Below are 144,179 nucleotides of genomic sequence, written 5' to 3' on the forward strand. Positions count from 1 at the left end.
GCATGGTATGTTGGGATAGTGTGTCTTGAACTCCATATGGAGATTATTTGCATCATAAAATGGCATATTTAGGGAATTTTATAAAATAATAAAAACTGCTTATAAAAATTGAATTTGTCAAAAAATTGACTTACACAATTATTTCCAGGATCCTATTTCTGAAAGAAGCAAACCTGCATATATATCTGCTAGAATTATTAGCAACTAGAGGTACATTATGACATCCAAGTGTGTCATAAATGTGGACTTTCTTGCCCTATGACAGAATATCTAAGCAGATGATGAAAATAGTCTTATGAATCTGTCGTAGGCAGGCATATATAATAAAATTGATTAGGTTTGTGAGCTGCAAGGCCATGCCTCACCACACCCTTGTGTGACCTCATGCCCCTCCCTGACCACACCTGTGAACCCACTGGCCAATCAGGTTAATTAACCACTCCCCTTTGGAAGTGGATTAAAAGCCTGGGACACAGTGTGCCCGCCCCCCCCTCCTTTCCTTGGCCTTTTGCCAGTGCAGGGCTTGCTGCAGCCCTGCACCTCCAGGGTGCATGGCTTTTGGGCCACCCCCCCTCCGCCCATGCTTCCTGGCCTAGCTGCTCCTCCACATGGCTGGCTCCTGGTACTTGGTAGGAATCCAGATTCCTCTCTCCTTTTAGATAGGGCCCTCACTCTCCTATGCATTTCTCTCACTGAATAAAAGCTTAAAAAGGTATCATGCTGCCTCATTCATCTATGCCGGTATTCAGAATTCTTCTCTGAATATTAGGCAAGAACCCACACAGGCTTCTTAATATTGGGGATTTATTAATGAGCATACAGTGATATCGTATGGCACCCCAAATTCCAATTCATATGGCACCCCAGATGGGACTCTTAGGGGGCCATATTCTGATTTCATATTTTAGGAGGCCTATTCCGATATCAAATCCACGTAGTTAGAAGAGCTGCTCAGAAAGTTAAACCCTGTAAAAATGACCTGTCCTATTTAATTTTTGGATGAGTAACAAATATTTGTGTCCATGCCTGATAATAGGACAGTGTTCTAATTTGCTGCCTGCCTGTCCTCTCAAAGACCAACCCTTGAAGTCAGGTTGCGGAAGCAGGGCGAGCCAAAGGCTGTGGTCCTCATGAGCTAACTGCAAGGCCACCTGGGGCAGGCCCAGCACCCCACACAGGTAGGACAAGCTCTCCTCCAATACCGGTTCCTTGACTTTCCAATCCTGGCTTTGAAGTTTCAAAGCTCTAACAACCTGTGATCCAGCCCTCTCCTCTGTAAACTGATGATCCTAACACTTGCCTCATCTGCTTAAGCTTTGCTGCATGGTTCAAAGCGATAACGTATGCGAAAGTGCTTTGCCACGTATAAAGTGCTGGTTAAACGTGGGTATGATTATGATTACTCCGGAAGAACACTTAGCTCATGGCTTAGTAATGGTGAGGCAAACAGTGTCGCTAAATAAGACAATATAATGGTCTTAAGAGGCTCTAATTCAGTTTCTCCTTTTTATTCAAGCACACAATTGCATCCGAACACTTCACAGACAGCCTGAATGGGCCCTGTGGAGGCTGATAAGGAAAATTAGAACAAGGAGCTATTTGCGCCCTCGTTTTAATAACCGAGTCAAGGAGCAGGCACTTAATCCAGGAAAGAAGGAACGCTTTCTCCTGCTCAGTCCTCTCCGAGATAATGACTCCATTACGTAGCACGCCTTCCGCAATGACTGGTGCGCTGCTCCTTGGAGGAGCAGGCGGATGCCATCACTCTCAAAACAAAGCGCTCTCTGCGGGTAAAGGAGACTTAGTTTTGCCACCATTTACAGAGCGTGACCTTTTCCATGGACCACCTCCCCGTCTCTTTTTTTTTTAAATAAAGATTTACTTATTTATTTGAAAGTCACAGTTACAGAGAGGAGAGGCAGAGACAAGAGAGAGAGGTCTTCCATCCGCTGGTTCACTCCCCAGTTGGCCATAACGGCTGGAGCTGCGCCGATCCAAAGCCAGGAGCCAGGATCTTCTTCCAGGTCTCCCACACAGGTGCAAGGGCCCAACTACTTGGGCCATCTTCTACTGCTTTCCCAGGCCATAGCAGAGAGCTGGATTGGAAGTGGAACAGCCGGGACTAGAACTGGCGCCCATATGGGATGCTGGTGCTTCAGGCCAGGGCTTTAACCTGCTGCGCCACAGCGCTGGCCCCATCTCCCCCCGCCTTTTTAAAGATTTTATTTATTAATTATTTGAGAGGTGAAGTTACAGACAGAGGGAGAGACACAGAGAAAGCTCTTCTCTCTGCTGGTTTACTCCGCAAATGGCCACAATGGCTGTGGCTGAGCCGATTTGGAGCCAGGAGCTTCTTCTAGGTCTCCCATTTGGGTGCAGGGGCCCAAGCACGTGGACTATCTTCCACTGCTTTCCCAGGTGGTAAGCGGAGAGCTGGATTGGAAGAGGAGCAGCTAGGACATGAACCGCCCACATGTGATGTTGGCGCTGCAGGTAGAGACTTAACCTATTACACCACTGTGTCAGCCCCTTGCACAGACCTTTTTTTTTAATCACTGGGAATAGTGTGCCTTCAGTTACACAAATGCCTGCTTTTAGGTATTTATGCAGACACTTCTTGGCTTGCATCATAAATCATAAACATGCACATGTGCATGCATGCCACACACACACATATATACACACATGAGGATGCTTCAGAAGGCATATGACCTAGCACTTAACATGTCCATGTCCCGTGTCATAGTCCTTGGGTTCAAATCCCAGCTTCTGTTAATGCGCAAGCTGGGAGGCAGCAGTGACGGTCCAAGTAATCGGGTTCCTGCCACACATGTGGGAGAGTTGGGTTGACTTCCTTGGTCCCTGGGTCATTGTGGGCATTTGGGGAATGAACCAGCTGTTAGGAGCTCTCTTGTCTACCTGTCTCTCTTTCTCTCTGTCTTCCTGCTTCTTGAATGAAAAAAGATTACAGAAAATGGTATTAAAAGATGCGTGTACTTTGGTGCAAAAAATAAAATTGAAGTCCATGCATATGAGTGGTCTTCAAAATCATGGAAATGTGCATTATGAAAAAACTATAAATAGATTTCAAACTTTTGTGCCCTAAAATAAATTTGTTTCTATTTTATGTGCACTTAAAATTAATTTTCATTTATTTTATTTGAAAGGTAGACACACACACACACAAATACAGAGATATACTCCATCTGTTGTTTCAATTCCCAAAAACCTGCAACAGCTAGGTCACGAGGCCAAGAACCAGGAACCTGATCCAGGTGTCCCAGTGTGACTCAACTAGAGCCATCATCTGGTGCTCCTTGGTATACATAAGCAGTAAATCAGATAGAAGCTGAGTAGCCAGGAGTGGTACCAGGCACTGTACCATGTGATATGGGTAATTCAACCACTGTGTCACACACCTGTCTCTCCGTGCATGTTTTGAAGTACCCTCATATATAATTTTAATGTTGGTAAAGGAGGATATAAAATTGGTGTCTTGTTTAGGAAACATAAGAGAAACCTGTGGCCGAAGTCCATTCAGGTACTTGGGGGCAGGTACGTTTTTCTTTCTGTTAATGCTGAATCTCAGTAAATGATGGTCTGAGAAGCATGAAATAAAAACAAAGCACCTCTGAAGGACTGTTGAGACCACGGTCAGGGCCTAGAACACAGTACATGCAAGAGAAGAGATACATTGGGACTGTTTGTGGAATAAATGAACAGAGGAATCACAACCATGTTCCAGAGTGACAAAGAGGGAAGTCTGCCAAAATACTTGGTTCCCAAAGTTACAATGTACCAAATTTTAGATGTTTTGCAAGGGGAGCTGTGTGCTGTTCCTATGTTTTAGTGACTACATTTCCTGTTTAGCTAGGAAATTGTAAGCAAACGTACAATTGTTTTTCTTTTTTTTAAGATGTATTTATTTATTTGAAAGGCAGAGTTACAGAGATGAAGAGAGGGAGAGTGAGAGAAAGAGTGAGAGAGGGAGTCTTCCATCCGTTGGTTCACTCTCTAGATGGCTACAATGGTCAGAACTGGGCCAGTCAGAACCCAGGACCTTCTCCTGGGTCTCCCATGAAGGTGCAGGGGCCCAAGGACTTGGGACATCTTCTACTGTTTTCCCAGGCCATAGCAGAGAGCTGGGTCGGAAGTGGAGCAGCAGGACCTGAACTGGCACCCATATGGGATGCTGACACTGCAGGTGGTGGCTTTACTCACTGTGCCACAGCACCGGCCCCACAAACGTAGAATTCTAAGGTCAGGGCAGTGCTGGAAAAAGTTTGAGGACAATTGGTTATTATGTATGTTGAGAATTCTTCCTACTATACTCTGAATGTTTAGGTTCCTTCAAAATCACCAATGTGATGATATTAGGAGGTGGGGCCTTTTGGGGGGTGTTTTGATATGAGGACAGAGACCTCGTGGATGCCATCAGTGTCCTTATTTAAAGAGGTGTTATTTCTTCCACCACGTGAGGCTGGTGATCAGGTGCCATCCAAGAACCAGAATCAATCTATCTGTGCCTTGAGCTTGTACATTTCCCAACCTCCAGAACTATGAGGAATAAATTTCTATTGTCTCTAAGCTCTCCAGTCTGATATTTTGTTAAAGGGCCTGGAATGTACTGAAGCATTTTCTTGTTCCATAGACTGTGGGTGTGCAGGTGTATTATGAGATATACAAATATGTGTGTGTATCTAAATAGAGAGTGAGAGAGAAGTTCTTTTTTTTGTATTTTTGTGCCATGGGATGACTAATCCTAAAGGTCTGTCAATGTTCTGTGTTTGCTGAGAGACAGCCTAGCATTGTATCCTTTGCTGACAGAGTCATTCCCAAAAGGAAAGTTGGAGGGGCCAGCACTGTGGTATACTGGGTAAAGCTGCTGCCTGTGGTGCCAGCATCCCATGTGGGCACCCTTTCAGGTCCTGGCTGCTCCACTTCTGATCCAGTTCCCTGCTAATGGCCTGGGAAAGTAGCAGAAGATAGCCCAAGTGCGTGGGCCAGGTCTGGCCCTTGAGGCCATTCTGGGAGTGAAGCTGTGGATGGAGAGCGCTCTTTCTCTCTGTAACTCTGCCTTTCAAATAAACAAATCTTAAAAAAAAAAAGAAAAGCTGGAAACAGCAGTGGCTATAACTTTTAAACATCACTCTGGTAAATAACTCGAAACTTGCAAATTCTTAGGGCACTTTAATCTTAAAATTAGTTTGTTGGTTCACATTGAAGATGATTTCCATCAATTGCTTTTCTAGAATTTGTATACAGTTTCTCATTACATATTAAATTAAATGTTCTTTTTAAATTTTTTTATTAATGTAAAGGGAACAGATTTTATACATTTCAAAGGTATAGTTCCAAGAAGACAACCACCCTTCCCTCACTCCCCTGCACCACCCAAACCCCTTTGCTTCCTCCCTCTCTTCATCAGATTTTGCAAGGACTTAATTTTATCCACTCTATATTCACAGGCTTAATTTTGCCACTAATTATAATATTCAACAAGCAAGAAGTAGGAAGACCACAGTTCCACAAGAGTACATGAGCCGTTTTTTTCCCTTAGTCCTAAAGTTCACTCTAGATAATTCCAGAGGTAGATATTTCAAAAGGAAAAAATTAAAAGGATGCATACTTCCCAATCCAGAGGTACTGAAGTATGCTTTCCCACAATTTTTTTCTCACCTACATTATTGACATGACATGACTAAAAATACTGTTATTTTCTTATAGCATCATAAAACTAGATGCAGAACCCACATCTACAAACCTTCTATGAAAAAACTTAGGATAAAACTTCTGTGACTTTGGGGGTAGGTAAAGACTTCTTAGGCATGATCCCAAAAATGTGATTCATAAAAGACAAAATAGATAAATTAGACTTCATCAGATTTAAGAACTTCTCTTTGAAAGACATCCTTAAGAGAATGAAAAGAGAAGCCACAGACTAGGAGAAGTTATTTGCCAAATTACTTTCAAATAAAGAACTTGTGTTAGGAATATATAACAATCTCTCTAAACTTGATAACAATAAAAGACCCCCCAAGTAGGCAGAGAATCTCAACAACAACAACAAAATCACCAAGGAAGATATATGAATGCCACATATGACACAGAATCATTCAATATTATTAGTTATGAGTGAAATGTAAATTAAAACCACGAGGTACCATTGCACACTTTTTAGAGTGGTTAAAATGCAAGACACTGATCCTATTCATGTGTCGGTGAGGATGTGAAGACACTCAGCTTTCACATATTGCTGGTGGAAATGCAAAGCACTGCCACCAATTTGTAAATCAGCTTGACAGTTTCTTAAGTAGTTAAACATACATGTACTGTATAATCTAATTATTTTACAACATTTACCCAAGAAAAATAAAAATATATATGCACAAAAAGACTTTTACATGAATGTTCAGAATCATTTTGTTTGCAATAGCTCCAAACTGGAAACAACCTACGTAGCCAAATAACAGGTGAATGGTTAAACTGTAGAACATCAATACCATGGAACCCATGGTCAGCAATAAAGAGGAATGAACAACTGATACATGTCCCAACATGAATAATTCTGATAAGAATTGTACTGAGTGAACAAAGCCAGGCATAAAATAATATAGTGTATAAAACTATGGAAAATGCAAAATAATCCGTTGTGGTACAAAGCAGGCTTTTATTTTGTTAAGATTTATTTTTATTTATTTGAGTTACAGAGGGAGGTAGAGACAGAGATAGGTCTTCCATCCACTGGTTCCCTCCCCACGGCCAGAGCTGAGCTGATCTGAAGCCAGGAGCAGGAGCCAGGAGCTTCTTTTGAGTCTCCCATGTGGGTGCAGGGGGCCAAGCACTTGGGCCATCCTGTGCTGCTTTCCCAGGAGCATTAGCAGGGAGCTGGACAGGAAGTGGAGCAGCTGGGACTAGAACAAATGTCCATATGGGGTGTGGCTGCTGCTGGCCAGGACTTTAATCCACTGCACCACATCAGCCCCCACCCCTTATTTTAGAGATTGTACTTATTTATTTGAATATCAGAGTTGAGGGGGAGGGGATGGGAAGGGCAAAGGGTAGAGGGAGATATTCTACATCTGCTAGTTCATTCCCCAGATGGCCACAATGGCCAGTGCTGGGCCAGGCTGAAGCCAGGAGCCGGGAACTTCATCCAGGTCTCCCACATAGGTGCAGGGGCCCAAGGAGTTGGGCCATCTTCCACTACTTTTTCCATACCATTATCAGGGAGCTGGATTGGAAGTGGAGCAGCTGGGACTTGAACCAGCACCCATATGGGATGGCAGCAAGAGCTTCAAACTCTTTGAGTGTTCTTGTTTTTCTTTCTCCTGTAGTCATTTATCTTCTTAAATTCCTCCTGGAAATGAGTTTTCACCTCACAGCTAAAATCTATTTCACCTGTAATCTATTGTTATAATACTAGGACTTGGTATGGTAGTAACATGTGGGCATGGTAAAGATGCTACTTTGTTATGATTGAATTTTAGTCTTAGTGGCCTGGGCCTATAATTCTGTAATCTTCACAAGTGTTTCTCTTCCTCCCTCTCGCCCTCCTTCCTACCTGCCTGCTTCCTTTCCCTCCCTTCTCTCTTCCTTTTTATATCTTTCTCTCTTTATTTCCACTTGTTTATTTCTTTGAAAGGCAGAGTTACAGACACAGGGAGAGACAAAGACAGATCTTTCATCTTCTGGCTCACTCTACTCTTCAAATGGCCACAAAGGCCATGGCTGGGCATGGCTGAAGCCAGAAGCCCTACCTGGGTCTCCCATGATGGGCATAGGGGCCCAAGCACTTGCACCATGCTGCTGCTTTCCCAGGAATATTAGCAGGGAGCTGGATCAGAAGTGGAGCAGCTGGGACTGCAACCAGCCTTAGAGGCTGACCTTGCAATCACAGGCATAACCCCTTGGATCACGATCCTGGCTCCCACAGGTGTTTGAGTTTTGTTTTTATCCCTTTTGTGAGACTTGAGGGATCACAGGGAGCTGCAATCAGCTAATTTTTCATCTCCTAGTGGGTAAAGGGTCTGGTGAACTCTTTTACTCTGGATCTTAAGCCTTTGTTAATGCACAACGTGCTGCGAATTTCAGAAGGATTCTTGCTTGTGCCACAGCCACATGCTCTTTCTTGGCTTTTCACCTGAAGGACTTGGCAGGGCTCCCAGACATAAAATCTATGAAAGTTTGGGGGTCCTCCGAGCTTCTAGGATGCTCCATCCTACATTCCTGGTCTTCTCTCTCCATTAACAGCTTTTTTTCCCCCCTTTCTTTCTTGTAAGTCCCTTACTGGTCCTGCTTTGATGACTAAGCGAGAACAGCCAAAAATGAGAAGAATCAAGAGTGGGAAGGGGTCATCTCCAGAACATTCCACTTATGCACTGAACTAGAGACTAGCAGGGTCACGATCGCGGTTAGAAATCGGCAGCATAGAAAGAGAACAGGTGGCCAGCATGAACGTTCTTAAAGAAATACAGCCTCCTACCCCCACCATCACAACTGGGACACTTGGTGGGAATCTGGTTTGCTTCCACCCCAGGGGAATTAGAACATCAGCTCAAAAGCTGTTTGGGAAGGGTTGGAGAGAGGAAGAAGTTTCCAGAAGAAGGCTGTGGGGGGGGCTGTGGCAACGGGGCAAAGGGTTGCTTTCCCCCTGCTGGGAGTCCCAGGCTCTGTGGCCTGGCAGGAACCGGGCAGCCTGCAGTGCCGAAGTGCAGGTTTGGGGCTGCCACCTGCTCCGGGCAGGAGGCTGGCGGGGGCTCTCGAGGGCTCGCTCCTCCAGGGAGCTGCCGGTGCAGCCGTCCCTGACCTCCTCGCGGCAATTCGCTTGTGCGGCTGTGATTCACGCTTTTCTCCATGTCAGCTTCTTGACCGCGCCCCCGGAATCGTGCGCCGACGGCGCGGGTGAGAACAGAAGCCAAGCCGCCGGCCCTCCGTCTCGCTCGCCTTGGCCTCATGGCCGAGTTAGAGGAGCCTTCGCGAGTACCAGGAAGTTGTCGCCCTCGCTCAGAGGGGCACGACTTCCGGCGCTTCTCCACCCTCGCCGGTGTCGATGACGACATTCGGCGTTGTTGGGCACGCTGATGACGTCATCAGAGCCCCCCCCCCGCCGTATTTCCGGAAACGAGAGAGGGCCGGCGCGGGAGCTGGAAGGCCCGACTCTCCCCGGGTCTCTCTCTCTTTCTCCCCGGGGTCCACTCTTGACTTCCAGAGACTCCCAGGGGTCTCTCTCCCCGAAGTGAGCCACACTTGACCTCCAGTTCACCAAATGGTCATTTAACGGGTCACCAGCTGCTGGCTCCAGAGGCTTCTACTCCAGGTAACGAGGTCCGGGCCGTAACTCCGGATTCTCCTGTTTCTTCGGGTTTGGGACTGGTAGTTTTCCCCAAAACTTTAGTTCTCTGATGGGTCTACGTGACTGGTATGTTTTGTTCAGCTTTCTTCTTCTGAGGCTGACAATGACCCCTTGTTAGCTCTTTACATGTTGGAGCCGAAGTAGGAAAATACATCTTTCCAGTTGTGGACGGTTGTTTTTTTTTTTAAAGTTCTTTAATGTATCAAGCTAGATCACAGAAAATTGGAAACCGTGCTCTCTTTCCCCCCTCTTGCTGCATTTTGTCGCTCACTCTAATGCATAAGAAAAACCATTTAAATTCAGGAAGATGGGTGGTTGGTGGAGATAAGCCGAGAGAGCTGTGTGGGCCCGAGGAGGCCATACTTCGGCGGGGGAGGGTGTGTGGTGTGTGCAGGGGGAAGCGTGAGGCAGGCGGAGCATGGGTTGGGAAGGCAGGCAAGGACTCAGGACGCAGGTGATACCTATGTTGGATCTTTCAGGGACTAATATGCTGAAGGGGAGTCGAGAGACTGAAAGTGGTCTGGGTTGGGAGAATAGCAAGTGCAGCAGCACGAAGATGAACGAGAAAGGGTCTTACACATTACTGCTTGCTGTGTGTCAGTGCTTTGCCTGTTCTACACAGTTACACCCATTGTTTTTATGCTGCTTCGTTTGGAACACTGTCCACACCAGGAAGGGAGTGCTGGTGGGTGGCCTTTGCCCCTCCAGCCTCTTTCCAGCCACTCTAGCCCAGAACAATTAAACCTTTATTTTCTGTCGAGTTATAGATGAAAATGGGTTACCTTCATTTCAACTATAATTTGTAACATCTTCATTTGTGAAATTATAAAACAAAGGGGAAATCCTTAATTTTCATGTGTTTTGAGAATTTGTTTTGTGAGAAATGCTTTAGACTAATTAATGAAACTAACAGGATCCTGTGAGTTGCAAGATGTTCAGTTAACCACAGCTGCCTTTTGGGAGCATTTGCAGGACTTCAGTGATCCATGGAAGGTTTTGAGAATCTAAGGCCGAGTTTCAAGCCTGACACGGGAGAGGATTGTCTGATAATTAGAGCAGCAGTCAGGGAGTTGGTTACCTTGAGTTGTATTTTAGTTACCTTTAGTTGTATTTTTGCTTAAGCAAGTTTTTTTATCTGACCTTGGGCGAATTGTATAATCTTTTGGGGCTTCTTTATCTTTCAAATGCTGATAATACTTGCTTGATTTTAGGCCTTTTTAAGGTCCTCAGATGAAAGCTGTTTTGTAAGCTTGTTGTATTATCAGGAAATGCCAGATTTAGAAGTTATTATTAACTATGGTAGGCATGTGAAGGCACACACGCCCCCTCCCAAGATTAAAAAAAAAAAAAAAAAAAGACACCATCAGAGTTCAACTGCTGGGTTGCCATGGGCACAGTGTTCTTTCATAGTATTTTGTAGAGCAGCTAACAGTCAGTAGTTATTTGGTGGTAGAAGTTGTGTTTTCAGTATTCTTTTCAGGTCAACATCATTTATTTATTGACTGTGGGACTCATTATATTCCACTGGGTGGCTTTATAAGTGTCACCATGGAAAGCTGACACTGGTTCTTAAAATGTATGAGAAATAACCTGACAAAAATGTGGAATCTCACAAGGTAATAAATGAACATACTTTAAAAAATAACACTCAAATTGCAGAAGGAAGAAAAGAATCAGTTTCCAGTGGATAGCTCACAACAAACAAACAGTGCTTTCTTGACCCTGAGCACACACTCATTCATCATGAGTGCTACAAAGTGTAGCCAGATTGGTAAATATTTATGCTGGTAGAATTAGCATGCCTTTTATTTCATTTCATTTAAATTCTTTGAAAGTATGGTGCTTCTTTTTATGATATTATTTATTGATGCTTCAAAAAGAAAAAAAAAGACACAATTATTACAAGTGCTGCCAAATCCTTTGAGGCAAGTGTTTCCAAAGCATAGCAAGCTATTTGTTCCTGAACTCTTGTCTATCTCCTTTCTTCTGATGTTTGTTTGCTTGTGTGGAGCTAGAAAACGTGGTAAGTACAAGACAAGATGACTTGCTGACAGGCAATCAGAAAGCCCCGGTTTGAAACACACTTCTCATTGGGAATGGTCTGATTTCTGGGCTGATTGAGCTCTTTTCATAACCAGGGATTCAGGCAGGCTCACTATGCTCCCAAATTTCCTCAATCATTAAAACATAAATAGTTCCAGAAAAGTTATGTTTGATAAATTTATTCATTTATATATTAAATAGTAGTGTCTGCTCATGGGTTGAAGTACCATAAGTACTATGATATGAAAGGTTAATAAAATATAGCCTATAATTTCTAGAGATGTGCAATATCAGTATATAAAAATTTATGAAAAGGTGGAACTAAAAGGTAAGTATTTAGGTGCAAAAAAATTGAAATCCATGCGTTTTTTTCATTTGCTAGGAACTTCCCAAATGCCCCTGTTTTGCAAACATTTCAAATTTTTTTGCACAAAATAAGCTTACTAAAACCAACTTTTTGAAGTACCTTTGTAAAGATCAAGAAACAGACATTCAGCTAAATAATTTGATTACTTTTAGTGGCAGGAACCTAAATCCTTAGGTCATCATCTGACTTCCCAGGCACATTAGGATGGAGCCAGATCAGAAGCAGAGCAGCTGGGCCTCAGACCATTGCTCCCATATGGAATACCAGCAACTCCAGTGGTGGCTTAACTGGCTGTGTCACAATGCTGGCACACATTTTTGAGTTTTTAGTGTGACAATTTGTTTTTACCAGTTCTAGCTTTATTCACTTTTGCCTAAGGTTTTTTGGTATTTATAATCTTATACCTGCAATTACTAATAAGCACTTTTTCTTTATTTGCACCTCAGTTGCACAAAATTGGGTATTCATAATCTTTGCTTCATGTCTCACTATCATTAGATCCCTGTATGGGGCTTTCATGTTTTATAATATGTATGGACTGGCTACCTCATCCCATATCTAGAACATTACCAATAAGAATATTTATCTGTGTTTTTTCCTCACTCATCTGTTGTCTCAAGTCTCAGAAGAACTATATACTGATTTTGTTTATTTCTTCAAGAAAATCACATGTATTTGTATGCTCAAATAATATAATTTTATTGCTTATTTTTAACTTTTTAAAAGGGTATCAAACTACATGTAGTCTCTTGAGACTTCCTTTTTTCACTTGACATGGCTTTGTTACAATTCATGTATAATGTTGCTTTTAGTAACCTTTTACTGCTATGTAATATTTCCTTGTGTGCATATACCATGATTGTCTTTCTGATTCATCATATTTGTCATTGGACATTTGGGATGCATGGTCACTTCTATTAGTGTTACTGTCATTGTCTTGTTTATGTACAAAAGATTGTCTTGGTAATTGAATTCCGCAGAACAGATTATGCTGTGATAACTAACCTCGAGGCATAGATGACTTAACACAGTAAAGGTTTAATTTTTGGTGGGGGACTCCCAGGGACCCCTACATGCTAGATGTGATGCCATCATGTAGCTTTGTCTTCAGGAACAACATGAACCCTCCTTTGTCTCCTTGGCAGGAAAGAGGGATACTGTGCAGGACTTCCCAGTGCTTCATCTAGAAGCGGCAGGTGACTCATGTGTCAACTTAAGATGTGATTCCCAGATATGATTGAACATTGTCTCTGGGTATGTGGCAGAGTATCCACAGGAAAGAGGCTTGTGCATGAGTGGACTGAGGAAAGCAGGTGACTCTTCCCAGTGTAAATCAACCTCATCTGATCCGTTGAGGGCTTGCATAGCACAAAATGGCAGGAAGAAAGTTGGATGAAGTCTTCCTGGTTCCTGCCCTCCGTGCTCCTGGTTCTCAGGCCTTCAGACCTGGATTGGGTTTTTAATCAGTTCTTTCTGGCCTTTGCACTCCACTGCTGGCTTTCCTGAGTCTCAAGATTGCTAATGGCACATTGTGGGACTGCTCAGCCTCCAAAACGTGTGGGCCAGTAACTTACTAAGGTATCTCTTCTTAGGCACCTGTATCACCTGTATCTTGTCTCCTGTCAGTAGCTTCTCTGAAGAATGCTGACTAATACGACTTTGGCTTACATTTCCTTGATCCAGTAAAGCCAGTGGCCAGCTCTAACTCAAGGGAAGGTGAGAACTGTAAGGGAACAGATAGAATGCCTGATGAGCATCCGCGTCTTTGCCTTATAGCAGTGAAATGCCTAGGCTGTACGGTTTGTGAATATTCAATTTTACAAGACTGTGCCAAATGTTTTCAAAAGTATTGATGTAGCCGGCGCTGCAGCTCAACAGGCTAATCCTCCGCCTTGCAGTGCTGGCACACCGGGTTCTAGTCCCAGTCGGGGCGCCGGATCCTGTCCCGGTTGCCCCTCTTCCAGGCCAGCTCTCTGCTGTGGCCAGGGAGTGCAGTGGAGGATGGCCCAAGTGCTTGGGTCTCGCACCCGCATGGGAGACCAGGTTAAGCACCTGGCTCCTGGCTTCGGATCAGCGCGGTGTGCCGGCCGCAGCGTGCCGGCCGCGGCGGCCATTGGAGGGTGAACCAATGACAAAGGAAGACCTTTCTCTCTGTCTGTCTCTCTCATTGTCCACTCTGCCTGTCCAAAAAAAAAAAAAAAAAAGATGCAAATCTATGCTTTCAATAGTAGTGTACAAGAGATGTTGTTTATTTGGTAATGTCTCTAACAATTTTGTCCCTAAAGTCCTTTTTTTGGAAGCGCTTTTTGTGCTTTATCTTTGTACATGCATATAAAGTGAATAGACATTCATATGCCTTTTTAAATTTTTTTTTTTTTTTAGAAAGAACAAGGCATTGGTTTAAACAAGTGTGTAACAAGAACACTGGTAGTTTTGTTTGTCCTGTCTTCTTTTGGTCATACCCACTCTGTGACCTCTTGGACCACATTTCCCTATATGGTGGATCACTCACTGGATTTTGATTCTCTCTCTTCCTTTCTTAGCACAAGAAAGCATATGAGACACAGCCCTGATTACTCAGATTATTTTATCCTTTTGCTTCAGTGATTCATTCAATGGTGGGTCCATGGCCCAAATGAGGTAATCAGACACTAATGTAAAATTTAGTATATGAATGTCAAAGGGGTGGGGCTGCCTCACTTACAGTGAGACTAAGAGCTGTGAGGGCCATAATGCCTGGAGCTTCCCTAGGCTGCTTGCCCTAGTTGAACACACTATGAAGAATAAAGCCAACATGAAAGTAAAGAAAAATCAAGTGCAGGGGGAAAGGCAGAGTCTTGACAGCATTCTTTGATCTCCTTCATTTAGTTGTGCCTGAAGACCAATCCCTGGACTTTTTAGTTATATGAGCTAATACATTTTCTGTTAAGCTCCTTATAATTCTATGTCTGAAAGTCCTAATCAGCTACTAGTGATAGGGATGTGATCTCCATCTTCAGTCTCTTGGTTGGACCGCTTTTGCAGGTCCGCTTTCTGACTCTTGGCTCTGCTTTGCTGGCCTGAATTTTAACAGCTTCAGTTTTTGCATTGAACTCTGGACATAGAGACTCAAAACTTTGGAATGGGGGAAGCTTTAAGATTTTGAGGAACCATTTGGAAGGTCATAACATGAGTAATGTGTCACAGCACAAATTAATATATTAGACAATTTTGTCATTGTTCCCAAGCCTAGAAATTGATTCTTGAGTTCCGTGGTCCATGGCACTATAAAAAGATCCACATCCATCACCTCACACAGGATGGTGAGATTTTATCTTTGTACTTACCTCAAAGTGACAAATAGTTAATTAGACACATAAAACATTTTCTAACATAGACAGTTTTGAACTTGAAGTTTTGCTGCTGACAGAGAGAGGAGTCCCAGAGGGTGCAGGGGTCTGAACACTAAATAAATCTGGAACCCTCTCCAATGTCTCAATAACTGCCAAGTCAGCTCTGAGGCTAATTAATCAAAAACAAATTTACAATTAAGCCCACAAAGAAGCACTAATTACATTGCTTGGCAGGAGGAAAATGTGCTGAAAAGGGAAACCTGCAAGTGAGAAAGGAGAATGTTTTGTTATTGGTCTGTCAAGGGCAGTGCTGTGGGGGTGATGCCATGGTTCTGCTGCACCTGGCTTTTATTCAGGAAAAAGTGTAGTGTGAGTTCCTGCCTCTCACATATGAAGATTCTTCAAAAAGTTGGTGGAAAATGGAATTAAATGATGTTTACTTTGGTACAATTTTTTTTAAAGAGAATCAATACACACAAGGGGCCTCCAAGATGAAGCCTGTTCTTTACAGCAAGATTCTGAAATCTTTCTTTTGGCCTGTGTGTGCAACAGGGAACAAAGAACATGGAAGTCTGAGCTTCTGGAAGGACCCATATATTACACTTCCATAGCTAATGAACAGGGCTTGTAGACAGCCAAGAGCAGCTTTTCTGTAGGTTACTTTGCCGCTGTGGTTGTTTATGTTATGGAAAGTCTCGCCCTCTGAATTCCTAACTCTGCATATTGAGGCACACTGATTGTGCCTGGAGCCTGTCTTGCTTCAGTATCTAGGAGAGGTTACACTTGAAGCAGGCGTAAATTTGACAGCTACCTTCGATGATACTGAGCTATGCCATCAGCCACTATCTTTACAGTTATACTTTAACCATGATTTTTTTTTCTTGAAAGGCAGAGTGTACAGTGTGAGAGAGAGAGACAGAGAGAAAGGTCTTCCTTTGCCGTTGGTTCACCCTCCAATGGCCGCTGCTGTGGCCGGCGCACTGCGCTGATCCGATGGCAGGAGCCAGGTGCTTCTCCTGGTCTCCCATGGGGTGCAGGACCCAAGCACTTGGGCCATCCTCCACTGCACTCCCTGGCCACAGCAGAGAGCTGGTCTGGAAGACGGGCAACCGGGACAGGATCCGGTGCCCCGACCGGGACTAGAACCCGGTATGCCAGCGCCGCAAGGTGGAGGATTAGCCTATTGAGCTGCGGCGCTGGCCTAACCATGATTTTTTAATTCTGATTTTTTTTTTTTTTGGATCTTGATTTTTCTACCTTGTTTGTTCCCTTTCTTTCCATTCCTTGCTGTCTCCTAGAATTCTGCTCTCAAACTTTGCCTATCCTTGCTGGAAGATGACATCTGCCCAGCTCCAAATGCTGATAACTTAGTCCTTCAGCAGACAGGCTGACAAGTGAAAAAGTCTTTCCCGAGTCCCACCAAATGAACTTGCACTTCCTTTATGGGAGCATGGTGGTGTGGCATTGTCCGTCTTCTCTGTGGGCTGGTGAGCCCATATGCCTGAGTTCTGGCCGGTGGAAGGTGAGGGAAAGTGGGATGGATGTAACTTTCATGCCTGGCCCCTAACGTGTCCCTGGAAATTGTTGGCATTGATGTGCTCTTTCCTTCATTGCTGCTTGGATGCAGTAGATTCAGGGGGAAGATGTGGGGCATTACTGACAGGCCCTGCCTCTAAATTTCTGGAGGGAGTGCAAACACAAAATGAAAACTTCCTGGTGTGTGAATAATTGTGCAGAGTTCTTTCAGCATCTACATTCAACTGTGGGTTTGTGCAGATAAACACATTGTGGTCTAAGACGCTGGGGTATTGAGGTTGTTGGACACAGCAGTTAGCTTGTCTTGTTGAGTATACCCTCATTCATCCATTCATGTATTCAGAGAGCTTCTCGTTATTTACAGAGAGCTATTTTCTGTGTTAGATGCCAGGGTACAATACTGAGAAAAGAATATAGGCTGTGACTTTAATCTATTGGTGATGAATAGGGTGGGGTGGAGTAGTGGTAGGTGGAAGGAGATGAAATCCAAAGAAGCATGATGAACAGTTTAGAGGGAGGGAGTGTGGCAAGCATGGCGGTGTATGCAGATGGCTCGGTGGCTGGAGATCAGTGAGCCAGCCAGGATTACCTGGTGGCTTTGCTCCTCAGCAAGGTGCCGGGCTCCTGGGGGGTGCAGCACCACCCCAGTCGGCATTCACCTGGGAATATGGAGGACAAGGCCTGGGACTCGGCTGCAGCTTGGGTGTCCAGTGTGTTTCTGGATTGGAAGCTGATGCCATGCTTACCTGCCTGTCTGAGAAGGAAATGCTTATGCCAGTAAAAGATAACAAAAAATCCAGAGCAGGTCTCGAGGGAAGAAGCATAAGGAACCAGAAGTGGACATCCTTAGCCCTGCCATGATGTTGCACCTGGGCTACATTGCCCAGGATGTCACCTACTGCTTGTACCTGTGAGGATTTCACAGGTGCTCCCAAAGGGGGAAAAAAAAAACCTTAAGTGACAGAGTTTGTAACACATGTCTGTTACAGAGACCAGAGCTTGGGGAAGAGAAACCAGGATATTGCAATGATTGCAAGTAAAATGGACTTTACTGAAGACCACTTGGAAGTATAAGCTAAGTGCATCTCTGAGGTAGTGAGTGACAAAGAATGCCTTTTCTTCAACTGAGCCTGGTATGGTTAGTTACTCTGGCTAAGGAAGAAGTCTGAAAAAACAAAAAGTCCTGCAAAATACAGTGGGATTGACAATACTTTAAAATATTATTGTAACTTTGGGTCAGACTTAAACCTTATTCTCAAGACAGAAAAGCAAAACCAGCATTTTCAAGGAATGGATGTGTATAAAATAGGGTAAAAAATTTGCTTTGGCCAGCGTTGTGGCACAGTGGGCATAGCCATTGCCTGCCACATGGGCTTCCCATATTAGCACCAGTTTGAGTCTGGCTGCTCCACTTCTGATCCAGTCCCTTGCTAATAGCCTGGGAAAAGCAGCAGAACATGGCCCAAGTGCTTGGACCCTTGCCACCCGTGTAGGAGACCTGGGTGAAGCTTCTGGCTTTGGCTTGGCAGTTGCCGCCATCCAGGGAGTGAACCAACAGATGGAAGATATTTCTCTTTCTCTGTTCTCCCCCCCACCCCAACTCTTTCAAATAAATAAATAAATTGTTAAAAAAATTCCTGAGGTTATAGCCCTTGGATTGTTATTAAAATATGGTATATGAGTTAGTAATTAAAAGGTTGATAGTATGGGTAATGTAATGGGTTCTTTTGGACAAGGTTAAATCCCTAGAAAAAAATTATCAGAAAATTATCAAAAAGTTATCAAAAAAATGAATCAAAAGCTTACTGAGCCCTCACTACAAACCTGCCATGTGCACATGTGCCTTTTCACGCTCCATTTGTTATGAAGTAGATATTATCTTTCTTGTGTGTGTTGTAAAAACTGAGTCTTAGGCTCAGTACATTACTTGTGTGAAGCCACACAGCTAGCTAGTGGTAGAACTGGCGTGCCAGCTTAAGCCCCGGGGCCTCTTGGTGTCACACTCTTTGGGTTTTGTCATGCTGTTGCTATCACAGCTTACACGATGAGAGACCATCCTGCTTACCACCAGAAGTGGCAGGTTTCCTTCTTGGGAACGAGAGCAAGTATTGCCTCCCGCCCTCCCCCTGAGAGACATACACTCCATTAGTTTTTCATTTGCCAGAAGCATCTGGTTTTTAATATTTCTCTTTCCTTTTATCTCAAGGGAATATCAATCTGTACAGATTTATTATTAATTCCTTGGTAACATGCTTAGCTGCTCAACATTTTATACTGTTGCTTGTAAAATGAGGCTTGCTTGTTCTTGAAATTTCAGGGACTTCGATCACTGCGGGATGAAATATGCCTTGAAAGGCATGGTAAGGAGAAGAGGAAGGCCCAGGAAAAAGTCCCTCCTTCACCTCCCACCCATCTGCCTTTTCTTTGGAACAAGCCACTGCTATTCCAGTGGAAGTGCTTTTCTCATCTGATTGATCCGTTCCTCATCAGTCCTCTTCTAAGGAATATCACATTTGCGCTGAGAATAACATTCCCAGAGCAAAGTCCCCTTGGCAGAGGCTCTCCTCCTTTTCTTTCTCATACTTTTTATCCCTCTGAACCTCAGTTTTTCATTGACTTTCCTGATGTTTAGGATCTCTTTCCTATGTGGATGTAGCCAAGCAGTTTTTTCCTTTACTGTCATTGTGAGCTATTGAGAATTTTAAAATGAAAATTGAAGAATATCGCAAATCTTCATTTATTTCTTCAGCAGATATTGGTTAGAGGCACACAATGTGTCGGAGCTGGCTAGGACTGGGAACATAGTCTCTTCTTCCCTTGGGAGACAAGGTCATTAAGATAAATGCACTGAAAATTTTGTAAAACTAGATACTTATCACATAAATTATGATTTTGGTGGGATGCAGGCATGAATCAGTTTTTTTCCTTCTCTCCATGTCATGCTTTTCTGTATATAGGTGGGCTCTGGCTTATGGTTCAACTTATGATTTTTGGACTTCCTGGTGGTGCAAAAGCAATGCACATTCAGTAGAAACCATACTTCGGATTTGGATCTTGGCCTGGACTAGAGTTATGATAGAGTCCTTTCTGGTAATGCTGGGCTGAAGCTCCTCATCAGCCTGCCATCACGAGAGGAAATCCCCGGCACCCTGCAGTGTATTGTATTGTGAGCTAGGGTGTTCCATAGATTAGGTTGATCCAATGCATTTTCTGCTTAGGGTGATATTTTCGACTTCTCTATCATAAGCCAAGGAGCATCTGCGTTTGTTCACCTCCTTTTCCCTCCTTCATGACTTTTAGGAGGGATTCTGTAACTTCCCAGGCACTATAACATATAAACAATTCCAGTCCAGGTCAGTGTAGTTCACTTTCTTTTCTGGTTCATGAGTTGTCTCTGTGTCCCAGTCCAGGCCTGAGCACTAGTGAGAAGTCCCACACTAGGAAGAAGGCATTGTCTTTTTTATTCCTCTTTCCTACCTTAGTCTGTCACGTTGGGCCTTGGCAGTAGTGTTTGGACTTGAGTGGAGCAGAGTTATAGAAAAGGGGCACACTTTTTTTTTTCTTCCAATTAACCTATGCTCTGTACAGTAGCTCCCTTTCAGGTTCTGCTGCTGCCTCTGATGGTTCACATGGCAATTTCTGGCTGCTGGGCCCCCTTACCTGTGAGCCTAGTGTCTTGGTAGAATACAGCCAAGTGCCTCAAGCCAGCCTATCTTTTGGAAGTCTGCTCTGTGCAGGGGAAATGTGTGTATGTCCTTGAAGGGCTTGTAGAGTTGCCAGAGGCCTTGCTGCCACTCTGCTCTCCGCCTCATTGTCTTTCCAGTTCTTCTGTTTCCCTGCTTAGACAGCTCAGGGAAGATCAAAGGTCTACTGGCTCGAGCCTCATGAAGCTGTCAATATTTCCTTTCCACAGGTCGCCCCAACCTCTATGAATGATTCTTTTTATTTGGGGACTTGTCTTTGAGGAAGAGGATACCTTTCCCCAAACTTCCTGCAGCTTCCAATAACTCTTCTTCCAAATTACTGATGATTTTTCATACAGGCTTGAATCTGGGTGATTATAAGCAAGGCTGGTCCTGCTACTGGTAAATCTTGCATATGAGGTCTCATGAAAAATATGGGCATATTTGGTGCCTGTTGATCTTTTTTAAAAATATTTATTTATTTGAAAGGCAGAGTTACAGGGGAGCAGAGGCAGTGAGTGAGTGAGTGAGAGAGAGAGAGAGAGAGAGAGAGAGAAAGGTGTTCCATCTGCTGGTTCACTTCCCAAATGGCCACAACATCCTGAACTGCGCCAATCTGAAGCCAGCAGCTGGGAGCTTCTTCCAGGTCTCATGTGGGTGCAGGGGTCCAAGGACTTGGGCCATCTTCTACTGCCTTCCTAGGCCATAGCAGAAAGCGAGATCAGAATTGGAGCAGCCAGGACTCGAACTGGTGCTCATATGGAATGCCGGCCTACAGGCGGTGACTTTACTCACTATGCCATTGTGCTGGCCCCTATGCCTATTAGTCTTAACATTGATACTTTATTTGTTGTGTTCATTTTCTGTTATTAATAACATAATATGACAGACTGGGTAACTTAGAAAATGGGTTTCTTTTGGCTCAAAGGGCCACATCTAGTGATACTCTTGATGCTTGTAGAGTCACGAAGAGGTGAGTGAAACAAGGAGCATGTGGGAGAATAAGCCAAGCTGGCTTTTACATCAGACCTACTCTTAACCCATTAACTGAATCTGCTCATGAGGACAGTCTTAATCACCTCTTAAAGGTGCCCCTTGGTCCCACCTCTAAATGTCTCACAATGGGGATTAAATTTCAATGAGTTTTGGAGAGGACAAACCATGATAAAATAGTGGTTACACAGAAACTGGTAAAGACCCATTTAGTGACTTGATGCAACTGCTGGTACAATATGTACTTTATGTACAATAAAAGAAAGGATGTTTTGACAGTTTATTTCAAGATTATTTCATCTAGACAGGGGTAGATTGGAAAGTTGGATTAGGTAGAGTGTCCTTAAGATAATAACTAGTTTTTAAAAAAGACTTATTTAGGCCGGCGCCGCGGCTCACTAGGCTAATCCTCCGCCTTGCGGCGCCGGCACACCAGGTTCTAGTCCCGGTTGGGGCACCGATCCTGTCCCGGTTGCCCCTCTTCTAGGCCAGCTCTCTGCTGTGGCCAGGGAGTGCAGTGGAGGATGGCCCAAGTGCTTGGGCCCTGCACCCCATGGGAGACCAGGTTAAGCACCTGGCTCCTGCCATCGGATCAGCGCGGTGCGCCGGCTGCAGCGCGCCTACCGCGGCGGCCATTGGAGGGTGAACCAACGGCAAAAGGAAGACCTTTCTCTCTGTCTCTCTCTCACTGTCCACTCTGCCTGTCAAAAAAAAAAAAATAAATAAATAAAAAAGACTTATTTATTTGACAGCAGAATTACAGAGAGGGAGAGGCGGAGGCAGAAAGAGAAGTCTTCTATCCACTGATTCACTCCCCAAATGGCCACGGTGGCCAGGGCTAGGCCAGGCTGAACCCAGGAGCCAGGAGCTTCATCCAGGTCCCGCATGTAGATGCGGGGGCCCAAGTACTTAGGCCATCTTCTACTGCTTTCCCAAGCACATTACCAGGGAGCTGGATCAGAACTGGAGCAGCTGGGACTTGAACGGGTTCCCTTATGGGATGCTGGCAATGCAGATGGCTGCTTTACCTGCTATGCCACAGTGCTGGCTCCAAGACAGTAACTATTAAACTGATGCCTGAAGGATGGACAGGAGTTAGGAGTAGTCGGGTGGTGCAAGTTCCAGGAAGAGGAAACAGTAAGGGATGAGGTCTCAAGATCTCAAGAAGGTACTTGCCTCTGTAAAAGAGCAGAGGAACTTCCAAAAAGGCAAAGTCCTTGGAGGGTAGTCTCTCCAATTAAAAAAAAATGGGTGAAAATGATAAATCATTTAAAGTTTCTGGAAATTGTATTCAACATTCATTCAAGAAAGTCTACAAATCTCAGTAAGAAAACAACGCCTGTGATTCCTAGATCATGAGCTGCTGTCTTATCCTACTCTTGTCCCCAGCAGTGTGTTCAGCAGCTGTGTCTGGGATGCTCAACTCCAGGTAGCAGCAACCAAAAAAATGGGGCTCCTTCCCTGTCCCAGCTCTTGGACTGTGGCTACAATTTCTCCTTGGGTGGGTTAGGCTGCTGAAGTTGATCATCATTTGAAGTCCTTAATAGAAACAACCCGAGTTTCCCCAGGAAGAGGGAATTCTTCCTCCAGATTGCCTTCAGATACAAGCTACATTGACCGTTTGTTGAGTCTCCAGCCTGCTGACCCATTCTTTCCAGTTCTAACAAACTCATGAGCCTATTCCTTAAACTGATCCTCTCTCTCTCTCTCTCTCTCTCTCTCTCTCTCTCTCTCTCTCTCTTTCTCTCTGTATATATATGTGTGTGTGCCTATACAGACACATACATCTTGTTCTGTCTCTGTAAAACCCTGCATAATACAATGTCCAAGGATGTACATTCTCAGGAGCCACAAAGTAGAAGTCTCCAAACTATCCTTGGCTGGATGTGGAGGACAAAAATATATATCTTCTGAAATGTAATAGTAGCTTTAATCAACACAAACCAAAAGGCAAACATTAAAATCTAACTGGCCAGGGATACTGTAACAGAACCTTTCAACAGTTAGTGACTGTCAATCGAGGGTGACCTATAGCAAACTGAACCTATAGGAAAGATGAAAAACTAGGAGTAAAAATCCTCAGTGGCTGTGCACTGAGGGAGAAATTGATGTCATTGAATTAGTTCTACCATTACTAAGAAAATTAATGATCAAACAAATAACCTCCCGGGGAATAGCCAGAATTACTATAATGTTGCCAGATTTCCAGTTTTCAGTAAAATAATTATGAAGCTGACAAACAGAAAAGTGTGATCTGTACATGAAAAGAAAGGCAGGTAATAGAAATGCCTCTGAAGAGACCTAGTTGACATAAGAATATATAAAAGGAAACCATACATAGGAATTAAAAAAAGGCATGATGACAATGTCTGGGCATATAAGGGAGACAAGTAAAGAAATGGAAGTTCTGAAGTAGAATAGTATAATAATTGAAATAAAAAAATCACAAAGGAATTCAGCAGATTTGAACTGGTAGAAGACAATTATCAGCACACTTCTAAGTAGTTTGAGAGATTATGCAATCTGAAGAATAGGAGAAAATGAAAAATTTCTCTGAGGTACACTATTCAGTGCACTAAAATGTGAACCATAGGAGTACTTTAAGAGGAGAGAGAGGGACAGAGAAATAATCTAAAAAGTCTAAGTTTAGTGAAAATATTGATGTATAATTAAAATAGTTCAACAAGCTTCAGATAGTATAAATGCAAAGTTATCCATACTCATACATTTTACTCAGAATGTTTAATACTCAGTATTATTGCAATTTTTTCTCTTCCTTTTAAAAGTAACTGATTTAATAAGCAACTGTACAGAACAGTGTGTATAGCTTATATTGTTGGACCTGTAATATACAGAATTATACATTTTTTGACAATGATAGCACAAAGAAAGCAGATAGGAACAAAACTCTGAAAAAGGAATTTATATCAGGTGGTAGTTCACATTCATGGGAAAAAGTGTTGAGATGTGGAAAGGGTAAACAAGGTTAATGTAAGAAACTACAACTACTTCTTGATCTCTTAAATTCTTTAAAAGATTATCAGAAATACAAACCATAGTGTTAGGTTTGATTCATATATTGCTATAACACATATAACAGTAATAACACAGATAAGGCAGAACCAGGTATGGAACTGTACAGAAATAAAATTTCCATATTTTCTTGAACTAAGTTAGTGTACATCTTAAGTAGATGCTAACAAGTGAAAATGTATCTTGTAAATCTATCTAATCTATCTAAACTATCTACTTATCTATCTCAGTCTCCACTAAAAGACTACTGGAACTCATAAAAGAGTTTGGTAAGTAGCAGGATATAAAATTAACACAGAAAATCAATAGTCTTCCATAGTGGCTTTACCAGTTTCCATTCCCACCAACAGTGGATTAGTGTGCCTTTTTCCCAACATTCTTGCCAGCATCTGTCTGTTGATTTCTGTATGTAAGTCATTCTAACTGTGGTGAGATGAAACCTATTGTGGTTTTGATTTGCATTTCCCTGACGGCTAGTGATCCTGAACATTTTTTTTTCATGTGTCTGTTGGCCATTTGGATTTCCTCTTTTGAAAAATGTCTGTTGAGGTCCATCTAAGTGGGATGGTTGTTTTGTTGTGGTGGAGTTTCTCAATCACTTTGTAGATTCTGGTTATTAATCCTTTATCAGTTGTATAATTTGCAAATATTTTCTCCCATTCTGTCGGTTGCCTCTTCACTTTCCTGTTTCTTTTGCAATACAGAAACTTCCCAATTTGATGTAATCCCAGTTGTTAATTTTTGCTTTGACTGCGTGTGCCTCTGGGGTCTTTTCCAAGAAGTCTTTGCCTATGCCAATATCTTGCAGGGTTTCTCCAATGTTCTCTGATAATTTAATGGTGTCAGGTTCTTAGATTTAGGTCTTTAATCCATGTTGAGTGGATTTTTGTGTAAGGTGTAAGGTAGGGGTCTTACTTCATGCTTCTGCATGTGGAAATCCAGTTTTCCCAGCACCATTTGTTGAATAGACTGTTCTTGATGCAGGAATTGGTTTTAGCTCCTTGATAAAAGGAGGGTGAACCAACGGCAAAGGAAGAACTTTCTATCTCTCTCACTCACTGTCCACTCTGCTGTAAAAATAAATAAATAAATAAAAAAGTTGGTTGTGGATGTTTGGATTGATTTCTGGTGTTTCTGTTTTGTTCCATTTGTCTATCTATCTGTTTTTGTACCAGTGTCAAGCTGTTCAGATTATAACTGCCCTGTAGTATGTCTTGAAATCTGGTATTGTGATGCCTCTGGCTCTGTTTTTGTTGTGTAAGATTGCTTTAGCTATTCGAGGTCTCCTGTGCCTCCATATGAATTTCAACTTAATTTTTTCCAGATCTGAGAAGAATGTCTTTGGCATTTTGATTGGTATTGCATTGAATCTGGAAATTGCTTTTGAAAGAATGGACATTTTGATGATATTAATTCTTCCAATCCATGAACTAGAGATCTTTGACGTCCTTGGTTAAGTTTATTCCAAGGTATTTGATTGTTTTTGTGGCCATTGTGAATGGGATTGATCTTAAAAGTTCTTTCTCAGCTGTGGCATTGCCTGTGTATACAAAGGCTGTTGATTTTTGTGTAGATTTTATATCCTGTTTCTTTACCAAACTCTTCCGTGAGTTACAATAGTCTCTTAGTGGAGTTCTTTGGATCCTCTAAATAAAGAATTATATTATCTGCGAAGAGAGATAGTTTGACTTCTTCCTTCCCTATTTGTATCCCTTTAATTTCTTTGTCTTGCCTAATGGCTCTGGCTAAAACTTCCAGAACTATATTGAATAGCAGTGGTGAGAGTGGGCATCCCTGTCTGGTACCAGATCTCAGTGGAAATGCTGCTAACTTTTCCCCATTCAATAGGATGCTAGCCAAGGGTTTGTCATAAATTGCCTTGACTGTATTGAGGAATGTTTATTCTATACCCAATTTGCTTAGAGTTTTCATCATGAAAGAGTGTTGTATTTCATTGAATGCTTTCTCTGCATCTTTTGAGATAATCATATGGTTTTTCTTCTGCAGTTTGTTAATGTGGTGTATCACATTGATTGATCTGCAAACATTGAAGCATCCCTGCATACCAGGGATAAATCCCACTTGGTCTGGGTGGATGATCTTTCTGATGTGTTGGTGTATTCTATTGGCTAGAATTTTATTGAGAGTTTTTGCTTCTTTGTTCATCAGGGATATTGGTCTGTAATTCTCTTTCTTTGCTGCATCTTTTTCAGGTTTGGGAATTAAGGTGATGCTGGCTTCATAGAAAGAATTTGGGAGGATTCCCTCTTTTTCGATTGTTTTGAATAGCTTGAGAAGAATTGGAGTTAGTTCTTCTCTAAATGTCTGGTAGAACTCAGCAGTGAATCCATCTGGTCCTGGGCTTTTCTTTGTTGGGAGGGCCTTTATTACTGTTTCAATTTCTGTCTCAGTTATTGGTCTGTTTAGGTTTTCTATGTCTTCCTGGTTCAATTTAGGTAGGTGTATGGGTCCAGGAATCTGTCCATTTCTGATAGATTTCCCTGTTTGCTGGCATACAAGTCCTTGTAGTAATTTCTGATGATTCTTTTTATTTCTGTGGTGTCTGTTGTTACATTTCCTTTTTCATCTCTGATTTTTGATTTGAGTGTTCTCTCTCTCTCTCTCTCTCAATCTCTCACTCTTTTTGGTTAGTTGAGCCAATGGTGTGTCATATTTGTCTATTTTTTCAAAAAGCAGCTCTTTGTTTTGCTGATATTTTGTATTTTTTGGATTAAATTTTGTTGATTTCTTATCTAATTTTGATTATTTCTTTTCTTCTATTAGTTTTGGATTTGGTTTGCTGTAGTTTTTCTAGATCCTTGAGATGCATTGGTAGCTCATTTGTTTGGTGCCTTTCCAATTTCTTGATGTAGTCACCTATTGCTATAAACTTTCCTCTCAACACTGCTTTTGCTGTATCCCATATGTTTTCATATGTTGTGTTGTTATCTATCTTCTTTTATTTCCATGAAGTTTTTGATTTTCTTTTAATTTCTTCTATGACCCAGTGTTCATTCAGGAGCATGTTGTTTAGTCTCCATGTGTTTCCATATGCTCTAGAGATTCCTGAGTTGCTGATTTCCAGCTTCATTCCATTGTGGTCTGGGAAGATGCGTGGTGTGATTGATTTTTTTTTGAATTTGCTGACACTTGCTTTATGGCCTAGTATGTGGTCAACCCTGGAGAAAATCCCATGTACTGTTGAGAAGAACGTATATTCTGCAATTGTAGGATGAAAAGTTCTGTAGATATCTGTTAGGTCCATTTGGTCTAAACTGTCAATTCAATCTGCTGTTTCCTTGTTGATTTTCTATCTGGTTGATCTGTCTGTTGCTGAAAGTGGAGTATTGATGTCCTCCAATACTATTGGAGTCTAAGTCTCCCTTTAAGTCCCTTAACATTTCTTTTAAATAGCCAGGTGTAAACAGGCATTTTTCAAGAGGAAATCCAAATGGCCAACAAAGACATGAAAAAATGCTCAGGATTACTAGCCATCAGGTGAAATGCAAATGCAAGACAATGAAATTTCACCTCACCCCATTTAAAATGGCTTTCATACATAAATCAACAAACATCAAATGCTGACGAGGGTGTGGGGAAAAAGGCACCCTAATCCACTGTTGGTGGGAATACAAACTGGTACAGACACTGTGGAAGAGAGTTTGGAGATACCTCAGAAATCTGAATATAGACCTACCATATGACCCGGCCATCCCACTCATAGGAATTTACACAAAGGAAGTGAAATCAGCTTATGAAAAAGTAATATGTACCCCCTTGTTTATTGTAGCTCAATTCACAATAGCTAAGATAGGGAATCAACCCAGATGCCCATCAACTCAAGACTGGATAAATTATGTATACCATGGAATAATACACAGTGGTTAAAAAAAGGAGACATCCTGTCATTTGCAACAAAATGTATGCAAATGGAAAACATTATACTTAATGAAATAAGCCAATCTCAGCAAGACAAATAGCATATGTTCTCCAAGATCTGTGGTACTAATAGAGTACCTAAAAGGTAATCCATAAAAGTGAAATTGACACTTTGAGATGTGAAGACTTTGAATAGCCCTTCTCTCAACTGTTGAGGAACAGTTTTTTTTTTCACGCTGTTGAACTCTGTACTTAGTGTAGGGCTCATCTTCTGTGTGTTAAGTTAATTGAAAATAGATCTTAGTAAAAAATAAGAATGAGACTAGGAGATGGAGGAGGAAGAAGGATGGGAGTGTGCATGGGAGGGGGGGTAAGGTGAGAAGAATGGCTGTGTTCCTAAATTTGTATTTATAAAATGCATGAAGTTTGTATAACTTAAAGGTTTCTGGGGGAAAGATGCTGGATCAGTCACTAAGAAAATAGAGTAACAAAGTCATTAAAGGATTCAAAATGGTACTAATGGAAGATATTTACTTAGTGCAAGAGAAGGCAATAAAAGAGGAATAGAGGAATAAAGAATGGGAAATGTATAGAAAACAAAGAGCAAAATGACAGGTATAAGTCTGTCCAGGTGAATATTAACATGCATAAATGGATTACACAACTTAATATGATTGGACCAAAAAACCAAGATCCAACTATGTGCTATCTACAGAAGACTCCGTTTAAAACACAAATTTGAAAGTAAAAGGATAGTAAAAGGTTGGAAATAAATACCTGTAAAATGGAAATGACTATGTTAATATGAGAAAAAATACTTTTAAAACAAACTTACTAGTGTGATATTTTCTAATAAAAGGGTCACTTTATCATGAAGATTTATCAATCTAGACAGTTTTACTGGTGAAGTCTACAAAATATTTAAATAAGAATGAATATGATTCCTCATATGCTGTACAAAAAAGTTAGAAAAACTTTTCATTTTATTTCAAAATACATGAAACATTTTATAACCAATTCTACAAAGCCAGTATCATCTTGATGCCAAATCCAAACAAAAACATCACAAGAAAGCTCTATCTCTAATGAATGTAAACACAAAATCCACCGTGAAATAGCAAATATAAAACCTATCAAAATAGAAGAAAAGACTATACAACAAAACCAGATGATTTATCCCAAGAATATAAGGTTGCTTTCACATTCAAAAATTAATGAAAATATACCACATCATTAGTGTACAGTAGGAAAACCAACTGTTTTCTCTTACTATTTTCTTAATCCTTGTGGGGGTTTTTGCTGATATGAAACAATTCCATAGACATCAGTTGGGTGTCCTGTAATTCAATTCAATTCTGATATTATCTTCCCAGAGATAGTAACAGATTTTACAGAAAGAGAGCCCAGTCCAACAAGGCTCCTCCCACATCAGATAGCAATCACAAGTCCCAGATTTGGCCTGTGCTTCTGACTGAATCACTATAAATTAGGGTTCCCACAACTCCCTCTTTGGATCTCATAATTTGCTAGGGTGGCTCATAGAATTTAGAGGAGCTGTTTATATTTCCCAGTTGTCTTAGTCCTTGTTGCTTTATAAAATTTCAGAGGCTGGGTAATACTTAAAGCAATGAGATTTATTTAACTCACAGTGCTGGAGGTTCAGGAGCATGACACTGGCATCCTGATGAGGGCCCCCAGCATGCTGGATGGCATCATGGAGGGAAGCACATGCTACAGGTAGAGACCACATGGTGAGATGGAAGCTGAACAGATTCAGAGGCCAGAGTTGCTATTTTGACAGCCTGCTCTCACGGGAACTAACTGTAGTCCCACAAGAACTACATTAATCCCTTCTAAGAACAGTGCTCCTCTTCCCCAGTCACCTGACTCCTCCCCCCCCCCCCCACTACTTTGGGTTAGGAAACACACTCAAACTGTATCCAAAACAATAGCACCAGTAGTTATCCTATTTTATAAAGGACAGTTAAAAAGATACAGGTGAACACCCAGTTGGAAGAGATAATGGACAAGGAGTTTGGGAAGGGACGCAGGGCTTCTGTGTTCTCTCTAGGTGTCCACTCTCCTAGCTCCTCTGTGTTTTCAGCAACCTGGAAACTCTCTGAATCTTGTCCTTTTGAGATTCTATGGTGGCTTCACTATGAAAATTTGACCAGTGCTTGACCACTGGTGATCAACTCATACCATAGCTTTTTCCTTTTCCTAAGGGGTCAGGAGGTGATGAGGGTGGAAACTCCAACGCTTTAATCATAACCCTTGGATATTCCAGGGGTTTAGGAACTATGTTGAAAAGTGAAATGAAGACCAAATAATTTATTTTAAAAATCTCAGTATCTTTAAGTAGAATAGAGGACAAACGGGAGTTTTGTGACTATTTCAGTAGATGAACTAAAGGCATTTGGAAAATTCCATCATTCTTTCCTCATAGAAATACTGAAAAAACAAGCAATAGAAGGCAGTTTCCTAAAAGGGTGAAGAATGTTTATGGGCCGGCGCTGCGGCTCAATAGGCTAATCCTCCGCCTGCAGCACCGGCACCCCGGGTTCTAGTCTCAGTTGGGGTGCTGGATTCTATCCCGGTTGCCCCTCTTCCAGTCCAGCTCTCTGCTCTGCCCCGGGAGTGCAGTGGAGGATAGCCCAAGTGCTTGGGCCCTGCGCCTGCATGGGAGACCAGGAGGAAGCACCTGGCTCCTGGCTTCGGATCAGTGCGGTGCGCCGGCTGCAGTGGCCATTGGAGGGAGAACCAACGGAAATGGAAGGCCTTTCTCTCTCTCTCTCTCTCACTGTTCACTCTGCCTGTCCAAAAAAAAAAAAAAAAAAAAAAAAGAATGTTTATGAAAAATTCAGTTAATATATATAATGGTGGAAGATTTACAGTTTTCTTCTGTAGTATGAAGAACAAGACAAGGAAGCAACTATCATTCAGCCATGTTCTCTGAAAGAGAATTAGGCAGGAAAATAAAATAAATATCCAAATTGGAAAGGAAGAAGTAAAACTCTCTATTTGTGGATGACATGTATAGACTGGTTGCAGATATTTTATAAAGAAAATCCTAACGAATTCATTAATAAGCTATAAGAAATAAGTTTATAATGGCTGTAGGAAATGACAATAATATACAAAATCAACTGGATTTTTTATACACTAGCAGTTAGCATTGAAAAAATAAAATCAAGAAAATTAAAATAGCATATGGTAAGAATATAGTACTTAAGTTTAAGAGTGACAAGAAGCATGAGACTTGTACAGTAAAGTTTCTGAAATATTTTTGACAAGTTAACATCTAAAAAATGGAAAGTTTTGTTTTTGGATTAGAAGGCTTCACCTTAATATGGCAGTCTTTCAAAGTTGAGCTGTAGATTCAATAATAATCTATTAAAATGCCAGCTGACTTTTTTTTCTTTGTAGAAATCAGTGAAGTGATCTTAAAATTCATATTCAGGCCGGCGCCGCGGCTCACTAGGCTAATCCTCCGCCTTGCGGCGCCGGCACACCGGGTTCTAGTCCCGGTCGGGGCACCGATCCTGTCCCGGTTGCCCCTCTTCCAGGCCAGCTCTCTGCTGTGGCCAGGGAGTGCAGTGGAGGATGGCCCAAGTCCTTGGGCCCTGCACCCCATGGGAGACCAGGAGAAGCACCTGGCTCCTGCCATCGGATCAGCGTGGTGCGCTGGCCGCAGCGCGCCTACCGCGGCGGCCATTGGAGGGTGAACCAACGGCAAAGGAAGACCTTTCTCTCTGTCTCTCTCTCTCACTGTCCACTCTGCCTTTAAAAAAAAAAAATAAAGTAAAAAAAAAAATTAAAAAAAAAATTCATATTCAATGAAAGGAAATCCAAATATCCAAAACGATCCTGAAAAAGAACATGGTTCTTAGATTCACACTTCTCAATTTCAGAGCTTCCTAGAAAGTAACTGTTGTCAAGACAGTGTGTTGTCATAAGAATGGACATAGGTTCAATGGAGTGAAATTGAGAATTCAAAAATAAACTCATCCATTTATAATCAATTTATTTTCAACAAGCCAACTCAGTAGAGGGAAGAATACTCTTCAAAATATGGTGACAGGACAGCTTATATCCAGATACAGAAGGATGAATTTGGGCCCAGGCTTCATAACGTCCAAAAATTAGCGAAAATGAATTATCAACCTACAAATATAACAGCCAAATCTGTAAAAATCTTGTGAGCAAACCATGTCTTTGAGTTAGGCAATGGATCTTAGATATAATAATAAAAATACAGGTAGCAAAAAGCAGAGTTGGGACAACTTCAGAATTAAAAACTTTTGCACTGTAAAGAATACCTTCAAGAAAGTGAAAATGTAGCACCCAGAATGGGAGAAAGTGTTTGAAATCATGAGTCTAATAAGCAAATGATATCTGGAATAAATAAAATTGCTTGGACTTCATAATAAAAAGACAATACAGTTAAAAAATGAGCAAAGGATTTAAATGACATTTCTCTGAAAAAGATATGAAAGTAGTCAAAAAGCACATTTTAAAATTATCTTTTGGTGGAAAAAAAACACTTTCAGATCTTTGAAGAATAATAGACTTTCTTGGTTAAGTTAATCTCTTCATTTGTTTAGTAAAGAATACCTTAGAGTGTAGGGATTGAGAATATAGGTATTTTAATAAAAAGGGTCCAGGTTCTATTCTTGTTCTAGAAGCTTATGGTTTTGAAGTTAACTTCAAAAATACTAATTACTTTTTCTATTAATATTGAAAATCTCCTGAGTACTTATTTTGTGCTGGGCATTCTAATTGTTTCACCATTTTGTTTAATTTTATTATTAGTGACAACACTCTTGGAGTTACAAGTATTACCTCATTTCACTAATGAGAAATTTGGAGTACAGAGAGGATACATAACTTGCTCAAGATGACACAGCTAGTAATTGGTAGTGCCATAATTAAAACTGAGTCTGAACAAAGCTCTTTTTTTTTTTTTTGAACAAAGCTCTTGAAAAGAATCTCACAATAGTCCCTGTGTGTGTGTGTGTGTGTTACTACCAAATATAGGTAATAATGACATTTATTCACTAATTTTATAGGACTGAGAATTAACTAACAGGAAATATGTATAAAATTTATGGTACATAGCATAAAAACTTTAGAATTATTTAAAATTATTTCATTCATATTTTGAATATGGAGCTTCACTTAGCTCATCAGTGCAGTTAAGTAATTGCTCAGATGCTTTGGCTTCTCCTACAATGATGTCATCATCATTTAGTCTTTTAAGTGCAGTTTGCTGCTTAGGGAAACATTTCTGGCTTTTTATAATTATTAACAAGCCATTACAGTAACTTTTGATTTTTTTCCTCCTGAAAGTTGTTTTAACTTTATATAAATTCAATTTTAATCATTTGAGAGCATTAAGACCAAATACAATGCAATATTTCTCTAGATGTATATTCTCAACAATTAAAAACTAGTCAAATTTTATGTGCATGCATGTGGTAGATGGTCATATGTAGGTATATATGCATTATATGTGCATGCTCTATTTTACAGTATAGGAGGTGGTATGATATGTTATCCATCTCTGTCAGTCTAGAACTTGGAAAATGTGTTTGTTGTCTTATGTTCGACTCTAAAATCAATATACACCTTACAGTCTTCACAGAGAGAAGCAAATTCAGCTGTCAAAATGGTTCCCAGGCCTCCTAGAATTTAACTGTAGTCAGATGGAATGAGTATTTTTGCCTGACAAAAGAATATGTCACTCCATTTCAGGCATGGAAAGCCAAGACTCTGGCAAAAATACCCTACACAGAAGATCCCTGTGAGACCTCAGTGGAAAGGATCATCAAAGAAGGATGCACTCTTCTCTGAAGGGAGGAGAGAACATCCACTTTGCTTATGGCCGTGTCCAAATACCGATGGAGTCTATGGTCACAGAAAGCTTCCATAGCCTTGGCAGACCATGGCGAGAGCCTCGGGTGATCACTGACATCACAAATAAAAGTATTAATTGTTAAAGGAACAACAAGTCACTGTGCACTTATTCCCCATATAGGACATCAGTCCCTAATGAGTTGTACTGTGAGAATCGACTGCAAATTTTGTTCCCAAACTGTACTTTATATGTTGTCTGTGTGAGTGGGTGCAAATTGTTGAAGTCTGTGCTTAGCATGGACTTGGTCCTCTGTATATACAAAGTCAAACTAAAAATGAACCATAATGAAGAAGGAGATGGGAGAGGGGGAGGGAGGTGGGATGGGAGTTGATGGGGAGAGGGTATGGGGGAAAGAACCAGTGTATTCCTAAAGTTGTATCAATGAAAAAAATGCATTCATTAAGTAAAAAAAAAAACACACACAGAAGAAGAAAAAAAATCAGCATATCAACAAAGTAAACGATACCCTACTTTTCTCTAAATGCAATTTCTTCCATTAGACATTACAAAATTAGAGAAGATTTTAGACTGAACTTTCTGCAATGTATATTTTGGTATGGATTATCTTTTTAACTAGCCATTCTTTGTTAAAATAATAAACAATTTAAATAAGATGCTAAAAAGAATGTCACTCATAAGGGAAGGTAGATCATGAATGAAATGATAGACAAGGAATAATTTGTTTTTCTAGGTAGGTCTTTGTGATGTTTGATTTTGTGTCAACTTGGACTGCCGTTGGGTACCCACTTTAAATGTTATTTCTGAGTACGTCTATATGGGTGTTTCAGATGAGATTAGCATTGAGTCAGTGGACTCAGTAAAGTAGATGACCTCCACAATATGGGTGGGCACCATCCAGTCTGTTATGGCCCTGAGCAGATGAAAGGCAGAGAAGGAGGAATTCTTCTCTTTTTGTCTCTGTTTGAGTGCTTGACCTAGGACATCTCATCTTCTCCAGCTCTTGGACTGGGATGTACATCATTAGCATCCCTGGATCTTAAGCCTTTGGACTTGGACATGAACTATGTCACTGGCTTTCCTGGATCTCCAGCTTGTAGACAGAAAATCAAAGGATCTCTTGGCTCAAGCTCATTTCTCATAATTTCTCTCTCTCCATTTGTATGCCTGTGTGTTTATGTGTATATATGCCTCCTATTTGTTCTGCTTCTCTGGAAGACCCTGTCTAGTATAGTCGTACACTAGAGGGAGAATGTGATAGTGTTCTGATGAGAATAACAGCTGTATTTTATAATATCAACTAAAAAGTTAGCATTTAGACTTACCTTAATTCTTAATTCCCTTTGTTTCTTTTTAGAAGAGACCAAGTCTGAACATTTTTTTTTTTGTTGTTTTTTGGACAGGCAGACTGGACAGTGAGAGAGAGAGAGAGAGAGAAAGGTCTTCCTTTTCCATTGGTTCACCCCACAATGGCTGCTGTGGCCAGTGCGTTGCGGCCGGCACACGGCACTGATACGAAGCCAGGAGCCAGGTGCTTCTCCTGGTCTTCCATGCGGGTGCAGGGCCCAAGGACCTGGGCCATCCTTCACTGCACTCCCGGGCCACAACAGAGAGCTGGACAGGAAGAAGAGCAACTGGGACAGAATCTGGCTCCCCGACTGGGACTAGAACCCCGTATGCTGGTGCTGCAGGCGGAAGATTAGCCTAGTCAGCCGCGGTGCCGGCCTTCAAGTCTGAACCTTGCAAGCTTCAAGTCCTTGAGCCCTGGCCCTATGTAAGTTTATTGAAGTTTTGCAACTCTGTGAGGCTTCTTGGAGACATCGCTTATATTTCAATTGTCCTTAAAGACTTTTCCATCAGATTTCTGCTTCAATGTGTGTTGCTTGTCTGAAGGGTCTTCAAAATATTCATGAAAAACTATGCATGGATTTCAATTTTTTTACATAAAAATTAACATTTAATTCCACTTTCCATGAACTTTCTGAAGTACTTTTTTTTTTTTTTAGTTCATGAGATTTTTATTTTAACTGAAAGAAAAAGCAATTTTTAAAGTGGATTTCCATTATTTAACCCTTAAATCTTAACCCCAGGAAGTTTAAATGTCAAACACTGAGGTACCCTTATAACATGTGGTTAGGATGTTAAATTCTACTTCATATGAGCACTAGCCTATGAAAAAGAACTATAGTTTTGATATTTGACAATGATAAGATTAATTATTATTATTGGTTGAGTCAGACCTTCATTCATTCTTTTATTCATTTATTGAATATTTATGAGGTATCTTTAAAATGCATATTATGAAAAAAACCACATGGATTCAGGAGTTTTTGCACCAAAATATATTTTAATTCCATTTTCATGAATTTTTTTATGTCCCCTCATGTTATATGCCAGATATTATAGATTGCAGTGGGTATGTAATAGGAACCTTCATATTTTTCTGTGAGGGGCCAGATAGCAAATATTTTAGGCTTTGTGGCTTTTTAAGGTCTTTTGTCATAATTACTGAACTGTGCCAGTGAGAACAGCTGTAGACAAAACATAAATGAATAAGAATGGCTTACGAACCTTACTCGTTGACAGTGAAACTTGAATTTTATGAAATTTTCAGTTATCAAATATTCTTTGGCATTTTTTCAATTTTTAAAAAATGTAAAAACTTTATTATCTCATGGACCATATAAAAACAGGCAGAGGCTTGGATCTGTCCTATGGACTGTGGTTTGCCAACCCATGGGAATAGTAATGAATAAAACAGGTAAGGCATTTGCAGTCTAGTGAGATGACTCATTTAATTAGTTTGCAAAGCCTCCTGGTTAAATGAGAGTGTGTATGTTCACTGCTATTTGTGGGACTCACAGCAAGAACATAGATAGAGGCTCAGGTACCGTTAAGTTTAATAATTAAAAGCTTTGAATTAAGCTGACAAACTTGTAAATAAAATATATTACCATACTGTCTTGAGAAATATATCTTAAACATAACCTACAAGGATAGAATTTACAATTCTCATGTGCTTTGGAGTTTTACCCCAGAATCCTTCACATTAGAAAAATACAGGATTCAACCGTTAGCTGGCTCTGCCTTCTCTTTGCATTCCCGGCTCAACCCTGTATTGTGAAGGGCTTCATGTGTTCTCATAGGTACAGCCAGCCACAAGTCCCAAGTCTGACCGTGTCTATGTAAGCATCTTCCCTTTGCCCTGTGGTTGGGCATACAAGAAGCAGAATAAGGTGGTGGCTGGTATAGATTCTGGCTAGCTACAATGGTGTTAAGACACAAAGGGAAGTGAAAGCTTCACGTAGATGCCATCCCCTTTGATTCACAGATTGGGAGGTCCTAGGAGATTTCTCTGAGGTGTGGGGTCCAGGACAGGCCTCACTGAGACAGAAAGGGTAGGGTCTGTGCTGGAAGGCAATCATCTCCAGAAGCCATTACTCCTGGGTCTTTTCTCATCTGTGATGGAATGTTCTTGGTCTCCTTCCTACTTGGACTTCCATCTCTGTAGGCCCTCTTTCATTTCCTGACAGAGCTACCCTCCTTTGCTCTCCTAACCCTCCTTCTCAGCCTTATCTAGTCTTTTTGGAGGCACCCTGGGTGTCATCCAGAATCTTCCTCTTGCAATTGGGCTGAAGGTTTGTTTCTGTGTTTGTTTGTTTATCTTTTCCTGATCTGCTACGTTTTAGGAAAGGTAGCCCTGTAGCTGCAAGAGAAAGAGGGAGGGAATATAGCTGGCCCTCTGAATCTATGTTTTTGTATCAGTAGGGTAAACAAAGCTTCTTAAGAAAATCCTAAAAAAAAAATTGAGTCTGTACTGGACATGAACGGATGTTTTATTTTATCAAATGCTTCCTCTGAATCTGTTGAGATAATCATATGGTTTTTTCTTTATTTTATTGATGTGATTTGTCACATTTATTGTTTTCTGTATGTTGAACCATCCCTGCCTCCCTGGGATAAATCTCACTTTGTCAGGTTGGATGATCTTTTACACGTGGTGTTGGATTCTATTTGTTAGTATTTTGTTGAGGATTTTTACATCTACATTCATCAGATAGATTGGTCTATGCTTCTCTTTTTTCTTACATCTTTGTCTGGTTTTGAAATTAAGGTAATACTAGCCTCATAGAATGAGTTTGGAGGAGTTCCTTGTGTTTCAATTGTTTTGAATAGTTTAATAATTGGAATTAGTTCTTTAAAAGTAGAATTCAGCAGTGAAGGCATCCAGTCTGGGACTTTTCTTTGGGGGGTTCTTTATTACTGATTCAATCTCAGTCTTGGTTATTGGTCTATTCAGATTTGCTATGTCTTCGTGCCTCAATTTTGGTAAATTATATATGTCTAGAAACCTGTCCATTTCTTTTGCTTCCAATTTGTTGGCTTACATCTGTTTATAATAATTCCTAATGATTCTTATATTTTTGTGGTATCAGTTGTAACAGCTCCTTTTTCATCTCTGATTTTATTAATTTGGGCCTTCTCCCTTGTTTATAATGGTTAGTTGGGCCAGTGATTTATTAATTTTGTTTAACTTTTCAACAAACCAGCTTTTCATTTCACTTACCTTTTGTATAATTTTAAAAAAAATTATATTTGTTTCTCTAATTTTTATTATTTGTTTCCTTCTACTAATTTTGGATTTGATTTGTTCTTATTCTTGTAGGTCCTTGAGATGCATTGTTAAATTAGTATTGACATATATTGACTTATTCCATCTATTTCATTAGGTTGATAACATGGTCATGAATCTTGTAATGAGTGAGGAAAGAATTCTTTTCTCCCTTAATTTCTGGTACCCAAAGAAGGATGGTTGAGACATCTGTAGATGACACTCTGGGACAACTGACAAAAAAAACCAGTAAAAAGTATGAATTCTCTACTTTCTGAGCTCTTCCAGATTTCTAAATGTACTGTCTGATTGAGTGAAAAAGGTAAAAATATCTCCTTATCTTTGCCTTCAAAGTTTCCTTTAAGAGAAGGCATTTGTATGTGAACTAGTTATGGAAGTAGAGTGACTTTTGTGATTTTGCACAGGTACTCTTGATTATGATCCTTTCATTCCCAGAGATCGTCTTCTCTCCCTTTGTATCTGTCTTTTTTGGGTTGTTTGTCATAATAAGGAAAATCAGAAAGGGTTCTTCTCCCCTCTCATTTTGTGTCTTGAGACCTTACTTTGTAAAGTGAGAGGAACTTTTCCCTGGTCTATGTCACTTAGATTGTTGGAATCTATGTAGGATGGCTGACTTTTAAAGCTAGAAAACCTGAGCAGTGTCTGTCTCACCTTACCATTACAAGATACTAGCCAGAGAAGATCCAGATCCTGGGACTGTGCACAACTACTAGCAGCAAGACTAGACAGCAGTTGGAAAAATGTGCACTGGACCTAAGAACCAAGAATATTTTCATAATAAAAATTTGGGAGAGAAAAACATATATTGAACCTACTTTGACTATTGATAAGAGTGTAATAGTGTGAAATGGGGAGTTTTGGGATAGGAGGACAGTCCTCAAGGAGATGTATTTTGCTTCTAATTGGTTGTGGTCAAGAGTCTGGAAAGTTCATTTGTAGGCTGGGGATATCACTTGGTGGTTTGGCCACTTGAGGATTTTAGTGTTTTAACATACATTCAAGAATATGGAATAGTCTGTGTCATAACTTTTTACTGATCAGCTTCCCATATTATCCTTCTGTGTCCTCTGGCCCTTGTAATTAAATTTAGGACGTCTCAGAGATTTTCTTTTATCATCAGTCCACAGGGAAATTTGTCTTGTCTCTAGCTGCTGTGTCTTGTGGCAACAGAGGCTGCAAAGGCTGGAGCTGTGCCAATCTGAAGTTGGGAGTCAGGAGCTTCTTTCGGGTCTTTCACGTGGGTGCAGGGGCCCAAGGACTTGGGCCATCTTGGACTGCTTTCCCAGGCCATAACAGAGAGCTGGATTGGAAGAGGAGCAGCTGGGACTAGAACCGGCACCCATATGGGATGCCAGAGCTTCAGGTCAGGGCTTTAACACACTGCCCCACCGCACCGGCCCCACTTTTGCTTTCTTTTTTTTTTTTTGTATTTATTTATTTATTTAGTAAATATAAATTTCCAAAGTACAGTTTATGGATTACAATGGTTTCCCCGCCCCCCCCCCCCATAATTTCTCTCAAACTCACACCCCTCCCATCTCCCGCTCCCTCTCCCATTCCATTAACATCAAGATTCATTTTCAATTCTCTTTATATACAGATGATCGATTTAGTATATATTAAGTAAAGATTTCATCAGTTTACACCCACACAGAAACACAAAGTGTAAAATACTGTTTCAGTACTAGTTATAGCATTACTTCACATTGGACAACACATTAAGAACAGGCCCACATAGGAGTAAGTACACAGTGACTCCTGTTGTTGACTTAACAATTTGACACTCTTGTTTATGGCGTCAGTAATCTCCCTAGGCTCTAGTCATGAGTTGCCAAGGCTATGGAAGCCTTTTGAGTTCGCCGACTTTGATCTTATTCCGATAGGGTCATAGTCAAAGTGGAAGTTCTCTCCTCCCTTCAGAGAAAGGTACCTCCTTCTTTGATGGCCCTGTTCTTTCCACTGGGATCTCACTCACAGAGATCTTTCATTTAGGTCCCCCCCCCCCCCCCCCGAGTGTCTTGGCTTTCCATGCCTACAATACTCTCATGGGCTCTACAGCCAGATCCGAATGCCTTAAGGGCTGATTCTGAGGCCAGAGTGCTGTTTAGGACATCTGCCATTCTATGAGTCTGCTGTATATCCTGCTTCCCATGATGGATCGTTCTCTCCCTTTTTAATTCTATCAGTATTAGCAGACACTAGTCTTGTTTGTGTTATCCCTTTGACTCTTAGAGCTATCAGTGTGATCAATTGTGAACTGAAATTGATCACTTGGGCTAGTGAGATGGCATTGGTACATGCTACCTTGATGGGTTTGTCCTGGAATCCCCTGGCACATTTCTAACTCCATCATTTGGGGCAAGTCCGATTGAGCATGTCCCAAATTGTACATCTCCTCCCTCTCTTTTTCCCACTCTTAAATTTAACAGGGATCACTTTTCAGTTAAATTTAAACACCTAAGAATAATTGTGTGTTAATTACAGAGTTCAACCAATAGTACTAGAACAAAAAAAATACTAAAATGGATAAAGTATTACATTGTACATCAACAGTCAGGACAAGATCTGATCAAGTCACTGTTTCTCATAGTGTCCACTTCACTTCAACAGGTTTGCCCTTTGGTGCTCAGTTAGTTGTCGCCGATCAGGGAGAACATATGATATGACTGGCTTAATTTACTCAGCATAATGTTTTCCAGATTGCTCCATCTTGATGCAAATGGCCGGATTTCATTGTTTTTGACTGCTGTATGGTATTCTATAGAGTACATGTCCCATAATTACTTTATCCAGTCTACTGTTGATGGGCATTTGGGTTGGTTCTAGGTCTTAGCTATTGTGAATTGAGCTGCAATAAACATTATGGTGCAGACAGCTTAATTTCCTTTGGGTAAATTCCAAGGAGTGGGATGGCTGGGTTGTATGATAGGGTTATATTCAGGTTTCTGAGGAATCTCCAGACTGACTTCCATAGTGGCTTAACCAGTTTGCATTCCCACCAACAGGGGGTTAGTGTCCCTTTTCCCCCACATCCTCTCCAGCATCTATTGTTGGTTGATTTCTGAATGTGAGCCATTCTTACCTGGGTGAGGTGAAACCTCATTGTGGTTTTGATTTGCATTTCCGTGATGGCTAGTGATCTTGAACATTTTTTCATGTGTCTGTTGGCCATTTGGATTTCCTCTTTTGAAAAATGTCTATTGAGGTCCTTGGCCCACCTCTTAAGTGGGTTGTTTGTTTTGATGTTGTGGAGTTTCTTGATTTCTTTGTAGATTCTGGTTATCAACCCTTTATCTGTAGCATAGTTCGCAAATATTTTTTCCCATTCTGTCAGTTGCCTCTTCACTTTCCTGACTGTTTCTTTTGAAGTACAGAAACTTCTCAATTTGATGCAATCCCAAATGTTAATTTTGGTTTTGACTGCCTGTGCTCCTGGGGTCTTTTCCAAGAAGTCTTTGCCTGTGCCTATATCTTGCAGGGTTTCTCCAATGTTCTCTAATAATTTGATGGTGTGGATCATAGATTTAAGTCTTTAATCCATGCTGAGTGAATTTTTGTGTAAGGTGAAAGGTAGGGGTCTTGTTTCATGCTTCTGCACGTGGAAATCCAATTTTCCCAGCACCATTTATTGAATAGACTGTCCTTACTCCAGGGATTGGTTTTGGATCCTCGATCAAATATAAGTTGGCTGTAGATGGTTGGATTGATTTCTGGTGTTTCTGTTCTGTTCCATTGGTCTATCCATCTGTTTCTGTACCAGTACCATGCTGTTTTGATTACAACTGCCCTGTATTATGTCCTGAAATCTGGTATTGTGATGCCTCTGGCTTTGTTTTTGTCGTACAAGATTGCTTTGGCTATTCGAGGTCTCCCATGTCTCCATATGAATTTCAGCATCATTTTTTCCAGATCTGAGAAGAATGTCTTTGGTATTTTGATTGGTATTGCATTGTATCTATATATTGCTTTTGGGAGAATGGACATTTTGATGATATTGATTCTTCCAATCCATGAGCATGGAAGATTTTTCCATTTTTTGGTATTCTCTTCTATTTCTTTCTTTAAGGTTTTGTAATTTTCATTGTAGAGATCTTTAATGTCCTTGATTAAGTTTATTCTAAGGTATTTGATTGTTTTTTCAGCTATTGTGAATGGGATTGATCTTAGAAGTTCTTCCTCAGCCGTGGCATTGCCTGTGTATACAAAGGCTGTTGATTTTTGTGGATTGATTTTATATCCTGCTACTTTGCCAAACTCTCCTATTAGTTTCAATAGTCTCTTAGTAGAGTTCTTTGGGTCCCCTAAATACAGAATCATATCATCTGCAAAGAGGGATAGTTTGAGTTCTTCCTTCCCGATTTGTATCCCTTTAATTTCTTTGTCTTGCCTAATAGCTCTGGTTAAGACTTCCAGAACCAAATTGAATAGCAGTGGTGAGAGTGGGCATCCCTATCTGGTACCAGATCTCAGCGGAAATGCTTCCAACTTTTCCCCATTCAATAGGATGTTGGTCGTGGGTTTTTCATAAATTGCTTTGATTGTATTGAGGAATGTTCATTGCAGACCCAGTTTGCTTAGAGTTTTCATCATGAAAGGGTGTTGTATTTTATCAAATGCTTTCTCTGTATCTATTGAGAGAATCATATGGTTTTTCTTCTACAGTCTGTTAATGTGGTGTATCACGTTGATTGTTTTGCGAACCTTGGAGCATCCAAGCATACCAGGGATAAATCCCACTTGGTCTGGGTGGATGATCTTTCTGATGTATTGTTGCATTCTATTGACCAGAATTTTATTGAGGATTTTTGCATCTATGTTCATCAGGGATATTGGTCTGTAATTCTCTTTCAATGCTGCATCTTTTTCTGGCTTAGGAATTAAGGTGATGCTGGCTTCATAGAAAGAATTTGGGCGGATTCCCTCTTTTTCGATTGTTTTGAATAGTTTGAGAAGAGTTGGAGTTAGTTAGTTTCTTTCTTTCTTTCTTTCTTTCTTTCTTTCTTTCTTTCTTTCTTTCATTCATTCATTTATTTATTTTTGACAGGCAGCGTGGACAGGGAGAGCGAGAGACAGAGAATCGTCTTCCTTTGCCATTGGTTCACCCTCCAATGGCTGCCACGGCCAGCACGCTGCGGCCGGCGCACCGCGCTGATCCGAAGCCAGGAGCCAGGTGCTTCTCCTGGTCTCCCATGCGGGTACAGCGTCCAAGCCCTTGGGCCATCCTCCTCTGCACTCCCGGGCCACAGCAGAGAGCTGGCCTGGAAGAGGGGCAACTGGGACAGAATCCAGCGCCCCGACCGGGACTAGAACCCGGTGTTTTGGCGCTGCAAGGCGGAGGATTAGCCTATGGAGTCACGGTGCCAGCAAGAGTGAGTTCTTCTTTAAATGTCTGGTGGAATTCAGCAGTGAATCCATCTGGTCCTGGGCTTTTCTTTGTTGGGAGGGCCTTTATTTCTATTTCAATTTCTGTCTCAGTTATGGGTCTGTTTAGGTTTTCTATGTCTTCCTGGTTCAATTTAGGTAGATTGCATGTGTCCAGGAATCTATCCATTTCTGATAAATTTCCCTGTTTGCTGGCATACAAGTCCTTGTAGTAATTTCTGATGATTCTTTTTATTTCTGTGGTGTCTGTTGTTACGTTTCCATTTTAATCTCTGATTGTATTGATTTGGGTCTTTTCTCTTCTTTTTTTAGTTAGTTGGGCCAATGGGGTGTCAATTTTGTTTATTTTTTCAAAAAACCAGCTCCTCGTTTGGCTGATTTTTTGTAATGTGTTTTGGATTCAATCCTATTGATTTCTTCTCTGATTTTAATTATTTCTCTTCTCCTACTAGATTTGGATCTGGTTTGCTGCAGATTTTCTAGATCCTTGAGATGAATTGAAATCTCATTTATTTGGTGTCTTTCCAATTTCTTGATGTAGGCACCTATTGATATAAACTTTCCTCTTAACACTGCTTTTGCTGTATCCCATAGGTTTTGGTATGTTGTGCTGTTATCCTCATTTACTTCCAGAAAATTTTTGATTTCTCTTTTGATTTCTTCTGTGACCCATTGTTCATTCCGGAGCATGTTGTTCAATCTCCATGTGTTTGCATATGCTCTAGGGATTCCTGAGTTGCTAATTTCCAACTTCATTCCTTTATGGTCTGAGAAGCTTCAGGGTATGATTCTAATTCTTTTGAATTTGTGAGACTTGCTTTATGGCCAATATGTGGTCAATCCTAGAGAAGGTTCCATGTACTGCTGAGAAGAATGTAAAGTCCTTAGATGTAGGATGAAATGTTCTGTAGATATCTGTTAGATCCATTTGGGCTATAGTGTCGTTTAAATCTACTGTCTCCTTGTTGGTCTTCTGTCCTGTTGATCTATTTCTGAGAGTGGAGTATTGAAGTCCCCCAGTACTATTGTATTGGGGTCTAAGTCTCCCTTTAAGTCCCTTAACAAGTCTTTTAAATAAGCTGGTGCCCTGTAATTAGATGCATATATATTGATAATCGTTATATCTTCCTGTTGAATGGATCCCTTAATCATTATATAGTGCCCCTCTTTGTCTCTCCTAACAGTTTTTGTGGTAAAGTTTATGTTGTCCAATATTAAGATGGCAACGCCCACTCTTTTTTCATTTCTATTGGCATGGTATATCTCTTTCCAGCCTTTCACTTTCAGTCTGTATGCATCATTGTTGGAAAGATGAGTTTCTTGTAAGCAGCAAAAAGATGGGTTTTGTTCCTTAACCCAATCAGCCAATCTGTGTCTTTTAACTGGAAGTTCAGGCCATTAATGTTCAATGTGACTATTGATAAGTAGTAACTTTGCCCTGCCATTTGCCAAAGATATTTTCTAATATATGGTTTGAGATTCCTGTGATCTTTTGCTGTGAGGTTTCCTTCCTTTACCTTCTTTCATATTTGTGACCGTGTTTCTGTGTTTCTGTGTGTAACACATCTTTAAGCATCTTTTGCAGGGCTGGATGAATGGCAACAAATTCTTTCAATTTCTGTTTACTGTGAAAGGTCTTTATTTCACCTTCATTCACAAATGAGAGCTTTGCAGGATATAATATTCTGGGCTGGCAGTGTTTCTTAGTACCTGGAGTATATCTTGCCATTCTCTTCTAGCTGGTAGGGTTTCTGATGACAAGTCTGCTGTGAGTTTAATTGTAGATCCTCTGAAAGTAAATTGATGTTTCTCTCTTGCACATTTTAGAATCTTTTTTTTATGTTTCACTGTGGTGAGTTTAATTACGACGTGTCGTGGTGAGGATCTCTTTTGGTCATGTTTACTAGGGGTTCTATGAGCTTCCTGTACTAGGATGTCTCTGTCCTTCTCCAAACCCGGGAAGTTCTCTGCAAGTATATCACTAAAAAGGCCTTCTAATCCTTTCTCTCTCTCTCCATTCCTTCAGGAACTCCTAGAACCCGAATGTTGGTTTTTTTAATAGTATCCTGTAGATTCCCAACAATATTTTTTAGATTTCTAATTTCCTCTTCTTTTCTTTGATTTGACTGTATACTTTGCTGTGCTCTGTCTTTTAAGTCCAATATTCTCTCTTCTGTTTCACTGACTCGTTGTTAAGGCTCTCTAATGTGTTTGTCATTTGATCTATTGAGTTCTTCATTTCATTTTGATTTCTCTTCACTATCACACTTTCCTGTTCTACTAGTTTCTGCGTTTCATTTTGATTCCTCCTTAAGATTTCATTTTCTCGAAGGAGATTTTCTATCCTGTCCAGTAAGGAATTCCGTAGCTCAAGCATTTGTTTTTGAAAACTTTTAATTGTTCTTATCATAATTTTTTTGAAATCGGTATCTTACATTTCTTCCATCTCATCATCTTAACAGTCTAGGCTTGGGGTGTCTTGTTCATTTGGGGGTGTCATAATGTCTTCCCTTTTCATGTTTCCTCGGTTTCTGCATTTGTTGCTTGGCATTGTGGAGATATCTTTGGATTCTTCTTCCCTTGCTGTGGTGTTTTTTCTTGTTATAGTATGACTGTATTAAGTGGACTGCCTGCTTTTGATGGAGCCTTAGAGGCTTGAGATGGGTGTGGCCTGAGAGCTCTGGTTCCTCAGGGTTAAGGGTGTGCCAAAGTGACACTCCCAGGTTAGGCGTGGTAAATCTCTCTCCCTCTCTTTCTTTTTTTGATTCAAAAGGGAAGTAATTCTGCACAGCTCGCATTCCAGCCACTTTTGCTTTCTTAAAGCTACTTTTGGTAATATCTTTTGGTGCATGGGTGTTGCAAACTTTATCACAGGCCTACAGCAGTGGCCAATACTGAACCAACATAAACAAAAGCACTGCAGTAAACCTTTGGCAACCGAACATTCAATGTTTTCTATTTCATAGGGGAAGGAAGATTTCTTGTCCATCACCAGGTGAATCCTGTCTTCCACTTTTGATCCAACTCCCTGTTAATACACCTGGGAAAGGTGCAGAAGATGGCCAAATTGCTTGGACCCCTGTCAGCCATGTGGGAGACCCTGATGGCGTTCCTGGCTTCTGGCTTTGGCCTGGCCCAGCTCCAACTTTTGCTGCTATTTGTGGAGTGAACCAGCAGATGGAAGATCTTTCTCTCTCTGTCACTCTGTGTAACTCTCACTTTGAAACAAAATCTTTAAACAAAAGAGCTCTCATTCTAAATGAATATCTTATCAGTATTTATGAGAAGATGAAATTGAAAGAACACAAAAGAGTGTCACAAACTAGTTTTAGAGATTCTTTTAATAAGAACAAAGACCTGTTTCTTCAGGTGTTTGTTTCCTTATGATAAATTCTGCATCATGTAAGACTTACTAGATTAATTTGTGGTGGCCTTTTGGCGTTCTGAGTACCATGGAAGCTGACAAGAACAAGTGCCTTTGGTGGGAAGAATCACTATGTTCCTAAAGTTGTAATTATGAAGTGTATGACGTTTATAATTGTGAATGTTCCAACATGGGAAACAGTCCACACAGCAGACTCATAGAATGACAATTTAAGTAGCACTCTCACCTCAGAATCATCCCTTAAGGCATTATGATCTTGCTGAAAAGCCCACAAGACATTTCAGGCATGGAAAGCCAAGACACTGTGGCAAAAAATGTCCTACATGAAGGACCTCGGTGGGTGAGACCCGAGTGGAAGGAAGTGGTCATCAAAGTAAGAGGTATTTTTCTCTGAAAGGAGGAGAGAATTTTGACTTTGCTTAAGGCCTTGTCTAAACACTGACGAAATTTGTGGATTCAAAAGGCTTCCATAGCCTAGCAGCTCAAGTCAAGAGCCTTCAGTGATCACTGCTGTCATATGTAAGAATGTTAATTGTTAAATTAACAACAGGAGTCACTGTGTACTAACTTCCCATGCAGGACCTTTGTCCTTAATTATATCTAAGTGCTGGAAAAAGACTTTATAATTCTTGGGTGCTTATTTTAAACTTAATTAAGTTTCTGAAAAAAAAAGTGAAATTAACTTCAAGATGCAATGGCTTTGAACAGCTCTATCTCAATGGTTTAATGAGAGTTCTTTTTTGTCTGTGTGTGAAAATTGTTGAACTCTTTACTTAGTATAGAGTCAATTTTCTGTGTATAAATTTAATTGAAAATGGATCTTAGAAAAGGACTGGGAGAGGGAGGAGGAGGAGGAAAAGTGGGGGAGTGTGCATGGGTGGGTGGATATGGTGGGAAGAATCACTATATTTCTAATATTGTACTTATGAAATGCATGACATTTACATTCCTTAAATAAAAGGTTTCTTTGGGAAAAAAGAACAAGTGTCTTGTGAAAGGTAGCAAAAGGGAGCTGTAAAGAAAGTGGCTGGTCCATTTTCTAAGAAAGATTGATATGATGTGAGAACACCTACTGTTTAATGTAAGAAAAACTGGAAAAACACTGGTCATGAGGATTCATGGAACCAGAATTCCAACTGATGGCCTCAAGGGTCATGTGTTTTAAGTGAGCCTCACTGATTTGCAGAATGATGAGGGTGCATTTATAAATTCAGGCTAATTATTGAGGATGATCAGGGTAAAAATTGCCTGACCAACTTCTATGACCAGGATCTTGCCCATGACAAAATTTGTTCCATTCTCAAAAAATGGCAGACTGTGGTTGAAGCTCACGTTGATGTCAGGACTACCAATAGTACTTTGCCTCATCTGTTTTTTGCTGGTTTTATGAAAAGTGACAAGTACAGAAGACTTCTTAGGTTTAGCACCAGCAGGTCTGTCAAATCTAGAAGGTGATGATGGAAATTGTGACTTGAGAGGTGAAAACAAATGGCTTAACAGAATTTATCAGTAAATTGATTCCAGGTGACATTGGAAAGACAAAGGAAAGGCTTGCCCATGTATCTATCCTCTCCATGATGCCTTTGTTGGAAAAGTGAAAATGCTGAAGAAGTCCAAGTTTAAATTGAGAAAACCTCGGGAGCTTCATGGTGAAGGCAGTCATTCTGGCAAACCACTGGGGATGAGAGAGGTGCTAAACTTGAATGAGCTGATCATATGAAACATCAGTCCAAGAATGTGTTTAAAATTTAGACTGTAATAGTGACAAAGTGTCCTATTTGTGAAAAAATTTGAGTACTTTTATCTGTCTTCTGTTGTACAGATCTAAGCCATGAACCTGGTGATGGACAAGAAATCTTCCTTCCCCTATGAAATAGAAAACATTGAATGTTCAGTTGCCAAAGGTTTACTGCAGTGCTTTTGTTTATGTTGGTTCAGTATTGGCCACTGTTTTAGGCCTGTGATAAAGTTTGCTGATTTCCAGCATTAGGTATTTTAGACATTCTCTTTTATGATATATAGTATATGTTGGACTTTATCTGTGAGATAAGAAATTGGAATAAAATGCCTGAAGTAATTTTAACCTGTCTTATGGTATGAATTATCATTTTGATTTTAGCTTTAAAGAATAAACTTGTAAGGCTATTTTATCTTTATTGGCTTGATGATTTGTTTCTGGAATTAGAAACTGACTTTGCCTAATATCTTATCAACACAGGGCAACATCCTTTGTATCTGTCATAAAAGGTGACAAATAGAAATGTGTTTGATTAGCACCTGCCCTCAAAGTCACCCCTACACAAAAACTTTTCCAGTTAGAGTACAACCCACTCCTGCTTGTTTAATCAAACTGAGTACCATATCCCTTCTTGAAGATGAAAGAATTTTAATGCTGAAATCAGCCTGAGTTTTATTTATGAATCAGTTGCCTGTGAAATATGCATAGGCATTTGAAATTAGTCATAATGAGTAGAATATATACATATTCAAAAAAATACATGGATCATTTCCTCTCTTCTTGTGGTTAAAGTAGACTAGGAGAGCAGTGGCCTCCTGGTGCTGCCATTATCATTCCACATTTCTCTTTTATTGCCCATCAAACATGTGTAGATTTAATGACCTGGAGAGGGATCAGTGAAATTCTTCACAGCGCTGCATGTTTATTAATGGGCCTCCTGTTCAATGTGATGTGATAGTGTCAGGGTTATGCCGTGGTATTGCAGGGGACAATTAAGAGTTTCTTTATCCCAGATAAGAAGGAAATTAGCCACTGATCAGCAATATAGAGACAGCTCCACATCCTGGCAAGCACATGGGGGAGGAGCAAAGGAAGGGCCACAGAGAAGTTAGAACTGGGAAGATGGCTGGTGCCATGGCTCACTAGGCTAATCCTCTGCCTGTGATGCGGACACACCTGGTTCTAGTCCCGGTTGCTCCTCTTCCTGTCCAGCTCTCTGCTGTGGCCCGGGAAGGTAGTGGAGGATGGCCCAAGCGCTTGGGCCCTGCACCCGCATGGGAGACCAGGAGAAGCACCTGGCTCCTGCCTTTGGATCAGCGTGGTGCGCCGGCTGCAGCGTGCTGGCCGAGGCAGCCATTGGAGGGTGAACCAATGGCAAAGGAAGACCTTTCTCTCTCTCTTTCTCTCTCACTGTCCACTCTGCTTGTCAAAAAAACAAAACAAAACAAAACAAAACCAAAAAACAAAACAAAAAAACCTGGGAAGATAGTTGCTAAGTTTTGTTAGAGGACATTAGGAGGAATAGCAGTAGGGCCTGATAAAGGTGGAAATAATGGAAAATAATAAATACAAAAGACAATTTACAGATGGTTAGGAATGGAAGTCATCGCAATGACTCTGTTTCCTTTGGTAAGGAGAACATTTAGTTCATGCAAGTAAATTTATTTCAATTCTATTCAAGAGGAACTTCTTGATCAACTATTTATATGAATATAGAAATTTTGATTCATTGGTGTAAGAATAATTAGGATTTAGTCCTTGACTTCGAATTGAAAAAAAATTCTTAGGAGGGAGTTTATTTGGAGGTTGGGGAAGGCAGTTCCGTCATCTGATTCAGGCAACTGGTAGGTGTTTTTGAGAAGCCATCTCATGTATGGAATGTTTGAGCATGTTAGAGGAAAATAAACTAAACAAGGCCTACTCCCTACTTGCGCTGAGTTTTCCTTACAGCAGAAAGCAGCACATAGAAAATGATTTGAGATTGATTGGCAAGATGAAATTTAAGGGATAGAGAAAGAAAAGAGCTAATATTAATCAGCAATTTATCATTATTCAACAGATACTAATTTATTAAGTGCCTACCATGTGCCAGGAGCTATCCTGCATACTGGGGATTCATCTCCAAGTCCATATGGCCTGGTAATGCTTTCACTGTGCCATTTCCTTCATTACACAGTTATGCTTGTTACGGGCTGAATTGTGTCCCTGCCAAATTCACAGTTGAAGTTCTTTCCCTTGTACCTTAGGATGTGCTTGAACTTGGAGACAGGGACTTTAAACAAGTAATTAAGGTTAATGAAGCCATTAGGAAGGGCCCTAATCCAGTCCGACTATAGTTACCCCTCTGTATACACGGGAAATTGGTTCCAGGGCCTCCTGTGATTATCAGAATCTGTGGATACTCAAGTTTCTTATACAGAATAGCACAGTATTTTCATGTAACCCCCACACACCTTTTTATGTTTTAAATAATCTCTAGATTATTTGTAATTTGGAATACAATATAATTGCTATGTAAGTATTTATTATACTCTGTTGTTTTGGGAATAAAAAAGAAAAAAATGTCTGTACATGTTCGGCATAGATGCCAGGTTTTTCAAAAAAGTTTTTTGTTCCACATATGGTTGACTCTGTGGATCTGAAATCTGCAGATATGGAATGCCAACTGTGGTGCCCTTATGAGAAGAAGGAAAATTAGGATTCCAACATACTTAGAGGGAAGACCTCATGAGGACACAGGGAGAAGATAGCCATCCAAAAGCCAAGGAGAGAGGCTTCATAAGAAGCAACCCTATGGATACTTTGAGTTTGGACTTGTAGTTTTTAGATCTGTAAGGAGATGCGTTTCTGTTGTTTGTGCCAATCATTCTATGGTGCTTTATTATGGTAGCCCTAAAAACCATCACAACCCTGAAAGGAAGAGCCATAATGTCACTTTCAGATGAAAGTGAGGTTCAGAAAGTTATACGAGTCAACTATGGTTAGAAAACTAGTAAGTGATTTTCAGAACTTGAATTAAAAAAATTCCATAGGCATTTAAAAGATCAGCATTCAGGACATGTGTATCAGATTTCACAAAAGAATCTTGGTTTAATCATCAGTAAACACTGTATATAAAAGGCTAACAAATACCAATATAAGCAAAGTCAGGCTATTTAGAAAACTGTTATGTAAGATGACATAGTAGAGTATCTTCTACTTATTCCTTACATAGAACATCACATTAAGCTCTCACAAAATAAAAACACAAGCTAGAACTTGTTCCAGAGGGAGCAAAGCAAACATGGCTAACATACCATATCAGAAATGACCAAGATAGTTGGGAGTGTCTAAAGATACAGTCTTCATTTTTATAGGAAAGGGAAATAGATTTGTCTTAAGTAAGTCTGCAGGAGAGAAACAAGACCAGTTCTTAGAAAGGCAGATATTGGCTCAAGTAAGGATGGTTGAGACACAGGAAATAATAAAGGGTCTCTAAGGTTTTTTTTTTTTTTTTTTAAAGGCAGAATGACATGTATTCTGTTTCACTTTATCATGAAACACGAGTGAAGTCCTAGTCTTAAATTGTGGGTTCCTGATATAGGGAGGCAGTGCTGGATCTGGTACCCCAAATTCATTTGTGTTTCTCATTTTGAATTTCCCCTGGTCCGCCACAGGTGAAGAGTCACTTCATATGTGGAGGTCTCCGGTTGGCTCTATATTGATTGATCACTCTAGAGAGATCATTCCCTACAGACTAGTGTTTTTCCCCCTCTTAAATGATTCTACAGCAAGAAGCAGTGGAAATATCCCTGAGACAGAAGATTATAAATAAATCTGTTCATAAGAGTATGGAAGCTCTGTCATTAGCTAAAGTCCATATGATTTATTCAGTATTAAGTGCCAGAAACACATAATCAAAGTTAAATTGGGAAATGAAAATTAGAACCTTGTGCATAGGTGGATATCCCTTCTGAAATTAATGTCATGCTGGGAATTGTTCCCAAACAGAGTTTAAGTCTACAGATTAAGAATCCACACAGCTGTCTAGATGGACAGATAGTTCTGTGAAGTTAAGCCAGGGAGATTTTCTTACCATTGTTTTCTGCTGTGATCTTTGGTAACTCTGTTTGTTTCCATGAAACAAAATTAGTCTGGGGTGACTGGTTTAGGGTTGGGCATTGCCTTATATTCTATTTTTTAATTTTTTTTTTTAAGTGCTGGATGGTAAGCTACAGGTCACAGTAAGTCTGAGCTCTTTGGAAAGTGAGGCATATGAAAAGGTTGCCATTGAGCTAACCTGACTTCTGATGGCCTGACTGTCCACCCTAGACACTTGCTCTTCCTCCCATCAGCTCAATGCAGAAGTTCTATTTGGAAAGAGGAACTGGAATTGCTTGGCTCTGTCCTGTTCCTTCTTGGGAGAAGTCAGGATATCAGAAAAGCTTCTCTGCTCTTCATGGAAGCTTCTGCTCCCACACACCTGTCACTCCTGGGGTGGCTGGCATGCCAGGTGCAATGTTTCCATCACCAAATTTGAGTCTTATTTCTGGCCCATGTCACATGCTCCAAGGTGTCTTCATTTGATATTCAAAGTGGCATTTTGATCATTCTCCCATTATTTCATTATTTTATTTAAAAACTTATTTGAAAAACCTAGGCAGGGAGAAGCATTATAAATTTTGATATCCCTCAGAGTGATTCTAACAGAGACCCAGATATGAAGTCTAATGTTAAGTTTCTGTCTTTGTACCACAAGTATCAATTTTGTCCTGTTAACATGTATGATTTTTTCCTTTGGGCCAAAAATTGCATCTTCAGGCATGAAAATTCCTGTGATCTTAATTTCTCCTTTAATTTCCCTAGATTTTTAAAATTATTTTTATTGAAAGGCAGAGTTATGAAGACAGATGGAGGGGAAAAAGACTAAAAGAGAAAGAGGGAGAGGGAGAGGGAGAGAGAGAGAGGGAGAGGGAGAAGGAGAGAAAGTGTGAGTGTGTGTACTTCCATCTGCTGGTTTGCCCCCTATATTGCTGAAATGGCCTGGGCTGGGCCAGGCTGAAACCATGAGCCTACAACACCATCTGGATCTTCCACATGGGTGCAGGAGAACAAGAACTTGGGCCATCTTCTGCCTTCCCAGGTTCATTAACAGGGTACTGGATCAGATATGGAGTAGTGGGACTTGAACTGGCAGTTATGGGATGCTGGCTCAACACCCTGCACCATGATACTGTTTCTCAGCAGATTTTAAGAAAGTATATGTAGAATTAGCAGTCTTTCATGATCCAGGGAAAGGCAGGAGAATGACTTGAGAGCCATGAGCAGTGCAAGATTTTGATGCTCTGTACCTGCCTCCCCACTTACCTAACTGAAAAATTTAAAAAGTTGAGGAATAATGCAAACTTGCATAGCATGTATTATGTGCCATCGTAGAGCTGGAACACAAGTGTAGGTACACTGATTCTAGAGTTCGTGTTGTTAACTGTTAGGCCAACAGCTGTTGCTAATGAAATAAGAACAATAACACAAGGATGTTTAAAAAGTTGTTTCTTCCTCATGGCAACTCTGTTGGTTGTTTATTTTTTTACTTTGAAAAGTATGATTCATTTTCTGAATAAAAAAAGTCTATTCATGCTAAATTTAGAATGTCACTTATTTAATTCTGTACGTCAATCTCCTCCCCCCGCCCCCCTTTCCTTTCTTCCCTTCCTTTGGTGGTCTTTGCTGGGACTTTGTCTTAGTCCATTCCAGCTTCTATAACAAAGCACCACAAACTGCAGTTTATAAACAGTAACAATTTATTTCTGACAAGTCTGGAGGCTGGGAAGTCCAAGGTCAAGGCAGATTCAGTGTCTCTGGAGGACACACGCTGAGGCTCACACACAGCTGCTCCTTGCTGTGTTCTCACTGAGGGGAGCGAGGAGTCTCTTGGGCCTCCTTCCTAAGGGTGCTAGTCTCACAAGTGCTGTCACATGGTGACTTTGTCACCTCCCACTGGTTCCATCATACCAAGTTTGGAGAGAAACAAGTGGATCATACCAAACTTTTAAGTGTATTCCTAGTGTAGCTATTGTAATCCAACAGTGACTCTGAGGGGAGACTTGACTTCTCAGCACTGAGTTTATAGATAATAAAATTGTACAAGGAGGGATTGTTGAGGCAGAAGAGTCTATGCTGTTTTCTTTGCCTCCAAAGTCAAAAGGGAAGCAAATGACTTGTGAGTCTCTGACTTTTGTAGCACTTTGAATTTACATAATTAAAAAACAACACCATCAGAGGGGTCTCTTAGCTTCTGAGCCCTTCAGCAAACTGCCTTTCTTTCAACATAATTAGCCAAAATTACTCCATGATCTTGAAAAGGGCGGATATCTCTGGGACCTAAGATCTTCTTTACAAATACTTTCTCTGATTTGATTAGCAAATATTCTTAGTGAAATGCAGTTATTCTTTTTGGAGATCGAACTGACTTTAGGAGCTGGTGTTGTGGCACACGGTGTTAAACTGCCACCTGTGGCACTGGCTTCCCATATCTGAGTGTTGGTCTGAGACTCAGCCCTCTGTTTCTGATTTAGCTCCCTCTTAAACCTGGCAAAGCAGTGGAAAATGGCCCAAGTACTCCTGGCTTCAGCTTGACTTAGCTCTGACAGTTGCAGCCATTTAGGAAGTAAACCAGTGGAGGGAAGAGCTCTTCCTTTCACTGTTGCTCCCTGTTTGTGACTCCGATTTTCAAGTAAAAGAAACTAAATTTTTTTTTTTTAAAAAATGACAAGGGCCAGCGCTATGACATAGTGGGTTAAGCTGCAATCTACACTGCCAGCATCTCACATGGATGCTGGTTCTAGTCCTGGCTACTCCACTTCTGATCTAGTCCCTGCTAATGTGCCTGGGAGAGCAGTGGAGGACAGTCCAAGTGCTTGGGCTTCTTCCCCTACATGGGAGATGTGGGTGAATCTCCTGGCTCCTGGCTTTGGCCTGGCCCAGCCCTGGCCATTGCAACCATTTGGGGAGTGAAGCAGAAAATGGAGGACCACTCTATCTCTTCCTCTGTCTCTGTAACTCTGACTTTCAGACAAATAAATAATTCTTTAAAAAGGCAAAAGAAAGGTCAGACACTTGGAAGGAAGTTCCAGCAGTAGATCTAGTAGGAAACAAAATTACTTTCATTAAAGAAAAGATAAAAAAAATAAAAAAATGAGCATAACTATAGTGGGTGAATTAAAAATTAAAAATTAGAAGCTTTACATAATTAAAAAATTAAAAACATTTTGATTGAAAACTTTTGTCCTTGTGTAATCACAAAAATGTATGATGTGCATTTGGAAGCATTTACTATACATTTAAAAAAAGTATGGTATTTATTATTTATTTGAAAGAGATACTGAGAGAGGTGGAGAGACAGAAATCTTCCATCTGGTAATTCACTCTCCAGATGGGTTCAATGGCAAGGGCTGAGCCAGACTGAAGTCAGGAGCCAGGAGCTGCTTCCAGGTTTCCCACTTGGTTGCAGGGTCCCAGGGACTCAAGCCATCCTCTGCTGCTTTTCTCAGGCCATTAGCACAGAGCAAGATCAGAAGTGGAGCAGCCGGGATGCGAACTAGCACCCATTTGGATGTCTTTGCTGTAGGCGGTGGCTTAACCCACCATGCCACAATGCTGATCCCACATTTATTTTACTTTATATGATCTGTATTATTTTATCTGTGATACTGAAAGCTGAATGATGCCTGGCCTCACACAAAGAAGAGTTTGCGGTGAGTCTTTTTGTTGGTAACACAATCTTGAAGCAAAACATCTCCTGAGTTTAATTTCTGTTGCGCTTGCAGCACAGCCACTCTTTGATGTGTCAAGGATTTATTGAGTTGTAATGAGATTGTCTGAAGGAAAACCATGTTGTATTCTGGGACCACTCTGGGTTACCCATTGCTAGGCTACGAATATGCTTATGGTGCCAGCCAAATGGGGGAGAGGAGAGACAGAGAGAGATTCATAAAATTTCATTTGTGCTGCTTGCAGCAAGAGCCTGCCTTCACAAGACAGATGTAGATGAGGGTCCCATAAAACTTGGTTGCAATATCATCAGTGTAGATTTACTTCTCTACCCTTTGGTCAACCCAAGCCTCCAGATTTCTACGCGTGATCCTTGTTTATCCCCTTTAGTTTGTTTAAATTATCATATTCATTATTGTTTTACAAGTCCCATCTATTTTCAGCTTCTGAGTGTTGTACAAATGCATGGCATGAAGGTCTCCATCGGAGTCTGCCTCAGCTTCCAGTCTGCCAAGAGCCAAGAGCAGACTGTGCACGGCCATTTAGAATACCCTCACTGACATGGTGGCACCACTGTTCACCATACAAATGTAATCAAATCTATTAATGCCTTTATAGATCAAGTTTATTTCTTCTTTGTGGAAAGCAGTTGAGGAGAAATGGTCCAAAAGAACAAAGAGGTTGGCGTCTGGTGGGTATAGATGAGGGAGCTTCCCCTTCTAATTGCCTCACAAATCACAGGTAGAGTTTTTTGTTGTTGTTGTTTAGCAGTAAACTTTTCAGCTGAAATTTGGGCTGAATGTAATTTTCTTTGGGGTGAGATAAGAGTAGCTAGGGAAATTAGTTGTTGGGGAAAGAAGATGGATCACAAGAATTTTTTTTTCAGTACAGTTTCTGGCTGGAATCTCATGGAGTATCTTGTTCTAACAATCGCCTGTTAGGCCCACAGTCTTGTCTAAGATAATTGTGAATCAGGTCTTTGCAAATATTTACCATATTATTAGGAAGGGTTCCTTGTTTGTACTTCCATGTGTGGAGGGATATTTTGTGCATTATGTGCTTGTACTCAAGTTTTTGCTGACATTTACACAAAAAGAGTGGAAAAAGTAAGCATCCCAGCAGAAGAAAGGAATATGGGTGACAGAATTCACTTGCCATAGATCAGAGAATCCCGATTCCATGTACCTGTGTCAATGTGTTGATTTTTCAGGAGGTAGCAACTGATGCCCACTAGAGGTCAGTAAAAGGCAAGTGAATGAGCTCACTCTCCCCAGCAAGCTTCTCCAGACACCCAGGTGGTTTCTCTAGTGAACACTTGCATTTTCAAAGGCTTTCTTTTAAAAGATGTCTAAAATGTGGTATTCGAGGTTTCATGGGAGAGGAATGCAGAATAAAAAACTTTGCCTCCACAAAAAGGAAACAGAAAAAAAAATTTGACGAGGTTTCACAGTAGAAAATCTTTCTGTTACCTGAGAGTGGAAAGGTATTATTTACCTACACTGGTCTTTTGGGTATAGGTCTTAACTGGTGTAACAGAGCCGACTGCACACATACAGTGTCTCCCTGCAGTGCTAGAAGGCGACTCCCTCCTTGGCTCCAATAGCACGTTTCATTTTCCCTACCTTAATGGCTTTTATCCCACTGTTTATTAATGTTTCAGGAATACTCCTGTCTTGGGTGCTAGTTTGCAAGTTTCTTGTTGACAGGAAGCTGATTTCAGGCATTTTACAATTCTCAATACTTGGACATTGCTTGACTGCAGCATTACAAGCACTCAAAGTTTGTAGAACATATGTATGAGTCAGTCCCCAAGTTTTCACCACTGTTATTTACAAGGTACAACAGTAGTTGAGTGTGTGTGTGTACTTTTCATTGTTTAGAGAATTTAAAGTGGATAAACACCCACATGTTATCTTTCCTCTCATAAAATCAATCCGAATAATTATGCTTTGATTTTGTCCATTTTAAAATTTGGGGTCAAATTCAGAGTTAAACACTAATGTGTTCAGATGAAAATTCAGGCATAAAAGAGCACTATCGCTTTAACCATCACCAGCTTTCTGGCATAAAATCAAGAAGGATTTCAAAGCTTTTCAAAATGATGGGTACTAGTTTGGCAAGCAGTGAATTCTGGCCCTCATTTCTCAAGTTGTTGGAGTATTTCACGGACCTGCTGCAGGATGGAAGGCTATTGAATATTACTTAGACATTGACCACGATGTTGTTTTCTTCTGGCAAGCAGTATGCACTTTGCCTTTAGGTTGGGCTTCTGTTGTTTCCCTAGGCTTTGTGTGTTTGGAAATCCTATAGAGGAGGCAAGAGCCCAATCTGAAAACTGGAGCATTCTCAGCTTTGGCATCTACCTCCTTCATAGTACGTGGCTCGACATGGTGCCTTTGAACACAGGGTCCCAGTGGGAGCCCTATTATCTGCTAAATATTTCTGGAAATGTTTATACAGAACATGGAGCACAGCAGGCTGTCCCGCACCCCTACACTGACAGCTAAGCCTTTGAAATGGCAAATGCATAGACCTGCTAAGCTCCTCCACTTGACCCCCGCTGGTGACATTTTCAAAGTTAATATATAAAATGGTTCCATTGAAATAATATTTTTGAAGATCTTAACGACCCAAACTTTATCAAGGCTCACAAATTAGCTCTGGGATGACATTTGACTTAGGAAGAGAGTATGAATTTAAAATTAAAGTCTGATAGGTTACATTCACACGAGTCCCATTATGACTTGTAGAACATGTTGATGAAGCCTCATCGTGTTCACTTGAAGCTGGTTTTCGACATTCTAGTGTCATTTGCGTATGTGTGGTCTTTAATGTTAGAGCCACATGGCCCCTTGGAAGCCTGGGAGAACATCACTTTCACCTTGGAGGTAAAGAAATCAAGGCTCTTGGAGGATATTTGATGTAACTCCAGAAATGAAGCATCTAAACTTAGGGGGCCACTTTTCCCCTTCCAGTGTGATACTTGGCAATGTGTGATACTTGAGAATGGTGTCACAAGTGTCTGATTATATCACAAAATGACACTGTCAGTACCCTGGAGAACACAGGGTGCTGTCCGTTTGATATGCAGGTGGGTGCGATGGGTAGAGTCAGATTGTACCACTACTTGTTAAAGCCATCCTCTTTTTCTGTCCTTTTTCTTTACTTTTGCAAGGAGGTAGATGTGGGGGAAAATTTATGTATTAAGAATAAAGGAAAGAAGGCCGGTGCCGCGGCTCACTAGGCTAATCCTCCACCTTGCGGCGCCGGCACACCGGGTTCTAGTCCCGGTCGGGGCACCGGATTCTGTCCTGGTTGCCCCTCTTCCAGGCCAGCTCTCTGCTGTGGCCAGGGAGTGCAGTGGAGGATAGCCCAAGTGCTTGGGCCCTGCACCCCATGGGAGACCAGGAGAAGCACCTGGCTCCTGCCATCGGATCAGCGCGGTGCACCGGCCGCAGCGCGCCAGCCGCGGCGGCCATTGGAGGGTGAACCAATGGCAAAGGAAGACCTTTCTCTCTGTCTCTCTCTCTCACTGTCCACTCTGCCTGTTAAAAAAAAAAAAGGAAAGAAAGAAAATGTGAATTTAACCTGGAGGTTAGTTGGGAGGCAGTAGTGGCATCTTGAATAAAGATGGGCTCCTAGAAAAAAGGGTTGGGCTAGGTGTAAGCCAGGAACCAGGAACTCCATTGTGGTCTCCAACGTGGATGGCAGGGGTCCAAGTACTTGAACATCACCTGCTACTTTCCCAGGCATGTTGTCAGGAAGCTGAATCTGAAATGGAGCAGGTGGGACTCACTCAAACAGTCACTCTAATATGGGAGGCCAGCACTGCAGATGGTGGCTTAACCAGTTGAATCACAACACAGGCACCAGGTTGCTTTATTGGAACTGGAAATAAAGACTTATTTTTTAAAAGAGTAATTAAAGAACAACATTGGGTTCATAGAAAAATTGAGAAGAGGGTATAGAGATTTCTCATATGCTTCTACCCCCACACATGCACAGCCTCTGTCATGATCAGCATCCCCTACCAGCATGGTACATTTGTTATAATGGATGTACATTGAATCATCAATAACATCCACAGATAACAGTCTCTTTTGGGGTTTTCTCTTACTGGTGTACATTTTATGGGTTTGGTCAAATGTATGATGTCATGTGCTCACCATTAGAGCATCATACAGATTTGTTTCACTGCTGCAGTGAAATCCTCTGTGATCTGCTTGGTCATTCCTCTGTCCCATATTCTCTGATAACCACTAGATTTTTAAAAGTTGTTCCCATATATTTGCCTTTTTCAGTATGTCATATAGGCAAAATCATGTTTTTTCTTTAATTTTGAAAGGAGATGGGTGTAATCTTCTTTCAGTAAATAATATATGAAATTTAGGAATTTTCTATATCTTTCATGGCTTGATAGGTCGTTTGTTTTTAGAACTGAATATTTATTTATGTATTATTTATTATTTATCCTTTCTTCCTCTGCAGGATACCTTGCTCCTCCCAGGTTTTGGCAATTATGAATAAAGCTTCTAGAAACAACCATGTGCAGGTTTTTTTTTTTAAATTTTTTTATTTATTTTTTATTTTTTATTTTATTTTATTTTATTTTATTTTATTTTTTGACAGGCAGAGTGGACAGTGAGAGAGAGAGAGACAGAGAGAAAGGTCTTCCTTTTTGCCGTTGGTTCACCCTCCAATGGCCGCCGCGGTAGCGCGCTGCGGCCAGCGCACCGCGCTGATCCGATGGCAGGAGCCAGGTGTTTATCCTGGTCTCCCATGGGGTGCAGGGCCCAAGCACTTGGGCCATCCTCCACTGCACTCCCTGGCCACAGCAGAGAGCTGGCCTGGAAGAGGGGCAACCGGGACAGGATCGGTGCCCCGACCGGGACTAGAACCCGGTGTGCCGGCGCTGCAAGGCGGAGGATTAGCCTAGTGAGCCGCAGCGCCGGCCCATGTGCAGGTTTTTTATGGTTTTTCAACTACTTTGGATAAAGACCATGAATGTGATTGCTGGATCATATGGTTAAGGTACTTTCAGCTTTGTGAGAAACTGGTTGCTTTATTTTCGGTGGTAATAGTAATGATACCCAAGAATATAGGATACTGTTTTAATGTTATTTGCAGTACATTTTTACTTTTGTTCACTTCACCTAAAATTTTTTTGCCAAGTGCCTATCATGTTGCAGACCCTGGGTAAAGACCAATGAACAAAACAATCTGTGTTCTTAGGAGTTTACACTCTTATGGGAGGAGACAGACAACGAACAAGATGAGAAATTGTAATGAAGACATAGTAAGAGGGACAAGAGAGACATAGTAATGGCAGGGCTGGGGGCTGTATTTTATAATGGGTTTTGGGCACTCTGATAGGGACTTCAGAAGGCACCCATGCAGCTGTAAAATTGAAAAAGCCTGGCTTTTCTCTGGAGCACAGTTTTGAAGACAGAAAGATAGGAATCTCTGTAGCTTCTGTGGCCCATTCTTTGAGCTTGTGCCAGTCAACATCCTGGCCATGATCTGAGCCCTTAGCTCACGATCAGCCTGCCCTCTCCTTGTGCCATACTCTGAAATAAACTCGTATGATTCCTGGCATAGGTCGTGTCCCTGATGCAGCATGACCTGCTCTGGCCTAGTTTTGTTCTTGTTTGTGAGTTATACTGAAGAGACTGCCATTAAAAGCATTTCTGGCAAATGATGTGCCAGCAGCATTTGTACTTGATTGAGAACCTGGGAAAACAACAAACGTAGGAAATGCATCCATAGCTATTCTGACCATATTATTGAAGAATTATTATTGAGAAGGGAAGCCAGATAGGAGGATTTAAGGTTTCTTTGTGTAATTTCCATGTCTAGAGAACTTGTGGAGGAAATTAGCCATCTTCCTCCCCTCCCCCCATTTTGGCACACTCTCACACAATTTGTGTAAAGAAATTTTGGTTTGAATTGGCTTTTCATATTGATCATGCAGATTTTTTTTAAACTAAAGCATTTTCACTGACACATAAAAGTTGTACATATTTATTGGGTGTCATGTGGTGTGTCAATATGTGTATACATTTTGTGTCCAGTCAGGGTAAACATATTTATCTCCTTGAATATTTAATATTTACATTAAAAATATTAAAAATCCTTTCTTCTAGCCTTTTAGGGTAGTTTATTATTCTAGTCTGTAGTTACCTTCCTGTGCAATAGAACTCCAGAACTTTTACTGGTATTAGTTAGAACCTATTAAAAATCCTTTCCCCTTTCCTCCCTCCCTCTGCTTCCCCCAGTCTCTGGTGGTAACCACCAGTATACTCTCAACTTCTTTGAGATCAACTTTTTACGTGAGTGAGAGCTATGTAGATACTTTAAAGACATTTGAAAGGCCTCAGACCTCAAAAATGACTCTCTGATGGAGTACTGATTTTTTTTTTCATTCCGTAGACATCTTCATTCAAGGACTTAGTATTGTTATTGTTTTGGGTAGGCTTTGCTTTTTTTTTTTTTTAACTTTTATTTAATGAATATAAATTTCCAGTGTACAGCTTATGGATTACAATGGCTTCCCCCCCCCCCCCATAACTTCCCTCCCACCCTCAACCCTCCCCTCTCCCGCTCCCTCTCCCCATCCATTCGCATCAAGATTCATTTTCAATTCTCTTTATATACAGAAGATCAATTTAGTATAAAGGTTTCAACAGTTTGCACCCACATAGACACACAAAGTGAAACATACTGTTTGAGTACTAGTTATAGCATTAAATCACAATGTACAGCACATTAAGGACAGAGATCCCACATGAGGAGCAAGTGCACAGTGGCTCCTGTTGTTGACCCAACAAATTGACACTCTAGTTTATGGTGCCAGTAACCACCCTAGGCTGTCGTCATGAGTTGCCAAGGCTATGGAAGCCTTCCAAGTTTGCCGACTCTGATCATATTTAGACAAGGTCATAAAAGACAGAGTGAGGATAGTAACCAATGATCCTAAGAGTGGCATTTACCAGGTTTGAACAATTATACATCATTAAGTGGGGTAGAGGACCATCAGTACACACAGGTTGGGAGTAGAGCCATTGGTGGTAGAGTAGAGGTTATGATTACAAAGGAATGAGGCCCAAGTACGTTAGACAGGGTCTAGAACAAAGGACAGAGTCATTATTAGAGGAGCTAAGAAAGGTGCTGTCTAAGCTACAAGTAATTTTTCTGATTGAGAGGCAAATAGAACCTGATAGAAGGGGCTTGATAATAATCTGTTGGGCTTTAGGCCTTGTAAGTTAAGAGGCCCAGACCTACCTATCTCTTCACATGGGGTATATCCTAAGGGAGGTGTGAACCTCCTAGGGGAAGGCACTCTGTTGACTTTCATTACTTGGCTGGCCTGGGAGGAGAGCTGGCCAGGTAAAGGCAGGTGGCATCTCTAACAAGAAATTTACAGTTCTGCCTGCAATGTTGCTGACCCTACTTGACCATCCCCTCAGCTGCAGTGGTCACTTTGGAAGTTGGGCTGAGTGAAGGACTTTTCAGCTTAGAGCCAAAATAAGAGCTTAAATAATAATCTCATAGCTAGATTCACTTTGCCACCAGCAAAGTATACAGTAAGTAGAAAAAACCTCTCAGACCAAAGGAAAAGAAAGTTTTTAAGTGAGAATATAATTTTCCTCATGGGCATTGTCTACCTTAGAAAAACTACTACAGAACATGCCTGTGAATATAGACTTTTAGTTCAGGCCACCGAAGATTAGAGATGGGACTTGAGCACTCCCTTGACTTGCATCCTCTGGTCTGCTTTAACACAAACCAGGAGGAAAAGAAAGCTAGGCATCAGAAGCAATGGGTGGCAGGCCTATTAATGGCTGATCTGTACAGTGATCTGCCCTCAAGGAGACCCAACAGGCCAGTCCACTGCAGTGGCTTTCAAAATGGTAAGCCTGGGCTTCAGCAGAAGTCAGCTTTTGAAGAGCCCTGGCAGCTCTGCCAAGAGTTGGATCACTGGAAATGGACCTGCCCTGGAGTCGAAGGATGCCCAGGTCAGAGCCACAGATCTTATTGGCTCTAGGCTTTGCTCTTTGCTAAGAAAGCAAGACACCCTAGAAAAGGTGTCATTAATGGATACAAGTTTCTTTCTACTTTTTTCTCACTGAACTTCAGAATTTTGTCTGTCAAGCTGTTTGTGGGAGGACACAGAGGTGAAGGCAGTTTGATTATTACAGCATCTGAGAAAGGACCACAGGGAGGCCCATTGGGAGTGGAAATTGGGAGACAAAATCATAATCACAGTTAAGTGTTGGATGTTCTTTGATTTTGTTCTTTAGTATGCACTTAGAATTTTTAAAAATATTTATTAAAAAGCAAAGTGACAAGGGAGATAGAGAAAGAGGAGAGACAGAGACACAGGTAACTTTCACCTATTGGTTCACTCCCCAAATGTCTGTGATAACCTGAGTTGGGCCAGTCTGAAGCCAGGGGCCAGAAACTCCATCTGGGATTCCCACATCAGTGGCAGTGGCCTAGGTACTTGTGCCATCATCTTCCCAGGTGCATTACTAGGAAGCTGAATCAGAAGCTGAGTATCTAGGACTAGAATTGGCAATCAGATATGGGATATGGGTGTCCCAAGCAAAGGCTTAATCTACTGTGCTGCAATGTCAACCCCATCTTAGTATTTTAACTGATGCCTGTATACAAATATGATCTTCAAAATATTTCTGTTCTGGTGTATTAGTTAACGCTAATACAGTACATGAAAACCAGAGTTCTTCAGAGGAGTAGAACCAATAGAATATATGTAGATGCAAAGGTATTAATTGTGGAGCTTTGCATACCCAGTTTGGGAGGCTGAGAAGTCAGATGGTGCTCTGTCTATAGGCTGGAGACCAAGGAGGCTGGTCATGAATCCCTCTGGATTTGGGCTCCTGCCAAAGGCAGCAAGGTGGGAAGCATGTTATGAGTCCTGGAGGCTGAAGGCCTAAGAACCAGGGCTCTGAGAAGGAGATGAAAGTCCTGGTTCAAGAAGGCAGAGAGCATGTGGCCTTCTTCTGTCTTTTTTTTCCATTTAGGTCTTCACCCAGTCTACCTATCCGAATGCTAATCTCCTCTAGGAACATCCTCTGGACACCCCTAGAAATAGTGTCTTATCCGTGTAGGGACAGAAAGATATGCTATCTTTCCTTTCCCATCATAAGGGTCATGGTTGACACTCCTTTAATAAAAGATAGCTTAACAAGAGAAAAACAAATTTACTAAATCTGAGTTTTATGTGATATCGAAGCCTTTGCAAATGAAGACCCAAAGACCTGTTCCTTTTTATGCTCAGGTTTGATGAAGAATGGGTAACCATGTTGTTATGTGAATGGACAAAAGAGTATGTTCTAATGGTAAGAGACTGAGTGGAGAAACCCAGTGAGGCCTGTCCAGATTCTTCCAGGTTTGCCTTTTTCCTGGGTGGGGGCAGGATCTCTGTAGAATGAGGTTTTCAAGAGTGAGAAAGGAGAAGAGAGAGTGAACTTTCTAGGTCTTAAGGCATGCTTTGGGGGTGAGGGATTCTAGTTTCTCTGGCCTGCCTTGAGGAAGAGTAATCCTGAGTTCTTTGGTTACCCGTGGGTGAGAAAGTGGAGAAGGAGGTCGGAGAGATTGTTTCTGAGGCTTTTCAATCTCCTTTTGTTCAGTTCAGCATACCACAGTATCATGCTTTGGCTTATTATTTTCTGAGCTCCAGCCAACTATCTGTGCATGCCTTCACTGAGTCAAGATAACACACAAAATTCACCTTCACAACTGATATGGCACTAGAAGCAGACAGCTAGAACAGATTATTGTGAGCATTCAGCACTGCAAAACCGGAGGAGAGCTGTGGGCTACCAGTCTGTCTCTTTTCAGCTTTGATTTCTTGGTTATAAAATAAATAGGGAGGGGAGACATAGGTAACTCAAAAATAAGCTAGAATGAATCAAATATAATGACTTAAGTAGTGATGTATAACTTTCCTGGGCCTAGTCACCCGGTAAGCTGAGCTGTCCAGATTTGAGCTTACAAGGCCTTTTTCTTTTTCTTAATTGTGCTTACCATTTTTGAGTTATGACTAAATTATAAGCAATAACTTAAAATTTTACTGGTTTTTTATTATAGACTAGCCACTGTTTTTTATTTATTTATTTTTGTTTATTTGACAGAGTTAGATAGTGAGAGAGAGAGAGAGAGAGAAAGGACTTCCTTCCATTGTTTCACCCCCTAAATGGCTGCTATGGTCAGAGCTACGCTGATCCGAAGGCAGGAGCCAGGTGCTTCCTCCTGGTCTCCCATGCAGGTGCAGGGGCCCAAGCACTTGGGTATCCTCTACTGCCTTCCCGGGCCACAGCAGAGAGCTGGACTGGAAGAGGAGCAACTGGGACTAGAACCCAGTGCCCATATAGGATGCTGGCACCACAGGCAGAGGATTAACCAGGTGAGCCACGGCGCTGGCCCTAGCCACTGTTACTTGTTTTCAATCTAAAAAATCATTAAAACTTACTGTGTTTAGGTTGTATTATATTTGCTTTGAATTGAAAAATTAAAATGTAGTCTCAGTATCAATTTTTTTGTTTTAAAAATTCAGTATAATTTCATGACATGTTTAGTTACTTGTGATCATAGTAGTTGGCACCTTCAAGTTACCAAGAAATTGAGCTTTAACATTAACATATATATAAAGAATAGTGATATCATTTAACATGAAACTCATTTGAAAATGCCCCCATCATGATAGAAATGACCACTTAATTTTTTAAAAAAGATTTATTTATTTGAAAGGCAGAGTTATAGAGAGAGGAGAGACAGAGAGAGAGAGAGAGATCTTCCATCTGCTGATTCACCTCCCAAATGATTGCAGTGCCTGGAGTTGGGCCGTTCCAAAACCAGGAGCTTCTTTCAGGTCTCCCACATGAGTGCAGGGGCTCAAGCACTTAGGCCATCTTCTGCTGCTTTCCCAGGTACTTTAAGAGGGAGCTGGATTGGAAGTGGAGCAGCCGAGACTTGAACTAGCATCTATTTGGGATTCAGGCAACCCAGACTACAGCTTTATGCATTATGCCACATCACTATCCCCAACTATTTAATTTTTATCTTCATTTGAGACAGTATGATATGGAGATCTCAATGGTCTGAGAATCCAAAGACCTTGGCTTGGTTCTGGCTTTGCTCTGGATCATGCCAGTTCATTTCTTTTGTTCTTTATTTCCTCCTGTGTAATTTGAAGTGTTTGACTGGATGATTTTCTGACTCCTTTTAGCTGTGATGTACTGTTCTGTAATATTTAAGTTTTCCCATAGTGGGAAGTAATGTAAACCAAAATATTCTTGTTTTGTTGTCAGTGAGAGACATACTTTCTAGTTTTATGCCCATCCATAACTATGAAGATTATGGTAAGCATGTCTTGATTTTGTCTTCTCAGCATGACTACTGTGGTTGTGGAAGAGTTGATAATTTTAGGGTTTTGATTCCTTCCATAATGCTGGAGACATAATCTAGACTCCTCCCATTGCCTAGCCAGTGTTTGGTCCAGGGGTGATTCTAGCCAATTAAATTCTTTTATTTATTTATTTTTATTTTTGACAGAGTTAGAGACAGAGAGAAAGATCTTCCTTTTCTGTTGGTTCACCCCCAAAATGGCTGCTATGGCCAGCGTGCTGTGCTGATCCGAAGCCCGGAGCCAGGTGCTTCCTCCTGGTCTCCCATGTGGGTGCAGGGCCCAAGCACTTGGGCCATCCTCCACTGCCCTCCCGGACCAGAGCAGAGAGAGAGCTGGACTGGAAGAGGAGCAACCGGGACAGAATCGGCACCCCAACCAGGACTAGAACCCGGGGTACCGGCACCGCAGGTTTTTTTTTTTTTTTGACAGATAGAGTTAGACAGTGAGAGAGAGAGAGAGAGATAGAAAGTTCTTCCTTCCATTAGTTCACCCCCCAAATGGCCGCTACAGCTGGAGCTACGCCTATCTGAAGCCAGGAGCCAGGTGTTTCCTCCTGGTTTCCCATGTGGGTGCAGGGGCCCAAGCACTTGGGCCATCCTCCACTGCCTTCCCGGGCCACAGCAGAGAGCTGGGCTGGAAGAGGAGCAACCAGGACTAGAACCTGCTGCCCATACGGGAATCCGGCGCCACAGGTGGAGGATTAACCAAGTGAGCCGTGGTGCCGGCCCCTAGCGAATTAGATTCTTTTGTGGGCTTAATACGTGGAAAGAGACAATGCCCTTTCTGGAAATACCATGAGGTCTTGGGCCCATCCAAGAATTATTCTCTGAAACTCTAGGATTATCATCTATCTAAACCATTTTTTCCTTCCCCTGAGAAATGTGAAAGATGTCTGTCCCTCTCTCTTTTGACCCACAGATCTGTATTAGTCACCAGTAGCTCCGATGACTTGGATTGGAAGCAAAGATAATTGATTATTTCTTCATGAAGCTAGATGAGTAACTTCCCTTGTTTAATTGCCCTTGTTGACACTACTGAATGTAAGCCTTTACTTGTTCCAGCCTGAATCCAAATTTCTACAGTGAGTTGCACCATCAAGTACCTAATGAAAAGCTCTGGGAAAGTCTGTTAGTTGCAGCACTATTGATTAGCACAGAAAGGCAGATTAGTTTTGTAATAACGTAATTTACTTTAAAAGGTCAGGTCCCACAATATTGAAGTAGTATATAATGCCAATATAAAATAAATATGCTGGAATAATCGCGACAAAAATTAAAAATATTGACAGATGATTTGGTATTATGCCTTATGGAGAGGTTCTTGCTTTGTAGAGAGTAGCCCCATCCTAGAGAAATAATTTTTCTTGAGGCTTGGTATGCTAAGGAAGCATATGAAACATGTCTTTGGCACTCTAATTTTTTTCATTCCTACTCTCTTAAACATCATCTACCAATATTATCAAAAGTTGGTAACAGTGATTTTTTTTTTGGGGGGGGTTAGGATTCAAATACTTTTTTCTATGCAGTGTACTCATTATCCTCTGTAAAATACAGATTTTTTTTAGATTAATACAGAAAAATGGTACAGTAGTATTAAATGGTAGAAAACTCAAGATGTCTGGCCCTCCCCATTACCTGTTGCTTAGAATTTCTAAACTCAATGTTGTGGATGTTTTGGACCATATCATTCTGTGTTATCAGAGACTGTGCTATGCCTGGTAGATTATTTATTACCATCCCAAACTTCTAGTAGCATTGTAGCCATAAATTGTCTCCAGAGAACATCAAGTGTCTCATGAGTGACTGATTCTCCCCTGGAGTTGAGAAGCAGAGCTCTAACTCAACACACTGATGAAATATCCCACTACTTTGAGTTTCTGCAGATTGTCTTGGAGAATGGGTTATGGCCATATTTGTCTTGATCGCTTCTGAATTTCCAGATACATAGTAGGCACTAAGTACCTGTTGACAGACAAATGACTCTTTCACTTTGAAAAACAATCCATCTATTTTTTTTAAAAAGATGATTTTTTAAAAAATTTATTTGAAAGAAAGAGTTACAGAGTTGGGGGGGTGAGAGAGTTCTTTGATCTGCCTGTTCATTCTCCAAATGGCCGCAATGGTTGGGGCTGGGCCAAACCAAAGCCAAGAGCCTGGAACTCTATGTGGGTCTCCCACATGGGTGGCAGGGGCCCAAGTACTGGGACCATCTTTGGCTTATTTCACAGGTGCACTTACAGGGAGCTAGATAGGAAGCAGAGTAGCTACTCAACCCTTTGTATGATAGTGCTGGCCCTTCTTCTACTATTGACTCCTACAATCTCTTCTCAGACACATTAGCCAGAGTGTGCCATTTAAAATGGAATATTTCATTTTACTCCATGTCCATTGCATATGTCACTCCTCTGCTCTGAATCCTCCAGAAACTTCTTATTTTACTTGAAATAAAAGCTCAAGTCTTCAATGTGTCCATTCTTAACTTGATCCTCTGTTATTTCTGTGACCTCACCTCCTGTTATTCTCCCCCTTAGTCCCTGCATTCCAGTTACGCTGGCCTCCTTGCTGGATTGGGAACATGCCAGTCGCATTCTTACTTCAGGCCCTTGGTCTTGCAGTTCTACCTGGAGTGCCCCATACCGAGAAAACCACATAGGTAGGTCCCTCTCTCATTTTCTTTAACTTAAAGCCAAAAACCTTTTCTTTAAAAGGGCCAGATATTAAATATCTTATGATTTGTAGTCGTAAAGTCTCTGTCACAATTTCTAAGCTCTGCTGTTCTCGTGAAAACTCAGTCATGGACAGTACCTGTATGGATGAGTGTGTCAGCATTCAAAAAAATTTTATTGATGCTGAAATTTGAATTTCTAATTTTCATGTGTCATGAAAGATTATTTGTCTTTTGAGTTTTTAATCATTTAAAAATGTGAAATCAATTTTTGCTTACTGGCTGTATATACATAGGTCATGGACCCATGGGCCAGTTGGTTGACTCATATTTTAATCTGGTTAAATGTCACTCCTTGGTGAGTCCTTCTCTAATCATGCTGTTTGACATTACATCCCTCATTTCCCATTCATTTTCTTCATTTTTCTACATGACATTTATCATCTTCTATATGCTCCATATTTTACTTATTTGTTATTTGTCCTCTAACAGAATGTGAGCTCCATCAGGGCTGGGAGTCTTGATTTCGTTTCATTTCATTTTAGTTTATTTCACTGCTATTTTCCTAGTGTCCAGAGCAATGCCTTGCTCAAAGTAAATGCTCAGTAAATATTTGTTGGATGAACATTTATGACTGAATGAGTGCTGGACTCTGGAAATCAGTCCCCAGTGACAAACTGCAGACTGTGTGACCTTGAGTTGATTTTGGCCTCCTCTGATTTCCTACTCTTCTTGTATTTATTATCTCTTCTGATTTGCTTTCTCATGAGTGTTCAATGCCTCTTTCATATCTTCACTGCATTATATGACTACAGGGTGTCCTAATTTTTTTTTTAAATCATTAACTCTCTTGGTGGTGAAAAGCTGAATTGAGAAGAGAAAATGGGAGAGACAGGGAGATCTGTTGGTGAGTTGATGATTTTTTTAACTAATGAAATGTTAGTGTGAATGCTTAGTGATGGAGGAGTCACTCAGATTTAATGAGTAGTCGGGTATAAGAAGGCAAGAAGGAAGAGTCATAGCTGACTTTGGATATTGAGTTTTTAAGTGTTATGATTGTGGCAGGTTTTCAGTCTAGTGGTTGGGACATCTATATCACACATCACAATGCCTGAGTTTGAGACCTGACTCGAGCTTCTTATTCCAGCTTTCTGCTGATGTGGACCCTTTGAGGTTAGCAGTGATGGCTCAAGTGGTAGGGCCTCTGCAATCCATGTGGGGCCCAGCCTGGCCACTGTGAGCATTTGGGGGGTAAATGAGCAGATGTGAGATATACTTCTCTTTTTGCCTCTCAAATAAATTAATTAATTAAAAAATATAGTGCTACATCTCTAGCACTCAAGTTTCTTTTCCAAGTCATGTTAAGAAACCAAGGCTGTGTTACTAATGGGAAATGACCTGAAATGGAGGGCTTGGCTTATACTTTCAACATAGAATGTATTTACAATGCAGCACAGAATATTAGAAAATAAATGACAGAGTAAGGAATGTGAACTCAGGAAGTGTGTCAGGCTCTAGGGCATGCTATGTTGGTCACCACTCTGTGTAGCCTCTTATAGTAAATAAGGCATGTAAGAGTGCTTTGCAAATTCTAAAACTGCATACAAATATTACTTCACATGAACATTATGGGAAGTTTGCATGATTGGAACTTGAACTCAAAGCATTAGGAGCACTCATTGGCAGAGGAGGAAAGTCGTAAGGGCAAATACAGAGATATTGCAGTACAGGTGGCTCCACAGAAGCATGATGACTCACTGGAATGAAGAAGAAGGAAGGAGAATATGACTGTTCAGTAGCTTGACCAAACTCTTGCCCAGTCATCTCAGTGATGATGGAAGACTGGGGAGGGCACTGACTCTTAGACGTTTGTTCCCAGAGTTTTTGCTACACTTAGGAGTTCAGAGGGAGGGATAATGACTTCAGGTTGGTAGCTCAAATATCTCTTGCACTTGCCAGATATACACACAATAACCTCAGACTGATCATGTTTGGATAATAGTTATCCCAAAGCTTGCTAAAGAAAAGATGTTCTATCCTTGGAATTATTTCCAAATGTAAAATAGGAAGTGACCTTTTGTTTGAGCTGTAGGATGTAGGAACCAAGAGTATAAGAACTGTCACTCAAAATGCAAGTAATTTTCTAAGAGAATGTCACAGTATAAATAGAAATTCCTGAATGCAGAGGGCAAGGACTCTACTTGGCCCATTTACATGAAGTGACCAGTGAGGCAATGGTTGGGAATCAGTTCTGTCCCGGTTGCCCCTCTTCCAGGCCAGCTCTCTGCTATGGCCCGGGAGTGCAGTGGAGGATGGCCCAAGTGCTTGGGCCCTGCACCCGCATGAGAGACCAGGAGAAGCACCTGGCTCCTGCCGTCGGATCAGCGTGGTGCGCCGGCCGCGGCGGCCATTGGAGGGTGAACCAACGGCAAAGGAAGACCTTTCTCTCTCTCTCTCTCTCTCTCCCTGTCCACTCTGCCTGTCAAAAAAAATGCAAAATACAATGGGGGGCAAGCACTACACTGTTGCAGAGGCATATTTTTAAATTAAACAGTTCGGTTATGCACTAAATTCCTGGTTAAAAGAAATGAAGAGCAGAGAGAAAACAAGTGGGTACCATTTAATATTAAGTATCTGTACCTTAGAAGGTCCAGGGTGTTATAGAAGCCTGAACAAAGCCAAAATAGTGTTGAGTACAGAGTGTCGGAAGCTAGGGAGGGAGGCAGGTTTAGATCATTAGAGGCCTTGAGCCATTGCAAGGTTAAGAAGAGATCGCAAAAGTTAGCGTTGGAATTGCTCAAGAAGATAAAATTATAAGATTATTTTAATAATCTCTGCAAGAGATAATGATGAAAGACACCTTACTAGCACTTCCTATTGGCACACTCTTCTGGTTACTTTACATATGTAATAACTGACTTAAATAATTTTTATTCCCATATGACAAATAAGGAAACAGAAGAATAGAGAAGTTAAGTAATGTGCCACAAGCCATACAGCTAGCTAGGATATAATTGAGCCTTGAACAGAGGCAACTGGACTTCTTAATCACTATAATGTACTGGTTGAACTAGCAGATTTTTATTACAAATGGAAAGAAGTAAATGTTATAAAAATGATTTGGAGATTAAGTCTTGGTGATTCCTTGGTTGTCAGGAACTGGGTAGACATTTTTGATGTGGAAAATCCTAGAAAGGAGCACATTTTTGTGGAGAGAGGGCAGTAGAGATAAGGAGTTTGGGTTTGGATATACTGAAATTGGAGGGCCAAGGACATTAAAAGGACAGTGAACAGCTAGTTCATTAAAGGGCCAGAAAGTTTAGGAGAGCAATCAGAGCTGGAGCTGTCATTTGAGAGCCAAAGTAGGAGAGATATCGGGCAGTGGGAGTAGGAATTGATGAGTGGGGGAAAAGAGAGGGTATAGGATTCAATCCTGAGTTATCTGAACCAAGGACAGGTAAAGGGAGAAGATCCAGCAGGAACCGTGACAGAGTAGCCAGAGAAGCCGAGGAGATGTGGATCGTGGGTGTCACAGGAGTTGGGGTGAGTTCCAAAGGGGAAGGACCTCATATAAGCAAGATGGTGAGGGCTTTGCCTCAGGATGGTGGTGAGAAGCCTGATGATATGAGGGATCATCAAAAAGTTTGTGGAAGGTGGATTTAAAGGGTATTTATTTTGTTGGAAAAACATTGAAATCCATGCACATAAGGAGTCTCCACAAAGATCATGGAAAATGTGTATTGTGAAAAAACTATGCTTGGATTTCATTTTTTTTTGCATCAGAATAGCCTTATATTTTAATTTAAACTTTCCACAAACCTTTTGAAGCACCATTTAAAAAAATTTATTTGACAGGTAGAGTTATAGACAGTGAGAGAGAGAGACAGAGAAAGGTCTTCCTTCCATTGGTTCACTCCCAAATGGCCACCATGGCCGGTGCTGTGCTGATCCAAAGCCAGGAGCCAGGTGCCTCTCCCTGGTCTCCCATGCGAGTGCAGGGGCCCAAGCACTTGGGCCATGCTCCACTGCCCTCCTGGGCCAGAGCAAAGAGCTGGACTGGAAGAGGAGCAACCGGGACAAGAACCTGGAGCCCATATGGGGTGCTGGCGCTGCAGGCGGAGGATTAACCAAGTGAACCATGGCGCTGGCCCCCTGAAGCACCATTTTCTAAAAAGATTTATTTATTTATTTGAAAGTCAGAGTTATAGAGAGAGAGAGAGAGAGAGAGAAAAGGGGAGGTCTTCCACCCACTAGGTCACTCCCCAATTGGCCGCAATGGCCAGAGCTGCGCCAATTCAAAGCCAGGAGCCAGGGGCTTCTTCTGGGCCTCCCACATGGGTGCAGGGGCCTAAGGACTTGGTCCATCATCTATTGCTTTCAAGGCCTTACCAGAGAGCTGGATTGGAAGTGGAGCAGCCGGACTTGAATCGGTGCCCATATGGGATGCCAGCACTGCAGGTGGCAGCTTTACCTGCTATGCCACAGCACTGCTGTCCCCCCCCCCCCCTTAAAGGTTGATTTATTTATTTGAGAGGCAGAGTTAACAGAGAAAAGGAGAAACAGTCTTCCATCTGCTGGGTCACTCCCCAAATGGCCATAATGGTTGGAACCAGGAGCTTCTTCCGGGTCTCCCATTTGGGTGCAAGGGCCCAAGCACTTGGGCCATTTTCCACTTCTTTCCCGGGCCATCAGCAGGAATCTGGATTGGAGGTGGAGCAGCTAGGACTCGAACCAGTGCCCATGTGGGATGCTGGTGCCACAGGTGGAGGCTTAACCTACTGTGCCACAGAGCCAACCCCTGAAGCACTGTCTAATGCCTGGGTGGAAATTAAAACAGATACAGCGAGTTTAAACTGTCTTGAAGAGATATGACAAAGAAGAGTGGTAGATGGTGGTAGGTGTGGGGTTGCAAGATGGTTGCTTTTTACTATATTCTTAGGCTGTACAAATGCTGAGGAGTTAGGAATGAAAGCAACAGGGGAGAAAGGAATAAACAAAGTAACTATGTCTCTTTGTGGTGGTTAAGTCTAGTGCACTGGTTGGCCAGGTTTCCACAGGAGAGTGAAGCCAAAATAATGCCAGGTGGTCATATGACCTTAAAGCCTATAAATCAGTGATTTTTGAGAATCCATTATTTCCCTTATCTGCCAGAGGAGCATATTAGAACTTCTAGGTGTATTAGAATAAAGCCTAACTGTTCCAAAAAAAAAGATACCTTATCATATGTGGCTCCTAGGAGATATGTGTTTATTTCACTGGCATATAACTCTGTAGGGCAGATAGAGCTAGGCAGCTCTGCTCTACAGTGACATTCAGGAGCACAGATTCTTTCTTCCTTGTTTTTCTATGTCCCTTAGGGTGTGGTCTTATGGGTGGCAGGTCGCCATTGTGTCCGGTTTGCTTTTTGAAGGAAGGGAAAGAGAGGTTAGAGAAGGATCTCTTGCTATGTTAAGACATTGGCCAGGAAAACAAATGTCATGTCACATGTGACACGTCCACATGTTATGTGGTCGTCCCCAACTGTGAGAGAGGTAGCCTATCTAGCCAACAGGAAATATAGTCTGTCTATCCAGCTGCAAGGTTGCTGCAATTTTGTTTCTGTGCAAGGAGAGGAGAATGATTTTGGGAGTTTACAGTATTCTTAACAAGAGGAAGGTTTCAACTATTTATTAAAAAATATGTATTTTCCAGAATCGAATATCTCTTTAATTTAAATTTGTTTCAGGAGGTAGGAAGAAAGCTGTCAAACTGAGCTAATTCAAAGTGAGTGAGTTTATGGCTGAAAGCCCGCTAGCTTTTTGGAAGCATTTGCAATGAGACTGCTAAGGAATATTTGCCTAGGACCAGCATTATGGCTTAGCCTTTGCCTGGGACGCCAGTTTGAGTCCTGGCTGCTCCTCTTTTGATCCAGCTCCCTGCTCATATATTCCCAGCTTTCCTGCCTGGGAAAAGCAGCAGAAGATGACCCAAGTATTTGGGCCTCTGCCACCCACGTGGGAGACCTGGATGAAGCTTCTAGCTCCTGGCTTCAGCCTGACCTGGTGCTGGCCATTGTGGCCACTTGGGCCATGAACCAGAGGATAGTATATATCTCTCTTTCTTCTTCTCTCTGTAACTCTGTCAAATAAGTAAATAAATTTTTTAAAAAAGCATATTTGCCTAATAACAAGAAGTAAGTCCTTCTTTTTCAAAGAAGTAGCCATCAACTAAGAAATACATTTTTGGGAAAAGCATCTTTCTCTAACTACCTTAAATATAACACTAGGTATAAATGTTGGCCTTTTCCACATGTGACTCAGAGACAGGGTTTTGTCCATGGACCTAACTGAAGCTACCTATTCCTATAGGTCAGTTGTCATTTATGAATGTGAGAATGGGACTGCAGCAAAGGCAGATGAAAGTTAGGAGTTGTTTTTTCTAAAAACATAAACTACATCTTGATTATTACGTGAATGAATTCGTTCTGAGAACTCCCCTCCTGATTTTTTTCTCTTAAACAATTTTTATTTATTCGAAGGGCAGACACCTACACCAACACTGGGAGAGAGGGGTAGAAGGAGAGAGGGAGAGAGGGAGAGAGGGAGATATCATCCATCTGCTGGTTCCCTCTCCAAATTCCAGCAACAGCCAATAGCCAGAGCTCTGCCAGGGCAAAGTCAGGAGCCAGCAGCTCATTCCAGGTCTTCATGTGTGTGGCAGGAACCCAAGCACTTGGGCTATCACCTGCTACCTCCTAGAATATGCATTATCAGGAAGCTGGAATGGAGACTGGAGCTGGGACTTGAACCCAGGCACTCCAGCGTGGGATGTGGGTGTCCCAAGTGGTGGCTTAACCGTTGTGCAAAATTTCTACCCCATCCCTTCTGATTCCATTACAGAAAGTTGCAAGATTTTAATTTTCTTCTTAAATGGAGATCATTTGTCTGATATTGTTAGTTACCCAAAACAAAGCAGGGAAATTATAAAGACATCTGAACATTAAAATAAATATTACCAAGTTCATGCACTGAAACTCATGAACTGAATTTCTCAGACTTCCTGTTCACTCTTAATTCTTACACAAGTCCTTGGAGTAGAGCAGCAAGTTAGAGGCAGATGTATTTAGAACACAAGCAGTGATACCTGAAAATGAGTCAGTAAAGTAAAACAGCATAAAAATAAGTGTAATGTGACATAAATGAGACACTAGCGTTTGTGTTATGGATATAACTCTGTATCCTTAAATAATTTCTCAGGTCATCACCAATAGCAGTGTTAGCCTAGCAACTCATGCTCAGAATGGTGTTACAGTGGTGTAAACATAGGGTTGTTTTAAATGAAAGTTGGTACAAATTTAAAGCACTTTGAAAGGTTTTCAATTCAATAGCAAGTCTTTCTACTTCAAAGAATGAATTTGTCACAAGACTCAGAAGACATATAATAATACTGTTTCTATTATATTTTATGTCCTAGAAATAGAAAGTTATTCAGAGAAGGAAGAAAAATATATTTTTCTCTCTTTTTTGATGTAGGGAAATGTGAGACAAACTTTGTGATTAGATAAAATTTGTCTGTTACTTTTCTATTTACTTCTATTGCTTCACTTTAATATATTTTTGACCTCCCAGGAATTCTCATTACAGACCCGATTGCCCTCATTCTATCCTAAGCCTTTCTCTGTGGCTCACCAATCACCTCCTCCACCTCTGACATCTGCCCTTAAGGTGCTTAGTACTGCTGCCTGGAAGAGGGCCTGGTATCTATAAGCATTCACTGTGTCTGACTGAACAGGAACATAAATAAATGAAAAAGGTTACCAACACCTGTAAATTATCTTACTATTTTCTCCAGAATGGAAGCGTTATAATTTAGATATTTTTCAGGAGTTAGGAGAAGATTTTTTTCTTTTTTTTTTTTTTAAATTTATTTATTTTATTTGAAAGGCAGAGTTAAAGAGAAGCTGAGGGTGGGGGAAGGGAGGAAGGGAGGGAGAGAGAGAAACAGACAGAGAGGTCTTCCCTCAGCTGGTTCACTTCCCTGATGGCCACAATGGCTGGAGTTGTGCTGATCTGAAGCCAGGAGACAGGAGCTTCTTCCGAGTCTCCCATGTGGGTTCAAGGGGCCCAAGGACTTGGGCTGACTTTTGCTGTTTTCCCAGGCCATCAGCAGAGAGCTGAATTGAAAGTGAAGTGGCCAGGATTGAAACAGGCGCCCATTTGGGATGTCTGCACTGCAAACAGTGGCTTTACCTGCTACATCACAGCGCCAGCCCTGAAATGTTAAATTCTTGATTCTAGTTAACATTCAATAGAAAAGTTAGGTTTCTCATCAAAAACCTCTCAGTGGACAAATTCCAGAAGCCTCTATTACATAGTGATGACTCAGGGAACATGGCATGCTCATGAGTGTTTGTCTTACTTCTGTTATTTTTTTTAAACAAATAAAGGTCTAAAAATTACATTGAGGTTGTAGCTCCATAGAGCTGATAACTGTGGGAGAAAACTATTTTCACAAAAATCAAATCATGTTTTGGAACAGATTCAAAGACCTGCTTTTTTCTTGAGTATATATTTTGTAGCCTGCTCTCTTAAGTAAATGAACAAAGGGACAGGCATCTGGCATGCCCTATGATGAAGTGATAGTGTTCATGTTTATGTCCTCAAAATCACTGCATGAGGCAGTCACTGCTTTCAACTGCACATGAGTTGTGTCCATTTCTCTGCCCTTCCTGAAGCGCTCTGATTATTTCCAAACGTCATGATTGAAAGCCCGTTAACCTTTTGGGAAGCATTTGCATTGGTAAGAATACCTGACAAATCAAATAAACATCTTATTTACAAATGAGTTTTTGGCAAAGGCGCAAGGTGAGACTAAGTAATCAGACTGGTTTAGTACTGATTATTGGGCTGAAGAGGACTGGCCTAGGCAGGTTCATCTTACCTGGGAATCTGCTCTCAGGGTGAGAGTCACTAGAACTGCTTCTACCATTTTATAGCTCCTTTCTACCCTCTCTTCAAAACCAGTAAGTTTTCTATGAGCACATAAGTGTTTTCTGGATGGCTTTTATGTTCCAGTAAAGCACAGACTAGTACAAGAATGATGTATGTATGGGCCGTTTCTAAATCAGGGGCTGCTTGTTGGAGAGATGGCTTTGGATCTTTGTTATACATGAAGTTAGTTTTGGCAGAGCAGTTCAAGTTCAAAGTAGAAACTTGAATGGCTTTTGTAGGGGCGGTTCACAGTCCAAGATCAGTTTCAATTTCAAGATGTTTTATGAATTGAAAAGAAGAGTCTGCCTTGGGGTGTGTGTGTGTGTGTGTGTGTGTGTGTGTGAGAGAGAGAGAGAGAGAGAGAGAGAGAGAGAGGGAGGCAAGGAGGAAGGGAGGGAGGGAGGAGACAGAAAAAGAAAAGGAAGAAAAGAAGGAAGGAAGAAAGAAATACTGATTGATTTGTGGGAGCTGGAGTGAGCATAAACGAACAAGATTGGCCATGCTGTTCATTTTCTGGAGAATAATAGCTCTCCTTCCTGCCCTTCCTTCTCCATCTCCCTCCCTACTTTCCTCCCTTTTTGCTCCTATCTTTGTTGCTCTTTGTGTCAGTATCATTGGTTACATTTATATGCTAGATCTCTTACAATTTTGCTCTATTTGAATATTCTGAAGCTGCACCTAATTGTAAGTTAATAAAAGCACAGCTTTGCTTGATTTTCTGTAACTAACCAGTCTCCAGTGCTTGGTAAATGTTTTGCAATCCTGTTTAAGGGTTAATTCCTTAATCATAATGAAACAGCAAACTCTCAGTTCTTTTATGCCTCATCAGTTCCTTCTACTCAGAGCATCAAAGCAGTAGACTCTCCAATGAAGTTCTTCTCAGTAGATTTCTTAGTGAGAAAAATAAATTGAGAAGACGCTCTGTAGTCTTAGCATTTCTTTAATGTTCTCCCACATTTTAGGATTGAGTATGGAGCACTGTATGCTTGCTTTTTTTTTTTTTAAGATTTATTCACTTATTTGAAAGGCAGAGTTACAGAGAGGCAGAGGCAGAGAGAGAGAGTCTTGGATCTGCTATTTCACTCCCCAAATGGCTTCAATGGCTGGAGCTGTGCCAATCCAAAGCTAGGAGCAAAGAGCTTCTTCCAGCTCTATCACGTGGGTGTAGGGGCCCAGACACTTGGGGCATCTTCCACTGCTTTCCCAGGCTATAGCAGAGAGCTGGACTGGAAAAGGAGCAGTCAGGGCTCAAACTGGCACCAATATGGGATGCTGGCACTGCGCACAGCAGCTTTTCCTGCTGTGCCACAGCACTGGCCCCTATATGGTTGTTTTTGATGTACTCTTCCTAATTCTGGAGTAGCTCTTAGCTGATAACACTTAACATTTATCTAGGTTTTCATAGGTACCAAGCATTATAAAAAGCACTTCAAAATAATCCTGTGAACCTGGCATTATTGTTAGCTGCACTTTAAATATAGGAAAATAGCCGGCGCCGCGGCTCACTAGGCTAATCCTCCGCCTTGCGGCGCCAGCACACCGGGTTCTAGTCCCAGTCGGGGCACCGATCCTGTCCCGGTTGCCCCTCTTCCAGGCCAGCTCTCTGCTGTGGCCAGGGAGTGCAGTGGAGGATGGCCCAAGTGCTTGAGCCCTGCACCCCATGGGAGACCAGGAGAAGCACCTGGCTCCTGCCATCGGATCAGCGTGGTGCGCCGGCCGCAGCGCGCCAGCCGCGGCGGCCATTGGAGGGTGAACCAATGGCAAAAGGAAGACCTTTCTCTCTGTCTCTCTCTCACTGTCCACTCTGCCTGTCAAAAAAAAAAATTAAAAAAAATTAAATATAGGAAAATAATGTTGAGAATGGTCAGGTCATTTGCCTGTGGTCACATAAGCATAGGCAATGAAGCCTGTTTTGTAATCTTAAAGCCCCATCTATAGCTGTGCACTGCTTTGTCTCTGATTCTAAGGATACATACCATGGGGGCATTTAGAATAAGAATTATGTTTATGCCATTTAGAAGCTGTACCCATGTCTATGTCTATCTCATTAACTATATAGTGCACATTGTTTTAGAGTCTTGTTAAATTTTTTTGAATATGAATGAAATTGATGAAGAGCTAGAAATCTATTCTACCTTAAACTGAAATTTTCTCCTGTGTCAGGAAGAAGAGTAAGAACCATTTTGTATTTTTTTTCTCATTTTCTATTGCTATTCTGAGAAAGCAGGATGAATTTCTGACCTCTCTTTCTTCCCTTCTACTTAAATAGTATCTTCTGACAGCCACATAGAGATTGGCCTGTGTAAGGAAAACCAAGACTGTTTTTTATTTGAAAGGTTACTGGAGTAAATTATTTCTTCTCTTCTGAAGATCTTTTAAACAAACCACACACACATACACGTACACGCACACATACAGTCACTCACACAACAGATATCCATTTCAGAACAATTAAAAGCCTCTGGAGAATTTTAAGGCCAGAATCGATTGTTTTATCTGCTTGAATGTAGAAACCAAAGAGGATCGTCCTTGTTCTCTTTTAGCCCTGATGTTTTTCTTCTGTAGTGATTACTCAACTAATTCTGTAGACAATCACAATACTAGACTTTAGACTCTGTCTTAGTCTGTATTATGTAGCTATGACAGAACACTGCAAGCTGGGTAATTGAGACATAGTAAAAGTGCTTTTGGTTCAGTCTTCTGGAGGCTAAGACGTTCAAGATCAAGGGCTGTCTTGGTGAGGGCCTTTTTGCTGTGTCATAACATAAGGGAAAGCATCACATGTATAGAAAGTGCACAAGAAAAAGTGAGAGGAGGGCCTGGTGTTGTGGTGTAGTTGATAAAGCTGCTTCCTGCGACACCGACACCAGCATTCTTTCTGGGCACCGGGTTGAAGTCCCAGCTCCTTCACTTCTGATTCATCTCCCTGCTAATGGCTGGGAAAGCAGTGGATGGTGGCCCAAGTATTTGAGTTAGTCCCTGCCACTCATGGGAGACCTGGGTGAAGAAGCTCCTGGCTTCTGGCTTCTACCTGTCCCAACCCTGGCTGTTGTAGGCACTGGGTGGGGGTGGGGGGGGAATCAGTGGATGGAAGACCTCTCTCTGTCTCTCCTTATCTCTCTCTAGCTGTTTTAAATAAATAAATAAATAAATAGAGGAGCCCCAGTGCATTTTATGACAAATCCATTCTCATGAAAATGATATTAATACATTCATGAAGGCACTGCCCTCCTGACCAAATCACTGCTTATAGATCCCACCTCTCTACTTGGTTGTATTGGGGATTAAGTTTCCAACACATGAAACTTTCATAGGCACATTCAACACTCAAATAACAGCAGTTCCTGCCCCCAGACCTTTTTTTTTAACTTTTATTTAATGCATATAAATTTCCAAAGTATAGCTTATGGATTACAATGTCTCCCCCCCCCCCCCCATAACTTCCCTCCCACCCGCAACTCACCCCTCTTCTGCTCCCTCTCCCCTTCCATACACATCAAGATTCATTTCAATTCTCTTTATATACAGAAGATCAGTTTAGTGTATATTGAGTAAAGATTTCAATAGTTTGCACCCACATAGCAACACAAAGTGAAAAATACTGTTTTAGTACTAGTTACAGCGTTAAATCACAATATACAGCACATTAAGGACAGAGATCCTACATGAGGAGTAAGTGCACAGTGACTCTTGTTGTTGACTTAACAAATTGACACTCTTGTTTATGGCATCAGTAATCACCCTAGGCTCTTGTCATGAGTTGCCAAAGCTATGGAAGCCTTTTGAGTTCGCTGACTCTGATCATATTTAGACAAGGTCCTAGTCAAAGTGGAAGTTCTCTCCTCCCTTCAGAGAAAGGTACCTCCTTCTTTGATGACCTGTTCTTTCCACTGGGATCTCACTCGTGGAGAGCTTTCATTTAGGTCATTTTTTTTTTTTTTGACAGAGTGTCTGCCCCAAGACCTTTGATTACTTGGCAGCACAATGTTCTTGTTCATGTCTTTTGACTTTAGAAAAACAAAGGACAGGTATCTGGAACAGCAGTTAAGATACTGCTTGGAATATGTGCATCCCATATTGGGCATGCCCAGGTTTCAGCCCCAGCTCTGCTTCTGATTCCAGCTCCCTATTTATCAATAGTCTGGGAGGCAGAGGGTATTGGCTCAAGTAGCTGAATTCTATTACCCATGTTGTAGACCTGGATTGAATTCCTGGCTCCTGGTTTTAGTCTGGCCCAGTCCTGGCTGTTTTGGGCATCTGGGAGAGTAAACCAGTAAATAGGATCTCTCTCTCTCTCTGCTTTTCCAGTAAACAAAAATAAATAAATGAAAAAGGAAAAGAAAACAGAAGTTTAGATTTGCTGTATTGGGATTATATTTTTGAAAACCATACAGAACTTTATTATTTCTGTGGTTGATCTTATTTCTTTGGGCATAAGTTAAGAACTTTTGCAAGATAGTTAGCTATTGGAAGGGACTGAGAAGATAGGAAACATAATGAGATCATTTGCTCTCAAATTTCTGATTTCTTCTCTAACTTGTCTGTATGATTCAGTAAATTTCTTTTATTAGTTTTTTTTTTTTTTGGTTGGTTGGTATCATGATAGGCAGAATGATGTCACCCCACCCCTGCCAAAGAAGTTAATTTCCAAATCTGCAGTCTGATAAATGTTACGTTACATGACAAAATAAATTCTGCTGATGTGACTAAATTCTTGAGTTGGGGAGACCATTCTGGATAGTGTGGGTGGGCCTTGTAATCATAAGGGTTCCTATAGTGAGAGAGGGAGGGAACAGAGCAAGGATCTGAAGGGGCTATACCACTGGACTTGAGACTAGGGGCCATGAGCCAAGGCATGCAGCTGCCCTCTAGAAAATGAAAAAGGCAAGGGAATGCATTTCCTGATAAAGCCTTTACAGTGAAAGTAGGCCTTCCAAAATCTGGCCTTTCGATCTGTAAAATAACAATTGTTCTAGGTTATTAAGTTTGTGGTAAATCATTAGATTAGCAGTGGAAGACCAATACCATGGATCTATCAGTGCCTATGGAATGGGCATGAAACCTATAACTTTGAAATCTGCCAAGAACGAGATGCCCAAAAGCAGTCCAATATTTTTGAATGATCTCATTGAGGCTAAAATTGGAGATAATGTTAATTTGTAGAATGTCTTAATTACTATTTTTTAAAGTTTTTATTAAGGGAGGAGTAGAGAGACAAGGGGAGAGAGGGGAGGAGGAGGAGAGATGCACACAGAGATCTTCCATCTAGTTGTTCACTCCCCAGATGCCTGAAATTGCTAGGGTGGGGCCAGGCCAAAGACAAGAGCCAGTAAATCAATCTGGGCCTCCCATGCGGTGTCAGGGATCCAGCAGCTGCTTCCTCCCGAGGCACACATTAGCAGGAAGCTAGAATTGAAAGCAGAAACAAGACCCAAACCAGGCATTCCAGTATGAGGTGTCGGCATCCCAAGCAACATCTTAACTGCTGTGCCAAATGCCCATACCTAGTTTTACCTTTGTATTTCTATATCTGCTTCTGATATGAAGAATCTGGAGGTTGGTAGACTCCTTGGAGGGGTGGTATGTGCAACTGTATGTAAGGAAGGGAGAGGAAAAGGAAGAAATTATGTTGTAAATTTTTTTATCTCAGAGAGTTAATTAAGAGTCAAATCAGTTTATGTGTCTTGTAAGTTAAGAAAAACTTTGAGTGATCTGTGTTCTAGATACAAGTTTTCTGAGATCTCTAATTATATCCCAAGTACCTAAATGTGAAGAGAAAAAAATAATATGCTTTCAAATAGTCCCAATAGCCATGGTGTGGAATCAGCTTAGGTGTCCATTAATGGATGGATGAGTAAAAAAAACGTGGAATGTGGTACATATACAGAATTAAATATTACTCAGCAAAAAAACAAAGAGAAGGAAATCCTATCATTTGCAGCAACATGAATGAGCCTGAAGGACATTATGTTAAGTGAAATAAGCCTATTCTCTCTTATTTGTTTAACTCATGGAAGTAGAGATAATAGTAATGCTGTCTAAAGGTTGGGAAGTATATGTATGTGGGTGGAGCAGGGAGCAGTTGGAGAAAGACTATTAGTGCATATAGGTAGCAGTTGTATAGGAGAAATAACTTCTGTTCTATAGCAGTTACATAACTATGGTTGATAACAGTTAAATGCATGTTTCAAAGTAAAAAAAAGTGATAAGTACTTGAGGCAATGGATATGCTAATTACCATGATATGATCATTCATATTATATGCATGAATTGAAATCTTACACTGGACCCCTTAAGTGTGTATAATTAATATGTGTCAATTAAAATAAAAAAGTGTTCACTGTTACCAGAGACCACCTTATTCAGAGATTTATTTGTTAGTATTTCTGTGTATACTTGTAAGTGTAGCTGATTCTCATAATGATGTATCTGAGGAATTGAGATACAGTAACATGCATCATCAGTGTAAGGCAGAATGATTGCTTAGTACATTTTATTGATGATTTGAATATTGGGAATCCATGTAACTCATCTATTAAGTGCTGCTGTGATCTTCTTTGGAATCACAAGCCCCAAGTCCTAATGTCAACTCTCAATATTTTTGTAGTCCTCATAGTCTTATAGGGTATTTAAAGTGAAAAATTTGGTTTCATTCTTTCTTAGTGCATTTATGCTGCTGTAACAGAATACCACAAACTGGGTAATTTATAAAGGACAGAAATTTAGCTTGCCAGATTCTGGAGCTGAGAAGTCCAACATGAAGGCATGGGAAGATGTTGTTGATTGACAAAGGTCCAATTTTTGCTTCCAAGGTGGTGCCTTGAACTGTGTCCACTCATGGCAGAGGAGCACAAGAGCAAGAGAGGGAAAACTGTGTGTCCTCATCTGGCAGAAGGGAGCACACCTGTCCAGTCAGACCTGTATTTTTGTAAAAATCCATTCATGAGGGGCAACCCTCATGACTCGTCCTCCTGTAAGGCCCCACTTCCCAACACTGTTGCATGGGGGTTTAAGTTTCAATGCGAGTTTTGGAGAGGAAAAAATATCAAAGCAGAGCATATTTCTTTCCTTTGACAGATGAAGATAGCCTCTTTGAGTCTGCTCTTCTATTTGTGAAATGTAATATCTCTAATAACTTCAAGAGGCTTAACCTTCAGGAAATGTAAAACACCATATTGCATCTAAAATACTTTGCCAACTTGGTGTACTACAGATGTGTGAGATTTTTATTAACACCCAGGATACTTAATTAGCTGGAAGGCACCATTCCTTAATAGCTCTAGATAATAGAGAAATGGCCATTTAAGGAATTCTACCATACTTAGATCATGCCAGCTTTTTGTGGGCAGTCATGACTGTGTTTTTTCTCCTTTCTGGACTGCATTTGCCTCAGTTTGCTTTTCATTGACAGGGTTGCTGATTTTTTTATTTTTTTCTATCTGGAGTCCAAGCCTCTATACTGTTACTAAAGGTCTTTTCCTCTTTTCTATTTCTTTCCTCATTCACATCAGGGGTTACTTGACTCTGGAGTATAGTTCTGTTTTATGTGTCTTGGGGCTGTTATTTTTTCCCTGTAGGAAGTACAAATGTAAAAATATGGCTTCAGTGTCAGAATTTTGCTTTAAACACAACTTTCACTAATGAGCCCTGTTTGTTTTATTGAGGGATATCAGTATAACTTTGTTTCTGCTCCATGCTGAGTATTCCAACCTGGCATCTACTGTTTGTTACTTTTAATGTTCTCATTAACCCAGCACTTTGGAATGAGTCATGGGGTTAAATTATTTCAGTATCTGAAAATGAAAATACTATCTAGGAAGTTGCTGTTCCAGCATGTTTTGATGGCTTGAAGGCACTAATGTGGTTTCCAAAGGTGCTTGTGTGGAAGAAGCTAAATGATGACAGGCATTAAGCAAAATCACACATGTAATCCAAAAACTGTGTATAGCTGGAAATGTGAGTAATTGACAAAAACGAACCAGAAGCATCAGTTTAATTCAGTTGTAGAGTGCTTTATGAGTCACCAACTGGAATGACACTTCCTTCCTTGGGTTCCTGTCCTTACTTTAGTGTTTTTTTAAAAATTTTTTAAGACTTATTTATTTATTTGAAAGTCAGAGCTACACAGAGTGAAGGAAAGGCAGAGAGAGGGAGGGGGAGGAGGGGGGGGAAGTCTTCCATCTGCTGGGTCACTCATCACTTGGCTTCAACTACTGGGGCTGTGCTGATCAGAAGCCGAAGCCAAGAGCCAGGAGATTCCTCTGGGTCTTCCCATGTGGGCGCAGGGTGCCCAAGGACTTGGACCATCTTCTACTGTTTTCCCAGGCCATAGCAGAGAGCTGGATTGGAAGTGGAGCAGCTGGGTCTCCAACCAGTGTCCATATGGGATGCTGGCACTGCAGGTGGCAGCTTTACCCATTATGCCACTGCCCTGGCCCCCTTTAATGTTTTCCTTTCTCATCCACTTTCCTTTGCCTGTCCCTTGAATCATTGCCCTTGGGTCTATCTTGAACTACTATATTTTTGCATTTCATATTTTTCCTTTATCTTATCCATTTTTTTTTGATACGACAGTGATTATTTTGTTTAACTCATATGTACACACCCCTATTGGGTAGCACAGCCTCAGTTGATACTGTCTCTATCCTACCTAGAAAGGGCCATATATCTACAATCTGGTTACAGAATTTTGAGCAGAGGTGGTGAGTGAGGTTTTGGGGCCGATTCCTCCAAGTTGCTGGATGTGCTCTCTCCTGTTCTTCCCACCTTTTTTCAGCTTCCTAGAATGCACCATGATGAATGTAGTGTGAGGAGCTACCCAGGACCAGGAGGTTACCTTAAGGAAAGGAGTTCACGTACTGAAGGTGATGGTGCAGCAAACTGAGAGGTTATAGCTACTGGATCAGTTCAGGACTCCCCATATCTAGATCTAGAGAAGCCAGTTTTTATTCTGTTAAAATAGTTGGAGATTTTTTTTTATTGGATCCAGGTAAACAATCTTATTTGTTAAATATTTGTTTTTGTGCTGATAGTTACCACATGTGTTCTCTTACTTTGTTTTCCTGAATCTTTGATTCATATGTTGAAGTAATTACTGGATATTTCCTTATTAATGTTCCCTAAGCTGCTCAACATTCACATCTCCAGACTGATGTTAGAAATCTCCCATTTGCCTCCATAACTTTGCACCATGCGGTTGAGAATTTTACCACATCTCATTATCCAAGGAGAGCCCATGTAGCAATCTTGAATCCCTGTTCTTCCCCCTATCATATCCAGTCAGTCACCAAGTCCTTCTACTTTTCCCCCACACAAATAGGTTTTTTTTTTTTTTAAAGATTTATTTATTTGAAAGTCTGAGTTACACAGAGAGAAGGAGAGAGATGGAGGGAGGGGGATGGAGAGAGAGTTCTTCCTTCTACTGGTTTGCTCCCTGCATGGCTGCAATGGCCAGGGCTGGGCCAAGTTGAAGCCAGGAGCCAGGAGCTTCATCCAGGTCTCCCATGTGGGTGCAGGGCCCAAGTACTTGGGCCATCCTTCCATTGCCTTCCCAGGCACATTAACAGGGTGCTGGAGCAGAATAGAGCAGGTGGGACTCGAACCGGCACCCATATGGGATGCCAGCATCACAGGGTCACCTTTACTGGCTACACCACAACACTGGCCCCTACAAATAGTTACGAAGTTTGTCTTCCAATCACCCTTCCTTCTCATAAACCCCAATTCAGTTTCTCAACATCTCTAGCCTATCCTAGCTACTTAAGAAATAATTCTACTTTAGCTTTTATCCTTTGAACAACTGTTTTTCAACTATCTTATTTCAAAAAGTGGATTGGTTTATATCAGTCTCCTGCCTGAAACCTTTCAAAAGCTCTGAAGCAAGACTCTGATCTTGGTGCAGCAGGCCATGCCTTCCTTTGTCTGTCTCTTCATGTTCACCCCTCCTGCTTCTGTCACCTGTGTCCCTTATTCCATACCCCAGTAATACTGCAATATGTCATTTCTGTAGCATGCAAGGGTTTCATACCTCCGTGCCTTTGCTCATATGATTCCCTTTTACTTAACACTCTACTCTCTTTGCCTTTCATAGATGATTTTTCTTTTGTTGAATGCTTGTTCTTCCTCACTTAGTTTTTCCTTACCTCCTCCTGGAAGCCTTCTTGGACTGCTGTGCCCTCCCGGCTGGATTGGGCATTTCTCTGGCCCTGGACCAGTTTTCAGGGAAAGGCACTGGGGCCACAGCTGGAGAGATAAGGAAGAAGGAGATTCTGAAGTGGGATTGACAGATTTGAAATGCACAAACTCTGAATGCCCAGTGAAATTTGGATTGCAGACAAAAAGAGTGCTTTTAATTGAAATATGTCCCATGCAACCTTTGGGACATACTCATACTGAAAAGTGTTATTTACTTGAAATTCAGGCTTGGTTGGGTATCCTATGTTTTGTCTGTCAACTGTATGTTGAACATACATTAATGTACTTTTTATTTTTGCCTGAATATATCTCTGGTCTTACACATGAAAATATTGACAGTAAAGAATGTACCATTTTTAATGTTACTAGAGTCTGCCCTACTGCAGAGCTGCTCCCTAGAAGAGAGAGAGAGAGAGAGAGAGAGACAGACAGACAGACAGACAGACTGTTATATGAGAGGGATCAAAGCATGCAAGAAAACTCACTTCTTATACATGCCCAGATTTCTCCATTAGGGTATGAACAACTTTGAAATAAATCCATATCCTTGCTTATCCTAAATCACTACAACCAATCAATCCAAGCAGGAAGAAAACATTCTTCACTGAGCTTTGGCAACTTCTCAGGGCCTCAGGAAGTCCCAGCTGCAGGAGACAGCAGGGGTCAGGAAGGTCCCTGGCTAGGTGTGGCTCCCCACAGGGAGGGATTTGTAAGAACAGTTTGTCCCAGGGGAGAGGAGAGGTGGGGGCCAGGTTTGTCTGTTTCCTTGAGGGCGCAGGGAAGGAAGTAACGTTTCTGAGCACATTATGCCTGCCCTTCTCTCCCAGCTCTCCCAGGCCCTGTTCAGAAATATGGGCAGTGGTTCTGGCAGCTTTTGGCTATAACAGGTCATATGAACTCTGAAATGATATCTGACTGTTTTGATACTTATTTATTTGAAAGTCAGAATTACACAGAGAGACAGAGAAAGGTCTTCTATCTGCTAGTTCACTCCCCAGATGGCTGCAACAGCCACAGCTGGTCTGGGCTGAAGCCAGGATCCAGGAGCTTCTTCTGGGTCTCTTACATGGGCATGGGGAACCAAGTACTTGGGCCGTTTTCTACTGCTTCCCCAGGGTATTTTCAGGGAGCTGGATCAGAAATGGAATAGCTAGGAATTGAACCAGTGGCCATATAGGATATCGGTGTTGCAGGCATTGGTTTTATCCACTATGCCACAATGCCGGCCCTGGCATCTGCTTTTATAACACAAGACGATGCATAATAAACATCTTCATGAAACTGAATTTATCAGTAAACTTTACTGGTTAGTTTGAGATTGTGTAAGTACGAACTTTTAAAATAATCAGTTGGGGCCTGCGCTGTGGCATAGTGAGTAAAGCCTCCGCCTCCAGTGCCTGCATCCCATATGGGCGCCACTTCAAGTCCTGGCTGCCCCACTTCCGATCCAGCTCTCAGCTGTGGCCTGGGAAAGCAGTGGAAGATGGCCCAATTCCTTGGTCCCTTGCTCCCGCGTGGGAGACCTGGAAGAGGCTCCTGGCTCCTGGTTTCTGATTGGTGTAGCTCCGGCCATTGCGGCCAAATGGGGAGTTAACCAGTGGATGGAAGACGTCTCTCTCTCTCTGCCTCTCCTTCTCTCTCCATGTAACTCTGACTTATAAATAAATAAATCTTTAAAAAAATCAGTTATGAATATTTATAATCCGAGTGACTAACACACTGAGATTACATTTTGCCTGGTTATTTTTTGGAGGACCCAACCATGCCCGCTGTGAGGTACCGATTCCCCTTTCCTGTGAAGGAGTCATTGCTAACCCACAAGGTCTCTGTTAGACCTGCTCAGTCTTCTGCTCTTTTCCCTTCTCACAGTTGGAATTACAACAGATGGGGTTATTGAATGCAGAGAGAGAGATGAAATTAACACAGGTAATGAGCAGTAGTTTTACTGATGGCAGAATTTTAGTTCACTTGGGAAAATTCCAGACGCTCAAAACCCACAATAAGATAAATCAAAACCTAGTTTTGGGAAATAAAAGGGGTATAGCTGCAATTTAACATTTATCCAGAGCCAGCACTGTGCTTAACACTGCATGAGGTAGAGGGCAGCTTGGGCATTGGCCTGTGTTCCTAGTTTGTTGTCTGAGGAAAAGCTTTTGGAAGTTGGAACCACTTCATGTTTTAATTGGTTCATATGGACCTTTCAACCATGTGTTTAGTGAGGAGGATGCCACTTGTTCTTTAGAGGCCGATGGCTTCTATTTATCTAGATCTATGTAGAAGCAATGGGGAAGGCTTGTGCCACCTGCATCTTCAATGTCATAGGCAAGATAGATACTGTCTTCACTCTGAGAAGAGGAATCAGTATTGCAGTGATCCTTATAATCTTCCCTCCCTCCCTCTCCCCATTCCTCTGTCATTTCTTCCTGTCTGTGTCTACTGTAATTCTCAGTCCTAGACATAAACAATGAACAAAATAGACAAAAAAATCCTTGCACTCAGTATTCTAACTGGAGAGACTTTAAACATGGCAAATGTGGAGACATAATTTGTATTTGTGGCTATCACCAAGGGGGAATGCCAAATCACGGAGCGAGGGTGGGATAGTGTGTATGGGGGTGAAAACATCAGGCAGAGTGGCCAGGACACTGTCGTTAAGGAGATGGTATTTGAGTAAAGATCTGCAGTAAGGAAGCAAGCTATGCAGGTTTCTGATGAAGGGCACTTTAAGAGGAGTGACCTGTAAGGTCAGATACTCCCAAACAGGAGTGTGCTGGCATCATTGAGGAATAGCAGCCAGCAAGAACTATAGTGGGAGGTGAGGTCAGGAAATGGATTGGCGTGGGGACACATTACACAAGTCTTTGAGGTCTTTGTGAGAACTTTAGATTTAACTTTGAGTGAGATGGGAAGTTCGCTGAAGTTTTGAGCAGAGGAGTGACATGAGGTGACATATTTTCAAGCGATCACTCCAGCTTCTGTTTGGACAACTGACTGAAGATAGTCATGGACAAAAGCTGGAATTGTTTTTTTTTTTTGTTTGCTTTTGTTTTTTATTTAGTAAATATAAATTTCTAAAGTACAGCTTATGGATTACAATGGCTCCCCCCCCCCCCATAATTTCCCTCCCACTCGTGCCCCTCCCATCTCCCACTCTCTCTCCCATTCCATTCACATCATGATACATTTTTCAATTCTCTTTTTATACAGAAGATCGATTTAGTATATATTAAGTATATACTTAACATATACAAAAGCACAAAGTGTAAAATACTGTTTCAGTACTAGTTATAGCATTACTTCACATTGGACAACACATTAAGGAAAGAGATCCTACATGAGGAGTAAGTACACAGTGACTCCTGTTGTTGACTTAACAATTTGACACTCTTGTTCATGGTGTCAGTAATCTCCCTAGGCTCTAGTCATGAGTTGCCAAGGCTATGGAAGCCTTTGAGTTCGCCGACTTCGATCTTATTCCGATAGGGTCCTAGTCAAAGTGGAAGTTCTCTCCTCCCTTCAGAGAAAGGTACCTCCTTCTTTGATGGCCCCGTTCTTTCCACTGGGATCTCACTCACAGAGATCTTTCATTTAGGTGCTCTTTTTTTTTACCAGTGTGTCTTGGCTCTCCATGTCTAAAATACTCTCATGGGCTCTTCAGCCAGATCCGAATGCCTTAAGGGCTGATTCTGAGGCCAGAGTGCTGTTTAGGACATCTGCCATTCTATGAGTCTGAAAAGTTGGAATTCTATTGAGGGAGTTATTAGCCAAGTAAGATGTGACAGTGGAGACAATCAATGGGGTTCTCCATATATTTTAAAAGTAGAGCTTACAGCATTTGCTTGTAGACTGTGTGTCATGTGAGAAAATGAGAGTTAAAGATGACTCCAAGGTTTCTGACAAGTAGTGAGATGGAGAAAATTGTGAGGGGATATTTGTATCTAGTTATTGATACATGGGAAAGCCCAAGAAGTCCACTTAGACTGTTCAGTTTGTGCCAACTGCACGCATAAGTTGGAGGGTGAATGGCAAACTGATGCCGTGTTGTTGATAGCCATTGTTCAGGTTCAGTAGAATGACTACATTACTTATTGAACTCTAGAGGAGTGCAAAGCTTACCTTGCAGACTTGTACTTTCTGCAGGGAGTCAGAACTGTGATAGCCCTGGCAGCTGTTATGTTGCCTTTGCTTCCCTGCATTTGTCCTAGAGGAGTGCCAGACCCTCCTGAGGACCTCGTATGTGAGCTCATTTTATCTTTCCAAACTTCTCCTTTACATTAATTTTCATTTCAATAGATCCATGAGAAATTGTGGCTGTTCTAATAACATGAACATTAAAAAAACCCATAACATCAAGGTTGCATATTTCCTACTGATTTGTGGGTTTCTCTTGATTAAATTATGCATTTTTAATGTAAATTCTTCATTTTTCAACCATAACACATGGCAGAATCATCCCTTGGTATAGACCAAATGCGTTTATGGGTCCCTGTCTGGGCATATATGGAACTGCTTTGAACTTCAGACTCTGTATATGAAAGGGATCCAAAATGCTCCATAAATGCTTCTGTTAAACCTCTCACATGATTTCTCTGAGGGGAAAAGTAATCTTCTCATTGTTAATCTAGTGAAGGAAAATGGAGACATTGCAAGGACGCTTAGAGACTCAGCATCAGAGTCGCCAAGTAGCCTGATGGCTAAATCAGATGTGGGTCTAAATCGCAGAGCAGGCCAAGCTCCAAGTAGGTTCTGTTTCCAACTGGTTTGGTAGCTGTGTGTTGTCACAATAGTGCAGTTTTTCTTGTTAGTAGCAAACATCCAAATATACTAAAGATTTTTTTTTAATATATTGGCTTCTTAGTACCTTCTCAGGAACTTATTTATGTTTCAAGGGATGTTCAGGGAAACCTGGGTGTGATTTTTGATTCATTTGTGAATAGGGAAAAAGTGGTTGGTACTTGAAGACTTTTTTTTTCCTTTAATTTCTTTGTTCTGAATTTCCAGATGCTACATGCTATACATTAGAAGAGATTTTCAGAGTAATTTAGAGCAAGTCATTACATGCACTTTATGTGCACAATTTGTTATCCTTAGGCTCTTTGCAAAAGCATGAGAGTTTGGCAGGGAATCTCTTCATGTGGGGAGTCTGGAAGATTCAAAGGCCAAAGGTAGCCATGAGTCAGGAATACTCAATGCTTGGTATGCTTGGAAGGAGGTAAGTTTGGTTGAATAGAGAGATAACATCTATTGACACCCAATTTTTGTTACAGCTTTAGATTTGTCACCCTATATGCATTGTTGGCCCTTATAGTCTAAATCCTACCTTCTGGATTATGGGATCTTTCTAAAATATACGTTTTATAAGCTATTCTGATTAAATTTTCTTGCAGTTGCACCATATATTGTTAAGTAAATACTAGATGATGCTACAGTATTGGATTAGCTCAAAAACTCAGTGGTACAACAAAACCTTAGTTTTTACTCATTTTTCATGTCCCTTGTGGTTCTTTAGTGTACAATGGTTATTCTACCTTACACAGTCATTCAAGGATCCAGGTTGTCAGTGCCTGTCATTTGATGTTGCTGGTTGCTGTAGTGAGGAGAGATAGCGCATGAAATGCCACAACTGCTTTCTGTGCTTTGGACCACAAGTGACCGATGCTGCTTCTACATCCAGGCAAAAATTAGTCATGTAGATACTCTCTGACACTCATTGGCTCCAGAGTGTTCAAAGAATAGTCATGTGTCCAGAAGGAGAGGAGAACAGATAGTGATGAACACTGGTTAAGTTTACTGTCTTCCTTATTGCTCTTGTCATGCAGGTTTTCCATAATCTGTTCCTTGTTTTAATTATGACATCCCTCTGCTGCCTCCTCTACCTGTCCACTTCATTGTTTTTAAAGATTTATTTATTTATTTGAAAGGAAGAGTTACAGAGAGGCAGAGAGAGAGAGGTCGGTCAGTCTTCCATCTGCTGGTTCATTTCCCAAATGTTCGCAATGACTGGAGCTGCGCTGATCTGAAGCCAGGAGCTTGGAGCTTCTTCCCGGTCTCCCATGTGGGTGCAGGGGCCCAAGGACTTCGGTCTTCCTCTACTGCTTTCCCAGGCCATAGCAGAGAGCTGGATCAGAAGTAGAGCAGCTGGGACTTGAACAGGTACCCTTATGGGATGCCGGCTCTGTAGGTGGCGGCTTTTCCTGCTATGCCACAGAGCTGGCTGCCCCTCCCCACCTCTGCTTCATTTTTAAATCCAGTCCTGCTGAACTTACTGTAGTTCGTAGAGTGAGTCATGCTTTGAATCTACACAGCTTTGTGTATCCACAAATACTGCTTCCTTTTTCTAAATCACCTGCCCCATGTCTTTTATACTCTTTATGATTCTGTTCTAGAATTTCTTCCTCTGGGTGGGAAGATTTTCCTGACCACCTCATCTCCAGTGCAGATTATTTATCTATTATTTTGGTCCCACAATATCTTGTTTTTAATATCCATGTAGCACTAACGGTACTGCATGCTGTATATTGAGTCACTTATTCTTCATACTAGACTTTCAAAAGATGTCTTGGGGCAGGGACTGAACATTTGGTAAATAGTGCTCAATAAATATTTGTTGATTGAATGAATACTGTATTTTATACCATTGTTGGTAGTTTGAAAACAAGTCATATTTGAAATCTTGTATATTAGAAAGGTGTATAATTTTAATGATCTGTGATTACTTTAAAATTTACTGTATAAGGGTGAAATTATCGTTTTTTTCATTCAATTATTCTTTATGGTTGCTGTCTATATTCCCACTAAATAGGATTTTTTGCTTTTTGCTTGTTAAACTTCTTTTTTTTTTTTTAAAGATTTTATTTATTATTTGAGAGGTAGAGTTACAGATGGAGAGAGGAAGAGACAGAAGAGGTCTTTCATCTGCTGGTTCAGTCCCCAAATGGTTGCAATGGCTTGAGCTGTGCCAATCTGAAGCCAGGAGGCAGGAGGTTTTTGGATTTCCCACACAGGTGCAGGGTCCCAAGCACTTGGACCATCTTGTACTGCTTTTCCAGGCCATAGCAAGGGAGCTGGATTGGAAGAGGAGTACCTGAGACTGAACAGGTGCCCATATGGGATGCTGCTGCCATAGGTGGAGACTGAGCCCACCATGCCACAGTACCAGCCCCTACTTGTTAAACTTCTTATTTGGTAAAGTATTAAGTCTTTTCACTGTAATGTAAATTTAAAATGTTATCTCAAAAACTGAAAAAAAAAAACAGAGAAGGAAGGAGAGTGAGAAGAAGAGGAAGAGGGAGGAAGGGAGAGAGGGAGTATCTTGTTTTTAGAATTATATCTATAGGGCCAGTGCCGCAGCTCACTAGGCTAAACCTCCGCCTGCAGCGCCAGTACCCTGGGTTCTAGTCCCAGTTGGGGCTCTGGATTCTGTCCCGGTTGCTCCTCTTCCAGTCCAGCTCTCTGCTGTGGCCCAGGAAGGCAGTGGAGGATGGCCCAAGTGCTTGGGCCCTGCACCTGCATGGGAGACTTAGGAGGAAGCACCTGGCTCCTGGCTTTGGATCAGCAGCAGCGTGCCAGCCGTAGCAGTCATTTGGGGGTGAACCAACTGAAGGAAAACCTTTCTCTCTATCTCTCTCTCTCTCACTAATACTGCCTGTCAAGAAAAAAAAAAAGAGTTATATCTACAAGGCACATTGAAGCTATTCAAAACTAACAAATAAAAAGGTCTATACAAACATAGTTAGTATATCTTTTCCGGTTTTTATATACATAAAATTAATCCTTTTTTAAGAGGAATTTTTTCTATTTGGATAAAATTCATGCTCTGAAAAAACTTATAGCATCAAGATAAGGCTTTCTTTTTTTTTCTTATGCATAATCTGTCTTTAAATTAGTTTAAAATTTTGACATCCTGTATTTTCTATCTGTATAATTGCATATTTGAATGTAAGTTACTGAGGCTTATGATTGCCCTTGAAGACATGACACACCGAAAAATTTATGTTATTGATTATTCTGACCTTCTAATGAGGCTTACACTTTTTGCCTCTGTTATGGGTTGAATTGTGTCTGCCCAATGATATGTTGACATTCTTATCCCTTACCACTAATGTAAATGTGACCTTATTTGAAAATAGGGCCTTTGCAGATGTAATTAAGTTAAGATGAGGTCATACTTAATTAGAGGAGGCCCTAATCCAATATGACGGATGTCCTTTTAAGAAGAAGAGACACAGACCCGCAGGAGGACATCAGCTGGTAACAGAAACAGAGATTGGAGTCATGAAGCTATGAGCTGTAGAATGTCAAGGATTGATGATGATCAACAGAAGCTGGGGTAAGGTAAGGGAGAATTTCACTCTTAGAGGTTGATGGCACTGCTGGCGTCTGACTTCCAGCCTCCAGAACTGTGAGAGAATACATTTCTGTAGTTTTAACTCATTCATTTTGTGGCACTTTGTTGTGGCACTCCTAGGAGAGTAATGTAGCATCTTTCTTAATTTTTTCCTATGTGGGTACTACTAAAATTACAACTGATAAGCCCACTATAGGTAGAAAACATCCCAAGTCAATAACCCGTTTGACCCACCTAACCTACTGAACACCCCAGCTCAGCAGTGTACCACACTGTGGGATGCCACTTGTTTCCACTCATGATCGTGGGGCTGACTGCATTGCCCAATACTAGCCCAGATAAAGATCTAAATTCAAAATTTGAAATACGGCTTCCTCTAACTGTATGTCATTTTTGTAAAATAATAAAAATTGTAAATTGAACTATTGTCACTTGTGGACCATGTCTAATGCTTAGAAGCATTAATATTCAAATGCAGTCTTTGCAGCTCACATGCACAAAGCAGCTTTGTAAGTCAGTGAAGGGTTACCTCTACAGGCTGGCATGTTTGAGACCAGAAGTATTTCAGAGATTTTTTTTTTCAGGTTTTACAATGTCTGCATAGACATTAGGAGAGGTTTTGGGAATGCGACCACATCTACATTTGAAATTCACTTGTTTCATATATACCTTTACACATAGGTTGATGATAAATTCAATACACAATTTTAAATAATTTTGTTCATGAAGCAAAAGCCCATCGTGTGTAATTTTCCACTTTTGGTATCATGTTAGTGCTCAAAAATTCCAGAGTTTGGATTTTCTAATTAGGAGTCCTCAACCTCTACTCTCATTTTAAAGGGTACAGTTATAAGTAGGCTTGGAAACAGGTTTGTAAAAAGCAGGATGGTTCCTTCACTTATAAAATATCTTTAGATGTGAGGCTGCTGCCGTTGTTAGGATAGGTCTTGATAAACCAAGGCTGAGAAGAATGCAGGAGTCTGCAGAATTGAGATCTTCTAGCAGCTTGGAGCACTAAGCAGTTGAACTTTAGCTGGATTTGGTCAATTGACACTCAAGTCTTGTGTTTACTCCTGTGCTTTCCCATATTGTACAGGCTAGAAAGTTAAAAATAACATTTAATTCCCTGTACCCAATTTCAGTCTGTTTAGAATACTGAGTTTGTCCCTTGGACTAAACTAACAGGCGGGTTATTGGACTTGGTTGAATTTAAAGGCAGTGCTATTATTGATCCTGTTGGAAAATTGGATCCCAGTAGTTGCTGTTTCACATGCAAGAGAGTTACTTATATTATTCCATGGAATTCCTGGGAATGAAATACCAGTGATTGCTAGGCCTCGGCAGATTCAGGAGCTTCTGTAGGAGACTCTCACAGTAGGGACAAAGAATGCAAAAGCGGGAAAAGTGTGACTGTGATTAGGAACTTCTTAAAAGTGCGTTAGTGGGCCAGTGCCATGGCTCACTAGGCTAATCCTCCACCTGCGGTGCCGGCACCCAGAGTTCTAGTCCCGGTTGGGGTGCCGGATTCTGTCCCGGTTGCTCCTCTTCCAGTCCAGCTCTCTGCTGTGGCCTGGTAAGGCAATGGAGGATGGCCCAAGTGCTTGGGCCCTGCACAAAAAAAAAAAAAAAAAAAAAAGTGGATGTCTTAATATGTTATCCCTTTGTTTGTTCTACTTAATACTATTGGTTGAATTCTGTAATTAATACACAGTTATTCTCAAGTGTTGAAACTTAACTGAAAAGTGATCCCTGTTAAATATAAGAGTGGGAATAAGAGAGGGAAGAGATGTACAATTTGGGACATGCTCAAGCTGACTTGCGCCAAACGGTAGAGTTAGAAACATACCAGGGGATTCCAATTCAATCCCATCAAGGTGGCATGTACCAATGCCATCTCACTAGTCCAAGTGATCAATTTCAGTTCACAATTGATCATAATGATAGGACTAAGAGTCAAAGGGATGACATAAAAAAGACTGGTGTATGCAAATACTAACCGATAGAATCAAAAAGGGAGAGAACGATCCAACATGGGAAGCGAGATACACAGCAGACTCAGAATGGTGGATGTCCTAAACAGCACTCTGGCCTCAGAATCAGCCCTTAAGGCATTCGGATCTGGCTGCAGAGCCCTTGAAAGTATTTCAGGCATGGAAAGCCAAGACATTGTCAAAAAAAAAAAAAAAAGACCTAAATGAAAGATCTCTGTGAATGAGATCCCAGTGGAAAGAACGGGGCCATCAAAGAAGGAGGTACTTTTCTCTGAAGGGAGGAGAGAACTTCCACTTTGACTAGGACCTTGTCTAAATATGATCAGAGTCAGTGAACTCAAAAGGCTTCCATAGCTTTGGCAACTCACGACAAGAGCCTAGGGTGATTACTGACACCATAAACAAGAGTGTCAATTTGTTAAATCAACAATAAGAGTCACTGTGTACTTATTCCTTATGTAGGATCTCTGTCCTTAATGTGTTGTTCAATGTGATTTAATGCTATAACTAGTACTCAAACAGTATTTTACACTTCGTGTTTCTGTGTGGGTGCAAACTGTTGAAAGCTTTACTTCATATATGCTAAATTGATCTTTTGTATATAAAGAGAATTGAAAATGAATCATGATGTGAATGGAAGGGTAAAGGGAGCGGGAAAGGGGAGGGTTGCGGGTGGGAGGGAAGTTATGGAGTGGGGGGGAGTAAGCCATTGTAATCCATAAGCTATACTTTGGAAATTTATATTCATTAAATAAAAGTTAAAAAAAAAACTGTAAAAAAAAAGTTGGTGTGTTAATTTGCTAGGACTGCCATAACAATACAGCAGATTGGGTGATTTAAACAGTATAAATTTATTTTCTCATGGTTTTGGAGTCTAGAAGACCAAGATCAAGGTAGGTTTTTTTTTTTTTTTTTTTTTTGACAGGCAGAGTTAGTGAGAAAGAGAGAGACAGAGAGAAAGGCCTTCCCTCTGTTGGTTCACCCTCAAATGGCCGCTATAGCTGGTGCCACACCGATCCAAAGCCAGGAGCCAGGTGCTTCCTTCTGGTCTCCCATGAGGGTGCAGGTGATAGAATTTGATACACAGAAAGTAGTTTTCCTGGGTCAGTACTTCTCAAATAGGGAAGGAGGATGGACTAATTTTTACAATTTTTTAATCATTCAGACCAACAATTCTATAAATTACAATAAAATAGTTAAAAGCATGAAAATAGAAATACTACTGTTTTATTAGATTCTGTTAGTTTATGGAAGGCATTTCTGTATTCGCTGAGGACCAGTAGTGACAAAAGATCCACAGACCTGCATGGATATATGGACCACATTTTGATTGGCAGTCCCTTATATAACTTTATCAAACTAATGTATGCAGACAAACTCTGTTAATTTAGGTATCTGCCACTTTGGTGAAGTTTTTGGAAATCTAGTGGTATTGAGGCATTTTAAGATTTTCCCATTCAAGGCAAAAGGTAGGTTGATGTACCTTCTCTCTCTCTCTCTCTCTCTCTCTCTCTCTCACACACACACACACATACACATACTACTTGATAGGATTTTTAGAATTTTGGAGGCAACACAATTCATTTTTGGTCCTGTACTATGACCCAATAATTCCATTAGGTTGCCAGCTTTGAGTGTAGTCCAAAACAAAAACAGTTCTTCAGCTGTTCCAGGCTATATTGACATCATCTCTCCCAGAATCTATTCTATTTAACCTTATGACCTATCAATCCAAGAATCCTAAATGACAAAAGAGAATTCTATGTAGAAAATCACCTGCAGTCCCATAGGAGTTTGAAGAGTCATGACCTCTGATTCAGTCAGAAATCTCCAGATGGTCAGAACTGGTGGAAAGAAGGGAGGGATGAATGGGTGGATGGGTGGATAGAGATAACAGATAGATGGGTAGATTTAATTCAAGGAATTGGCTTACATGACTACAGGAACTGGCATGTCTGAAATATGTAGACTAGTAAGCTGGGAACTCTCAAATGTGAGCTGATGCTACTGTCATGCAGCAAAATTATTTTTCCTCAGGAGACTTCAGTTCTAAAGGGTTTTTATTTGAGTGAATGAGGTCAGCCACATGATAAAGGGCAATTCCATCTATAAAATTCCCCCACAACAAACTTTAGGTTAGTATTTGATTGAATAGCTGGGTCCTATAGAGTAGCCACTTTGACCTATAAAACCACTTTTCCTTACAAATAACTGTTGTCCTTCTGCCAATCAGTTCCTGGGTTGCTGCTATGCTGTGGTAGAGATTGGATGTCTAATCATGGGAGACAATCACCCTGTGAAATAGACTCTTATCTGACCAAAGCCAGAATGCCTGGGCCTAGATTTCTCAGAAACCTTGAAGTTTAATGGTATGAAGGTCTTAGTTTGAGTTCATGTATCTACGAGGGAATAAAAGAAATGATTCCATTTAACCTGAATGTTGAGGTAGTTGCCTGGCCATTTTGAACTCTAATGCCACCAAACAAACAAAAGTGCACTACAATATTAGATGACTGATTCTAACTAACTATCATGGGTTTATTGGGTAGTTATTACTCTGTGAAGGAGAAATGTGTCCGGCACTCAGGGTTTCCTCTGAAGTGCCTCCAGTGCTCCCTGCTGAGTAGAAAAGTTAATGGAAAATTGTTGCTGCCCAATATTGGCAGGGTCATTAAAGGCTGAACAGTCTCGAAATTGAAGGTTTGCATATCCCTACAGAATATTAAGCACATCGTAAGATTTTCTTGCAAACAAATGCCAAGTGGGGAGTGTATAGTTGAGAACATAAGTTATAAATGCCTGATAACCAGTTTCACAAGAGGACACTAGTCTCTTCCCCCTCCTACATTATCTGTATATATGAAATACATAAAATTGTTCACCTTATATAAATAAAAATATTTTATCACTATCTTTTGTTACTTTATATAAGTATGTTGAAGGCAGTTTAAACATATAAACTCTAGAGAGAGAGATTGATCTTCTATCTGCTGGTTTACTGCTTAAATGTTCTCAACATCTGGGTTGGGCTGGGCCAAAAACAGGAGCTGAGAATTCAACCCAGGTCTCTCATAAGAGTTGCAGGAACCCATTAGTTGAGCCGTCACTGTGGTGTCTCAGGGTGTCTGTTAGCAGGAAGCCAGAATCAGGAGTGGAGCTGAGACTCAAACCCAGTACTCCAGGTGTTTCAAGTGGTCTTTACCACTATGCCGAATAATCTAATCCTTAGGTGACAATATGTCAGAGCCAGGCATTGACTGAACTACAAAAGGAAGCAACATTACTCAGAATTGGATGTAAACCCAATCAGTGACTAATGGTCTTTGGGCTCCTCCTTTGAGGAAAAGATGAACTTGTTTGTTCCTATGAGCACTGTTATGCTAGGTGGATATATATAATTTTTATTATAGACATTTGTAATTTTAATTCAAAATAAATAGTATGCTGTATTCCCTCTTCTACATGTGGAATATGTTGCAAGACTCTCAGTGGATGTGAAAAACCATGGATGGTATTCAACTCTTATATATACCATGTATTTTCCTATACAAATGTACTTATGATAAAGTTTATATATTAGGCACACTAAGAAATTAAAAATAATGGAATAGACCAATTACAAATATATTGTGATAAAAGTTACACGGATGTGGCCACTCTCCCTCTCTCAAATAATTTACTGTAATCAGCTGTCCTGTGATGAGAGGATTATGTACCTGTGTCATGAGATGTAGTGAGGTGAACGATAAGGACATAGGCATTGTGATACAGTGTCAGGTTACTACATCAGGGTTACTTGAACACAAGCACTGTGACACCATGACACTTGATCTCATGACTGAAATGAGTACTCAGTGACCAACAGGTAAGTAGCTTACACAGTGGGGATCCCCTGGAGAAAGGCATGAGTCATTTTCTAGGCTGGATGGAATGGGATGCCAGGACATTTCATTACATTACTCAGAATGGTCCTCAATTTAATAGTTATGAATTGTTTATATCTATACTTTTCCATTTAGTATTTTTAGACTATGGTTGAGCACTGGTAACTGAAGCCACAGAAAGCAGAACCGTGGCTAATGGAGGATACTGTATATAGATGTTGGGAGGCCAAAGAGAAGTATTAAGCTGAAAATTGTTGTCAGTTCCTTCTGTCTACCTTTCAGTGGATATAAAGCTTAAAACTACATTTCCCATACTTTTTTATAGGATTCTAGCTACAAGTAAAATTCCACTAATTTGGACTGTGGATGTCAGGCACATACCCTCTCCCTGCTACTGTATGGCAGGCAGGCATATACGATTGTGGGAATAGAGGCAGCAGGGGCATCCAGGCTCGGATTCAGCTGTCATTCACTGACTCAGAGTCTCCAGAACAAGTGGTAAAAGTGGGATGGTTATACTCAGGTTCCAGGGCCTACTCAGCAACTTCCTGAGTGTTTGGAGGCAGAGATGCAGTCTTCAAAATGTTCATGGAAAATATGTTATGAAAAAACTACACAAGAAATTTCAAAAATTTTGTCATAAAATTTAGCATGTCTAAGAATGATCTAGTTTGAGGCACTAAGAAGGGTTTGAAGAGAGCTATCAGAGCAGCATGAGTCCTGCTAAAATTGAAAAATGAACAGCACATTTATGGTAAAGCTTGAGTACAAGAATGATGGAATCACTGATACTTTGTGAAAAGTTCAAGGGGAGAATGCCTGAAAGGAATCAGCAGTTTACAAATGGGTAAATTATTTTATGAAGGTATAAGATGATGTTGATGATGAAGTCTGCAGTGGCAGACCATCCATACGAATTTGTGGGGAAAAAATTAATCTTGTTCATGCCCTAATTGATGAGGACCCATGATTAGCAGCAGATTCAATAGTCAACAACATAGGCATTTCCTTTGGTTCAGCTTTCACAATTCTGAAGGAAAAATTAAAGTGGAGCAAACTTTCTGGCCAGTAAGTACCAAAACTCTTGCTCCCAGCTCAGCTACAGATATGAGCAGAGCTTTCAAAGAAAATTGTAAACAAGTGGTATCAAGATCCTGAAACATTTCTTTGAAATATCCGAACAGATGAAACATGGCTTTACTAGGATGATCTTGATGACAAAGCACAATCAAAACAGTGCCTCCCGAGAGGTCGAAGTGGTGTAGTCAGAGCCAAATCAGACCAGTCAAGAGCAAAGGTCACAACAGTGTTGTTCTTTGTATGAAGCTTGAGTCATTTTGCTTATTGAGTTTCTGGAGGGCCAAAGAATGGTAACTTCTGCTTATTAGTTGAATGTTTTCGGAAGGTAAAGGTTTAGCAGAAAACACTCGGGAAAACTTCACCAGAGAGTCCTTCAACAGCACAACAAAGCTGCTGCTCATTTCTCTCATCAAAGCACTTTTGTGAGAGTTATGATGGGAAATCATTAGACATTCACCTTCCAGTCATGATTTAGCTTTTTCTCACTTCTTTTTGTTTCCTAATCTTAAAAAAATCTTTAAAGGGCACCCATGTTTCTTTAGTTAATAATGTGAAAAAGATTGCATTGATATGGCTAAATTCCCAGGACCCTCAGTTCTTTAGGGATGAACTAAATGGCTGTATCATTACTTACAGAATGTCTTGAACTCAGTGGAGTTTATGTTGAAAAATAGGCTTATATGTTTTATTTTTATCTTTTAAATCCATTTTTCCATGAAGCTATTGAAGCCCCTATTGAAGGAACTGATCCTGAATTAGGGGTAAGCTCTTGAATTCTATGGTTTTTACACATATATACTTCTAATCCTAAAGATATTGTGACCATTTGACTCCTTGAATGAAGTTCCATTAGCTTAACATGCCTGGGCTAATTTCAATTTTGTGTGTAGAAACCTGAGTTCATGGAAATACTTCCGGGTATATGCTGTTGTGTACATGTTAAGCTTTCAGAGATACTGAAAATACTTTTTGATTCTACTTTATCCTAGCCCACCAAATCAAAACAAAACAAAAAAATTACAAAAGGAGGCCTAATCCTATAGTTTTTAATCTATTTGCTGTGACTTCTGTGAGATGATTTCTCTTTAGATTCAAGCTTCATTGTTTGTACAGATTCAGGGAGATTAAACCTGAAGTCACAAGGTAATAGAGAGCATACTAATGGCCATAAAACTTAGCATTTCCTGAGCAGTTAATATATCCTAGATGTTATCTGAAGCCCTTTACATGCACTAGTTAATGATCATGGACACTCAATTAGATAGGATCTCAAATTACTCTTAGCTTTACAGGTGAAGAAAAGGAAGCCAAGAGATAATGACTTGTCTGAAATCATACAGCTAATTGAGTAATGCCAAGACTCACATCCAGAAAGTCCAGTTCCAGAATCCACAGTCTAATCACAATGCTGTGTTGCTTTAAAATCAGAATGGGGGCTCCTTTCCTGGATCTAACATTTAGCACATTCCTCAACTACACTTTAGCGAGTCCCACACGTGTACACTAGATATTTTAATACTCTTCTGAGCTGGGAGTTAGAGTCCAACAAGCTAGGCTGTTGATATTACACTACTATTGAATTTATTGAAGGTTTTCCTCAATGAAGCAAGACTGGCAGAAATATTTGAGGGTACTGAGAGACTCAGAAGGGGAGCTTAACAGAGGAAACATGGTCTCTGAAAGGGAAGCTCGGGGTCTTGGCTCTAGCTTCCCTGCGTGTTTATGAAGAGCATTATAATTTGGCTTTACCAAACCCTCCCTTTCCTGTCCTCCTCTGGGCAGGGGTTCGGTTCAAATGATTGTTCTCTGTCCAATTCAGAATTAGCATTAACTCAAGCCAGGTTTTTTGTGGCACCAGATGACTGTACCCTTTAGAATCTTTCCTGAGAGATAGCCGAACCCCTGTGACATTTTGTCCCATTCTGTCCGCACTCCATTGTTCTGCCTACACATGTGCCTTCTAGTTCTCTCATTTAATATTGTGGGTTGCAATATCTCCTTAGAAATGAAGGCATTTTTGAATAATTATTTTTGTTTTTGAATGAACCTATCTCTATAACCGTTATTGTAAGTACAATAGTGGTTAAAAAGATTTAAAAAAATCCTGTGGTCTTCTCCACATAGAATTATTTTAAATTATTTTGAACCTTTCATAAGAAAACTGTAGGCAGCTCTTTTACAGTGTGTTAGATGTTTACACATTCTGGTGTATCCTCCTTTTCTGTGAATCCTGACATTTGTATTTTTGGAATGTTTAATGTATTCATGTCTTTTGAGATTGTACTGGGGATGGCACAGTTCATAGGTTTGTGGAAAAACAGAAGTTTCTGTAGCTTCAATGGTCTAACATGACAATCTGTGTGATGCCAAAATTCAATTCTGAAAGGTTTCTGGCACTTGTATTTTGTAGTCATGTTACTAGTTTGGCAACTGAAATACCCATCATGATATCTTCGTGGTTGAAAAACAAAAAACAAAACAGTATTTCAATCTGTGTTTTTGGCACATAAATTCTAATTTATATCTATTTTTTTAACTTTTATTTAATATAAATTTCCAAAGTACAGCTTATGGATTACAATGGCTCCCCCCCCATAACTTCCCTCTCACCTGCAACCCTCCCCTTTCCTGCTCCCTCTCCCCTTCCATTCACATCATGATTCATTTTCAATTCTCTTTATATACAGAAGATCAGTTTAGTATATATTAGGTAAAGATTTCAACAGTTTGTCCCCACATAGCAACACAAAGTGAAAAAATACTGTTGGAGTACTAGTTATAGCATTAAATAACAGTGTACAGCACATTAAAGACAGAGATCCTACATGATATTTTTTTAAAAAAATTAATTTACTATGCCATTTCCAATTTAACACCAGGTTTGTTTGTTTTTTTCATTTTCAATTATCTTTATATACAGAAGATCGATTCAGTATATACCAAGTAAAGAGTTCATCAGTTTGCACCCACACAGAAACACAAAGTGTAAAAATACTGTTTCAGTACTAGTTATAGCATCAATTCACATTGGACAACACATTAAGGACAGATCCCACATGAGACGTAAGTACACAGTGACTCCTGTTGTTGAATTAACAATTTGACACTCTTGTTTATGGCGTCAGTAATCTCCCTAGGCTCTAGTCATGAGTTGCCAAGGCTATGGAAGCCTTTAGGGTTTGCTGACTTTGATCTTATTCCGATATATCTATTGTTTTAATATGTACTCTACAGAATACTATACAACAGTCAAAAACAATGAAACCCGGTCATTTGCAACAAGATGGAGAAATCTGGAAAACAGCATGCTGAGTGAAATAAGCCAGTCCCAGAGGGACAAATATCATTTGTTTTCCCTGATCGGTGACAACTAACCGAGCACCAAAAAGGACACCTGCTGAAGTGAAAGGGACACTATGAGAAACAGTGACTTGTTCAGCCCTTGCCCTGACTGTTGATGAACAACTTAATACTTTATCCCTTTTAGTATTTTTTTGTTCTACTTAATACTATTTGTTGAATTCTGTAATTAATACACAATTATTCTTAAGTGTTGAAACTTAACTTAAAAGGATCCCTGTTAAATATAAGAGTGGGAATAAGAGAGGGAGGAGATGCAGAATTTGGGACATGCTCTCGGACTTGCCCCAAATGGTGGAGTTAGAAACATGCCAGGGGATTCCAATTCAATCCCATCAAGGTGGCATGTACCAATGCCATCTCACTAGTCCAAGTAATAAATTTCAGTTCACTATTGATCATAATGATAGGTCTAAGAGTCAAAGGGATCACATAAACAAGACTAGTGTATGCAAATACTAACCGATAGAATAAAAAAGGGAGAGAAGGATCGAACATGGGAAGCGGGATACACAGCAGACTCATAGAATGGCAGATGTCCTAAATAGCACTCTGGCCTCAGAATCAGCCCTTAAGGCATTCGGATCTGGCTCAAGAGCCCATGAGAGTATTGTAGGCATGGAAAGCCAAGACACTCTGGCAAAAAAAAAAAACAAAAACAAAAACTAAATGAAAGATCTCTGAGAATGAGATCCCAGTGGAAAGAACAGGGCCATCAAAGAATGAGGTACCTTTCTCTGAAGGGAGGAGAGAACTTCCATTTTGACTAGGACCTTGTCTAAATATGATCAGAGTCGGCAAACTCAAAAGGCCTCCATAGCCTTGGCAACTCATGACAAGAGAATAGGGTGATTACTGATGCCATAAACAAGAGTGCCAATTTGTTAAGTCAACAATAGGAGTCACTGTGCACTTACTCCTCATGTAGGATCTCTTCCTTAATGTGCTGTACATTGTGATTTAATGCTATAACTAGTACTCAAACAGTATTTTACACTTTGTGTTTCTGTGTGGGTGCAAACTGTTGAAAGCTTTACTTAATATATGCTAAATTGATCTTTTGTATATAAAGAGAATTGAAAATGAATCATGATGTGAATGGAAGGGGAGAGGGAGTGGGAGAAGGGTGAGTTGCGGGTGGGAGGGGAGTTATGGGGGGGGGGAGCCATTGTAATCCATAAGCTGTACTTTGGAAATTTAAATTCACTTAATAAAAGTTAAAAAAAAAAACTGACGAACAGCTAGATCAGACAAAAAGACAACAAAGTAAGATTTAAATGCACAGAAATAAGATTTTTAATATTGAACAAAAAATCATTTTTAACTTTTTTAATTTAAGAGGCAAACAGATGAAGCCAGAGAAGCTTCTCATCTGCTGATTTATTCCCCAAAGCTCATAATGGTTGGGGCTACTGTGGGACCAAAGCCAGGAGCAAGGATCCCAATCCAGGTCATCTACATGGGTGACAGAAACCCAATTATTTGAGCCATCACTGCTTATTCCCAGGGTCTGCATTAGCAGAAAGCTGGAATCAGAGCTGCAGCAGGAACTGAACCCAGGTACACCAATGCTGGATGCAGTTCTCTTAACTGTCATCTTAACTAGGCTAAATGCCTGCTCCTCCATAATGCTTTTTTAAAAGCAAAACTGAAAGTGAAGAAGGAAATGAAAACTATATGAAGACACATTAGGTATAGAAACATAGAATTAAGGAAAGCAACATAGATATTTTCAAGAAAGTTAGAATCAAGGTAACAGCCAAGATATACTGCAAAAAATCAGGTGAACTAAGAAAATTAATACAAAGAAATCATTTTTGCAACTATTTAGCTATAAATTTTTAAATATAATACTATCTAGGGGAAAAATATGTAAAGGCAGAAAAACTGAACAGATTATCCATAAAGAACAAAAACCAAAATCATACAGCAGAAAAATAACAAAGCAATACATGTAAAATTTCAGGAAAACACAATTGTGACCTCCTAATTAGCTGCAGTCAAAAACCACTGAAAGAAATCCTCAGAAACAGAAGAGCTTAGACATATAATATCTATATCTTTCTTGAAAAAAAATTTGAAAACTAAAGAGATCAAGTTTTAACAAAAATTAAGAGCTCAAAAATGAGAAAATTAGTACAAAAAAGACACAAACAGGATAGCCTGCGCATAGTTTAACAAAGTTAAATTTAAGTAAGTGTAGTAGGAGTAAGATGTTGAATGTACCTGTCAAAAAAATAATTGTAAGAAGAGATAAGGGGCCAGCGCTGTGGCACAGTAGGCTAAGCCTCCTCCTCCAACGCTGGCATCCTATGCGGGGCCAGTGTGAGTCCCTATTGCTACTCTTCCAGCTCTCTGCTTATAGCATGGGAAAGCAGTGGAAGATGGCCCAAGTGCTTGGGCCCCAGCACCTGCGAGGGAGACCCAGAAAATACACCTGGCTCCTGGCTTCAGATCAGCCCAGCTCTGGCTGTTGAGGCTATTTGAGGCTACTGCATATATTGTTAATAATGGTTTTCTGAGTTGTAACTCTCAGATTGTGTTAACATTAATGAAGGCTAGAGCTTTAAATTAACTCTAAAGGCAGCAGCCATATTTTATGACTAAGACAATACAGGGGCCAGCACTGTGGCTTAGCAGGTAAAGCCACTGCCTGACGTGCTGGCATCCCGTGTGGGTTCTGGTTCGAGTCCCAGCTGCTATACTTCTGATCCAGCTCTCTGTTATGGCCTGGGAAAGCAGTAGATGGCCCAAGTCCTTGGGCCCCCGCACTCACATGGGAGACCTGGAAGAAGCTCCTGGCTCCTGTCTTCGGATAAGTGCAACTCCGGCCATTATGGCCAACTGGGGAGTGAACCAGAGGATGGAAGACCTCTCTCTCTCTCTCTCTGCTCTCTTTCTCTGTGTAACTCTGACTTTCAAACAAATAAATAAATCTTTTTAAAAAAATACAAAACAAGATGAATTTAGGCTTGATTAGTACAGAAAGCCTAATTCCTCTATTATAATATAAGATCTTCAAATTGCTTAATGACCAGGATACATTCTGAGGAATGTGTTTAGGTGACTTCATGGTTGTGTGAACATCAGAGAATATATTTACACAAACCTAGGCAGTAGTAGGTGCCACGTGACATCTTGATGTGATAAGCGGCTCAGTAAGCAAGAGATGTGTGAGGCCACCGATAGCATAAAAGAGCATACTATTTTAATGTAAAGATTTTTTTATAACTAGGAGTATACTCTAAAATAATGATAAAAGCATGGCAAAGTAAATATATAAACCAGTAACATAGGCACTTATTAAGTATTAGGTATGACATGTAATTGTATGGGCTATACTTTCAAATAACTGGCAGCACAGGTTTTTATCAACATCACCTCAAGCACTTGAGTAATGTCGTATAAAACCACAAATTATCAGGAATGTTGTCACTAGGTCACAGGAACTGTTCAGCTTTTCTAGAATCTTACAGGACCACCACCATATATGTGGACTATTATTTACCAAAGTGTCATCATCCAGTGCATGAATGTATATTATACTTCCAAGAGAATTACCCAGAATAAAGTCACATTAAAATGTTTTTAAGATAGGCAGAGATTTCTGAAACTGAGAGCCAACTGCCTGAAAGCACGATGTAACAGGATCAAGAACTGAATGCCTATATTAACACAATTTTGCTATTCCAGTAAATTCTTGCCCAGGAAAATAAAGTTTCAAATTGTATTACTGTTCATTTTGTGAACTCCTGAAAAATCCATTTATCCGAACGATAGACTGTTCTACTTGCCTCTTCCTTGGGCATTATTTCCTCCTCAAGAAAATAAATTTCTTAAATGGGCAAACTTTTCCATTAGTAAACAAATGTTCATATATCAAGGCCCCTTTCTTTTGACAGGCAGAGTGGACAGTGAGAGAGAGACAGAGAGAAAGGTCTTCCTTTTGCCGTTGGTTCACCCTCCAATGGCCGCTGTAGCCGGCGCGCTGCGGCCGGCGCACCGCGCTGATCCGAAGGCAGGAGCCAGGCGCTTCTCCTGGTCTCCCGTAAGGTGCAGGGCCCAAGCACTTGGGCCATCCTCCACTGCACTCCCTGGCCACAGCAGAGAGCTGGCCTGGAAGAGGGGCAACGGGGACAGAAGCCGGTGCCCCGACCGGGACTAGAACCGGGTGTGCTGGCACCGCAAGGCGGAGGATTAGAGCCTATTGAGCCGCAGTGCCGGATCAAGGCTCCTTTCAAAACCCTCATCTTCTGCTTCCATCAATCCCGAACTACTATTAGGAATTTGGCATGATCATATTTATATCTTTGTATTCAAAGACTCACCTTCTACCAAACTCCAAAACTCCCTTAAATATCCACTGACAGCTAGCATTTTGCCTTACTGGATAAGTAATAAACATCTTTGCATGAATAATAAGTTTTGGGGATTCTTCAGAGTTATCAATCAACAAAATAAATGCAAAAAAAAGTTAACACTCAGAGGTGCAGGCATTCAGCCCAGTGGTTAAGGCACTACTCAGGATGCCCATGTCCCACATCAGGGCCTGAGTTAAAGTCCTGCCTCCATTTCCCGTTAATGTGCACCTTGGAAAGCAGCAGGTGTTGGCTTAAATAGTTCAGTCCTTACTACCCACATGGGAGACGTGATTCGTTTCCTTGCTCCTAGCTTCAGCCAGTCACAGCTCTGGCTTTTGTGGGCATTTGAGGAAGAGTAAACCAACAGATTAAAAATTTCTCTTTCTCTCTCACACAAAAATAAGTATATAAAACTTTTTTAAAAAGTTAACTAGCATTCACAGCAGGCATTTGGTACAGTATTATGAAGGCACTATTTGGGATGCCAACATCCCATACTGGAGTGCTTAAAATATATAGAGAAATGAAGAACTCCCTTCCCCTGACTCTATCATAAGCACCCATTCAAGTCTCCATTCTGCTTCTGATTCCAACTCCCTGTTAATACACATCCTGGGAGGCAATAGATCATGAGCCAAGTCACTGAGTCCATGCTACCCATATGAGAGACAGATTCAGTTCCTGGCTCCTGGCTCTGACCTTGTTAAGCAGATATTTCGGGAGTGAACCAGGGTATCCTTTCCCCTCCTTTCTTTTTCTTTTCTCTTTGATTTTTATTCCATCCTTCCTCTCTCCTTTCCTTTCTTTTCCTTCTCTTCCTCTCAAATGAAAAATGGAAATAAATTTTTAAAGCTAATATTCATTTTGAAATGAACTATGTTTTAAAAAGCTGGATATTATGTTTTGTTGATAAGAGGATACAAAATCCATGACAAAAATATAACCATCATAAACTTTTAAGTGCTAAATCATATGTGTCAAATATAAATAAAATTCAAATCACTAAAACTGTAGGGAGAAACTGAAACAAGATTGAAATGGGAAAACTTAAAACATTAAGCAAGTAAACAAACATAAGATGATGATAAACTGGAGAAAGATGCAAATAAAAAATAGTAATAATAAAATTTCAGACAAAATCAACTTTAATGTAAAAAGAAATAAACTCACAGAGAGATCAAAGGTGGTTGCATAGAGAAAAGACGTGGTGATTTTTACCACGGAAAGATAACAGAAATGGAGGGATTGCATTCCCAGGGGAGAGTTGAAGAGAAGTTTGCAGTAGGAAATCTACAGAAAGCAAAGAGATGCCATAGAGCAACAGGGACAGCATGAACACACAGCATGGAGCAGGGCCACCATGGCGATCTCCGCAGCTGGGGGCTGGAGGAGATGCGATCTCCTTGGAGAGAGGTGAGAGGAGTCTGCCTGCGTCAGCCCTGTATCACTGGTGATACTGCCTAAGGGAGACTCTTGAGGACCACGATGACTCTGCGTCCAGCCTACAGCGCTAGCTGGGGACAGGGCGCCCACCTAACACTGCGGTCCGACCTGACTTTGAGTCCTACCTGGAGGGTTGCCGGGGGTGGGGTGCCCATGTAGGCCTGTGAAGAACTCCCTTCCACTCACTCTATCACAAGCATCCAGATTCAAAACGCCAAGGTAGAAAAGTGACAGGCATCTGGCTCTGGGAACATCTTGGCTCTCTCCATGAACTGGACAGGCTCGCGGGGCTGAATGGATCCCGGTGACTGTGGGACCCCTGTGCACTAGAACTGTGAGTTCTGTAAATCCACAATCAGGCTTGGGGTGTAGCTGGGTCTCTAGGCAATCATCAAGTCTAGCTTCAAATGCTGAGTTCCCTGAATGCCTGGAGTAGGTCATTGCAGAGGGTTCTGTGCTCACACAGATCTTTACTGTGGCTAAGGTACCCGCACAGGCTGGCTGTGTAGCCACTGTGGTCTCACTCGGCATTTAACACCTTGGCAGACAAGAGGTGAGGCTGTGATCATACCCTCACTCCTGCTGACAACAGAGAAGATCTACCATGCCCAACTTGGCTGTCACCCTGAATTCTTGCCCCTGACTCAAGCACTGACCTGAGCTCCCTGGCCTCAGCTAGCACACACCTATGGAGATCCAATGAATAAGCAGACATTCCCCTAATCCACAAAGGCAAATTTCAATGATAAAAGCCATCAGAGGGGAAACCAACAAATGTTTCTACAAAAGCCTAAAAATATAGAGAGAAATGCAAAAACCATGAACAAGGAAGACAATATGACTCCCCCAAAGGAACACAACAATCCATCCATGTTAGATTATGAAGATGAAGAGATTAATGAAATGCCTGAAAAGAAATTCAAAAAATGACCACAAGATAATTCAAAAATACAGAGAAGCAAATACACGAGTTAAAGAAACCCTTATATGACATAGATGAACAATCATGCTAGGAGATAGAGATACTGAAGAGAAATCAAATATTAGAAATGAAGAATTCAAGGGGTCAGCGCTGTAGCACAGTGGGCTAAGCTTCTGCCTGCAGTGCTGGCAGCCCATGTGGATGCCAGTTCATGTCCCGGCTGCTCTTCTTCCGATCCACCTCTCTGCTATGGCCTGGGAAAGCAATAGAAGATGGCCCGAGTCTTTGGGCCCCTGCACCCATGCTGACAGAAACAAAAAAAGAGCTGGGATAGCCATCCTAATATCAGACAAAACGACTAACACAAAAACTGTTAAAAGAGACAAAGAGCACTATGTAAAGATTAAGGGATCAATTCAACAGAAAGATGTGACTATAATAAACATATATGCACCTGGTTAAATAAAAAATGGATCTAAAGTGAGACCTAGACTCCAATACAACAGTAATGGGGAACTTTGATACCCTACTTGCAGCAATGCACAGGTCAACCAGAAAGAAAATCAGCAAGGAAACAACAGTTGACCAACACTAATAGATCTTCTCACCAGTGCATGGAGTTTTCTCTAGGATAGACCACAGGCTAGGCCATAAAGCAAATCTCAGCAAATTTTAAAAAAATCCAAATCATACCATGCATCTTCTCTGACCACAATGGAATGAAGTTGGAAATCAACAACTCAAGGATCTCTAGAGCATATGCAAACATATGGAGACTGAACAGCATGCTCCTGAATGAACAGTCGGTCATAGAAGAAATCAAAAGAGAAATTTAAAAAAAAGTTGAGGAACAAGTTTTTTTCACACTATTTGTTGAACTCTTTACATAGTATAGAATTAATCTTCTGTGTATAAAGTTAATTGAAAATAGATTTTAGTAAAAAATAAAAATTGGAATAGGAGAGTAGGAGAAAAAAGGGTGGGAAGGAAGTATGATGGGAAGAATCACTATGTTCCTAAAGTTGTATTTATGAAATTCATGAAGTTTGTATGCTAAATAAAAGGTTTTCGGGGTGTGGGGGAAGAAGTGATAAAAAATAAATCACTAGTAAAACTTTAAGTTACAGGGGGAATATTTCTGGCTTCATTTTAGCTGAGACCAAAAAGATCCAGAATAGAATAATAGGTGGCAAATAGTGCCATATTCCAAGTAAAACCAGGAAAAAAGAATTTACCAAAAGGAAATTAAATCAGCACATGAAAGACTATATGTATTTTTATATTTATAGCAGCTCAATTCACCATATCTAAGATATGGAATCAACCTAGATGCCATCAGCTGATGAGTGGATAAAGAAACTGGGGTATATATATGCAATGGAGTACTACTTAGCCATAAAAAAGAATGAAATCCTGTCTTTTGCAACAAAATGAATGCATCTGTAGACCATCATGCCTAGTGAAACAGACCCCAAAAGACAAACACCATGTTTTCTCTCATTTGTGGTAGCTCATACATACAGTACAAAAAAATGTAATGTATATAAGTGAAATTAACATCTTCAGATTTGATTACCGTGCAGAGCCCTGTCTCTCTCTATATATATCTATCTATAATTCTACCTGTCAAATAAAAAAATAAAAAGAAAACCCTGGCTTCTATTAAAAAAAGGAAGTATAATACTGCAAAAATGAAAAGAAAAAGAAAGGAAGGAAGTAGGGAGGGAAGGAGAATGGGAAGTTTTATTTGCTTAAAATCGTACATATTAAATACATAAAATCTGTTCTCTTTATATAAAAATAAAAATTATGTGGCATTCTCCCTCCTCCATACCTCACTCCCATGATGAAATGATAGATAATCTTTGGTCATCCCATGGAGAAGCTAATATTCGACCTCTAAAGTCTGAGAAGACAAAAAGATACACCTCTCTGAAATGTTAACATAAATAGCACTGCAATAATCCAGTCATGGGGGTTACAAGAATTCACTTACTCCTGATTTACAAAGAAAAAATGTTACATCATTCTGATTTCACTCTCCATATTGATCCATTAATAGGACCTTGATCTATCCTATCCTACTCAAGCACTTCTCAATCACCTTACCCACACTTAATCTAACATATAAACCCAGACTTTTGCCCTAAAGTACACCATGTAAACAGGTAAAGTTCTCTTCTTTTCGTCTTCTGTGCCAATTCCTGATTGCTATTTTATCTGCCCATCTAATAAACACTGAATGTGTTTTCTATTTGAGATGCTAAATATTCAAGCAGTGGTGATTTTTAAAATGAAGGATAGCACTTATAGTGACCAAATGGTTCTCCTAAGGCATCTAACTGAAACAAATGACTTTTTCCTTTAAAGATACAAATCTCTCCCTACACAAAATATAAAATGACTCTGACTTCATACCAACATCAAGTACATCTGAGGTTCTGAATTGAGAATAAGTTGGCCACTTATTCTAAGCTCATTTTGTGTACAAAAGTAAAAAGAAGCGACCATATCATTGGAAAAAAGAAGGTAATTACAAATAATAGAAGAAATAATCTATCTTTCCATTGTATCATGATTCAAATAAAGTTGGACTACATATTAGAGAAAACACTTAACAAAGTATCTCATCCTATTCTCTTTCTTCATTTCAATTTCTCAGACAGCCTTACCTGTAAAGGGAGGATAACACCCAGAATAATAACAATAATATCAAAGTTCAGAGATAAGTAACAGGGCATGAAAACTTCTTTTACCCTTATAACTTTATTTTTTCTCAATGTCATAGCAAAAGGAATTGGTTTCTGATGAAATTTTACTTCAATTTACATTGAAAGGCTAAAGGATTAATCATTATATAGTGCCCCTCTTTGTCTCTCTTAAAAGTTTTTGTGTTAAAGTTTATTTTGTCTGATATTAATATGGCTACACCTGCTTTTTTTTGGTTTCTGTTGGCATGGAATATCTTTTTCCAACCTTTCACTTTCAGTCTGCATGCATCTTTTTTGGAAAGATGTGTTTCTTTTAGGTAGCAAGAAACACTTTCCTCGGTTTCTGCATTTGTTGCTTGGCTTTGTGGAGATACTCTTTGGTTTCTTCGCTGTAGTGGTTTTTGTCTTTATACTATGACTCTAGATGAAGTGGACCCTCTGCTTTTGATGTATCCTTAGAGGCATGTGATGGGTGTGGCCAGAGAGCTCTGTTTGGTTCTTCAGGGTTAAGCGTGTGCCAAAGGTGACTCACCCAGGTTTTTTTCTCTCTCTCTCACGAATGCTCTCTCTCGCTCACTCTTTCTTTTTTTTAAAACTCAGAAGGGAAGTAATTCCATACAGATGAGTGGAATTTAGGGTGGTCAATGAGTGAAATCTGACCTTTGTGGGTATAATATTTTTCTGCTCTGCCCCAAAGACCACACAAAGGGTCTATGCAGTCCTCTGTGAGATCTCAAATTTCCCTGTAGTCTCCCATCGGGTTGCCAAGGTTACCGAGTTTGTGTAGTCTGTGAGTTCTCTCCCACACCCTCAGATTTTCACAGTCTCAGTTCATTAGCTCCACACATTCACTAGGTCCTAACCTCCTGTTATTTCTCCCCACCAGAGTCAGGTTTTTCTGCTTGGTTGATGGTGGGCACTGCTTTACATATGTCCAAAATGGTGCCTGCTCTTTGTCTTGCTTGCCTTTGTAAGCTGAGTGGAGAGAGAGGCTCGTGTTGGTGCCAGTCCCTTTTATTTATTTATTTATTTCTCTCCTCTAGTTAGCCTGGTGAACTTTCCCCAGCAGGGCTTCAAGGCTCGTTCCCTCTAGGCTCTTTCTGCCATTTCCCTGCCAATGTCTTGGGCTACGAAGGTTTCGCCTCACCTCCCCTTCCAGCGCTGGTGTGTAGACTCCGCGGCTAGGCTCCTGAGCCATGGGCATCCTTGTTCTCCCCGTAGGTCCTTTTTGTCACATCCACTAGATGCAGAAGAGTTTTCTCTGCAATTTTTTTCCTGAGCCTTTCCCTGAAACTACAGTAACTCCACTTTCATTAAACTATCTTTTCCTGGACTGTTAGTGCGCGCCCTCACTATTCCGCCATCTTGGCTCCTTCTTCGTCAGTTTTATTGTTATATTTTCCTCAGACCCTTTCAGCCTTGTTGACCACATTTTACTGCATTCTACTGAAGATAACATATAGTTTCCCAAAATTTCTTTCTGTTCTTCAACTAAGGCAGGTTCAGAGCTTTGCTCATTATCTGTGTCTTCAGAATAATTTTCCTTCTGTCTTAGATTTTGCTGACTTTTTCAAACCACTTTCTTTCCTTAGTATGGAATTTCTTATGATGAAAGAAATGAAAGACAGGAAATTATAAGCGTTATTCTCTTGCTTCCTAACAAGATAAGAAAGAAGGTGATCAAGCTGAAACATTAGTGATTTGAGTTATAAAATGAATTTCTTGGTATTTATCTTCTACTTTAAAATTTTGAGATGAGGATTAAGTATTGGTCATTCAGATACTTCAGTGGTCTTATGCCAAGCATCTGGGTGCCTATAAATACATGGAAACTAATGTATAATTGGTGGACTGTCATATTGATATCTGGGTAATTGGAGGACAAATTTAGCATTTGTATCTTTCAGTTTTGAGTAGAACCAAAGTATTATATGAAAAGCCAGTAAGATTATTGTTACTAGGTTTTCAGTGAAAATATTAGGAGAATGATTTCATTGATTTTTAAATTCCTTAAGTCTTACGGGCATATGAAACAGCAAATGGTCTAATGAAGGCCTAAATTTTTGAGTTAAGCATGGAATTTTATACCACGTTTAGATGGTGAAGCACTTCTGGTTTCTTGATTTTTGGTGGATTCTATGGTTACTTTGATGGTAATTAAAAATAAAACCATAGATAAATTTAGTAGCATTTAATTGAACAAAGATGATTCATAATTTGGCACAATTTAGATAAAAATTAATCCAGAATGCTCTACTCCACCACATATATAAGCCATATTTATAGCCTGAAAAAAGAAAATGACATACAAAAACAACCTGATTTACTACAGTTGACATTTTCTATATTCATGTTTTAGCAACTTGTAGTCTCTTATTGTTTAGAGGTTCAATTGCTATGATTGGCTGAGATTTTTTTTTTTATTTTTTTAACTTTTATTTAATGAATATAAATTTCCAGTATACAGCTTATGGATTACAATGGCTTCCCCTTCCCATAATTTCCCTCCCACCCGCAACCCTCCCCTCTCCCGCTCCCTCTCCCTTTCCATTCACATCAAGATTCATTTTCAATTCTATTTATATACAGAAGATCAATTTAGTATAAATACTTCAACAGTTTGCACCCACATAGAAACACAAAGTGAAACATACTGTTTGAGTACTAGTTATAGCATTAAATCAAAATGTACAGTACATTAAGGACAGAGATCCCACATCAGGAGCAAGCGCACAGTGGCTCCTGTTGTTGACCCAACAAATTGACACTCTAGTTTATGGCGCCAGTAACCACCCTAGGCTGTCGTCATGAGTTGCCAAGGCTATGGAAGCCTTCCAAGTTTGCCGACTCTGATCATATTTAGACAAGGTCATAAAAGACAGGGTGAGGATAGTAACCAATGATCCTAAGAGTGGCCTTAACCAGGTCTGAACAATTATACAGCATTAAGTGGGGAAGAGGACCATCAGTACACACAGGTTGGGAGTAGAGCCATTGGTGGTAGAGTAGAGGTTATGATTACAAAGGAATGAGGCCCAAGTATGCTAGACAGGGTCTAGAACAAAGGACAGAGTCATTATTAGAGGAGCTAAGAAAGGTGCTGTCTAAGCTACAAGTAATTTTTCTGATTGAGAGGCAAATAGAACCTGATAGAAGGGGCTTGATAATAATCTGTTGGGCTTTAGGCCTTGTAAGTTAAGAGGCCCAGACCTATCTATCTCTTCACATGGGGTATATCCTAAGGGAGGTGTGAACCTCCTAGGGGAAGGCACTCTGTTGACTTTCATTACTTGGCTGGCCTGGGAGGAGAGCTGGCCAGGTAAAGGCAGGGGGCATCTCTAACAAGAAATTTACAGTTCTGCCTGCAATGTTGCTGACCCTACTTGACCATCCCCTCAGCTGCAGTGGTCACTTTGGAAGTTGGGCTGAGTGAAGGGCTTTTCAGCTTGGAGCCAAGAAGATCTGTGGCTCTGACCTGGGCATCCTTCGATTCCAGGGCAGGTCCATTTCCAGTGATCCAACTCTTGGCAGAGCTGCCAGGGCTCTTCACAAGCTGACTTCTGCTGAAGCCCAGGCTTACCACATTGAAAGCCACTGCAGTGGACTGGCCTGTTGGGTCTCCTTGAGGGCAGATCACTGTACAGATCAGCCATTAATAGGCCTGGCACCCATTGCTTCTGATGCCTAGCTTTCTTTTCCTCCTGGTTTGTGTTAAAGCAGACCAGAGGATGCAAGTCAAGGGAGTGCCCGTGTCCCATCTCTAATCTTTGGTGGCCTGAACTACAAGTCTATAGCCACAGGCATGTTCTGTAGTAGTTTTTCTAAGGTAGACAATGCCCATGAGGAAAATTATATTCTCACTTTAAAACTTTCTTTCCCTTTGGTCTGAAAGGGAGGTTTTTTTTTTTACTTACTGTATACTTCGCTGATGGCGATGTGAATCTAGCTATGAGATTATTAGTTAAGTTCTTATTTTGGCTATGCTATTACAGAAAAATGTTAGCCATCTCTTATAAGGTCTAAAGATTAAATTGTGCATCCTACAGATTCCTTCATAATAGAATTAGTTCCCTACCTTGAAGAGAATAGAGAAGTGAAAGAACAAGTTGGGCTTAGAATAGAGAAATGAGGGAGCAAGTCCTAGATCACTTGCTGACAATAGCAATATTACATGAATACTTAGCAAACCGTTTCAACCCTTAGATAAGAACTTAATAAAACATTTACCGGAAGGTCCAATGCCTTCTATAAATTTTAAGAATCATGTATTTGAAAACACGTCTTAAATATCTAACATGGTGTAGTTTGTTTAACCAGTAAACTTAAGCACAACCATATAAAATGTTTTTAGTTTCTTTCTACCAACAAGTTTAAAACATATGATACACAGATTCAGGTCATACAAATTAAAATGTATCTTTGATTGATTTTAGCAGCTTAAATTTATGGACAATCTTATCTAAAAGTGATTGGCTGAGATTTAACTACTTGTTTTGAGAGTATACTTTAAGTTAGATTGCATTTCTTTGTGTAACAACTTATTTTATAAGTCACTATGTCAAGAAAAACATTTAGGCCAAACTGAAAATACATATAAAGGTACATATAAAGGCACCTTGAGGTCCAGCTTAATTTAACAATGACAAGAACTGGGAGTACTTTGCTTCTATCCCTGATCCCTATCCAGTGCTTGGAGAAATGGAGGTATTTAATATGAATGAATAAGTTGATACTTAAAGCAAATTTCTTTTCCCCCACTTAACTCTAGTAATTTAACTGCACTGAATTATTTGTTGTTTAAGTAAGAGTTACTTGAGGAACCTTGATTGTTTAACAATATGTATGCAATTTATTTTATTTAGTGTATATAATATTGCATATAATATTGATAAACCCTGTGCTCTTATTGTTTCTACAGAGGTGAAGGGACAAAAAGTAATCTGTGTCACAAAGTAGAAGTTATTAACATTGTCTATTGAAGATTTCAAGGACATTTTCATTTTTATGTTCCCCCAGTTATTAAACCAATTCAGCAGGCAGTCATATTCTTTGCCTTTTCAGGTATGAAATGGCAGCTGCTGTAGAGACACAGCTTGGTCACTGTTCACGCAGTGGAGCAGAAGTTAATCACCGTTTGAAAACAATTGCCTGACATTAGACCAGAGAGTTAATTAAAGGGAAACTGTTGAGACAAGAATTTTACTCATTTTAAAAAAAACTTTGCTTGTATGATTAACAGTTCACATAATTAAGAATAAGAATGGAAAGTTAGATTTCATAAATTCTAATAAATTTTGTTTATGTAACTTTTAGTTGGCTTAATCTAAATTCACTTTGTTCACTTCTGGTTTTAATGCACTCCACTTGGAAAATCACATAAGACTGTTCAATGTCATCTGTCTTTTCTTACAGTTGCAAGAGCACTTTTTTAAAAAAAATTAGCTTCTCATGATTCTTTAGAATGAATTTTGTGTTTCTCCCAAAGCTTACTATCCAAAGTCACTAGATAAAAGACCTTATAAAATAATCTCCGGGCTTTAAGTCTTTATAATTTTAAATTCATTGACTAATTTAGTGCCATTGAGCTCTCAATCTTGAGGGACTTCTTTTCATTTAATGGTCTTGCTTTCATTGAGATAAAGACATCTATTTTTAAAATTCCTTTAAAGCCAAATGAAATTGAAACTAGTAATTGCATTGTTCAGTGTTTCCCTATACAGAGGATTTTCTGATCTTGTACTCTGTCATCAGTGTGCATGGAGAGGAACAGAAAGGAGGTTAGTAGGAATGTTCTACATTTTGGAATTAATGTATTCTTTTTGGAAATATAGCAACTGTAATTTCAAGGACAGCATATCTAGAAATTATCCTTTAACAACAATATATTTCCTGTTCATAAAACTTCATCTCTTCTTACTGATGTCATATCATTTGATTTTGAAGAGAGACGAATGTGGTTCTGTGTGGTGTAACAGATCTTTGTCTCCAGATCAAATTTCCAGGGTTCAAATCTTGACACCATACTTTCTAGCTGAGAGGTTCTACCTGAGTTCCTTAGTTCCTAGATGCTTCATTTTCCTTACATCTAATGTAATGGTAATATATGATAATAATAATAAATGATGGTGCTGACCTTATTAGATGTTGTGAAATTCTAATGGATTGTTTTAACTGTTAGGTAAGTTGCTTACAATGGACTTGGACCAGTTAGACCTCCTCCTCCTCCTCCTCCTCCTCCTCCTCCTCATCATCATATTCTTTTCCCTTGCTTGTGTAATTGTAATAGAAAAATATTTATCCAGGAGGGTAAATTGTGAAGTATAAGCCATCAGAGCTCTCTGTTTCCCTTTTACCAGTCATCGAGTCTCTGTATCTCAGTTCTAGGTGATGATACGTATCAGGAAATTTTATGGAGGCCTTCTTTTTTTGTAGGGTTTACTTTATTTATTTGAAAGACAGAGTTGGAGGGAGGGAGGGAGAGAGAGAACGAGAGAGAGAGAGAGAGAGAGAGTCAGTCTTCCATCTGTTGATTTACTTCCCAAATGGCCACAGTGGCTGGGACTGGACCAGGCTGAAGCCAGGATCCAGGAACTGTGTCTTCCACCAAGACCCAGGTACTTGGTTCATCTTTTGATTTCCCAGGTACATTAAAAGGGACCTGGATAGGAAGCAGAGCAGCTAGGACTTGAACAGTTGCTCATATTGGATGCTTGCATTGCAAGTGGAAGTTTAACCTGCCTATGTCACAACACTGGCCCCTATGGGGGATCTTCTGAGAATTTTTTTTTCCCTGTTGAGTGACCGAGCTCATTTTCCCTCTTATTTCTTGCTTTGGGTGCTGTGATGTGAGGATATGATGCTTAGTAATATAGCAGCCATCTTGTGACCATGAAGCTCTAAGTCTGAAGCAAAAATCTCTCTCTATATATATTGAAGATTTATTTATTTATCTATTTGAAAGTTAGAATAGTACACAGACACAGACACAGAGAGAGAGACAGACAGAGAGAGAGAGAGAGACAGAGAGACAGAGAGAGAGAGAGAGAGAGAGAGAGAGAATCTTCCATCTGCTGGTTTATTAACCAAATGACTTCAATAGCGAGGTGTTAGCCAGGTCAAAGACAGGAGCCAAACTCCATCCTGGTCTACTACAAGGGTGATGGGTGCTCAAGAACTTGGACCATCTTCTCCTGCCTTTCCAGATGCATTAGTAGGAAGCCAGAACAGAAGTGGGGAAATGGGAACTTGAAGTGGCACTGATATATGGATGCCAGTATTGTGAATTGCAGCTTAACCCACTGTACCACAGTGCTGGGCCTGAACTCATATGTTCTGAGGGTGATAGAATAGAATGACAAAACAAACGCCCATTGATGATACTTTTGAATATTAGATCTATCTCTAGATTCTCTAAGTTCAGAATAAATATCCTTACAGTTTTAGTTACTGTCAGGCTTTTCTTAACTTTGAATAAAAATTTCTCACTTCAGCCATGGATTCTTTTGGTTGTAAACGAAGAAGCCCAAACTAGGCAATTTATTTAGGTACTGAGAGTAGCTCAAGTAGTTAAAGGAATTGCAACAGGGACCACACAGCTCTAAGGATCTCAGATTTGGAAACTAAGATCTTGAACACTATTTGCATACCTGTCCTCTCCACCTCTCCTCTGGCCTTCGTTGTGTCAACCTCCTTTGTTCCAACTAAAAGTAATCTTCTCCTGGTGCTCAACTAGGAAGTAAAACTACATAAAAAATAAAGTAAGCTCACTTAGTTCCTTTTTAAAGAAAAATAGAGAATAGTGCAAATTTGATTCTCATACAGTTACTGCCGCCAGGGGAGAAGGTTAGGTCAGGCAGCTGCTGTGAAATGGTGAGGGGGAGGGCTCTTTATGGCAGAGCAATTGGGTAAACACAAGTACACCTGGTGGAGAGCAACAGGGGACTCAGAAGCCCCCAGTTTACTTGTAGTATAAGAATTTAATAGAGGTGGGACCGTTCAGGTGTGGAGAGCCTTTTTCAGCCAAGGGCCATTTGGCTATTTACAACATCATTTGTAGACCTCCACCTTCCCACCACATCTTACACAAAAATCCACTCAAAAAAATTTTTTTTTGACAGGCAGAGTAGACAGCGAGAGAGAGAGGCAGAGAGAAAGGTCTTCCTTTTGCCGTTGGTTCACCCCCCATTGGCCGCTGTGGCTGGCGTGCTGCGGCTGGCGCACCACGCTGATCCATAGCCAGGAGCCAGGTGCTTCTCCTGGTCTCCCATGGGGTGCAGGGCCCAATGACTTGGGCCATCCTCCGCTGCACTCCCTGGCCACAGCAGAGAGCTGGCCTGGAAGAGGGGCAACCGGGACAGAATCTGACGCCCCGACTGGGACTAGAACCCAGTGTGCCAGCGCTGCAAGGTGGAGGATTAGCCTATTGAGCCGCGGCGCCGGCCTAGAATGGCTTTCATACAGAAATCACAAATGACAAATGCTAGTGAGGATGTGGGGAACAAGGTACCCTAATCCACTTTTGGTGGGAATGTAAACTGGTGCAGCCATTGTGGAATTTATCCAAACCAAAAGAATTGTGCTGCAATGAACATGGGCATATAGATAACTCTTTTATATGCTGTTTTCTTTTGATTTGGATAAATTCCCAGGAGTGGGATGGCTGGACCATATGGTAAGTCTATATTCAGATTTCTTTTTTTTAAAATTAATTTATTTTTTATTTTTTTGACAGGCAGAGTGGACAGTGAGAGAGAGAGAGACAGAGAGAAAGGTCTTCCTTTGCCATTGGTTCACCCTCCAATGGCCACTGCGGTTGGCGTGCTGCGGCCAGCGCACTGCGCTGATCCGATGGCAGGAGCCAGGTACTTATCCTGGTCTCCCATGGGGTGCAGAGCCCAAGCACTTGGGCCATCCTCCACTGCACTCCCTGGCCACAGCAGAGAGCTGGCCTGGAAGAGGGGCAACCGGGACAGAATCCGGTGCCCCGACCGGGACTAGAACCCGGTGTGCCGGCGCCGCAAGGCGGAGGATTAGCCTAGTGAGCCGCGCCGCCGGCCCAGATTTCTAAGCTGTCTCCATGCTGTCTTCCACAATGGCTGCACCAGTTTACATTCCCACACAAAGTGGATTAGGGTACCTTTTCCCCCACGTCCTCACTAGCATTTGTCATTTGTGATTTCTGTATGAAAGCCATTCTAACTGGAGAGAGGTGAAACCGCATTGTGGTTTTGGTTTGCATTTCCCTGATTGCTGGTGATCCTGAGCATTTCTTAAAGTGTCTGTTGGCCATTTGAATTTCCTCTCTTGAAAAATGACTGTTCAAGTCCTTTGTCCACTTCTTAACTGGATTGCTTGTTTTTTTGATGCTGAATTTTTTAGCTTTTTATAGATTCTGGATGTTAACTCTTAATCAGTTGCATGGCCTGCAAATATTTTCTCCCATTCTGTCACTTGCCTCTTCACTTTGCTGAGTGTTTCTTCTGCAGTACAGAAGCTTCTCAGCTTGAAGTAATCCCATTTGTTAATTTTGGCTTTGAATGCCTGTGCTTCTGGGGTCTTTTCCAAGAGATCCAGTTTCCCCAGCACCATTTGTTAAAGGGACTGTCCTTACTGCAGGGTTTGTTTTAGCACCTTTGACAAAGGCAAGTTGATTGTAGATGCATTGATTGATTTCTGGAGTTTCTATTCTGTTCCATTGGTCTACAAGTCTGTTTTTATGTAGTACCAGGCTGTTTTGTTTATAACTGCCCTGTAGTATGTCTTTTGAATTAGATATTGTGTTGCCTTTAGCTTTGCTTTGTTTTTGTTGTATAAGATTGATTTAGCTGTTTGTGACTCTTGTGTTTCCCTCTAATACCACTGGGTCTTCAGCAATGGCTAGCAACCTCCAGCCCCCAGGGCTGCAGTCTGGACTCATTTTGTGCTCTCTCTCCAGCTATATCACTATGGGTTGTTGCAGTCTGGCCTCACCTCTTTCTCCAAACTGCTGCCTATTCTGGCTCTTGGCTGCTGCAGCTGTGTTTGTGTCATGCTACGTTTCTGTACCCTCTATATAGGGTTATACAGTCCTGTTATAAGACCTTCCAGGAAGTTCTTTAGTTTTGAATGGAAATACACTTCTGGCCACTTTATCCTGTCCATCGTTTCATCCTGGATGTACTGAAGTATCTAATCTGAGTGGTATTTACAATTAGGCCTGCTTAAAGATGTGCAAAATTTTGGATAAAGGATACTTTTTTTGTTTTTTATTTTATTTATTTATTTTTAACTTTTATTTAATGAATATAAATTTCCAAAGTACAGCTTATGGATTACAATGGCTTCCCCCCCCATAACTTCCCTCCCACCCGCAACCCTCCCCTCTCCCGCTCCCTCTCCCCTTCCATTCACATCAAGATTCATTTTCAATTCTCTTTATATACAGAAGATCAGTTTAGTATATATTAAGTAAAGATTTCAACAGTTTGCCCCCACATAGCAACACAAAGTGTAAAATACTGTTTGAGTACTAGTTATAGCATTAAGTAACAGTGTACAGCACAGTAAAGACAGAGATCCTACATGATATTTTTTTAAAAAAATTAATTAATTTTCTATGCCATTTCCAATTTAACACCAGGTTTGTTTGTTTTTTTCATTTTCAATTATCTTTATATACAGAAGATCGATTCAGTATATACCAAGTAAAGAGTTCATCAGTTTGCACCCACACAGAAACACAAAGTGTAAAAATACTGTTTCAGTACTAGTTATAGCATCAATTCACATTGGACAACACATTAAGGACATATCCCACATGGGATATAAGTACACAGTGACTTTTGTTGCTGACTTAACAATTTGACACTCTTGTTTATGGCATCAGTAATCTCCCTAGGCTCTAGTCATGAGTTGCCAAGGCTATGGAAGCCTTTAAGGTTCGCTGACTTTGATCTTATTCCAATAGGGTCATAGTCAAAGTGGAAGTTCTCTCCTCCCTTCAGAGAAAGGTACCTCCTTCTTTGATGGCCCCATTCTTTCCACTGGGATCTCACTCGCAGAGATCTTTCATTTAGGTCGTCGTCTTCTTCTTCTTCTTCTTCTTCTTCTTTTTTTTTTTGCCAGTGTGTCTTGGCTTTCCATGCCTACAATACTCTCATGGGCTCTTGAGCCAGATCCGAATGCCTTAAGGGCTGATTCTGAGGCCAGAGTGCTATTTAGGACATCTGCCATTCTATGAGTCTGCTGTGTATCCCGCTTCCCATGTTCGATCCTTCTCTCCCTTTTTGATTCTATCAGTTAGTATTAGCAGACACTAGTCTTGTTTGTGTGATTCCTTTGACTCTTAGACCTATCAGAGCTATCAATTGTGAACTGAAATTTATTACTTGGACTAGTGAGATGGCATTGGTACATGCCACCTTGATGGGATTGTATTGGAATCCCCTGGCACATTTCTAACTCCAGCATTTGGGGCAAGTCTGATTGAGCATGTCCCAAATTGTGCATCTCCTCCCTCTGTTTTTCCACTCTTATATTCAACAGGGATCACTTTTCAGTTAAGATTTAAACACCTAAGAATAATTGTGTGTTAATTAGAGTTCAGCCACTAGTACTAGAACAACAACAACAACAACAACAACAAAAATACTAAAAAGGATAAAGTTTTACATTGTACATCTAGAGTCAGGACAAGAGCTGATCAGGTCATTGTTTCTTATAGTGTCCATTTCACTTCAACAGGTTTCCCCTTTGGTGCTCAGTTGTCGCCGATCAGGGAAAACAAATGATATTTGTCCCTTTGGGACTGGCTTAATTCACTCAGCATGATATTTTCCAGATTCCTCCATCTTGTTGCAAATGACCGAGTTTCATTGTTTTTGACTGCTGTATAGTATTCTATAGAGTACATGTCCCATAATTTCTTGGATAAATGATACTTAACATAGGCCTTCCCTCTGTTTATTTTGCCTACAATGGCATTAAAAGAAATAACCAAAATACCTTTACTGATATTTATTATTAATGTTATTTCATAAATCAGTTATATCTTGAAACTACAAGATTCAGTGTGATGTATTTTTAGAAAAAAATTTTTCAAAAGCATAATTGAAATGTTATAGCTGGAGACACACTCAGTGGTACCTGAACCCGAGTATACATCACAGCATACATATATTTATATGCTTTCTGGACTTCATTCCTTAATATGCTGATTTAACTATGAAGATACACACACACACACACACAAAGACACAAAAAAAATCTAAGAAGCTCCCCAGGTGATTCTAATTCAGCCAGCCAGACTAATATCTGTGCTGTTTTTCTCTTTTTTTCTCATCTTTCCTTTTTTTTTTCTTTCTCATGAAGTGGTGAGAAAATCAATTGCAGATCAGCAGTGGTCTATCGACTGCCTCTTGAGACCCAGCTGGGGCAAATAAATTCTGGAGCTCTAGTTATAGAAGATTTCCCTGAGATGCCCATTTGCTTTCTTTCCTTACTAGAAGAGGAAGCACTCAGCATTTAACTGATGTACATAGAAAATACATGTGACTTGGTCCAAGTCAAGCACAACAAGTACATATGAACCAGTAATGAAGCTTTCACGAATTGGCCTAATTCTGGTGTCAGCTGAAAGCAATGCAGAAGATGAATACAAACTTGGAACAACCAATGTCACCATATTGATTAGCAGTATCTCTTTCAAAGTAGGTGAGTCTGGTGGCATGAGTGGCCTCTGTATTACCATTTTGTGTCTGGCTTCTTGTGTCTGTAGAGATATACATAATGATTGAGAAAACATTCATGGTTTTAAGTGCTCAGCATCCTCTTCATTTCTCTGTAGTATGATAATAGTTCACTTGCTACTGTGGTAAAATAATACAGGAATGCCTGTCATCTCAAAAGTTTTTGTGCATTTAGGAGTCATTTAAGCTAGAGATATGTTATAATTATTGCATTGAAATTGAGGCCATACTACTATGACATATCTCTGTGGCCACTAGGACACCTTGCAGTTTGTTGAATGAACGTTTCATTGGAAATCCCAATGCTAGACAGTGATTTTATGGAGAAAGTATATAGAGCCCTTACCAACCATGAACTTTTCTACTTGGAGGAGCAGATACCTAAATATATGACAGTGATACAAATATGTGCAAAGTACTCCAGAAACAGGAGGCAAGAATCACCTGTGGATAGAGAGTGCATTTCGTTGAGATAGTGGTAGAAAGTAGCAGAGTTAAGTTGTTTTAAGAAAATGTTTTGTAGAACCTGAAATGTGTTACTGACTGTGACCACTGTATCATTGGGCTTCATATTGTCATAGTATTAAGTGTGTATGATATTTACTTCTTTAAGATAACCTTTAACTTTATGGTGTTTCACAGTGTTTATCTTGCATTTGATTAACATATATTTACATAGACTCCTTTTGCCTCAGTGGGTTATATAATCTATCTAAAAAAATTTTTATTAGAGAGCGAGAGCGAGAGAGAGAACTTGCTCCCTCTACTGGTTTATTCCCCAAATGTCTTTAGTGGTTGGGGCACTGAAGCTGGCAGCCAGGAACTCAATCTATGTCTCCCACATGGGTAGCAGGGACCTAAACAGGCGAACCATGACCCCTGCCTCCTAGGGTCTGCATTAGCAGGAAACTGGAGTCAGGAGTGGAGCTGGGAGATGAACCTATACACTCCAAAATGGGAGATGAGCATCTTCACCACTAGACCAAATGTTCATCCCAAGGCTATCTGTTTAAAAAGGACAACTCGTCTGTTTGGCAATGGTTACAATGTTCAGGATTTTATTTAAAAACTCATTTGTTAATGGCATGACCTTGGCAAGTTAGTTTTTTAAACAAAATCCTTTCTAATTCTTGATTTGAAAATATTGCTAATAATTGTATGTATCACATTAGGTTGTAAACATTAAATAAAGTAATGTCTGTAAAGGTGCATAGCATTGTATCCAGTACTTAGTGCTCAAAAATGTTAACTTTTACTAATATTGTTACGTATCCCTCAGCTCTAATTCTGTGCCTGGATCACATTAGACTCTCGGTCAGAGCCCATTCATCCACTCAGCTGTCCGTCCTGGAGTGTTTTCTATGTGCCTGACACTGTATAAGGCTTTTTTCATTCTCCACAGAGCTTCAGTCATGTCTTCTGGGTCCACATCCATAATAATTCAGTTCTTCCCAGATCCTTCGCCAGAACACTTCACACAAAATTGCGTATAAAGCTTTGTCAGAGTAGCTAAGCCCTAACCATCTTGTTCATTAGGGAAGGGGCTGTAATGATGAATTTGCTGGGGAGACAAATGGTACATGGAGTATTTATATCATGACTGAACCTCTGAACAGTGTGCTCTATCACATGATACTATGTCTCTTTATAATTCTTAAGATACTAGTATGTTATTTTTCACTATCTATTCTTAGAAACAATTCCTATGAATTTCCAGTCTTAGAAAATAAAATACATGGGAGAATGAATTGTGTCTGTTTTGCCCTTCATTGTATGTCTTAATAGTTAGGGGAGTGACTTCTGCCTAGTAAGTACTAGCATGCACTTGTTAAAGGAAAGAACACAAATAAATTCTGAAATTGACTTTATTTTTATGGGGGAAATCAGTTATGATTGTGCTGAAGCAATAAGAATAAAAAACCCAGCTTGTACCTCTGGACCTTCCTGTTTCTTTAAAGCAGAGGTAGGTAGCACACTCACAGGGCACATTTTCCATTCAAGAAATTTCTGATTTTCTGGAAACCAAGTATAAAATTGGTAATATGGCCAGGTCAGCTGGGGCCGATGTTATGGCATAGCAGGTAAAGCCTCATGCCTGTGATGCTGGCATGCCATATGGCCATCGGTTCATGTTGCAGATGTCCCACTTCTGATTCAGCTCCCTGCTAGTGGCCTGGGAAAAGCAGTGGAGGATGGAATAAGCTCCTGGCTTCAGTCTGGCCCAGTGCAGCCAACTGGTGAGTGAACCAGTGGATGGAAGATCTCTTTCTCTCTTTCTTTCTGTGTGTGTGTGTCTCTCTCTCTGCAACTTTGCCTTTCAAATAAATAAATGAATAATAAATCTTTTTTTAAAAATATACAAAGATAAATCAAATTGATACCATATATTCTTAGTGTCCCATGCCTTATCCCAATTTATATATGAATGATTCCAGCATTTGTCACACCTCATTGCTAAATATGTTCAGTACTGTTTGACTTCATTTATATTCTAGATAAAAAATAAAGGTGAAAATGATATATTATTCATTTCAAACATTGTAGCACCACAATTTTTATCTAAATCTTGGGAGTAAAAATTCTTATGGGAAAGATATCTAAGCTTTTGAAATTATATTATATCTATAAATGGTAACTGGAGTCTCAAACAGCATTTATCTCTCAGTTTGAGTTATAGCTTGCTTCATTGCTCCCTAAACACCAAATTTTCCACTATAGATGTAGGACATATGCTCTTTCAGCTTGGTATGCCGTGGAGCTCAAGTGTGGCACAATTTACATTGGCAGCTCCATGGGCAAAAAAAAATTGCTTAGGGAGCACTGAAATCTTACAGTACAAGAGGTTCGTAATACAAATGTTGAAGCACTAAGCTTTCAGAAAGTAATAATTTCTCTGATTTTTATTAGGAGGAGGACAAATGAGCCTAGCAATGCATGGTAAATCAGCAGCGCTGCCTCTTTACTGGCTTTTATGATCAGCATTAATGGCGGCAACTGTCACAGACATTATGGCTGCTTTATTTCAAGGGAGTCTAAGAGCAGAGCATAGTATGAGTATTTCATAAACATATATTTTTTAAGTCAACCATTTGATTTTGTAAGGATGACAGACGATTTCTGGGAGAGTTGATTTCAGGGAGAGCGTTGGAGTGGAGGAGGCAAGGAAGTGGGGAAATTGTATCATCTATTTCATGCAGAAATTTGGTTGTTAGTTATCATTCACATTTGTGTTAGCTATTTTGTTCTGGCTTAAGTGGTGCCAAACTTATTTTATTGATCAGCTATTCTGGGATCGAAAAAAAGGCACACATGTGAGTTTTCTTTCCCATTACAAGTCTGTATGGGCCTCTAGAGTGTAGTTGGTTTAACTATGGTTGTGATTATTTTGTGCAAGATAAAATCCACTATCTGTCATTGCCCAGACCTCCAAGCTCTTATATGAGTTTACAAAGTCATAGGAAGGAGATAATCTCTATCCTCTTTCTTCTAGTGTGTTCTGTATGTTTGATAAGGCAAGCTAATGTATCCAACTGTGGCCCCAAAAGATACCAAAAATGAACTGTGTTCCTACTGAATACAATACCATTAGCTAAAAAGGAAGCTTTCAGGAGGTTCTGACTTAAAAACATGTTATATTTGAAACCAGATGTAAAAAAAAAAGACATCGGAATTCCTGGTTTGTCCTCATCTTGCCCTACTATTAGACCCCACCTCCCTACAAAAGCCATTATGATAATGCATTGAGGTTTTAGAAAATTTGTAGGCAAAGAAATGGAAGAAAGAAAGAATTGCCTTGAGAACCTGACCCTCAGCTTGTATAGCTGTCTTTGTAATGAACTCTTGACCTTGTAAACTCTTTCTCTCTTCACTCCCAGGCTGAAGGAATATTTCTTTTACTTGTTGTTTTGTTAATGTGTTTGTATACTAACAAATGTTTACTCAGTATTTACTGTATGCCAGGTCCTCTACTAGTTTTCTTGGTATGTCGTGGAGTGTGAGGTAGGAATAATTTCTGTTCCCATAGAACAGATTTAGGTGACTTGAATCAGAAAGAGGAGGCAACTTAGTGCTGCCTGACTCCATCTAGAGAGATAAGGGGGGACTGCCCAGAAGAGCAACGTCTAAGTGGATAACTAAAAGGTGAATAGGAGTTATATTCTACATCAAATGTTTCACAAGATGAGGTATATGAAATAACATCAATTACAAAGCACTCAGCAGAGATTATGCTTTATTTACGGTCTTGTAATTAGGTAACCTTAAAATATCAGGTCCCTTAAAATATGTAAATATGTAAAAATATATATTGGTGGCAGTAGGATTGTTTTTGTGTATGAAGTGTATTATTATTTCCAGTTATACTATTTTTCACATTTAGGTAAAATGTATGATATCTGTAATCAGTGCTTTAACTATCAAAACCTGGATTACTTAAATTTGGGGTCTCAGCTATGCCTTTACCATTACGAGCGATTGGAATACAAGCAGTTTATATCCTTTCAGCATAAGATTACTCCTCAACTGCTTATCTGATCCATGAGTGCGTGATGTCAGTGTGACTGTGAGTCAGAAAGCTTGAGTTTTTGTTCTGTTATGTCCATTAGGTAAGCACGTGGTCAAAGACAAGTGATTTTATTTCACTTAGTTTCATTTTCCTCATCTGTAAAATAATGAACTCTAAAAGGCTAGCAATCTGTGATTAACTTTACAGTGCAGCTTCTTGCTAATGGTGTCCCGAGTTCATTTATTGGTGAGTGCTTTTCTTGATTTCCTATTAAGATTCTCAATAGAGCTTAAGTTATTTGTTGATCCCTTTACTCTATAGAATCATTTGCTTTTCTTTTAATCCAAAGGTAACAGATGTACACTGAGTGTACAGTTGCTCAAGTATGCTCAAGTGTATGTGTGTATTGATGTGTATTGGTGTGGACTATCAAATTGCTGAGTCACAGATAACTTCAGAATGAAAAATGTCAGCCTACCATTTTTACTCTTGTATCTATTTGAACTCATTTATTTTACCCCTGATGTAGGTAAAATGATTATTAGATGATATTAATATTTAGCATGTGCAGGAGCATACATGAATTGAGGTATATATACTACCAGAGTACAAAATTTAATGGGTAGTAATGTTGATGTACTAAATCATATCAGTGACTAAAATAAGACTGCAAATATTTTATGTAGTAGAAAGCAGTAGTAGATAAGTCTCCGGACATTTTAGCCAATCAGTCAGGGTATAGATATTTCAGTCTTTTGTTTCCACAATTCAGAGTTTTCTCTTTAGATTATTGGCTTAGTTTCCACTTATAAAACAATTTCAGTAAGACCAACACAACAGAGAATAAAAACAGAAAACCTTAAAACAAATCTGTTCAGATTAACTATAGTTATATTCATAAATGTTGAAATAACAACTTTGAAAATAGTTTCTAATGTGAAACTTCAGAGGGGAGTTATTTACCCAGTTACCTTGTCCCCACCCTCTGCTAATGTGTCTATGGTGTCACATAGGGTTTGTAAGACAGTGGAACATGTGATGGAGCAGGTCGAGATAGATGCTTACCAAATAATCCAATATGAAGAAGATTTGTGTAACATTTTCCTGATGAAAACAGATTTCTGGAGTTTATCTGTCCTAGTAAAGGGAGTTAGACTGCTGGATGACATTTATTTTCATTAAAATCGAGCAAACAGTAGCCATAAGTTGATGCATACACCATTGATGCTTCTCTGTAAAACAAATAAAGAGTAAATCAGAACAGGATGTGCAAGCAACGTCAAAAAATCTTTCATGCTTCTTACTTTGCTACGGCAATCAAACAACTACATTTATGCAAATCCTGAGGGAAGGAAAGGAAATCACACAGTTTCCCCCTTTTTACTTATTCATATGCTAGTACTGTCAGAATTTTCTAATTTTATTATATTATTTCTATTACTTTTTATTATTGACAAAGAATATTGGTAGCAGAAATTAAGTGGGTGCTTATATTCTGTTTGGTAACCTGGAACTTTTTTCTGCCATACATTTTCTTTCTTTTCTTATTTGGAAAGAGAGAGAGCACTCACATGAGATAGCTAGTGAAATCTTCCATCTGCTGGTTCACTCCCCAAATGCCTGCAACATTCAGAGCTGAGGTGGGCTGAAGCTAGGAGCCAAGAACTTCATCTGGGTCTCCCTTGTGGGTGGCAGGAACCCAAGCACCCAAACCATTTCCTGTTGCTTCCAGGGTGTGCATCAGCAGGAAGCTGGGATCAGAAGCAGAGCTAGAACTTGAACTCAGGCATTCTGATATGAGATAGAGATTGTGCCAAATATCTGTTCATGTCACCACCTCATGAGGAGGTGGTGGCTTAATCTGCCCCACAGTGCAGGTCTCCCTGTCATTCATTCTGTAGTTTTGTAGTTTTCAACACGTTCTTGGTTACCAGTTATTGATATCGGTATTGGTATTGAACAGTGCCTTAAAACACATGTACTTTCTCTCTCTCCATCACACACACACACATACACTCACATACCTGTACATACAAACACAAATGAAAATAGAACATTAGAGTTCAGGATGTCAGGGTTCTAGACCGAGGATGTCTTTTAGTAGAAGTGTGCCCAAGGTGGAGTCTCTGCTAGACTGCCTAGATCCTTCATTGCCGTATTTCTCTGACGAAATGTTCCTGGAGAGGCCAGAGTGTGCCTTCTTGTTTTGTCATCCCCTTTTACAGGAGAAGCCTTCATTCTAATATTGGGTAGTGGGGAGAGGTACAAAGGCCATTTGTAGGTTACTGGCTGGCTTGCTCTTCATTAGGCCTTTGTTTAATCTTACCTTTTTGTTTCTTTACAGCATATTCTCTCTTCTTTCCATCTAAATTAATCACTCCTAAAACATTTAACTCAGCTCTCATTTCCTTTGTGAAGTCTGCGTTGGAATTTCTGGCACACACAGATTCGTACTTCATTTTCGTTCTACAATATCCAATCACTACATTTATATAAGTGCTTTTCAGTTTCTTCCAAATGTTTATTTTCATTTTAGTTGAAAAAGTGACAGATGCACACATGCACACACACACATATGCACACACATATCTTGTATACACTGGTTCACCTCCCAAATAGCTGCAACAGCTAGCATGGGGACAGGCAGAAGCCAGGAGCTTGGAACTCCATCCAGATCTCCCACGTGGGTAGCAGGATCTGTAGCACTTGAGCGTTCAGTCTGCAGCTCCCAGGATGCATTAGCAGGAAGCTGGGTTGGCGGCAGAAGAGCTGGGACTTGATCCAGCACTCCAGTATGCTATGTGGTGTCCTAGGTGGTGGCTTAACCTCATGTGCCACAACACACAGCCCTGCTTTCCAGTTTATAAGCTGTCTTCCCCTATGTACCCTGTTGTATCCTTGAAACTATGCCATGGTTTGGTCAAAACAAACATTTTTATTTGTTGCGTGTAGAGAAGCCCAAGGTTAAGAAAGAACAAGTTTTTTGACCTGCTTGCAGAGCCGGCATATGCTAGGATTAGGATTCAGATCTGTGTGGGATAATTCTGCACTCTTTTCTTGCCCCTTAGCAGTGCATCCTTTCCAGAGTGCATTTAGGGATGTGTCATTTATTTAAATTATATGCACCGAAGTTACGGATTTGACCTTCATGCTCATTGCTGTAGAAAATTTCCCTTCTGTATGAAGAATGTCGTGAGGCCTGTACATTTGTGATTTTTAAAAAATTTTTTAAAAAAATTTTATTTAATAAATATAAATTTTGAAAGTACAACTTTGTTCTAGACCCTGTCTAGCGTACTTGGGCCTCATTCTTTTGTAATCATAGCCTCTACTCTACCACCAATGGCTCTACTCCCAACCTGTGTGTACTGATGGTCCTCTTCCCCACTTAATGCTGTATAATTGTTCAAACCTGGTAAATGCCACTCTTAGGATCATTGGTTACTATCCTCACTCTGTCTTTTATGACCTTGTCTAAATATGATCAGAGTCAGCAAACTTGGAAGGCTTCCATAGCCTTGACAACTCATGACGAGAGCCTAGGGTGGTTACTGGCGCCATAAACTAGAGTGTCAATTTGTTGGGTCAACAACAGGAGCCATTGTGCACTTGCTCCTCATGTGGGATCTCTGTCCTTAATGTGCTGTACATTTTGATTTAATGCTATAACTAGTACTCAAACAGTATGTTTCATTTTGTGTTTCTATGTGGGTGCAAACTGTTGAAATCTTTATACTAAATTGATCTTCTGTATATAAATAGAATTGAAAATGAATCTTGATGTGAATGGAAGGGGAGAGGGAGCGGGAGAGGGGAGGGTTGCGGGTGGGAGGGAAGTTATGGGAGGGGGAAGCCATTGTAATCCATAAGCTGTACACTGGAAATTTATATTCATTAAATAAAAGTTAAAAAAAAAGAAAGTACAACTTTTAGATTATAAGTTTTTTCCCCCCGTAACCACCCTCCCACTCGCAAACCATCCCGTCTCCTACTTCCTCTTCCATCCCATTCTTCATTAAGATTCATTTTCAATTATCTTTATATACAGAAGATCAACTCTATACTAAGTAAAGATTTCAACAACTGCACCCACACAGACACACACAGTATAAAGTACTGTTTGAAGAATACTTTGACCTTTAATTCTCATAGGACAACACATTAAGGACAGAGGTCCTACATGGGGAACACTGCACAGTGACTCCTGCTGTTGATTTAACAACTGACACTCTTATTTATGACGTCAGTGATCACCCAAGGCTCTTGTCATGAGCAGCCAAGGCTATGGAAGCCCCTTGAGTTCACAAACTCCGACCTTATTTAGACAAGGTCATAGTCAAAGTGGAAGTTCTCTTCTCCCTTCAGAGAAAGGTACCTCCTTCCTTGATGGCCCATTCTTTCCACTGGGATCTCACAGAGATCTTTCATTTTAGGTTTTTTTTTTTTTTTTTTTTGCTGCAATGTCTTGGCTTTCCATGCCTGAGAAACTCTCATGGGCTTTTTAGCCAGATCTGAATGCCTTAAGTCTGATTCTGAGGCCAGAGTGCTGTTTGAGGCATTTGCCATTCTATGAGTCTGCTGTGTATCCTGCTTCCCATGTTGGACTGTTCTCTCCTTTTTAATTCTTTTTTTTAAAAACTTTTACTTAGTAAATATAATTTTCAAAAGTACAGTTTATGGATTGCAATGCTTTTCCCCCCCATAACCTCCCTCTCACCCGCACCCCTCCCATCTCCTGCTCCCTCTCCCATTCCATTCACATCAAGATTCATTTTCAATTTTCTTTATATACAGAAGATTGATTTAGTATATACCAAGTAAAGAGTTCATCAGTTTGCACCCACACAGAAACACAAAGTGAAACATACTGTTGGAGTACTAGTTATAGCATTAATTCACATTGGACAACACATTAAGGACAGAGTTCCCACATAAGGAGTAAGTACATGGTGACTCCTGTTGTTGACTTAACAAATTGGCACTCTTGTTTATGGTGTCAGAAATCTCCCTAGGCTCTATTCATGAGTTTCCAAGGCTATGGAAGCCTCTTGAGTTCGCTGACTTCGATCTTATTTAGACAAGGTCATAGTCAAAGTGGAAGTTCTCTCCTCCCTTCAGAGAAAGGTACCTCCTTCTTTGATGGCCCGTTCTTTCTACTGGGATCTCACTAGCAGAGACCTTTCATTTAGGTCTTCTTTTTTTTTTTTTCCCCCAGAGTGTCTTGGCTTGCCATGCCTAAAGTACTCTCATGGGCTCTTCAGCCAGATCCGAGGTGTGTAGCACATTGTTAAGTATCATTTGTAAGCCTGGAGAAGTGACAAATGCTTTCAATTTCTGTTTGTTTTAGAATGGCTTTATTTCATCTTCATTCATAAAAGAGCTTTACTGGTTACAGTATTCTGGGTTGACTTTTTTTTTTCTCTTTTAGGTATTGTCCTATATTTCTTAGTTCTCTCTTAACCTATAGGGTTTCTGATGAGAAATCAGCTGTCAGTCCAATTGCAGATTCTTTGAAGGTAATCTGGCATTTCTCTTGTATACACTTTAGGATCTTTTCTTTATGTTTTACTTTTGAATGTTTGACTATAATGTTTTATAGTTAAGATTTTTTCTGATCATGTCTATTAGTAGTTCTGTGTGCTTCCTGTATTTGGATATCCCTCTCCTTCTCCTAATTAGGAGTTTACTGCTATTATTTCACTGAATATGTCTTCTAATCCATTCTCTTTCCATACCTTTAGGAACTCCTAAGTTGTATGTTTGGTTATTCGATTAGTATTCCAAAAATGTTAAACCCTATTTTAAGTTTTTCTAATTTTTTTCTTTATTTTGCCTGAGGTATTTCTAAGTTTTGTCTTTTAACTCAGATATTTTTCTTCTGTCTCACCAAGTCTGTTGTTAAAGCTTCCCACTATATTTTTACTTAACATATTTAATTCTTCATTTCTAATATTTCAGTTTGATTTTTCTTCAGTATATCTATGTCTCTGCAGAATTTTTATCCATGTCATGTTTGGGTTTCTTTAACTTATGTATTTGCTTCTCTGCATTTTTGAATAATCTTATCATTCTTTCAAATTTCTTTTAAGGCATTTCCTCAACCTCTTCATCTTTGCATTCTAATATTGAATTGGTGTTGTGCTCCTTTTGGGGAATCATATTATCTTTCTTGTTCATGTTTCTTGTATATCTATTTTTATTTTTAGGTATTTATGGAAACATTTGTTATTTCCTTCCTCTGTGGGCCTTTATCTTTGAAATATGTCTTTGTGACTTAGTTAAGTGTATGCTTCTTCAGTAGGTAGCCAGAGACATGTGCTGGGTTGTATGAGGGATCTCTGGCCAGTGCTCCAGGATGGGGCAAGTTTCCAGGATAACACTGAAGTTGGGCATGGTAGATCTCTATCATCATCAAAGGGGAGAGTATAATCACATTGGATGGCAAGATCACAGCATCAGCCCTTCTCTGCTAAGGTGAACCAACCACCCAGAGTGAGCCCACAGTGCTTAGGCACCTCACATATGCAGGCACATAAACCACATCAAGGATCTGTACATTCCTTAGTGTGAGTGTGGAACCCGGAATCTCTGCAGCCAGGCACAGTGATTGGCCAAAGACCCAGTCATTCCCTTTAGCACACTCTATCTCAATCAAAGCATTCTCTTAGGCACAGGGCACAGATGTTCCACAGATACAGGGAGCACAGCATCCAGTCTCAGCTCCAGAAACCTCACCTGTCCATGGAAGGGGAGTTGTGCCTGAGCCAGCTGCCTAACTGATAGAGGTTGATTAGTGCTCCGCATTTCAGGTGCCTTGAAAGATTGCTGGGAGGAGAGCACTTCCCCAGTCTAAATGGCACCCTGCCCCCCACCAGCCCTCCTAGGCTAGACTCAAAGTCAATGGGGATCATAGATTTTTTTTTCCCTCTGATAAAATCTTCCAGTCATGTGCTGGCCATGGCAGCTACTATTTGCCTTACAAAAATGGCATTTCCTCCTTGTTGGTTGCCAATCACCTTGCTCCATGAAGATGATGTCCCCTCCAGCCACTAGCTATGGGAGTCACTGGTGGTATACTGGTTGCCTACTGTGTGATTGTACTGTCCTTGCTGCTCCATGGTGTCATTCTTTTTGTAGAATTTCCACTGTACACTTTTTCCAGCTGTCTCCTGGGATTGCAGTTATCGCCTTTTTCTTCTGTTATCTTCTTGTGGTCAGGATCAGCATGTCTTTTCCTCTTTTCATTCTCTTCAGCCATCTTGGATTGAAAGAACTTTTCAAATATTTTCTAACTTACTCCCAAATCTCTCATTCTGAGTCTGACAATCCAAGGTTCCCTGGAGAGTAATATTCTCTCAGTCTGCAAAAATAAGTACATTTAAAATTGGTTTGTTAGGATGTAAATCTTAATTCTGTATATATTCTATTACAGAATTAAAGATTATATACACAACAGAATTTTTAAAAAAATTTAATTTGAAAGATTGAGAGAGAGAGAGAGAGAGATATCTTCCATACGCTGGTTTGCTCCTCAAGGGGCTGCAACAGCAAGGGTTGAGCCAGGCCAAAGCCAGGAGCCAGGAGCTACATCTGGTTCTCCTACATGGGTCCAGGCACTCAAAGACTTGGGCCATCCTCTCCTGATTTCCCAGGCACATTAGCAGGGAGCTGAATTTGAAGAATAGCAGCCAGAACTTGATTCAGTGCCCATATGGGATGTTGCCATCACAGGCAGCAGCTTAACCTATTGTGCCACAATGCCTACCCCAACACAATAGAATTTTAATAAATATGTTGATTTTTTTTTCAAAGCTAAAAAAAAGCAAAACAAGTATATATAGATAGCAATTAAATAGTATTGCTGATTACAGAGTTATATTATGTGGGTCAGGAAAAATGTTACCTTTGCTCTGAAAATGAGCATGACCAGGGCAGTTAGAGTGAAGTAGAAATCATGTTGTCCAGTTCCTGTTCTTTGGAGGGGAAAATCATTGTATATATAAGTGCATTGTGGCCAGAGACCACCAGGAATACTCCTGTAGCTGAGTGGTTTGGATTTAAGCTCACTGTTGTGAAGAAATGAAGCAGACCACACACTAGGGCATGGAAAACCATGGGGCATCTCAAGTCATGGTGTTAGTAAGGCTTCTTATAGTATTTTGATTTGTGTTCAGTGACTTTGTGGAACATTTAACAAACTGGTTTTTAGTGTAGTTTAGCATCTGTTGGGAAGTGGGGATAATTCTATGATTGAGTATCTTAATAAATCCTGTCTAGTAAGAGGGAAGTTCAGTGCGAGGCAAAAGTTATATAGCAGCAGTCACTCATACTACCTGAGATGGAGATGTTGAATCATTTCTCTAGTTTGGACAATGTCTACATTGCTGTCTGTTCAGACATGTTTACATAATGATCTTGTAGTTTGGACAATGTCTACATTGCTGTCTGTTCAGACATGTTTACATAATGATCTTGTTTTTGTCTTGATCCATCATGGTCACAGGTGCCTTGTTTCATGTAGGTATTCTGAGACAAAGTGTTTAACTGGAGAACACCGTGGCCCATCTGCCTTAGGGCAATTTCCAATTGTCAGGAGCTTCTTATTTCTTT

The 144,179-nt window shown here is 40.5% G+C and overlaps 1 pseudogene; it reads left to right on the forward strand.

Moving 5' to 3' along the window:
- The first annotated feature begins 17,165 nt into the window (after positions 1 to 17,165).
- LOC133765358 (small ribosomal subunit protein eS1-like) lies at positions 17,166 to 49,241 on the forward strand (annotated as a pseudogene).
- Positions 49,242 to 144,179: the final 94,938 nt, after the last annotated feature.

Source organism: Lepus europaeus, chromosome 8, assembly GCF_033115175.1.
Source record: "Lepus europaeus isolate LE1 chromosome 8, mLepTim1.pri, whole genome shotgun sequence".
In the NCBI taxonomy this organism is placed as follows: domain Eukaryota; kingdom Metazoa; phylum Chordata; class Mammalia; order Lagomorpha; family Leporidae; genus Lepus; species Lepus europaeus.